This window comes from Octopus sinensis, linkage group LG2, assembly GCF_006345805.1.
Source record: "Octopus sinensis linkage group LG2, ASM634580v1, whole genome shotgun sequence".
Lineage (NCBI taxonomy): Eukaryota > Metazoa > Mollusca > Cephalopoda > Octopoda > Octopodidae > Octopus > Octopus sinensis.
The window spans coordinates 174,699,205-174,821,100 of record NC_042998.1 but is presented as its reverse complement, the minus strand read 5'-3'; the positions used below and the strand labels follow the sequence as shown (position 1 = coordinate 174,821,100).

The 121,896-nt window shown below is 36.9% G+C and overlaps 3 protein-coding genes and 1 pseudogene across 6 annotated transcripts in view; 1 reads left to right on the top strand and 3 right to left on the bottom strand.

Annotated features, from left to right (window-relative positions):
• The first annotated feature begins 19,339 nt into the window (after positions 1–19,339).
• LOC115223298 (T-complex protein 11 X-linked protein 1) lies at positions 19,340–64,866 on the top strand. 3 transcript variants are annotated; one of them, XM_036500460.1, is made up of 10 exons: positions 19,340–19,908; positions 38,582–38,746; positions 41,639–41,750; positions 45,508–45,628; positions 46,995–47,215; positions 55,340–55,476; positions 55,799–56,028; positions 57,873–58,063; positions 60,825–61,019; positions 61,310–61,343. In XM_036500460.1, the coding sequence occupies exons 2-10, from the start codon at positions 38,626–38,628 to the stop codon at positions 61,326–61,328; spliced, it is 1,347 nt and encodes a 448-aa protein (XP_036356353.1). In that variant the 5' UTR covers positions 19,340–19,908; positions 38,582–38,625; the 3' UTR covers positions 61,329–61,343. The 3 variants fall into 3 exon arrangements, with proteins under 3 accessions (XP_036356353.1, XP_029649670.1, XP_036356352.1); XM_029793810.2 differs by lacking the exon at positions 61,310–61,343 and adding an exon at positions 63,828–64,866 and having other exon boundaries at positions 19,341–19,908; positions 60,825–60,991; XM_036500459.1 differs by lacking the exons at positions 19,340–19,908; positions 61,310–61,343 and adding exons at positions 21,363–21,383; positions 63,828–64,866 and having other exon boundaries at positions 60,825–60,991.
• A 1,595-nt stretch (positions 64,867–66,461) lies between these two features.
• On the bottom strand, positions 66,462–97,737 carry LOC115223287 (cell division cycle 5-like protein). The gene is made up of 20 exons (XM_029793799.2): positions 97,553–97,737; positions 94,741–94,844; positions 92,840–93,001; positions 91,602–91,726; positions 90,688–90,784; positions 90,246–90,296; positions 87,762–87,838; positions 85,208–85,311; positions 82,834–82,913; positions 82,460–82,535; positions 80,522–80,686; positions 79,719–79,893; positions 78,383–78,519; positions 76,526–76,709; positions 75,268–75,392; positions 74,458–74,658; positions 72,514–72,711; positions 72,069–72,152; positions 69,716–69,844; positions 66,462–66,854 (listed from the first exon to the last, which is right to left on the bottom strand). The coding sequence occupies exons 1-20, from the start codon at positions 97,595–97,597 to the stop codon at positions 66,747–66,749; spliced, it is 2,427 nt and encodes an 808-aa protein (XP_029649659.1). The 5' UTR covers positions 97,598–97,737; the 3' UTR covers positions 66,462–66,746.
• Positions 86,098–86,203, bottom strand: LOC115208882 (annotated as a pseudogene).
• A 12,197-nt stretch (positions 97,738–109,934) lies between the features above and the next one.
• LOC115226805 (zinc finger protein 91-like) overlaps positions 109,935–121,896 on the bottom strand; it is a 33,315-nt gene continuing 21,353 nt past the window's right edge. The window contains exons 3-5 of one of the 2 annotated variants that reach the window (XM_036500456.1): positions 117,739–118,396; positions 117,090–117,660; positions 109,935–110,688 (exon numbers count right to left, since the gene is read on the bottom strand). In XM_036500456.1, the coding sequence (XP_036356349.1) occupies positions 109,958–110,688; positions 117,090–117,660; positions 117,739–118,396 (1,960 nt within the window). In that variant the 3' untranslated portion in view covers positions 109,935–109,957. Of the gene's footprint in view, positions 110,689–117,089; positions 118,397–121,896 lie in introns of both variants that reach the window. The other variant, XM_029797828.2, reaches the window with a different exon arrangement.

The following is a 121,896-nucleotide window of genomic DNA, read 5'->3' as shown; positions in this document are numbered from 1 at the left end:
AGGCTGTAACACCGTAAGCGTTTTGTCCAAGTCCAACGCTTTAATGATTCTGCCAGTATTCTGCACTAATGTGATTGTGAATTTTATTGCATGGCATAGAATGCTGTGGCTGTAGTAAAGTGGTGATGGTTTCAATGTGACGTGGCAGTATTGTGCTGTCAGCTGCTGTAGTAAGGAATTAATTATATAAATTTGGTCGTAGCTGTTAAAGTGTAGCGAAGGCTGGGATAGAGTGGTGTTGATTTTGCTCAAAAAGTCCAGGAATCGATACCACAATCTATGATCATGAGCCCGACACCTCTACTCATTAAACCATGCGCCTCTTTTAAATATAAAGATAGAGTAGAGTGATTTTCAAGATCTTTTAGTTTATCAGTTCATTTGTAACTTCATCATGAATATGCCACCAACACATGTGGTGGAGATAGCCTGGTTACATGTAGGAACAGTGGGGTAGCTAGAGTGCATGCCGCCTGGGTCAGCTCTTGAGTTTGCCATCCTTGGATCTCCAAATACACACAGGGTTACTCAGCAGATTCAAAAGTGCTTTCCCCATGAAAACGTTCCCCAGCTACAACAGGTCATACAACAATATAAATACAAATTCACCGACACAGATACAACAGACGCAACACATATTAAAAATGCACAAATCACTCAAATAAATAAACTATAAAAACCAAATGTACTCAGGTTATAAAATGGATGGAGATCTTATTAACAGTCTTATAATTCAGAACATAATTGGCATCACTCAGCAAGACTTTTGTTAGCCGCTCTCCAGCCATCTATTTAAAACTGTATACAGCTATGGTACGACCACACTTGGAATTCACATCATCAGTTTGGAACCCCTATCTTGCTCAGAACATTGACCTCCGGGAATCTGTTCAGAGACGTGCAACCAAACGCATACCCTCCATCAGACACCTACCATATTCTGAGCGCCTTGTTTCCCTGGGCATGGATTCACTGAAGCTCCGGCGTCTGGCGACGGACTTGGTAAATGCCCACAAAGTTGTCAACCACCTCACCAATAACAACACTGAACACCTTTTTGATCTCCATGTGTCTAACACACGTGGACATGCCTACAAAGTCAGAAAACAACACAGCTCCCATGACTTTCGGAAACATTTCTTCACACTCAGAGTTGCTGAAGCATGGAATAAACTGCCTGCGTCAGTTGTTGACTGCCATGACACTGCATCCTTTAAGGCCCTCATGCTTTCCGAAATCCGTCGAAACTACACCTGATTATATATACACTTTCGATGAGTTGTAGTGCACCTGAGCACTGTACACAATGTTTATTATTATTATTATTATTATTATAACCTGTAGCACATTTAAACATAAACTCATAGAATATATTGCTTATGTTAAAATGTGCTACAGCACCAGAATAAAAAATATCCTTATTAACATGAAAAAAAACCCCAAAAACTCCCACTAACTAGCAAACCACAGGACATTCTTCAGACAGTCAATGCAATCTACAAATTTCAATGCATGCATAAAAGTTACAAACTTCATGACTCAAACTGTAATATCAGCTAGCCACATGAGTCCGACACTTTTTCGTCAGTTGAACACGCATTTAAAAGAAGCCATTGTAACTCCTTATAATTCAGTATACAAAACAAAATTGGCTATTCTAGAATAGCACTAGCTGACAGCACTACATGTAAATACAGAATTATACAAAAAGTAAGAATAGTTTTGGAAGCTTTACAGATGCAAAAACAAACATAAACTAAACACACATATGCGCAACGTTTAAATACATCATCATATCATTAAACATTATTATTACATAATTTTTGATCCGACGCTGATGATTTTATCAATTATTCAATTATTCTCAAGACCCTTTGAAACTTTGCATGGTGAATTGCTATCAAGACAATTTTATTTTGAAAATGATGTTGTAATTTTTGCAGCACCAGATGACTAGATTAAGGAGCGTTATTGTTCCAAACTAAAGTTTAAAAGACCAATAATGTAATATGAAAATAAGCTTGATAAAATATACCAAACATGCACATAGTCGTGTTTTTAGTTAATTATATGTATGTATGTATGTATGTATGTATGTATGTATGTATGTATGTATGTATGTATGTGTGTATGTATGTATGCTTGTGTGTATGTTTATGCATCTGTGCATATGTGTGCATACATACATATACATATATACATTGTATATATATATATATATATATAAAACTATGCATATATATATATATATATATGCACATCTCCCTACCTACCAACATTCTTACCTATCTATCTATCTGTCTGTTTGTCTGTCTATCTATCTATCTACATATATATATATATTATAAACACACACACATCTGTACATATATATATATATATATATATATATATATATATATATATAGCTAAGCATATATGCATATACACACATACTCATTATTTAAGTAATGTATGTATGTATGCATGCATAATTTGAACTTATGACACTTTGAAGGTTTTTATAAAAAAGATAAACTTCTCTCCTATTTCACTGAACAAATTTTCTCAGTTCAACCCAGATCAGGTTACTAAAGGGTGGATATAGTGTTGTGTAGAAGTACACCTGACTGTAATTTTCCATGCAGTTTACCTATGGTGATTAGATTAAAAGCTATAAGAAAAATTTTAAAATGTTTTTCTTGTAATAATTCCCTTCGTACTCTTTTTTTTATATTTCTTTCTTCATGTGTCTGTGCGTGTATGCGTGCGTGCATGTGTGTGTATGTGTGGGGTGTGTATGTGTGTGTGCAGGGGCGGACCCAAAGAGTGGGTTGAGGGGCACTTCCTCACCTCAAGGGAAGAAGCGTGCCCTTCTAGATAATGTTATTACATCCCATTCTTCTGGAATTGTATTCCCTTCTGACCTTGTGCCCTCCCTTCGGAAAATCTCTCGGACTGCACCGGGTGTGTGTGTTTGTGTATGTGTATCTAATCTGTGAACATGTCTGTGAATGATTGGGTGGATTAAGTCTCATGAGAGGCATTTACATCAGGATTAAATAATGATGATGATGATGATGACGATGATGATGATGATGATGATGATGATGATGATGATGATGATGATGATGATGGTAATGATGATGATGATGATGATGATGAGGAGGAGGAGGAGGTAGAGGAAGATGAGGAGGATGACAACAACAATAATAATAATAAAGATAACATACAGAAAATTGCACTACTATATACCATACAGAAAAGTGCACTACTTGGCACTGCACACATCCTAAGCAAAACACTTTCAATACAGTAACCATAAGAGCATCAAACCAAACCAAAGCACATTCCCAAGGCACACAGGGCTGCGCTTGGTAGAGAAGTGAAAGCACATTATAAAAATAAAGCTATTGAATAATAATAATAATAATAATAATAATGGTTTCAAATTTTGCCACAAGGGCAGCAATTTGCGGGGAGGGGATGAGTCGATTACATCGACTCCAGTGTTCAACTGGTACTTATTTAATCGACCCCAAAAGGATGAAAGGTAAAGTCGACCTCGGTGGAATTTGAACTCAGAACGTAACGGCAGACGAAATACCTATTTCTTTATTACCCACAAGGGGCTAAGCACAGAGGGGACAAACAAGGACAGACACACGGATTAAGTCGATTACATCGACCCAGTGCATAACTGGTACTTAATTTATCGACCCCGAAAGGATGAAAGGCAAAGTCGACCTCGGCGGAATTTGAACTCAGAACGTAACGGCAGACGAAATACCGCTCAGCATTTCGCCTGGCGTGCTAACATTTCTGCCAGCTCGCCGCCTTAGTAGTAGTAGTAGTAGTGGTGGTGGTGGTGGTGGTAGTGGTGGTAGTAGCAGCAGCAGCAGCAGTAGTGTTAGTAGTAGTAGTAGTAGTAGTAGTAGTAGTAGTGGTGGTGGTGATGGTGGTGGTGGTGGTAGTAGTTGATTTCTTTTATTTGCCACCAGGGCTAAGGTTGAGGGGGATAACACAAAAACAGATATAAAGTGTGGGGATTTACATATAATGGAATGATAAATAGAAATAAAAAGATAAAAGTAAGACGTATACTCAGTATACATTACAAGAAGTTAAGTATACATAATATACAACAATATGTAAAAAGAAATTTGTGATATGGATCCTCCTGATGCAGGAGGACCCTTTTCCAACTTCTTTCTTCTGACTCACAGCTCTACACTGAGAGGAGTGACACCGCCCACTCTTGTCATTTTCGCAACTTTCACCCACTTCTTCATAAATTCACTCAAGGACAGCACCTCCCTCACCACCCTCACTTTCCTTTTCAAGTGAAACTTGGAAAAGTCCATGAGGGCTTTACCGAAGAGGAATGTCTCTGTCCTCATTCCTTCCAGCCTCGTCTACCAGGCAACATCTTTCGTCACAGCAACCAAGCAAAGGAAAACTGCCCGATTAAAGGGGGGCGACAGGGCAATCATCACTATGGACTCAGACAACAGACAGATCTGTCCCACACGCGGCAGCAGCTGCTCGACATAACTCCACAAGTCAGCAATTACAGGACACTGAACGAGTTGCGTGCAACTCGGACAAGTCCGTCTGACAGCACATCCATGACTGTAGAGTTTATCTCGAACCGGTAGCGCCCCCCCCCCAGTAGCACTGCCAAGCTAAAGACATCTGGAAATTATCCATAATAGTCCCCGACCGGAAAGTCCTCCGGAACAGACTAGTCATTTCAGCTTCGTCAACGCTCAGAGTCTCCCCTAGGACGTTGTCGCCCTTCCCCACCACTAATCCTCTATAAATAGCTAAAGTGGAACATCCACCGATCCAATTGCCCGACTGGTAGAGGACAGTGAGCGCCTGGCGACATTCTGGGTGCCAGGCGCCCAGTCTTGGTCTATCCTTCGTCCAGGACTACAGCTCCATCAAAGAGACGAGTTGCGGAAGCACATGCCTCACAAACGGAGCCCATACGTGTTCACCTTCAAGAAATCGTTGCAGGTGGCGAAACCTGAGCACATGTCTGCGCATCAAAAGCCACGGCATACCTACGCCACCACTCAGAGAGAGTTGACAGCAGGTTGACCGCCTGACCATTGGAACGTGTCCCTTCCACAAGAACTTGAACAAGAGACGCTCCAGCTTGATCAAGCAATAACTGGGGCAAGGCACGACGGTCAGACGATAAATGATAATGGCGGCGATGTAGGCATTCGTCACCTCTGCCTGGCCTTTCAAGGACATTTTCCTCTTGGCCTATTTCTGGGTAGGACCGGCCATCCTATTCGTCACCTTGTCCCAGTTTTTATTCACTTGGAGGTTGGGACCAAACCAGACCCCGAGAAGTTTAACTGGTCCGTCAGTCCAGCATCCGATGACGCCGTCTGACGGCATCGATCAGTCTCTCCAGGTACCCAGTTGCAATCCCTCCGACTTCTCGGCATTGATTTTAGCCTCTGCAACCGACTTATATACTTCTAGAAGGGAGCCGACCGCCTCCACTTTGGAGGTGTCCGACACCATGATGGTGGTGTCGTCCGTGTATGTAGACACGGCTCTTCCTAATCTCAGTTCGAAAGGGATGCCCCTCACTTGTTCGAACTTCCGCAGCTCGAAAGCCAGCACATACAGAAGAGTTGACAACGGGCAGCCCTGACGGACCGAGCGTGTGATGCTAAACGGTTCCGATAGATGGCCATTTACCTTGACCACTGAGTAGGTACCGCTGTGCATTGCAACGATCCAGCCTCTGAAAACGGGTCCGAAACCGGCCACTTTAAGGACGGTTTCCAGGTAGCGATGCTCGACCCTTACGAATGCTTTTGATTGATCCAAATTGATCAGGGCCCCACCGAAGCCAGCTTTAGTCCCAGCCAGTGGCAGCTCGTGTATAGGCACTGCGGAACTGCAATACCCCTTATTTCTACTCGATATTATCAATAACATTTAATATAATCAGTCCTTTTTCTTTAATTCTTTCTTTGTACTTGTACATTATATAACCCTTAAGCTTAATGTCAGTAGCCAGCCCCTAGTTTATGAAAAGAATACTGAAATCCTTGTAGTATTTGGATGTTTGGATGTTGTGCGCATGCTCACATATCCAAGATAGGAAGCTGTACACTAGGGAGAGAGAGCACAGTGGTAATAATAATAATAATAATAATAATAATAATAATAATAATAATAATAATACCAAATATTGGTATAAATGTGAACTTATAATCTGGGTATAAAAGCTGGGGTTTTTGAAATTGTCTGTAGTTATCCTCTTTCTTTTTGATTTTTTGAAGAGATATTCACATCAGCAGGACATGTTTTTTTCCCTCTACATATACGGCCTGTTATGTTTGTACTTGATAGAAGTTTTGATGTATGTATGTATATATGTATGCACGTATGTATGTATGTATGTATGTATGTATGTATGTATGTATGTATGTATGTATGTATGTATGTATGTATGTATGTATGTATGTCTCTCTGTATGTATGTATGTAAGCAAAGATCATGCCGGAGGAAGTTTGTTGCCTTATGCGACACACAATGAAGAAAGACCTACGTTTATGTCAAAGTATTATTTATATGTATGTGAATATGTATGTCTATATATGCGGTTACATATATATTTATTAAATTCCCTCTTAAATTGAAATGTCTTAGACTTACTTCTGTGCTATTTCCACCTCCATCTTTTATATATAAAAATTTTATTTGTATAGATCTCTAATCTTTTTTCAACTATTATAAACTATACAAATCCGGAAAATGGCACCGAATACCAAAAATCAAGACTCAAATGTAAATTAAGGAATCCTAAAAGAACTGCAAAACATAAATGGAAAACTCTATCAGAAAAACTCGAGAAGATACTCAACCCTACCCTCGATACCAAGAGCGAAAACAACGACATGTTTGGAAAAACTTTTAAGAACAAGGGAAAATTTACATTTTGGAACATGGTGAAAAACTGGAATCTATGAGAAATAGCTAAAGTCCACCTCACTAATCTTGCCCCGAAAATTTCAAATAAAACCCATGACTAATGAGCCAGAACAACAAATAAAACTACGGGAACAAATGTCTCTCAATAGAATAGACTTGGAAATTGAACTCTTAAAATTAAGCGTCACAACAAAAGATATCGATCAACAAATAGAAGAATGTACCAAAAAATATGGGGGAACCAACTTACAACACTTCCTAAAACTCTGGAAACTGGACTGTGAACATGGGAATATACGAGATATGGTTCCTTAAATACGAAGAAGAATTTTAAAAAATACTCACCACAGACAACCCTATCATCAAAAAACAGAACAAAACACGAAACCCTACAGAAACAATCAGACCGTCATACACAACACACCTAACCCACAAACACAATACCCCGCAACCCAAATCAAATACACTCAACTACAACCAAAGTAAAACCACCCCAAACACAACAACACAAATATTCCCCAAATTTCCTCGCATAAATCCAAATCCAGAAATAACAAAAACCAACCTTATAACACAAGCACTCTAAACTTTGGAAGAGGTACACTCGGATTACTGAAGGCTACATCAGGCCCCCTAATAAACTATAACTGCAACAAGTACCCCCACCGGAACCACAGTCACTACAGCATAAGCACAACGGCCATTGGAAGAGACCCACTCAAACTACCAAGACCCCTCAGAACCCCAACAAGACTGCAACACATAGCAACTACAGCAGACCCCGCTCTCAGCACACTCACCATCAAAAACGGCCCTACAGACCCACTCAAAACAGACCGACAACAAATATCAACTACACTCAAAGTTACATTCCTTTTTTTTAGCACAAAGACAGAAATACCAGGTCACACGTTGCATCCCCACCCCTACTAAAGGTAATTAACCTTTCAAAAAAACAATTAATTGACACCCAAATAGAAGTTCTAAGTAAAGGGACTGAAGTTTACACCCACAAAGACCAAACTTTGAGATTCAAACTGAAATTCAAACTGAAAACGATACTACAGAATTCTGCCGAAAACTCAGATTGGCTGAATACTCCACCACCAACTCTAATGATGAGGACGAATCACTAGCCAAAAACAAAAGCAGCTTTTGCTCAAATAAGGGATTAAACAAAGCACTGGTCTCCTACTGTGAATATATTATGAACTTCCCCCTTTGAAATTCCCTCTTAAATTGAACTTTCTTAGACTTACTTCTGTGCTATTTCCACCTCTATCTTTTACACACACATACATATGAGAGAGAGGGGGGAAGAAAGGAAGGAATAAATAAATAAATAAATAAATAAAGAAAGAAAGAAAGAAAGAAAGAAAGAAAGAAAGGAAAAGAGAGCGGGTGGAGAAATTACTGCTGCAGTTCTTCATGACTGACCCGTTTCATCCCTGTTGGGAATCTTCAGACACAAGCTCACAATTAGCTTCTCATGCGCTCTTGGGCTCATTGGCCAGTAAGTTGACAGCACTGGTTTCTATTGGCTCCGGTTTTATCTGCATCCGGGTGTGATATTGTTCTCTCTCATGTCGGTTATGAATGTGCTGAACAATGTACTTTTCGGTCTCCCCCCGCTCTCTCTTTCCTTCTGGTGGTAGCCGTTTGAAAGCTGTTTTAGAATGCCGTTGTTCTGGTAGCCGGACTACCAGGTGACCTATCGGTTTTAATCATCGTTCTGTTATATCGCTTAGTAGTCTTGTGTTGGCTTTCTTTATATATCTTCATTGAATTATGTGTGAGTATGAGTACATGTGGGTGTGAGAATGTGTGCATTGCTGTTTTATACGGAGTGATTGTTTCATTTGTGGCTTCTGCTATTATTGCTGTATTTCACATTGCTTCTACTGTTTGTCGTAACTTCTTTTCTAATGTTGTTTTGGTGACACCTTTGTAGTAATTGTTGCAGCTTTTGTTATTTTCGTCAAGGTTGTTATTGGTGTAACTGTCGCTGCTGTGATTGCAGTTGGCAGGATGTTGGTAGCGGTGGTGGAAGGTGGTGCTACACTCTCACCTTCTTCGCTATGAAGGAAAATGCTGTACCAGAAGGCGGCGAGCTGGCAGAAACGTTAGCACACCGGGCGAAATGCGTAGCCGTATTTCGTCTGTCGTTACGCTGTGAGTTCAAATTCCGCCGAGGTCGACTTTGCCTTTCATCCTTTCGGGGTCGATAAATTAAGTACCAGTTACGCACTGGGGTCGATGTAATCGACTTAATACCTATGTCTGTCCTTGTTTGTCCCCTCTGTGTTTAGCCCCTTGTGGGTAATAAAGAAATAGGAAAATGCTGTACCATGATCTCTTTTGTCAAGAATATGACACGCAGGTTATGTACTCACGACGATCAGTTGCATCTGTTCAATTTCTTTGAAGTGTAAATAATATTAGATGCCTACAGCTCTTTATAAAAACCCAGCTTCTCGTTCAGGAGTCTTTGGTTCCAGACCTTTTAAAGTCTAGCCACTGACCACAAAGACATAGCCAGTTCCAGCGACAACATCACCACCACAGCAGCTATGTTGAGACTTACCAACTTCATCCAACAACTTTTATGGCAGCCTCCCTTCTTCGTCGCCACCATCATGTCCTTAACGTCGTCAACATCATCTCTATACGTACACAGTTCAGCAAGTAATTCACCCAGGTACCAGCACTTTTCTGCTCGTGAATTACTTCACCGCGGACAAACAGCGAATCTACAGCCTGTATGAACTCCTGTACAAGTGACCTAGGCAGCAGCATCACTGCCACAACTTCACGTTCGACATGTACTTGTGACCGTCTCAGCATCGTGACCGCGACTTCTTGATGCAGTGTTTCAACTACAGTGTACTATTGACTACGAGCTGGTATTCTTATCTTTCTTGTGTCTATGAACTTATTTCTCACTTTGATGGCTACAGACTCTTTCACTGTCTCTTCTTCATTGCCATCCTTATATGTTCTTAACACGCGCATACATCTATGCTTACACACACACATACATTTTGTTCTCATGACGGCCTGTCTATTATTCTGTATACGTGACGCACACACAAACACACGTTAACATATCAATAAATCTTCTCTTAATCATTCTTCGCGATCGTCTCCTTTTCCCTCTAGCACATACATGAGTTCTATTAATTTCTCTTTGTCGTATCGGTCGTGTGATGTGGTACAAGAGAGCCATTCTCGTCACCTCACATCACACGGACTTTACAAATTTTCTGTTCGTTGTACAAACTTTTTCTCTGATGACAAACTATTTTGTCTCGCTTGATCAAAGTTTTCGCCATAGTTCTGCAGTATGATTTAATGTGTCCTTTGTTCCCACAACGAAAACACTTTGGTTTTTTTTGAACGGACACTCTTTTCTCAGGTGCCTACCACCGCATGCCATATTTGGGTTTATCTCCTGTTGTATATCGTGTTTTTTGTGAAACACTTTATCTGCCATCCGACTCTTCCACACTGGTTTTATCTGTAAGCAATCTTTTCGTTGAATTTCATTCGTGTTGTGCCTTGCTTTTAATCCTATATGGCACTCTTCTGTCAGTTTATGGAGAGTTATAGCCTGGATCCTTTCCAGCTTTGTGAGAATTTTCGTTCTGACTTCTTCAGCTAAAAATAGCCGTAAGTCTATATATTTTTATGATTGTACCTTATAATCTCTGACGAGGCCTAGAGATATATATAAGTACCTCATTTTCAACTGCCTATTACCTCAATACACTTGACTAATATAGGCAGAATGAGATGCTTTTATCTATGGGCTGAAACAGCTGTAAGTGATTTTAATTTATATTCATGTTTTTTTAATAATTCTTGTATTCTTGTATTCTTATTTTATATGCAGATAATAATATGCTATATGTATGTATGTTATAATTATCATTTTAGTAAATAAATAAGTTAACATTTTGATGTCCTAAAGTTGGTGAACCAACTATTGTGCTTATTTGCTATATATATATATATATGTGTGTGTGTGTGTGTGTGTGTGTATATGTTTGTGTGTCTGTGTTTGTCCCCCCAACATTGCTTGACAACCGATGCTGTTGTGTTTACTTCCCTGTAACTTAGCGGTTCGGCAAAAGTTACCGATAGAATAAGTACTAGGCTTACAAAGAATAATTCCCGGAGTCGATTTGCTCGACTACAGGCGGTGCTCCAGCATGGCCACAGTCAAATGACTGACACAAGTAAAAGAGTAAAGAGATTCAAGATGTTTCATCTTTTCACTTTTTTTTTGTTTTATTGAAGGTTAAACAATTTTTTTAAGATGAGGGAGATAACCAAACGTACCGATATTCCTCATAGAACTTGGGGAGATAACCCAATTTTTTAATGGGGGTGAAATAACCAAAAAGTACCAGCAAAAGCATTAATTTATCTGGGAATGAAGAAAAGTTAGAGATATGGATAATTCCATACCTTAAATATGTCGACACTAACTACCATAATTTCTTTTTGGCTTGCTGATGCTGATGACGTCACTCGACAAGCTAGATTTCGCATTCAGATCTTCCCCAAAATCAAACTCTTTGAATTCAAGGTTAAATTATAATTAATAGTCCTAGACTCTCAACAGAATAGGTATGGCTATAGCTGATGTGCCTTTGATCATGAGCTTACTCGACCATGGTTGAACTGTGACTAAACAACAACGACCCAAAGGCTAAAGCTAGAATGCTTTCGATTATAGTTTTGCTGAGCTGCTGGAATGACTTCGAGTCAGACATGACTTACTTGCAACTCACGAAATCAAAATTTCATGATGCAAGGGAGATAATATACAATATTACCAGAAATAATTACTAATATCGTCCGCAATCATTCGTAATATAAACTGCAAGCGTAATACTTGATTTTTCTTGATAAAATTTATCTCCACCCCACCCCACCCCACCCCACCCCACCCCATTTTTTTGTTAGTGAGATTGCTATTAATTATTTTGCAGCCTCCTATATTACTTTCAAATTTTGGCCCAAGCCAGCAATTTCGCGGAGAAGGTAAGTTGATTACATCGACCCCAGCTCAACTGGTACTTATTTTATCGACCTTGAAAGGATGAAAGTCGAAGTCCACCCCGGCGGCATTTGAACTCAGAACGCTAAGTCGAAAGAAATGCCGCTATGCATTTTGTCCGGTGCGGTAACAATTGATTAAAATTTTTGGCACAAAGCCAGCAATTTCAGGGGAGTGGGTTAGTCTATCGCACCACCACCCAGAGCCCTAAAGTGCTGTAACCAAATTGTCCACGACTTCGACTACAACAAATGTGTGTATATAAAGTGGGTAACCCTGTGCAGTCCGTACACTCCATACTGTGCTGCCGCCACTACCACTGTCACCACCGCCATAAACATCTGTACAGTAGCCACCACTACCATCAACAACATAGTTACCGCCACCACCACTACCAACAACAATAACCCATAAGTAAAGATTCATAAGACAACGGTACGCATTTATATTATTCTATTATTCACAGTAGGCTTGGCGGGCCATTTTGCTGACACGATACTTCAAACAATCTGAAAGTATTTTTATTCTTTTGTCGGTAACGTTTTAAAGACACTTGGTTTTAGTATTCTTTGTTAAACTTGATTTCCTGTATGTACCTAATCCACTCACAAGGCTTTGGTCAGCCCGAGGCTATAGTAGAAGACACTTGCCCAAGATGCCACGCAGTGTGACTGAACCCAGAACCATGTGGTTGGTAAGCCAGCTACTTACTACACAGCCACTCTTGCGCCTATAGTAAATTATTAATGTATACCTTTTTCTTTTTTCTTTTCTCAAGGCGCCCAACAGATAGCATTGGTGTTTTTAAAGGCAGAAACTATACTTTTGCAGATTTAACTTAAATCTCCATCTGCACGTGTAAAAAAAATTCTGTGAAACATCGCGGAAGAAAGATGCCACATCGCTTTTTAACACAAATGAAGTTGAGATGCGCTCCTCTACAATTCATGTACCCCATAGATCGCCTGGTAAATAATTTTAACCAACAATGACATTAAACGATGATGATGATGATGCCTCTTCCCCCTTTCTTGAGATGTTCCGAAATGCAGCATGAATATGTAATATATCAGCGTAGCTGTGTGGTAAGAAGTTTGATTCCCAACCGCATGATTTCGGGTTCACTCCTACTGCGTGGCACTTTCAGCAACTGTCTTCTACTCGAACCTCGAGTCGGCCAAAGCTTTGTGAATAGAATTGGTACACGGAAACTGAAAAGAGGCGGGTCGTGTGTGTGTGTGCTTGTGTTTGTTCCTCACCACAGCTTGACAACCGGTGTTGGTTTGTTTACGTTCACGTAACTTAGCCGTTCGGCGAAAGAGGCTGATAGAATAAGTACCAGATTTTAAGAATTAAGTACCGTGGTCGATCTATTCAACTAAAACCCTTCAAGGTGGTGCCCCAGCATGGCCGCAGTCCAATGACTGAAACAAGTAAAAGATGAAAAATTGCGACTTCCAAATTATAAAACAGAGTACACTGGTACTAAAGTTGAGCCAAAGTACGGTGGTGTTTCGTAAGATGAAAGAGTTATCTCCCATGAACTTCTGTTGACAACTTCGTTGCTATAGTAACAGACAGCTTCATTTAGATTTAATAGAAATACTTATAAAAACACAATATCTTCAGTTTATTCACATTTTTGGGTCTTCATTATTTATTTTTTAAAAATTATGCCTCACTACTTCGATTGAATTTTAGCAAATCTCATATTTCTTCTTTCATACACGAAATCTTGCGAATGAAACTTCTACAGAGACAAGGCATTAGGTGCAAATTTCCAGTTTTTTTCCAGTCCCAAAAGGAAATTCGAATCTAATTAAATGTCTGTGCAGGTTTTCCCTTCGTTTTCTCGGGGAATTTTCTCTGCATATCTATATGACTGTGAGTTGAAGTCTTAACTAGAGACAGTTGGACAAGAACCCCACGGATCTAATGATCATATGCTAACCCGAAAGAATGCCAAAATAAATACTATAGGAACCATTGTGTTGTTTTGTTGGGGTGGTGGTGGTGGTAGTGGTGGTGGTGGTAGTGGTGATGATGATGGTGATGGCTATAATACTTTTAAGATGGTCTCGGCTCATAGAGAAAAATGATTTATATGTCTAGCCCCCATCTTCCAATCTAAACCTCTCAGACCTTAGCGTACCCCTAAAGACAAATTTAATTGGGGCAAAATGAGTAAGTCAGAGTATGGTAAATTTGTCGCTTCAGTTTTCCATAATTACGTTTGAAAAAGGACTCATACACGTCAATATACATTCCTTAAACATCAGAAAGATCAGAAATGCAAGAAAAATTTTAAATACCTAGGTAAAATGAAAGAGCATCTTGAAAAAATGGTACATGATATGAAATTAAGGAAACCCGACTAAATCTAAAAACTCAGCATGAAATATTCTCTATAGCTTCTTCATGATCTGCTGGAATGGCTTTCTTCCTGATATATTCACGCACCATGCTGTTAAAAAGAAGAAATTGAAATTAGTCATTACTCATTTTGCCCCGCTTTAGACGCCAGGTTTTGAAAATTGAAAATTATCAAATTAGTCATGAGTGTGGGATAAATAGATTTGGAATCCAACAGAGAAAAGTATTATTATTGTTAAACACCGAGTATTATTAAAATATTATATTGGTAACCTCAATTACAATCGGGTGAAACACTGGATGATAAAGGTCCCAAGGTCCGTAATGTGTTCACTGTGTGTAGTTCATGTCTTGCAGGAGAGTGGAAAGCAGTTTTTTCTTTAACGTAAACTACATCACCAGTCTTCAGTTATCAATCATCAGCTCAATGGGAAAATTTCTTGAAAACAAAGTACCTATCAGCTGTTTCAAACTATTTCAACAACAACAGCTATGCCAACCAACTTTTACTAATAAAGGTGATGCAATAGTAGAAAATGACGATGCAATACTTGCAGTGTAGCAATTTTAGACAAGTAGGAAAAAGAAAAGCAAAAAATCGGAAATGACTCATTTTACACCACTTATCCATCTTGTCCTATTTACCCATTTTGCCCCACTCCTGCATGTTTCAGCGAAATCCAAGAGCCGATCATGGATAACGGAAAACTTATAATAAGATGAGATGTTAGATCTTATTTTAAGGTGCTATCAAAGTGAAAGTAAAATAGGAAAGGAATGAGGTTAAAAAAAGGCAAACAACTCAACAAAACTAAACAAAAAGAAAAAAACAGGAATGATGGCAGTTAATATAGGAATAAAGTGAAAGCAAGATCTATATTTCATTCACGTGCTATTAATGTGTAGGGTTGCAGATGTTGTAATTGAAGTACGCCACTTCAAAGTAATATACCTATCAACTTATACCACAGAAACGATATTCAGGGGTATGTGACTCGATGCATATTAACACGGTTAACGTCCAGTCGAAAGTGGCTGCTCTTGAGCAACTGCTGAAAAATATTGAAACTATCGAACCCTATCGAGGTTTTTTCATACTAAGGAATTTATCTCTCTATATTTGCACAGAGTCAGCTCATCTTACTGATTCCCATCGTGCCTCCAACGCTTCGACAACTTAATCTTTGAGAGACTCGAATGCTTAGTCAATGTCAGACTCTCTCTAACATCCTGGGATCAGGCTGCATTGGCCAAGCGATTTGGAGGCCTTGATCTTCGTAAGTGTTCGTCCCTCTCTCTCCTCTTTTACTTGTTTCAGTCATTTGACTGCGGCCATGCTGGAGCACTGCCTTTAGTCGAGCGAATCGACCCCAGCACTTATTCTTTGGAAGCCAAGTACTTATTCTATTGGTCACTTTTGCCGAACCGCTAGGTTACAGGGACGTAAACACACCAGCATCGGTTGTCAAGCGATGTTGGGGGGACAAACACAGACACACACACACACATACATATATACAACGGGCTTCTTTTAGTTTCCATCTACCAAATCCACTCACAAGGCTTTGGTCGGCCCGAGGCTATAGTAGAAGATACTTGCCCAAGGTGCCACGCAGTGGGAATGAACCCAGAACCATGTAGTTTGTAAGCAAGCTACTTACCACACAGCCACTCCTGCACCTATACTGCTTCGTTTTCCATCCACGCCTGCTCCACCCTGGTGAGCAACATCGTCTCCTCTCCAACATGGACCAGTTCCAACAGAGAGTTGGATGAAGCTCTCCAACACTGGAGGGAATTAGACTTGTCTGCTCCTAAGAAGATGGTAGACTGTCGGAGTCAGAGAGCGTGGGACAACATAATTTCGGAAGCCACCTTCGACTCTCTCTTCATCCAGTCGGACCAGTTTTTAAGATGCCGCCAAAATACTCAAGCAACTGGATAGATGCAATCTCTGTGGCTAATGTTGGTGGCCTAATCAGCTTGGACGAACTTCGTGTCTCCATTGGCCTCAGAGTGGGAGCTGACGTATGCACGGTTTTGATCTGTCGTTGTGGAAGGCTCCTCGACTCCACAGGCCTCTATGGCCTTTCTTGTCGCCTGAATGCTGGTCGCTTCGCGCGTCATACGCAGTTGAAACTGAAACTCAAGAGAAGCTTGGTCCGCGCAAACATCTCCTCAATCTTGGAACCATCTGGGTTGTCCAGATGTGATGGGAAGAGACCAGACGGTCTCACCCTGTGTCCCTGGTCGCAAGGCAGATGCCTTGTCTGGGATGTCACAGTTAGCGACTCCTTTGCTTCTTCTCAATTTCTGCGGCGGAGTGGAACAAAACCCTGCAATACCACGATCTATCGGCCAACTACAGCTTCCATTCTGTGGCATTCGAGACGTTTGGTGTGGTCGGACCCCTAATTGCGAGATTCCTGTCTTCACTGGCAACTCGCCTTGCAGAGGTAACTGGTAAGGCACTTGAGGGCGCTTGACTGTTCCAATGCATCAGCCTATCCATAACCTTCGACAGCGCTGAGTGAGGTTTCCCAGCGCCCCCAACTGTTCAACCTAAGGTGGCGAATGGTTTGGGTTTTTCTTTTTTCTTTTTAATTGTTTCAACTGTGTTCTCTGTTTTGTCCAGTTTTCTCATTTAATTTTGTAAAACAGTAAACACTGTGAAGGCAATAAAGTTTTTACAGACGTAATTATAAAAGAATCTACAACTGAACGAAATGGCTATCATCGAATTCGATGAACTACCATAAAACTACTACCTACTTTTAGGAGAAATATTTCGTTATAAGTCTCCTTACTATCATTTATTAGCTTGTTTTATCGACGTTCTAGGCAGTTTAGGGCAAATATATTTCTTCACTTATTTATTTCATATGCTGGTGATTGCCATCATTATCATTTATCGATCAAATATACGAATCGTAAAAAAGTACAAAAACAGGATACACACAAACATGCAGGAAGTAAATAGACAACTTTAATTTTCATAATTTTTTATTTGATATTAATTGGTTCAAGAAGAGGTTTTCTTCTAGCTGCCCGTCCATAATACCCAAGCTTATTCAGATATGTAACACACGTTCTTGGACTAACTTCTAGCTGTTTTGCAATGTCAGAAGCCTTCGAACGGGGTTCGTTTTCCACAATTCTATTCAAACAGCGAAGTTTCCTTTCCGAGGGCCCAGGTCGGCCGGGACGAGAGTCTGTTGATTCTTTTCCTTGGCTTTTGAATTGCACTATAATTCTATTAACAGTAGCAAGAGGAATTTGAAGATTTTCGACAATTTTTCGCTGGCTAAGACCAGCCTCAGATTGCCCAACAATACGACCTCTTTGAAAATCTGACAGTTGTGCTGAATTTTTTGTGCGTGGCATGGTTACTCTTCGCAAATGTTTAATATAATGGCACCTGGAATGAAAAAGAATAATTACATTGTAAATTCTACACCGCTGAAAACATATTAAGACGCTTAGATTAAAAAGTTTGAAAATTAAAGGTGTCTATTTACATCCTGCATGTGTGTGTGTGTGTGTGTGTGTGTGTGTGTGTGTGTATGTATTTGCACGCACGTAGGTATGTGTTTGACTATTTGGCTCTCTCGATCAGATGAAAGACAATGCCAGCAATCACCAGTACATGAAAAAGATTTTTGAAATAATAAATAAATATTTTTTCCCTTGAACTGCCGCCGGATCCATTCCCTGTAAGGTCACTTTCCTTTCCGTTCAAATTCCTTTTGAAAAGATATGAAAGTCACAAACTCTTATTGCTCACCTCCTATATGCAAAAACTTAAATATTCATTAAACGCCACCACATCATTTTCAAACAAGAAATTTACGAGCTTCACCACCCCTTTCAGATTTTATATATTTCTTATTAATTTTGTATAACGGTAAACACTCTAATATAATAAATATCAGTAAAAAAAAAATAAATAAATTCAGAATAATAACGATATTCTGCTAGAGGCCTTAATTTATTCATATATCAACGAAAATGGCTCTCATAATCCAGAATTAATGAAGCGACGATCCAATCGACTGTAAGTTGTACAAAAATTGCCTTGGATCATAAATAGCAGATGGTCAAAGATAGTTGCAGAAATGCGACCAAGCTGATGGCTGTTAATAAATCGAGTCTCGACTCAGCCAAACATCCAACCGAGCAATCACCCTTCAAGCTATTACCTCTCCTCTCAAAATGTTACCAAGACCTCACGCAAATCACATCGAATAAAAGACCGGAGGGTAACGGCTAAAATGCCTTTGACCCTAGTTCAGGTTGCTCAAGGCTGACTTCGGGCTGAACAGCTATTTCGTTTTTTGAATTTTCCCTTCAATTCAGATTAATTTCCTCATGCATAAACACGTTATTTTTAAAGATGTGCGACTTACTCGAACGAAAAAAAAGTAAAGTTGACCCCTATGGGATTTGAACTCACAACCAAGAGGGGTGAGGGTGGGGGAATCTACCCTATCGCTGCAAGGCATTTTTTTCGGCGATCTTGTCTTAATCTCGCTTTTTATGGTTTTTCTCAATGAAATATAACGTTTTATCCCTTACTGTTCTTCGATTGATATAATTTTCACAGCAAAATTTACTTGAAGATATTACTTCGATTACGTTGACAACAAAACAGCAATGCCTAACGGTAGAATTTAGATATAACCCCTTCTCTCTCTTTTTTTCTTTTTGTTTGTTTTCTTTCGCTATCTCTAGCTTTCTCATACCTTATTCTTACTTTCCATATCACCCTCTCACTTTCTATTCCTCCCCGACCCATCATATCATGTGTTTTTATCTTATTCGTCCGTTCTTCTTCTCTCTCCTTCTCTCTCTCTAGCCGTATTTTGAGGTCTGCTTCTGTGCGTTGGAGGAAGGATAGGGAGGACAATAACAACAAGTTATAATCAACCAATCAATGTATCACTAGTGGTTGTGACGTCACTTCCGTAAACAACATTTGAGCGTTAGTTTGTGTGCTCTTATGCCCATCATAATTACATCGCATATGTATACCACCACACATATATATATATATACTTACATGTATGTTTAGATAAGAGGGCAATGGTTTTGTAGAATCAACTCAACTTCGACATATAGATCCCCCCTAAATGTGTACCCTATATATAAATGTTTGAAACGTAGTTTGTAGTTCGTAAAATGTTCTAACGTCAACTAAATCTAAAACCAACCAGCCAGCCAACCGACCGACCAACCAGCCTTTTGTTGTGTTTAAAAAAATAACCAATCAACAAAACAAAAAACAACAGAACCACGATAATCATTCACAGAACGCCAAGTCGAGCAAGGCATATACTATATTGTGTACGTTCGACAGCAAAAAAACAAACAAAAACCAAAGCTTTATTTCATTTCAAAAATTTATAGCATATTCCATTTTTCATGTCTCAAAGAACCAAAATATAAGTCAGAATAATAATAATAAGTCTTCTTGAATTCCGTGTGGGTTAAATTTACCTTACTCTGCTTCCCCAGGAAAAATACAGGTGAGTGAGGTCGAAATGGTTCCTTTTATGTTGTATTAGACCGACCAGATTAAGACTTTACGAAGTGACTTGTAGATTGTTTTGAAATTAGCTCATTTGTTATCTGTTGCTGGCTCGTCTATCTATTTATATTTTGTTTTGTGTGTGTGGTCTTTGTAAAAGAACAATGTCGATTTCTATTGTCTTGGAGTAAGGCCAGTTTTGTTTTTGTTTGGAAAGAAGAGTTTATAAAAATCACCCCCATCGGTCTTTGAGAGATGAAAGCTGAAGGCAAACATTGTGAGATTTGAACTATATTCAAGGATCGCCTTCTGCCTAAAATATAGGAAGACGATGCTAAACGTTTTATGGTTGTTTCAGCAATTTTTTTTTTTTACTGAGAGATGAAAGTTGTGATGATTATACTTTTCCTATATTGTAAGGATTATAAAGTATAATATATACATGAATAGCATCTGCCAAGACTATAAAGCTCATGTTGGTGTTTCGGAGACTTGGCAGGTGGAACCCTTATATGATAAAAACGGTTCCAATTCTGGCTCAGAACCGAAATCGTGTGTTGAGATATGTTTGTTTGTTTTTTTTTATACAAAGTGACATATTTCTAGGGGTGTAGAAATGAGTGTGTTGCTTATACCTTTACATATGCAATACTAAATGAAAGGAATGGCTTCAGCTGCGAATCTTAACCGTTTATGTAGAAATTTATTTATTTGTTTATCTCAGCTAATTCGAAGTCAGTTTAGATCGAGCAGATTTTTAAAATAATCTTTCGTTTTTAAGAGAATGAAGGGCAATTTAGCTGTTATTTCGATTTATGTATATAGTCCTTCGTTGACTCGTGTCTAGAAATACTTTTCAGTGGTAGTAGAAGAGCTGCCACCCCTCCTCTCTCTCTCTCTCTCTCAGGTATTTTTACCCCTTTACGTTACAATACAATTCTGTTTTTCTCATTGCAAAAGCTTTTGCAGACTGTTTAAACTGAATATATAAAATTGAAATGGTTCACTATTTTAATTTCGATATTATCCTGAAACTGTCTTAAATTGAAATACCACTTTTTATGATGTTATTCTTAAGGCATGATGGGGTGTGAAAAAACTGGCGTGTTGAGACCTGCCAAAACAGAAACTAAAAGATCGTTCCCCCAAATTCAAAAATAAACTGAAAAAACAAAAACCCACACACTTTTGAATCGCACTCCAAAACTTAATTAAGTATCTTCCTATATATGTGACTGACTTTTTGCTTCAATTATATTTATGTCCGTCTATAAATGTACTTATCTATGTGTCTGACTAGTCATATATATATGTGTGGTAGTAAATGAAGGACATATTATTAACACATATATAACCTTAAATGGATCGTTCGGCCTTTTCTCTTCTTCGTCTCCGAGCTACTACACACGAATGCTAAGTGTATGGAACTGAATCAACCAGATATCGAACTTGTACCACAGGCTCTGATCGCATGTATGTATTATACTAGAATGTGGAATGTCTGACACCTAACACATAGAATTCCTAGTCCAGCTCATAAACGCATTTCTAAATTTATAGAACAACTGCTCGGAAGTTCCGTTTTTAAAATTTTTTAATAAGATTTATTTAGTTTCTATGACTTTTATTCTTGCATTCTTTTAGAAAACATTATGCTGTTATGGAAACAATTTTAACATAACATCGACGTAACACACATACACACCTGTGTGTGTGTGTATATATATATATATATATATATATATATATATATATATATATATATATATATGTATGTGTGTGTGTATGTATGTATGTATATGTATTGGTTTCAAATTTTGGTACAAGGTCAGCAATATCGAGAAGGGGACTAGTCGATTACATCGATCCAAGTACCCGGAAGGATGAAAAGCCAATTCTACATCGGGGTCAGTTGAACTCAGAACGTAAAGTTGGAAGAAATGCCAATATGCGTTTTGTCCGGGTGTGGTGACGATTTGCCAGCTCGCCGCTTTCTATATTGTGTATATTGGTTTCAATTTTTAGCTGAATGCCAGCAATTTCCAGGGAGTGGGGTAAGTCGAATATATCAACTCGTGCTCAACAGGTACTTCGAAAGGCAAAGTCGACCTCGGCGGAATTTGAACTCAGATCGTAAAACAGACGAAATACTGCTAAGCATTTTGCCCAGCTTTTAGCCCTGAGTCAGTCTTGACGGAGCAGATCTATGATCAAAGGCATTCGGACCATGATTAACCAGTCTTTTTACCGATCACTGTATATCTAAGACTAGACTATATTATCCAGTGTTTCCTTCCTTTTGAAGGTGGAACTTACCCTTTTTGTATGTGTTCGTTTGTTTTATTTCTCGACAATTATCTCCGACTTTCTGAGAAGTGGCCTCCTAATTTGACTAGCATGAGGGGAAAATTTACCCAGAAAGGCTAATAGTCGGGTTTATTATCTTTTTAGGAGGATATCTAATTTATTAATTCATGTTTTCATATTAAAATATATTCGTATCAATGCTTCAGTAACATCTTTCCTTGTTTGTGTTTACTGTTTAGTATTGCCGCAGTCTGTTACTGATTGATTTAATACCACTCGAAGGTGTTTATGTCCGAATTCTTAAATAAACAAGACACCGGAGCAACACACATGCTCATGAGTCATCAAAGACGCTGCTATGTGGTTGCTCGATATGCTAGAAATAACAGCCAACTTGCCCTGCCGTCTTAAAAATAATACATGTTGGATTTTGATGCAATGTCTGAAAATGAGGAACCCTTTTGATTAATCGTCTGCCCAATTCAGATCTGTCCTGGAGCTAAACAAGAGGAAAACATTTCTAAATTTAATCCAAATGTAAAAGATTATAGGCCAGTGTTTTGAAAAACGCAGAAGTACACTTCGTGAACCGTTGACTTGCCTGATTAGTAAAATTTAGTTTTTGGATTAACGTTTTTCCTTTAAAGTAAACAATCAGTGTGCTGCAAAGTCATGAATATTTAGTCTGAGTGCAAATATCCTGGCTGACAGTCGACTAATTGAAAGTTATAATTTAATTATCAATCCCAGCTGTTTGTTTCTTCCCCCTCTCACTACCTCATTCCAAAATAGAATTTGGCCAAATTACCCTGCTTTTTATTCTATGAACCTTGTAGTTTTAGCTGTTAGAGTACAGTGACCATTTCTGACCCTGTTTTACTGAATCTATACCCTCACCTCTATCGGAATATTACATAATTTTTCAACTCTTTATTATTGTTTATGTTGTGTACGCCTCAGGTTAACGTCCTCTTGAGTGCTTGCTCATAACGAACAATTGTGTATGAGTATGTGACGATGTAAATGTGTATCAGATTAAAAAGGAAACAGCATTCACTGTACGTCTATTGTGATAGTGTGTTAATTCGGTTAATATTTCTCTTTAATTAGTCTTTCTGTAATTGAATTTAATTAGTATTTCTTTTTAACACTGAGTAAATGTTTGTATATATACGTAAATGTTTGTGTATATACGTAAATGTTTGTGTATATACGTAAATGTTTGTGTATATATGTAAATGTTTGTGTATATACGTTTATGTACATATGTGTATCTATTATATGTGTTTATTCCTGAATGCAATTGTGTGCATGTGTACATAAATAGCACTTGTTACCTTTGTACCTTCCGTCATCTCAAAAATTTTGCTAACATGATTCTTTTCTCTTCTTTTTAAACTCTGCTCTTTCTCATTCGGTGATATCTGTATGAAAAGTACTATTTGCATTAATTTAAGTCCACAAGTTATTTATTTATCCGAATAAATAGGGAAAGTAATCCAAAACCGTAGTAAGTTCAAATCCGAAGGCCTCTGTTAGCTGCTGCGATGCGTGGTTCACTGATGTTATTCCTGCGGCACACTAAAGCAGAATTGCGGATAGAAACGGCAAACAGGTTTTATTTAGACCCATCGTTTACTGAGCATGCGTATCTATTTATAATAAAGTATAGAACAAAATTATTTGGAAACTACAGATGCAACGTTAATTCATCCATAAAAGATAAATCATGTTGTATTTGTGGACACCTTTTGAGTTTCTGCATGTCCTACATGGTGGTGTTATACTACTCAAAGTTGCTATGAAGATTAGCATGGTTTAGCAGTGTTGGAAATTGAATATTGACACCATTATTGCCTAGCAATTCACCATCAATTTCTCCAGTTACTGATAATAGAAAACATTTTTGTCTGAGCACAATTAATTCTGTTAATAAAAACCAATTTTAAGCGTTCAGTTTCTGGGTTATCTTTGGAAAGAATTTACTTGAAGGAAGATGCATACTGAGTTTTAGAGGGAAATCTTTACCTAGTTCTTGTTTCTTATTTAGATTTAAAAATTTAGCCATGTCTTAGATAAGTCTTTCTATGCAGTTTAAAGTTTTAGTTGAATAATCCTACAATGTTATAGGATGTAGGACATCTCTGAGTTTCATGATTGCAGTGATGCCACATAATACAAGTGATTTAGACCTAATAAACTTTGGCTTTGCGTCATAACTGTTTTGACTGTACTGTTAATTGTAAAGTGTATCTGACAGGAGCAGAAGATGGTGGAACTGTTGAACTTGAAATGCCCTGAAAATTGAAGGTGTGAGGTGACTTGTTGAATGGAGACAAGAGATCACACTCAGAGATAGTTGCTACATGTGCATGCAATTGTGTGCATGTGTATATAAATAGCACTTGCTACCTTTGTACCTTCCATCATTTCAAAAATCTTGCTAACAGGATTTAAAAAAAAAAATTCTGCTCTCTTTCATTCGGTGATATCTGTATGGAAAATACTATTTGCATTAAGTCCACAAATTATTTAATTATCCGAATACATAGAGAAAGTAATCCAAAAGCCTCTGTTAACTGCATAACATGGTTCACCGACCTTATCTCTGCAGCACACTAAAGTTGAATTGCAGATAGAAGTAGCAAACACGTGGAAGTTTCAAGAACTGAGTGGAATGCTGAGGAGGGCAGTGTTATTGAAACTGAAGGAAAATATTTATACTGCTTATAACAGAATTAGTGACAAGAAAAGGCTGGAAAAAATAAAAATGATGTGGTGGATGAATAAAGGAAGACAAACTTTGAATTATAGATTATAATAGGAAATAGAGCCAGAAATGAATATTATGAAGTAAAATGAGATGAGAGGGTTGGGTCATGTGCTGAAGAAGGACTACAGTGACTGGATGAGCAGAGTAATGGAAATGAAGGATGTAGGGGAAGGTGAAGACCAAGAACGACAAGGCTAAAGATGATGATGGAGAAAATGTTGACAAGAGGTTTGGGGAGAGGTTGTAGAGGACAGGTCAAAATGGAATAGATTGTCATAGGGCCCACAGGACTTGTATTTTAGTTGGGAAAATGGACTTAAAATGCTTGTTGTAGGCATGCATGCATCTGCTTTTTCAATATTGTCAAGATTTAACTGGTTTTTCAACTCCGTTGTTTGTATTAACTAATTGTTAGAGTTGCAAATTTCTGTTATCAATTTGTTGTAATTGCATTAATTAAATATGTCCACAATAATAATTTACCTCAAAGCAATGAGTAATAGAGAATAGAGTTGATAATCATCATCGTTTAGCGTCCGCTTTCCATGCTGGCGTGGGTTGGACGGTGCAACTGGGGTCTGGGAAGCCAGAAGGTTGCACCAGGCCCAGTCTGATCTGGCAATGTTTCTATGGCTGGATGCCCTTCTTAACGCCAACCATTCCGTGAGTGTAGTAGGTGCTTTTTACGTGCCACCGGCACAGGTGCCAGATGAGGCTGGCAAACGGCCACGATCGGATGGTGCTTTTTACGTGCCACTGGCACGGAGGCCAGGCGAAGCTGATCAGAATAAATTCAAATCTTCAGATATCTATCATAACTATACATCATGGTCCAACAGTGGCTTCCCAGTGGAATTCTAAAACTATTCCCATGATAGAAACAGTATGTTTAATTCACATCCATAGTTTAATGTACACTTGTATACATTAATGATAGAATAGGGAATAAAATAAACAATTATTTAGAGAAGTATAAAAACAAAAGGCAAACCATTGACATATACCTATCATATGCATAGACTCAATGTGAAATAAAAGGCATCTCATACCAGCTAAGTTGCAAAACTACCAAGAAAGTTTAGAAAGTGTCAGCTAATTACTGGTTTCTCTATAAAATAGAATGGTGAGGTTTAGTTGTGTACCTCTGTTAGTATTTAGTACCAGATCAACTGTAAACCACCCAATCTTTATGCATATAGGCGCAGGAGTGGCTGTGTGGTAAGTAGCTTGCTAACCAACCACATGGTTCCGGGTTCAGTCCCACTGCGTGGCATCTTGGGCAAGTGTCTTCTGCTATAGCCCCGGTCTGACCAATGCCTTGTGAGTGGATTTGGTAGACAGAAACTGAAAGAAGCCTGTTGTATATATGTATATATATATGTGTGTGTGTTTGTGTGTCTGTGTTTGTCCCCCTAGCATTGCTTGACAACTGATGCTGGTGTGTTTACATCCCCGTCACTTAGTGGTTCGGCAAAAGAGACAGATAGAATAAGTGCTGGGCTTACAAAGAGTAAGTCCTGAGGTCGATTTGCTCGACTAAAGGCGGTGCTCCAGCATGGCCGCAGTCAAATGACTGAAACAAGTAAAAGAGTAAAGAGTATAGGATTGCATTATGATTAGGATGTAATTTGAGGGAGATTTAGCTACTAGTTCTAACATCTCAAGTGGTGTGTATTTACTTCTTTGTGGTTTGTGTAATCTCAGTCTTCCCCGTGGCACATTGCTGGTTGCACACTGGCATGTGAACCACAAATCTTACTCTCCCTAAATATGCCATGCTGCCTCCTATTTTAAGACACGACTGCACACTGTGTGTTTTTTTTTGTAACTACTCTATCCTCCAAAACAAACTTCATGTAGTCAGGGAAGTGTCCTCTCATCTTGATTACTGCTTTTACTACATTTCAACTGTCTATGCTCCTCACTCCTCAGGTGTTTTGTGATTCATCTTATGGAATTGAATTCATAACCTCTAGGTGACAGCACCACATTTCAGTGCCTTTATCCACTACACTATGATTGTAAGCAGTTTCAGAGTGAATTTTTAAGACTTATAAACCTCCAGTGAGGTTTATAAGAACAAAATACTATTTTAATCCTAACAAGCACAAGCTTAATTGCAATTAAAGGAAGAACACTAACGGGCATTATTTTTGCCTGGGATGTGGTACAAATGAATTCAAAATATCAGTCTTTGGTAATGTGACTGTACAACTTAGAATTAATATTTTGCGACTACATTATTATTTTCTCTCTCTCTCTCTCACTCACACACACACACACAACACACACACACACACAAACGTTTTGATTTATTAGGTCTGGAGGAACTTTGCAGGCCCTCCTACAACAGTGAAATTAATGCCATTAATATTCTTCATGAATCTATGTAAGTTAACATCTGCAGGAAAGATAGGGACAAGGAGGGAATCCCAGAGGGCTGACTTGAGAAGGAAGAACTGGGTGTAGGGATTAGTTCAGGGCCAGGGGGCTGGACACAAAGAGGATGATGAGAAGATGTCTGAAACAGGAATGACTGAAAACCAGATCTAAGCAGTAGAAACCATTATAGTAGTAATAGAAAAGGCGGAGAAGAGACAGCACATCTGAGGACCAGAGACTGGAACATGTTTGTGAATAATTTTATGCCAGTCAGTTGGCTGACCCTTTTCTGGATGTGGTTGAAATTATGGCAATATTTGCTTTAAATTTGTTTTTAAATGAAATTTCTTTGCACCACAGTCTTCACAGTTGTTTTGTTAATGCTTGGCCCAAGACAGTCTCCAATCAAATAAACCAATGATCAAAAGTATCCTAGCCATGACAACCTTGTCTGTTTATTCAGCTATAGTGTACCTAGGACTACATTATCTAATGTGTCTTTTCCTGTTTTAGAGACAGCATGGTGTGATATAATGGTGACCTGGCTGTTACTTCTAACAGTCAAGTGGTCACATAGAGGCTTCTTATAGTTTTTAACTGTTTGCTGAAATTGAACAAGTGAGTCTCTATGTAATCACTTGACTCGCCTGAAATAACAGCCTAATTTCCCCTCAAATCAGACCTACCATCTTAAATAAAGATGATATTGGACAATAGTAGTTCCTGATACAGAAAATGAGAAGGTCATGGTTGGAATAGCTTTGATCATAGGTCTGCTTCATCAGAGTTGACTGTTGCTGTGCTCAGTGTTATCTATAATTATAGTCAAACTTTATTTAAAAAGTTGACACAATCTCTTAGCTTTATAGAAGAAGGAAAATAGGAAATAGTGACATTCATTCATTTCCAAGTGGTATAAATGCATCAAAGAGATACCAACCAGAATCAGAACATGAGGAACTGTAAGGTTCTGAGAAATGGGAAGTTGTGATTTACATGATTTGCAAGGAATTGAAATTAAAGTTCACTTATAATGTTCTTTTAATCGTATGTGAAATCTGATAAATTTAGAAGAGATTAAATGAGGGATTTTACATAAATGCTTTAGTGGAAGTAGTTCAGATGTGGAATAGATACAAGGCCATAAATGTATAAAGAAGGAGAATGAAATTATATGTTGGAAGTTTCTATGTAGTTGCATAGTGTACCTGATAACTTTCTTATCCCTTTTGGTCCTACTTGGTTACAATCAACCCAAAACCATCCCTAGTTTCATGATATGAACATCCTATTTTAAACTGATTTAAAAACCTTCCATCAAAATTTTGTGTTAATTTATGTTTCAAATCCTGGCTTGATAATGACTGAGTTAGTAAATTCTTTATTATTTTTTTAATTAATTGAAATCAAAGCAGTGTATTTCAGTTGAAATATGGTAACATAAGTGACATGGTTTAGACTTTAGGATGATATTTTCTTATTAGAAGATAGAATGATTTTCTCAAGAAATGCCAGTTCACTGTTTGCTTTACCCATTACAACAGATTTATTCAAGCACAGCTGTTAAGGATTACCCAAAAATTATAGATTTATTTACCTCACTTGTAAATTCTTTATTTTTGAAATGTATTTATTTAGGCGGCGAGCTGGCAGAAATGTTAGCACACCGGGCAAAATGCGTAGTGGTATTTCGTCTGCCGTTACGTTCTGGGTTCAAATTCTGCCGAGGTCAACTTTGCCTTTCATCCTTTTGGGGGTCGATAAATTAAGTACCAGTTATGCACTGGGGTCGATGTAATTGACTTAATCTGTTTGTCTATCCTTGTTTGTCCCCTCTGTGTTTAGCCCCTTGTGGGTAGTAAAGAAATATATTTTTGAAATGTATTTATATAGGCGGCGAGCTGGCAGAAACGTTAGCACGCCGGGCGAAATACATAGCCGTATTTCGTCTGCTGTTGCGTTCTGGGTTCAAATTCCGCCGAAGTCGACTTTGCCTTTCATCCTTTTGGGGTCGATAAATTAAGTACCAGTTATGCACTGGGGTCGATGTAATCGACTTAATCCATTTGTCTGTCCTTGTTTGTTCCCTCTGTGTTTAGCCCCTTGTGGGTAGTAAAGAAATATATTTTTGAAATGTATTTATATTCCATCTCAGCAGATATTTTTTTCAATATATTCAATATTTAAGGTGGCAAGCTGACAGAATTGTTAGCATGCTGGGCAAAATGCTTAGCAGCATTTCATCTGTCTTTAACAGTCTGAGTTCAAATTCTACTGATGTCGATTTTGCCTTTCATCCTTTTGGGGGTCAATAAATCAAGTACTAGTTGAGCACAGGGATCGATCAAATTGACTTAACCCCTTCCCCCGAAATTGCTGCTTTTGCCAAAATTTGAAATCAGTATATTCAAAATTTTTTAAATTTGTATACCAGCTTTTTGTTTTCTCCAAGCAGTCATGCTTGATCACACCAAGGGTTAAAAGTAATCTATTTCTTTGATTTTGTTAGGCATGTGTGTGCGTATGCACACATGCAACTACATTGTCTAATGATTTTGATCTAGTTTTTATTTTTATCTTAAGAAGGTAAAGTGTAATTTTAAGGTAATTTGGCTGTTAATCCCAGCTGATTAAGCATCCGTATAGTGGCTCTTCATTGTCTCATGAGATTATCTTGTTGACTTCTATATCAATAGGTTCTGGTGATCATTGCAGTGGAAGTGGATTCAGTGAGAGTGCAGCATTAGTTCCTTTGTGCTTATTGATGGCTTTGCTACCCAGTACAGTGTGTTTGTTGCTGATGAGATTATTGATGCTTCTGCTAATCTGTGTGTAGATGTGTGTTTTGTTCTTTGAGTGGACTGAGGGAGAAGGATAGTGTTGGGGTAGTGTTGAAGATAGATTTCTGTTTTATGTGTATTAGAAGAGACTGCAATGGTTGGAGTTTGCTGCAATAATAAACTATGCTCCTAACATGTCCACATCAACATTCATTTCGAATATGTTTATTTCATTGTGGCCTTGAGCAGTTTGTAATGATGTGCTGCAAACGGTTTTGTGTTTGCTATATAAATAAAATGAAGTAGTTCATAATGGCAATTAAAGCAGTCACAGTCATCTGTAGGTGTCTGCTAATTATAATTTCCGACATAAGCACTAGGTTACTCATTTTTGAAGGGGGGGGGCGAGGAACAATCAATTAAAATGTGTCTTCAGTGGTACTTGACTGCTACTTTTCTTGTTAACACCAAAAAAGACAAAAGGCGAAGTTGTCTTTGGCAGGATTTCAACTTGGAATATAAGAGGATATAACTAAGTAAAATAAGGCATTTTCTTTGCCATTCTATCAATTCTGCTAATCCACTTCCCTCAATAATCATTTCTGAGAAAGAAAAAAAAAACAAACTCTAAAATCAAGAGGGATGATATTTTTCACTTAATTTGCTACTAGCAAACTTGTTTGCCATGCTGTGCCAGGGAAACATCTATAGAATTGATTTGCTTCTTGTAAGATGTTGCATGAACATGATGTTAGTTAATCAATGAACTTTGGCAGTCCTCTCCAATATAAAACATGCAAACTTAAATCATTAAAATATATAATCATTCAACTAATCTCAACTCCCTAAAATTACTGGTCTTGAGCCAAAATTTAAAACCAGTATTTTTAATATAATTTACTATGAGATTATTTTCAGGTCTGCGAAAGCAGTGAACTGGCAGAGTCGTTACTGAGCTGGACAAAAATGCTTATCAGCATTTCTTCCAGATTTATGTTCCAAGTTCAAATGCTGCTGAGGGCCACTTTGCCTTTGATTCTTTTGGAATTAATAAAACAAGTACCAGTTGAGCACTGGGAGTCAACATAATTATCTAACCTCCTCCTCCCAACAAAAATTGTAGGCCTTGTGCATATAGTAGAAAGGACTATTATCAGACCTGTAAGAGTGGCACAAGTAGTTACATGCTGAGTAGTAATTAATTTCATTGATTAATGGCTGAGTTCAAATCCTGCTAGAAGCTTCAACATTGCATTTTATCCCACCATTGGGCTGCAGGAAATATTTGCTATATTTTGGTGTTAGGAAGGGCATCCAGCTGTAGAAACTTTGCCAGATCGGATTGGAGCCGGGTACAACCTTCTGGCTTGCCAGCCCCCAGTCAAATCGTCCAACCCATGCCAGCATGGAAAGCGGCCATTTAACAATGATGATGATGATGATGATGATAAGTTCAATAGACAACTGCTCTAATACATTATCTGTGTGTGTGTGTGTGTGTGTATCTGTGTATGTGTGAGTGTGGATCACATTAACCAATAGAATTTTATACAAGGTCAAGAGGTCACCAGCTGACCAGAGTATATCAAAACCCATGTAGTGTAGTGGGCAGAGATGAAAACATCAGAACTTTTTGCTTAGTATATAGGATTTGATTAATGTTTAAGAAGTGTTCACATCAAAACACTAACAACATTTAGTTGCAAACTTATTACTTTTCATTCATCTCATTTTTTTTTCTTCTACTTAGCAACTTTTGTTTCTCCATATTTGTTTATCTTGTTCAGTGTTTCACAATACAAACAAATATTATTTCCATTTTCTCTCTTTTAACACAACAATGGTTGAGATTAAATAAAACTCAGGCTTGTTTCAATCATTGGACTATAGCAGTGCTGGGGCTCTACTTCCATAGGTTTTAGCTGATTGCATTGGTTCCACTCATTTCTTAAATATAGAACTGAAATTAACATGAAGTTTTGAGGGAAAGATTTAATCTAAGTTACTTTTAGACAGCATGTTTGTATCATGACCAGGGGTGGTCTTAGGGCGGTTGGTATCAAAAGAGTTAATGCCTTTTGTTATCTTCTTCTAAAAGTTTCACCATAAGCAAAATTATTTTATGCAAGAATTGGTTTCAGTTCCTTAAAGGCAATTAATAATATTCTGGTCTCTACTACTGTTTCTTTGGATCCATCAGCAACATGGGGTGGGGGCAGTGGCAACAGCCTGTTCTCCATGCCATACTGCCCAAGCTTGAAAGATAGAACTGGACAACTCAAGCAGCAAAGACTGTTGTCATTCAAGCATTGGACTGTTCAACCACAGACAATGCTGTTCTAGTAGGGTGGACAACTAGGATTTTCATCCATGATCATTAACTACCTTTGATCTGCAGCATAGGCAGTGATGCATTAAATTTAAAAACAAAAATATTTTATATGTTTTGAGAAGTTATGCCTAGCTTTTCACGCAGGGCCTTTCATTGGATCCACATCCTGTTATACATATATATCTTCTGAAATTCTTAAAACAAAGCTGTTACCATATATTTTTCACTCTAGTTGTGTTGATTGAAACATTTGAAATGTATATGCATTTAGCAGGCAACACACTGCCACTGTACTGAGGACAATATGAACTAACAGGAAAAAGTATATTACACATAGTTTATAATGGGACTCCTCTTTGGTTGGGAGGAAGTGATATTTGTTCCCTCATACACAACTTTTAAAAGTTTGAGAATTTTGCATGTAAGAGAACCATCAAAATGTAGCCATTGCCAGCGCCGCCCCGACTGGCCTCCGTGCCGGTGGCACATAAAAAGCACCATCCGATCGTGGCCGTTGCCAGCCTCGCCTGGCACCTGTGCCGGTGGCACGTAAAAAGCACCCACTACACTCACGGAGTGGTTGGCGTTAGGAAGGGCATCCAGCTGTAGAAACATTCCCAGACCCCAGTTGAACCGTCCAACCCATGCTAGCATGGAAAGTAGACACTAAACGATGATGATGATGATGATTTCCACAGAAGTACTATCCTCTCAATAAGATAACTTTCCTCATAGAATGATATCGATTAGCTCAACTTGGACAAATTTTATAAAATTGGTAAACAGCTCTCTAACAAGCCACAAGTCCAGCACTGTGGATGAAGAAATATAAGTTGTTCAGTTAGTTAGATAAAACTGAATGCTGGGATAAGATTGAAGCTTCCAGGTTGCTTTGAAATTCTTCCACATAATATTTGCTGCTTTCTGGCAGGAGGGTAGAAGTGGTTGGGGAGAAAAACAGAACAAGGTTCTGGTGATGTCAAATAGTAAAAAAAAAAGAAAGAAAGACAGTTTCAAGAATGATGATGTAGGAGTGACACTTGTTTGGCAGTAAACAATAACGAAGATGCTGCACATCAGCTCTTTAACCACTCAGCTACTACACTTTCATAATAGACATATTCTTTGTGATATCCAACCAGGCTTTCTACTATATCTATCTATTTGAACCACCTCTCAGTGGCTGTTTTCTAAACCCTTCAGAGTTTTCAGTAGATTAACAGCCTGTTGTTATTAGAATGTTACCTAAGAAAAAAAAAAAGAAGAATCCTCCTAAACATTCCTTACCAATTTGTAAACCTTTGATGCAGTCTTATCCCCACCCCTCTATTTTTAAACCACTGATGCTTTGTTAGCGTGTGCTTATGTGCTATGTTTATTCAAAACTATTCACTTCTGACATTCTCCCTCTGTTTTATATTCCCTCATATTTTCTCTGTTTCATTTTCTCTTGCTTTCTCCTGCTCCCCCCTTCATTTTTCTCTCATTGCTTTGCCTACATCTCTTTTTCTGCTTTCTTCCCTTTCCTTCATATATACTCCTAGTAATCACTTCTAAGTGAAGATCTACTTGCCAAATTCATGTACTTTCTCAGGTACCTATTTTCAGTGTGTGTGTGTGTGTGTGTGCACATGCATATACACAGTTGGGTTTAGTGTGCTAGTTGCAAGGAATGCTGGGAGCACCATTTTAGAGATTTAAATTTATATATTTATATATTCAAGATTTTTCTTTTTCTTACTTACACAGATTGTAGTAAGGTTGGCATTAATAATAGCAAAAGAATTGTCGAATATCCTCAGTTAACTCTGTCAAGCAAAACCTTCAGCAGAGAGATAGTTAATGAAATAAAACAGCCACTTGCTATTTTTAGCTGTAGTTATTCAAAGTTAGAGTGTAGAGGTGGTGGCTATAAGATTTAAATACGTAGTTCCAGTTTTAAAACATTATTGGTTTTGTCGAGAAAATTTTGACTGCTACGTTAATAAGTCAGGTCAAGTAACTTCACAGAAGCTCCCTTTGTAGCAAGTGTCACACAGTTGGATACACATCTTAAGGTAAAGATAAAAATTAAGTAGATAATATATTATCCAATCAGATTATGTTTTGTGCATTAATATTTACTCTAGGTGTCTTTGTATGTCTATGAGCACATTATTGAATTTGATGTGCCTCATTTTCTTTGTAAATTTAACTTGTGATAAACTGACAAAGCTAATCATAAGCTTGTCAATCTTCTGATTCATGGACACATTTAGAAATAATTTTGTATACTAACCACTAAACTGTTATTATTTTTAGCTAAGCACACGATTTCAACTTTTGACCTTTTGGCTCAGTAGTAGTTTAGTATCACAACTATAAGTAAACTTTTGATCTCTCATCTGAATCATTCCTATGTATTGATGAATCTCAGATTCATTCCAATATATGTTTTTAATTCCTTTTGCTATTGGACAACCTCCTTAGGGCTAGTGTCATAATTCATGGCTGTTTGGGTAGGGTAATACCTAACATATTACTCTTACTCTTTTACTTGTTTCAGTCATTTGACTGTGGCCATGCTGGAGCACCCGCCTTTAGTCAAGCAAATCGATCCCAGGATTTATTCTTTGGAAGCCTGGTACTTATTCTATTGGTCTCTTTTGCTGAACTGCTAAGTTACGGGGACATAAACACACCATCATCGGTCATCAAGCGATATTGGGGGGGACAAACACAGACACACAAACATATACACACATACATATATATATATATACATATATACGACAGGCTTCTTTCAGTTTCCGTCTACCAAATCCACTCACAAGGCTTTGGTCGGCCCAAGACTATAGAAGACAGTTGCCCAAGGTGCCATGCAGTGGGAATGAACCCAGAACCATGTGGTTGGTAAGCAAGCTACTTACCACACAGCCACTTCTGCACCTATATTGCACAGCTTTTCACCATCATTAGTCTTTGGATGCCTTTAGTGGAGTTCAATGTTTCAAGTATTTAGACTATACTGTTGGTTCCCTTTTTTTTTTGCAGACATTTACCTACAGAGGCTTAACCTTGGCTGCAACCACATTGATTTTACCACTCTTGGAGAACCTGTAAATTTCATGGTCATTGTGACTTCTCTGGTTAACTTAACTTTACTTGTTTCATTCACTGGATGACAGCCATACTGGGGCACCACCTTGAAGGGATTACTTTAAACAAATTGACCTCAGTACTTATTTTACAGTCTGGTACTTATTCTGCCAGCCTCATTTGTTGAATTGCTAAGTTATGGGGACACAAACAAACCAACACTGGTTGTCAAACAGTGATGGGAGACAAACACAAAGACACACAATTATGTGTGTGTGTGTCTGTGCATGCATACATACATGCATGCATGCATGATGGGCTTCCACACAATTTCTGTTTTCTAAATTCAAGCATTGGTCAGCCCAGAGCTATAGTTAGAAGGTGTTTACCCAAAGTGCCATGTAGTGGGACTGAACCCCAAATCTTGTGGTTGGGAAGCAAACTTCTTACCACACAGTCATGCCTAAAAAAATGCTAATGTTGTTTAGTATTAGTTTATTAGGTATGTTGACTAAAATATATGAGATGAGTCTGATGAATGTGTTTGTGTGATGCTCATACTTTTATATGCCCATTAGTGGTGTGGATAAAATCTGCTACTTCTATTATAATTCAACTCACATTAAAAATGCATTACTGGAATATAAATCTAACTCAATATTTGGCTGGTACTTTATTATCGTCTTGAAAGGCTGGAAAGCTAAGTCGGCTATGGTAGAATTTGAAGCAGTGATTCCGTCAATCCACCGTCCTGTGAATTTAGCTTTTATTTAGAACTGAAACAAGTTTAAGGATTTGGTTCGTTGAATTGGTTCACCTTTTTGTTCTATGATTACAGTGTTTGATACTGTATATTTTTTGTCATTTACATGCCATTTTCTCTCCCAATACTTTCCAGTTGAATAGTTCACTTCTTTCTTTCTTGGAGTGGAGGTTGCATTGACATAACTAGAGCATGTTCACACTAAGGTAGCTCTTGAGTTTTCCCACCCTAAGCTTATACGAGCTTATACAGCAGACCTGAAAATGTTGCTCCTTTAAAGGAATGCCTGGGGCAACTTGTTCCTCCCACCACCACACACACACACATACTCAACCCTCACCCAAGCAATGCTACTGGCAGAGTGATGGTATTGTTGGTAGTAGTGTAGAAATAATTATTTAGTGGTCAGTGTAAAAAAAACAAAACAAATAAATCCTCTTAACCCTTTAGTGTTTAAACCGGCCATATCCGGCCAAAATATTCTACCTGTTTTATGTTCAAAACTGGCCAGATCTAGCTTCTCATACCTATCCTACAATGTCATTTTGAAAATCGACAATCACAACAAAATGTTGGAGCTACAATATAATGCATCATCATCATCATCATCATCATCATCATCATTTAATGTCTGCTTTCCCATCAAACAAAATTCCACCAGTTCAAATGAATTTCCTCAGTTAAAAATATTTAAATACCTGATGTTTTTTGTCTTTTTTTGGCCGGACACAAAGCCAAAGTTTGTCAGGGAGGGGCATAGTTGATTGAATCACCCACACCTGAACATAAAAAGCTATTGACCTCACTGGAATATGAATACTAAATGTAATACTGAGTATGAATACTATAAAAGATCTCAGTATCACAGGACTTAATATAAACTGCTCTCATTTTCAGCTAGTTCATGCAAGTTGCTTAAATATTAATAAATGAATGTGATAGCATTAGCTATAACTATGTTGTGCTTGGTATGATATGTTGTAACCACAGGTGGCGTTGTGTTGCTATATGTTGTGTAGTGAAGGCATGTGGTTAAGTGGTTAGGGTATTTCGTTCACAATTGTAGGGTTGTGAGTTCAATTCCTGGCAGCATGTTGTGTCCTTGAGCAAGACATTTTATTTCACATTGCTCCAGTCAACTCAGCCGGCAAAAATGGGTAGTACCCATATTTCAAAGGACCAGCTTTGTCAATTTCTGTGTCATGCTATATCCCCCTGAGAACAACGTTAAGGGTACACATGTCTGTGAAGTGCTCAACCACCTGCATGTTAATTTCATGAGCAGTCTGTTCTGTTGGTCAGATCAACTGGAACCCTCGTCATCATAACCAATGGAGTACCAGTTATATGTATGAACACAAGTTCAAACCTTGTTGTTATTGTGTTGGGGCGTGTAAGTGAGCTACAGTGTTCTATTTGTCATATGAAGGTTTACCTGATAGCCAAACAGGCATACTTGCTCTTTTACTGGTTTCAGTCATTTGACTGTGACCATGCTGGAGCACCGCCTTTAGTTGGGACTTATTCTTTGTAAGCCTAATACTTATTCTATTGGTCTCTTTTGCCGAACCGCTAAGTTACGGGGACGTAAACACACCAGCATCGGTTGTCAAGCGATGTTGGGAGGACAAACGCAGACACACAAACATACTCACACGTACATACATATATATATATATACATATATATATATATATATATATATATATATATACATATATATAAAGTTAATCCAAACAAGAAAACACAAAAAAGCAAAAAAACACAACAACGCGAGGACGTGGAACAAATAAAGTATTATTGGATGCTCAGGAAAGAAGGGAAGAAGGAGGGTTTAACGTTTTGAGCGGAGCTCTTCGTCGGAAACATAGGAGAAGGAAAGATCCCGAGAAGGGAAGACAGAGGAAAAAAATCGCCAGCGGTACTCACGAGGTCACATATATATATACATATATACAATGGGCTTCTTTCAGTTTCCGTTTACCAAATCCACTCACAAGGCTTTGGTCAGCCCGAAGCTATAGTAGAAGACACTTGCCCAAGGTGCCATGCAGTGGGACTGAACCCAGAACCATGTGGTTGGTAAGCAAGCTACTTACCACTTCACACTTGATTGAATAATATTCACCGGTTACAAAAAAGAAACTTGCTCATCTCATCAGGAAAACTGTGACGTAAACTAGCAAAAATAACAATGAAAATAGTTGGGTACTATGTAAATTCTGTTATTTATTATGTTTCTTTTTTTTTGTTTAGGAAATTATCACCATCTATTTCTATCTCTCTGAGGATTTCTAAGCATGTCTGATACTCCTAATAAATCCAAAGAGAAGGAATCTACCCTGGAAATGAATTCATCACAATCAGGAAGCAAATCTTTTAAAAGAATGATGCCAGATGAGCCATTTCTCCTTCACTTATGTAAGTAATTTTCCTCATTTTTCAATCCTTGAGTAGTTTCATCAAGAAGAAAGTATGTTGTGGTACTGGTATTTTAGTTCCTACCTAAGAGATATAATAATACCTGTAGTATTAACCCTCAACAGCAGACATCATCAATCGATGTTTCATTTGAGAACAGCAGACATCATCTGTTGATGTTTCAAAAATTTTAGATGATATGGCCATCATCATCAATTGATGCCTGAATGTCTACTTCATCAAATGCACCTAAGCATAAGTGGCCCTTACGCTTAGAGAAATTAAGTCACAAATGGAAGGATTGAAACAGCAATGAAGAATTTCTTCTGACTTTACTTCATCATCAGATGAGGTTGATGATGGTGGTGGTGGTGTTGGTGGCAGTGGCGGCAGCAGCGGTGGTGGTGATAGTGGTGGTGGTGGTGGTGGTGGTGGTGGTGATGGGGATGATGGTGATGGTGATAGCACAGAAGAAAATGATGCTCTACATCAGTGGTTCCCAGAGTGGGCAATGTTGACCCCCTGGGGGTGGTAGGATGTTCCAAAGTTGAAGAAAAGTGGGGTGATAATGGGGTAGCGATACATGTAAAAACAACAAAATAATGGGTTTGTTCGGTTAATTTTTATTTGTGAAATGCAGTTGCTTTCAATTTGCTTCAGAAAGAGGTCTATGTTTTTGATTAGTTAGTTGGGGTCAGGGTGCTAGGAATGTGGTCCGAGTGTCAAGTGGATACCAGCCTGAAAAAGTTAGGGAACCACTGCTCTAGATGGAAAAAAATGCACCAATTTTTCTACTTTTGTATATTTGTTAAACTGCACCAGTTCAGGAATCTCAAATGAATTTATGCTCATGCTTGATGCAAAGGAAAGGAAATATATTACGATACTTTTTGATAATGAGATTGTAAACGTTATTGTGCAAGAGACTAAAGTGGTTCTAAAGTGGTATTGGATTACCGGTCCATAGCCAGGAGTCAGTTTTGGCAGCAGATGTTCTATTATTTTTGGCCAGGAATTTTATTCTACTTTGATTCAATTCAGCTAGCTGTCAAAAAAATGGTAGCAGATCATCTGGGGATGTTATTGCTGTAGGCTGATATTCCATCCAGAAAAGAAATATATTATTTATTTTCTAAAGAGCTAAGCACTGGTTTTTAAAAGCCTCTTGTGGCATTTTCACTTTTACATATCACTAAAGAAATGTCAACATGTCGTACTGTCAACTTATAGGGAGTTCCCTTTAAATTTCCTGCAGAAGATTTTTGTATCTTTAAGTTGTACATTTAATTCTATATGCTTCATTTTATTTGGAGTGCTGTTGTTATTTGTATTCCGGTCAAACTTCTGAGCAAAATGTTCTGGTTATCACCTCACCATCATTTAATTTGTTATAGTTGGAAGTTGGAACATCTGGCACCTCTCACTTGCAATGTCTTCATAAACTGTTTCAAATCTGCAATGTCTAATTGCAGATAAAGAAAGTCTTGGATGGACGTTAAACGATAATGATGATGATGATGGTTTCTAGTGTTTTCTAGAACTCAGAATAAAAGCTTCAGTGATGTGAAAGAAATTAATTCAATTTTTTAATAAATAGTTTTACATCCACTTCCCTAGCTTGGCTAAAGATGGAACAATATATTTGTTGGAGAAATTTTTCTTTAACTCTTGGCAGACCTCACTGAGTAGCCCTATAATTAAAGGGTTTCCGGTCATAACCACCTGATTTTTCTCTTAAGTATTGTGTATATAGGACCACATTATATACTGTGTCTCATCATCATCATCATCATCATTTAACGTCCGCTTTCCATGCTAGCATGGGTTGGACGATTTGACTGAGGGCTGGCGAACCAGATGGCTGCACCAGGCCCAGTCTGATCTGGCAGTGTTTCTACAGCTGGATGCCCTTCCTAACGCCAACCACTCCGAGAGCGTAGTGGATGTTTTTACATGCCACTGGCACGAGGGCCAGTCAGGCAGTACTGGCAACGACCTCGCTCGAATGTTTTTACGCATGCCACCAGCACAAGTGCCAGTAAGGCGACGCTGGTAATGATCATGCTCTAATGGTGCCTTTTACACGCCACTGGCACAGAAACCAGTTAGCCGCTCTTTACAAAATAATAAAGCGTAATTTGATAAAGATTTGGTGGTTATTTCAAGCTGGTTGAGTAACCACATAGTGGCTCCTTTGTCGAGTTCCTTGCTTGGTAAAATGGTCTGGAAAGCTTCCTCTTCTATTGGAGCAGCTGATTTTTATTGTTGGATTCTTCAACTAATTACTTAATCATAAAGAGGGAGTAGACCTCGTGTTTTATTTTTTATGTTTTTGTTCATTCAAGTAAACTGGAGCAATTAGAATTAAGTCTGAACTTACAACCATTATTCAAAAACCCAACCTCAGATCCATTGTACCTCAGCTGTAGCAGCAGCAGTAGCTGCAGAAGATGCAATAATGGTAATTTCTCATGTTGGCACAAAGCCAGACACTTATAAAGAAAGGATAAAATCGATCAAATTAACCCCAATACTTAGTGTATTGACCTCAGAGGGAGGTAAATACAAAAGTGTTTTCCTCATGGGACAAACTAAAGACTACAAGCCATTTGGCAAGTTTGGAATGCTATCAATGATGCTGTTCTAGTACTTGTAATTAATAATGATTTCTGTGGTTCAGAAGAGGGTCACAAATTTTATTGGAAGTGGTTACTTAGAATCCATCCCAATGCTTTGATGATCTTCATTTCATGAGCTCCAGAGGAATAATCTCTGCAGGATTTGGATTTAGAATGTAAAGTGATATAACTAAACATTGTTGGTTATTTTATCTAGAGTTTACTATTTCTTCCATTCTATCTCTCTCATGAAAATATTCAATTTTGGTTTCAGCATCAGAAAAATCTACAGAAATCTATAATTGCTTCCGAGATATGGAACTTCTCCATGAAATAGTTATTAATGAAAAATATGAGTTAGAAAGGCCTCAGCCACCAGAAAACAGGTTTGTTCAACTTTTTATTTTATTTATTATTTATTTTTTTTTGCTTATCCAGGCATTAAAAAGTCTTATTTTATTGGTTTTTTTTTAATCATTTGGTCTGGAGGAAGGAGTTGTGTTTATGGTCTTTGCATGACCTCCGAATAGGTAAGATTGACATTTAATGTAATGTTCATCATGAACAACTGCAAGAGAAACATGGGCATGGTAAGAATTTCAGAAGGCTGGCCTTTTAGGAAAAGTGATTAATGTGGGAACCAAAAATAGGTGGTCACTGGACGTGGGCAATAAGAGGAGATATGCATGAGTGGAGGTGGCGGAAAATTAGCGAAAAGCGGCAAGCTGGCAGAAATGTTTAGCGGTATTTCGTCTGCCGTTACATTCTTAGTTCAAATTCTGTCGAGGTCGACTTTGCCTTTCTTCCTTTCAGTGTCGATAAATCAAGTACCAGTTGCACACTGGGGTCGATGTAATCGACTTAATCCTTTTGTCTATCCTTGTTTGTCCCCTCTATGTTTAGCCCCTTGTAGGCAATAAAGAAATAAGAAAATCAGCCAGCTCCAAGCCTGCTCTTCTAAAGGTGGTGGAGAGACAGTACATCTGTAGACCAGAGATAAAAGTGTGATGTTGCATGATAGTGAATACTGTGGAGCTTCAGAAGTGGAAACAGAACAAATTAGATACTGGAAATGTTAAGCATAAATGGACTGAGGATACAATACAGATGTGTGTGAAAGAGACGACTGACTTGTTGCACAATATATCAAGTCACTAGCCATTTGGCATCAGCACCCATTATTCATTCTCACTCTTTATCCACTTCTGGTTCTCCACCACTCGCTCACTCCTTTCTGGAGCTGGTGCCATGATAAAATGATTACAGTACACTGTGTTAAGTATAGGGTTCTGAGGACCCTCTCGTTTTGTCAAAGACATAGCAACACCTTTTGTGCTGGTGCCATGATAAAATACATCTCGTATACTCTATAAAGTGGAAGGGTGTCCAGCTGTAGAAACCAGTGAGATGTTGTCCTTGTGACCCATTTAGAAGAAATGAAATGATCTGTGAACAAGAAAAGCAGTCATGAAAAATTACAACAACCATTATCATCATTCAACATATGTTTTCCATGTTGGCATGCATTGGACGAGACCAAACTCTACTGTTTGCTTCGGCATAGTTTCTATGGTTGGGTGCCCTTCCTAATGCCAACCACTTTACACAGTGTACTAGGTGCTTTTTATGTTGCACTGTAGCAGTGAGGCCACCAAATAATTTACAAGATTCCTCAACTAGTAGAGAGTAATACTGAGGAAAGTGGCTCTGTGCCAGATGAAAAGTTAGAGTATGAGGGATAGAAATAGGCATCTTGAAGTGCTGAGACCGCCTTCGGTCATGACTGACCATTGGATTGCACCTAGAAAGTTACCCTCCCAGGCACAAGTCCGGGCAAGGTTGTTTATGGAAGACCAGCAGTCGCCCATGCATACCGGCCTCTCCTCTCCACGCCACCAGTGTTATCCAAAGGAAAGGCAAAGGCAGATACAGCTTGGCACCTGTGACATCGCAACTCATTACTACAGCTGAGTGAACTGGAGCAACGTGAAATAAAGTATCATGCTCAAGAACACAATACGCAGCACTGTCCTGGATTCAAACTCACAACCTCACGATCGTAAACTCAACACTCTAACCACTGAGCCATGTGCCTTCACATCAAGTAGTAGCTATATATATGTATGTGAATATACTGTTTGGTTAACAGTGAAACATGTTAAATGTAGTCCAATGAAAGCTTGATAAAAAAAATTTGGGAATGAAATTTGAGAAGATTTCATCTCAAATAATTGACTTGGGATCAAAACATGAATTGATGCTGTACTGCATGAACTGTGCAGCCCACAGTAATATGGTACAATGGATATCAGTTTAATACTGTTGTTACTGCAGATGTTGATATTAATATTTAAATAATAAAAATGAAAAACATGGAAATATTGTGATATGGACAAATAAATATACATATCTATATCTATTTAGTCTTGTTGTAAAATTAGCCCTATGAGCACTTTTTCAGCAGCTTGAGATGAGCCAACTAGTTTTATTGTTGTTTAGCAATTCTTCACCTGATTTACTTCTCTTTCCCAAAATCTTGAACAATTATAGCCAGAAAGTATTTATTGAAATGCATACAAGTTTGTGTCAGGTACAATTCATTTACATGACTCTACAGTGTTGATGACCTGACTGTAATTAACAGAGTGTCAGTACAGCCTAGCTTATAAATAAATATATGGAGTTATTTATTCATTCATAACCCATGCTGTCATGAAATTCTTGTAAATATGGAAATGAATAAAGATGTTTTTTTTTTCTTTCTCTGTGCAGAGTTCAGTAGATTGAAAAACAAATAGATATAGTAACAATCTATTTCCTGTGTAATTACTTACTGACTATTCATTGTATTTTAATGTTGTTATGTCATTTCTCTTTATTCTTCATATCTTTCCCTCCACCCAACTTCACCGTTTATATTAAACAATATTTCATGCCTCTGCCAAGAGTAAAAAATGACTCAGTTTAGTACAGTGAAGTGAAATAGCTTTAACTGGGACTTGAAATTGGTTTGTGTATTTACCTTGATGGTTGCTCACCTACATTCAACAAAACATTTGTTTCTGACCTACTTTTTTTGTTTAGTATCGGTACAGGCATGGCTGTGTAGTAAGTAATTTTACTTCCTAACTACATAGTTCTGGGTTTAATCCTGCTGCTTGTCACCTTGGGCAGATGTCATCTGTTGTAGTCCTGGGCTGACCAAAGCCATATGTGTCTCCCATGAAAACATATTTGGTCTTGGAGAAAAACTACTTTATTTGGCAACAGGTTAAGGTTGGTGGCAGGAAAGGCATCTAGCTGAAAGATGTTTGCCTCAACAAAATTCTGTCTGATCTATGTGGGAATAGAAACGTAGATGTTATAATAATAATGATGAAACTGTAGAAAAACCAAATTCTCTACTGAACATTCATGTATACTAACTTTTGATATGATACGTATTTTTTTCTCAACAAGAGGTGTGATTGCAGCCTCCAAGATATTGGAATACATTTCCACTTGATCTCACAGTGTCTAGCTTAATTGATTTATTTAAATTCCCCACCTATCATTTGTTGCTATTCAGTAACTTTTATGCTTTGGTCATGAGAATAAATTCAATCAATCAGGGATATTTTGTTTATTAGTAGCACTGCTGTCTTTAAGAGCTGATATTAGGGTTTAGCTCCAGCTCAGTTCTAACTAAGTAGATCTATGACCAAAAGACATTCCAGCTGTGATTGTCCTGTCTTTATAGGAGAAATTCATTATCCACTGTGCCTGTTTTTCAAGACGTTGCGGTCTGAAAGAAGCTTGGCTGCTATTTTTAGCAAGTCAAATGATGTGTAGGTGCTCCTTCATTGACACATGGTTTTAACCATTGTTGTTCTCTGTAGAAATGAATATTCATTCTTCAGGTAACTTACTCATACATCTTGCATCTGAATTTAAGTCAGGATTACTCTTGGGAAAGGAATGAAACTAAAACTATCACTTCCTTGTCTTCCCAGTGAAATATGGACAAATGTGAGTAAAGATTCAATTAGAGGCTCTACTAACTTACATTTTATTCATTTAAAACTCTCCTTAAAGTATATTACCCAAAAACTATTAATATTTACTTATGTTAGTTTCTTCTTTTTATTTCTTTCTTACATCTAGTTTTTACAAACGGATTCACACTATATTTCATAACTTATTCTGGAACCAAATAGATGAACAGCTGAATGCCACTCCACCAGATTATAAATCTGCCATACAAATTATCGAGACCATCAGAGAGGTATGCAAGATTTAATTAAGATTCATTTTGGAAGTGTTAATGATAATTAACAATAAATATTTACATTGGGGAGGGGAAGTTAGAAGATACTTTACATAAATATGAACTAGGAAGTGTAACTGAGTTAAAAACTCAGTTTATCGAAAATCTACTGGCTTACATTGATATCTGTCACATAAATGGAAATGCTAGGTCATACTGCATGGAATAAAAAGTTAATCTTTATATAAATATATATATAAGTGTATTTTTCCCTTGTTAACAATTAACACGGAAAAAAATTAGATTAATAGTTACCAGGGTAGCAAAAAATCACACAAGTAAAGAGGTTGTAACTCCTTGTTTTTAAAGGTAGAAACTTTGGGTTTACGTGGAATTTTTTGTATAATGTATAAATAAATAAATGGAGTTTAACGCAGGTATAAATCAAATACTTTTACTTTCGACGCGTGTTTCGAAGATTTCACTGATATTATTCAAAAGAATAAATGGTATAAAACAATGCAATCTTCTCTTCAGGGAAGTGAAAAAATGAAACTCGTCAATAAGACATTTTAACAGTAAATGATGGATATGTATAGTGATTTACTGTACGCTATTAATATTGTTTGAAAAAACATTATATGATATAACGTCAGAAGTAGCTTATAGAAAGAGGAGGGATATTTTTAGTGAATGTTAAATATGAAAGAAAATTAATGTTTAAATTATATATAATGATAGAGATTACTTATATGCACTAAAGGTGTGTTTTTGCCAATGTTTACATTAGTATGTACGTTCTATAACTGTGTTTACTAGGGGATTTTTAGAAAAAATAATGAAAAATAGTTCAGAATTGCAGAGAAGATAGAATTCCTTGCCTTTGTCATAAGGTATCAAGATTGAGAGAATACCAATCATTCTAAATTAAATTGTTCATTGTGGTCTTTTAGATCCCAAATTAATTTACTGAGCCCAGTACTGGGCTCAGTAAATTTCTATGTGTGTGTGTGTGTGTGTGTGTTTTGAAGGATCTTTGTCTTGCAAGTTACTTGGTGACTCTGCCAGTGCAGGTGCCACGTAAAAAGCATCCAGTCCACACTGTGAAGTGGTTGGTGTTTGGAAGGGCATCCAGCTGTAGAAACCATGCCAAAACTGACCTCACTTGTGCTGGTGCAATGTAAAAAGCACTCAGTCATTCTGTGGGATGGTTGGTCTCAAGAAGGGCCATAAAAACTATGTCAAAACAGATACAGAAGTCTAGTGCAGTCCGCTGCCTGGCCAGTTCCTATATAATCGTCCAACCCATGCCAACATGGAATGCAGACATTAAACAATGATGATGATGATGATGATATATATATATTTTTCTTTATTTGTCTAGATGATTTTGGAGCTTATGCTACCATGGCAACAGAAATTACAACAGCAGTTCTGTGAAGTTTTAGATATGGAATTAATTAAACAGAAAATAGAAAGGGGTGCATTTGATTTGCATTATTATGAGGATTACATTATTACTATGATGGAAAAAATTTGTGCCCCTGTTCGAGATGAAGATGTTGCAAAGTTGCGGCAGATTCATGAAGTTGTTCCTCTCTTTCGGTAAGCATTTAAAATCTGCTTTATGAAATTCACATTTACTTAGTGCTTACTTAGGAAAAACTATCTTGTCTAATGCTTGTACTTTTCTTGTGAACCCTAGTCACTTATGAATTAAAACTGAATCTTTATTTTCCATCTATGGTATTATTCTTGGAACTTAATAGATATTGAAAATGCCTTGTTTTTAAAGTTTATTTGCCAATGTTTAAAATTTCTTATAATTTGATAAAACTGAATAAACTAGATCTGGAATCCAATGAATAATTCAGTAAAGTCATGTTAAAAACTTGGAGCTAAGTTATAGTAATTCAGTTTTGTTATTGCAGCTGTCTAGTCTAAATGGGTCTTGAAAGGTATGAACACTGCTTGCTCTTCTCAAGTTTAGGCCTTTGACTTTTTGCTATCTAAATTGATCAATGTGCAATCAATACTGTTTGCATTGAGGGATAAAGAAATGAGAAATTATAACATTCAATACAAGAATAAGTGAAATTGCTGCAATCATCATGTGGTTTGAAAGAGTTTGTCAACTACATAAAAAATCAAATGGAAATTGTAGTTGTGATACCTGTGCCGGTGGTATGTAAAAAGCACCATTCGAACATGGCTGATGCCAGCACCGCCTTGACTGGCTTCTGTGCCGGTGGCACGTAAAAAACACCAAGCGATCATGGCCGTTGCCAGCCTTCCCCAGCACCTGTGCCGGTGGCACGTACAAAGCACCCACTACACTCACGGAGTGGTTGGTGTTAGGAAGGGCATCCAGCTGTAGAAACACTGCCAGATCAGACTGGAGCCTGGTGCAGCCTCCTGGTTTCCCAGACCCCAGTCGAATCATCCAACCCATGCTAGCATGGAAAACGGATGTTAAACGATGATGATGATGATAATGATGATACACTACTGTTGTTGCCACCTTTTTAGTCTAGCAACTAAAAAAAAAAATTTTATGTCAATGAAAGAGGGGAACATTTTCATTTTAGAACAATAATAGTATTTTTCACAAGGTCTATGTTATTAATTTATTTATGTCTTTCTTTTGTTTTGATATTTGTAAAGAATCATTTGACATTTCCTGATTCCACTGTTTGTAAAAAAAAAAGAAGAAAACAAAACCCAAAACTCCAAATACTTCAACCATATACATGATGCAGTTTTGTGAAATAAGCAATCTTTTCCATCAGTTCAAATATGTTTGGAACATATTTGATCTGTGAAAAAAGCCATTTCCACTGCAGTTTACTATAGAGAAAAATTCTTGCTTCTCATTTCTTATAAGGAAGTGAAGGCTTCCAATCAGTTTGTAGTTGTCTCGCTTGATATCTAATACTTATGAGAGCATGAAGAAATTGAAATGCATATATTCATCCATAGGGGCACTCTGAAACTTTGGTGTCTTACACCTTTTGCTTAAAGCAAGAATTTTTCTCCATGGCAAACTACAATGAAAAGGGCCTTTTTTACAAGTCAAACATGTCCCAAATATTTGAACTTATCACAAATTTTATTTACTTCTACTAAACTTCTTTTAATGAAAAATTTCGGTCCAATGTTAAATTTGAATATTTTTGATTGGTGACATGATTAACTGTTAAAGTTTTATTATTAGAAAAGGCAATTCTTTATGTAGCTTTCCAGATATGCCATACATGCCTTTGTTAATTCAGAGTCCAGTTACATAAAAACACTTAAATGCATCAAGAGCACTTCAGGTTGCTATGACACACTTCTAAAGTCATTGATTCTGATCTAAACAGGTACACTGCATCTTGACACAATTGAGCTTCAGTGTCAATTTCCTCTTTGAAAGCTACCTGATGGTTTGTTGGCTTATATTTAAGATTACTCAGTACTAATGCAGTCCACTTTTGAACCATTGCACATCTGCTGAGCTGAGGCTTGGGTGGAGTTGCTGAGTGTTTTGTTGGTTATTGACACCAGGGAAACCTAATTAGAGGAAGAAGGATATTACCTATGACCCTTGTAGGTTCTTCCAGAATGGTGAGGTTGATATTAGTAGGCCAATGTTTGCAGGAAATTCATGAGTAGGGAGGGAATTTCAAAGGGTTGCAAACTTGAGGAAGAAGGACTTGGTCATGTCTTTAGTGCAAAGGTGTGAGTAAGAGTGAAAGGGAAATATGACAGGCTGGTTGTATGGTCTTCAGTGGAAAGGTATGAAGTTAGCTAATTCAGAAGTGGTCGTTCAAATAGGGATAGAAGAAGCAGAGGGAAGAAACAGTGTGTATGAGTCTGATTGAAATATGTTGGTAAATAATTATTGCCAATCAGTTTAATGACTGTTTTGGATGTGGCCTAAGATATCTATGTGTGCAACAGCAGCAATTTTACCTTACAGGTGTTAGCAATCCTCATGTTTTAAATGAAAAAGATTCGCATTTGTGTTTCATTTAATGTGTACTTATATGTCTTAAGTTATCTGTACTCCAGTGCATGTCTTAAGTGATCTGTACTCCAATGCATGTCTTACGTGATCTCTACTCCAATGCATGTCCTAAGTGACCTGTTCTCCAATACATGTCTTTAGCAATCTGTACTTCAATTCATTTTAAGTGAGCTGTATTCCAATGTGTGTCTTAAGTGAGCTGTACTCTAATGCCTGACTTACTTAAGTGAGATATAACTCCAATGTGTGTCTTAAGTGAGTTGTACTCTGTCTTGAAACATACTCAGTGTGTCTTGAGTGAATAGTACTGCAAAGTGAGTTTGCAGTTAAGTAAGTAGTACTGTTATGTGAGTCATAATATTAAATTAAAGCAACATTGTTACAAAATCCATATTAGTCCCACAGAAATTGTCAAAATATATATCCATTTTAACAGCTCTACTAAAAACTTTATTGGCATTTTCACTCTGTACATCACATGGTAAATCAACTGTACATATCTGGGAACTTAGCTATTGATTAAATTTTTGCTGACTTAAAGAAAGCTTTTGACAGAGTCCCCTGATCCCTTATCTGGTGGTCAATGCGGAAACTGGGAATAGACGAGTGGCTGGTAAGAGCTGTACAAGCCCTGTATAGGGCTGCTGTCAGTAAGATGGGGGTTTGAGTAGAAGTAGGGGTTCACCAAGGATCAGTCCTCAGCCCCCTCTTGTTCATAAGAGTCCTCCAGTCAATAACAGAGGAATTCAAAACAGGCTGTTCCTGGGAGTTCCTCTATGCTGATGACCTTGCTCTAATAGCAGAGTCTCTTCCAGAACTAGAGACGAAGTTTAGGGTGTGGAAGCAAGGTCTAGAATCAAAGGGCCTTAGGGTTAACCTAGTAAACACCAGAGTCTTAGTACAAAGGCTGTCAAATCATTATCCCCTTCAGGTAGATGGCCCTGCTCGATCTGTAGAAAAGGCATGGGTAGAAACTCCATACAATGTACCTGGTGTATGCTATGGACACATAAAAGATGCAGCAATATCAAAGGATGGTTAACTGGGAAAATAGTTTTGTGTGTGGCAGATGCACAGGGGCAATAAACTCTGAAGATGTACGGAAAACAGGTTCCATCACATGCCAAGGGGAGAAACTAGAAGTAGTTAATAGCTTCCGCTACCTAGGCAGCCAAGTCTGTAGTGGAGGTGGTTGCTCTGAGAGTGTAGCGACTAGAGTAAGAGTAGCCTAGGCAAAGTTCAGAGAGCTCCTACCTCTGCTGGCAACTAAGGGCCTCTCGTTCAGGATGAAAGGTAGACTGTATGATGCATGTGTGCAAACTGCCATGCTACACGGCAGTGAAACATGGGCCATAAATGCTGAGGACATGTGTAGACTTGAAAGAAATGAAGCTAGTATGATCTGCTGGATATGTAATGTCAATACATGACAGAGTGTAAGCGCCCTGAGAGAAAAGTTGGGCATAAGAAGCATCATATGTGGTATGGTAATGTGTTACGTATGAATGAGGATAGCTGTGTGAGGAAGTGCCACTCCCTAACTGTAGAAGGAACCTGCAGAAGAGGTAGACTCAGGAAGACATGGGATGAGGTGGTAAAGCATCATCTTTAAACTTTGGGCCTCACAGAGGCATTGACAGGAGACTGAGACTTTTGGAGATATGCTGTGTTTGAGAAGACCTGGCAGCTAAAGTAAGATCGCCGCCACATATGTCTGGCCCTGTTAAGGATACCCCTGATGCATCGGGCGATATGATATGCTTGAGAAGACCTGTCAAGTCAAGTAAAACCAATATCGTAGCTGTGGCCTGTGGTCCCTGACTGGCTCCCGTGCCAGTGGCACATAAAAAGCACCATTTGAACGTGGTCAGTGCCAGGTCTGCCTGACTGGCTCCCATGCTGGTGGCACGTAAAAACCACCAACCAAATGTGGTCAATGCCACTATCCCACCGACTGGCTCTTGTGCCGGTGGCATGTAAAAAGCACCATCTGAACATGGCTGATGCCAGTATCCCTGACTGGCCCCCGTGCCGGTGGCACATAAAAAGCACTATCCGAACGTGATCGATGCCAGTTCTGCCTGACTGTCTCCTGTGCTGGCGGCACATAAAATCCACCTCTTGGAGTGGTTGGCATTAAGAAGGGCATCTAGCTGTAGAAACATTGCCAGATCAGATTGGAGCCTGGTGCAGCCACTGGCTCTCCAGACCTCAGTTAAACTGTCCAACCCATGCCAGCATGGAAAACGGACGTTAAACGATGGTGGTGGTGGTTATGGCGGCGACGATGACGATGACAGGCATGTCTGTGTGTTTCAGAAGGCTTGCTTCACAATCACATTGTTTCAGGTTCAGTTCTCTACATAGATATCTTAGGCAAGTGTCTTCTAGGCTGACTAATTCCTTATGAGTGATTTTGTAGATGGAAACTATATGAAGCCCATTGCATGTATGAATGTGTGTGTGTGTGGTAACATTCATACTCATGAATATTGCTGAACTATGGCCGGTAGCGTTTGTTGACTATTTCTAATTCAACAAATCATTTGGTAGCTGAATACTTTCAAAGATGAGTGGAATTAAAACTCCTTTACTTGCAAAACATATAAGAGTTAGCAACAGGAAGGACATCTGGCTGTAAAACAATGCCTCATCATGTATTCATCTAACCCATGCTAGTATAGAAAAATGGATGTAAAACAAATGAATGAATAAATGAAAAGACCCTCACCAGTTACTTGATTTTACCCTAGCTACATAAAAGCCCTACTTGCTGTTTCCTTAAAGTATTTATTATAAATTCTAATGACAGATAATGAATTATTGAGTTCAAGCCTTACCTATTAAAACCTGTTGCACGTATGCGTGTGTTTATCTCTTTTGGTGTTTTCTCTCTCTCTCTCTCTCTCTCTTGTTACCCCCATTTCCTCCTCTCTTTTGTTCTCCCTGTCTTTGTTCCCACCTGACTGTGCAAAAGTGCCAGTCTGCATGCATTCATGTCTGTGCTTGCCTTGGCTGCTCTTCTGTACCTGTTTGCATGCATGCCTACCTGTGCATGTGTTCTTACCTGTCAGTGTGTATCCGTTTGTTTGTTCATGCTTGCCTCACTCTGTGTGTGTGTGTACATCTATAAAGTAACGTCTATATTTGTATTCTCCCCTCGTTTCCTTCTTGCATTCAACTTTTATAGAATTTATCAGTTCCTACTTAAATAAATTGACCTAAAAACAGTTACTATGTTTAAAAATATTGTCAGATTTCACCTAAACGTAGTTCTCTGTACATGAATGCCACAGACAGCATGTGTGCATGCCCATGCTTGCTTGACTCATCTTGTCTGTGTGTATGCATTTTTGCTTTCTTGTGTTTGCTTACCTGTCTGAGTATTGTGTACCTGTCATCTGTTCATGCCTACTTACTCTGTGTGTATGTGTGTGTCTGTGTGTGTGTGCATGCATGCGTGCATGTAAGTGAGTGTGTGTGTGAGTATTTGTGGTTTTGTGTAGGCATGCAGGTACATTATATTGTAAATATACATTTAGATACTAAAAGTCTAGATGACTGTTCTTATCTAGTTCCCAACCCCACAGTACCACTCATCTTTTAAAATAATTTATCAGTCTCTGCTGAAATAATTGACCTAAAAGTGTCTTTTGTGTCTAGAAATATTGTAGAATTTCACCACCTAAATGTGATTATACTGTTAAACTGGAAGCACCAAAGCTGAGTAGATTTGCAATTTGATCTCTAACCTACAGGCTGTCAGTTCAAAAGTGTGTGCATGTCTAGGCAAGCAGACATACATTTACAGATGTTTAGATTGGACATCAACTGTATCATTTTCACAAATCTTGGAGGGTCTGTAAAGGCCATGGGCATTAATTCTTTCTTTTATCTAAACTATTTGAAAAAAACTATGGGCCTCAATTCATTTAGCTGTTGAGAACAGATTCCAGATCCCCTGGCTATGTTACCTAAGTGCTATAGAGTAGGCTGAAATGAATATCTCTAACTTTCATAAACTGAAATGGATTTCTTCTCTGCTTGACTCTATGAAATGAAGTTAAATCTTAACTTTTAATTTCTTTTGTCTCTTCTCTGACACCTGTAGACATAAAAAAAGTGGTCTTAAAAATATAACTTAACCCACTCACTACTACTGAACACTTTCTTTTCACTGCCAAAAAAACCCTCCCCCTAAAATTTGCTGCTGCTACCAAAACCACCACCACACTGCTATGGTTTGAATGAGTTATGATCTAAGTTGATTCTTTCTTATTTGGAGTTATTGCCCACCCCCTACCACCACCTCAATGATTTGGAGGACCATGTTTCCCCTGTATGTTCCATTTTTTACTTGTTTTCTATGGATGGATGCTCTTCCTACCTACAAACACTTTACTGCATGTCTGATGCATTTTATTGCAGCACCAACATTAGAGAGGTTATGTCCTCCACCCTACATCATCGATGCTCATTCATAAACCACTGTACAGAATGTACTGGGTATATTTTGTCATGGTATCAGCCATTAGTGAGTTTGCCTTGTACATTGTAAGACAAAAGAGTCCTCACTCTTCTCTGATGTGTTTGTTTGCTTAAAGTGGGAAGGTGAATATTAGAGAGATTGATAACAGAAGAGACAGAATGGATGATTGGAGAGTATGATGGTAGAGGGAGGGAGAGTGTATTGTCCTTGGTTGCACCAGGAGCATAGAACAGTGGATTAAGAAGTTGAGGGGTGAGAGATACTGGTGTGAGAGAAGTTTGAAGAAGTAGAGAACATAGCAGATGTAGACTTAACTGAGCTAGAGACTTAACTGAGCTAGATGCCTTCCAGTCTCCATCATTATTATTAGTTTTTTTAATACTTTTAATTCTTTTAAAGTTCATTTCACCATGTTTGCATAGCTGGGTGGGTCTTCTCACCAATCATCTCAATCTTTTTTCATCTTGTCTATGAGGTACAGCAGCCTTTGATCAATCTTCACCATTTCATCTCCTGTTTTCTTGCATCTTCCTTTGTCACAGGTTCTATCCATACACACGCAAGCATGTATCTGACTCATACACTGTTCACTTCCCAGACATTTGTACATTACTGCATGTACTTTATATGCACTTTCTGACAAGTTGTGGTGCACCTGAGCACTGTATACAATAATTTCATTATTATTATTATTATTATTATTATTATTATTATTATTATTATTACTATTACTATTACTACTATTATTATTATTATTATTATTATTATTATTATTATTATTATTATTATTATTATTATTATTATTATTATTATTATTATATTATTATTAATAATAATTATTATTATTATCAACTCTGAGAATCCTGTATTTCTTTATACAGCTGTCATCTTCCATACACATGCTGACACCAACTGCCTTTTCTTTTGTATACAGCATCTGATTTCCCTTGTACCCAGTTTTTCTCTCAGCTCATTTATACTTCCCCATTCTTGAACACTAACATTACACATCCAGCAGAGCATGTTCATTTCATTTCTTTCTCTTCCACACAAGCCTTTTCATTCAGCCCCATGTCTTACTACCTTGCAGCATCATAGTTTATATACAAGTGTATTTCTATGATTACTTCATTTGACTGATATTTTTGTTGTAGCCAGAGTGAAGGTATTGTACATGTAAACTATAAATAAGGAAAGAGTTTAATTTAATCTGTTGTTTCCTTTATATCAGGGCGATAGTGAATACACTTGAATTAATGAAGTTAGATCTGGCCAACTTCACTATCAAACAGGCCCGTCCTTATATGCAGCATCATTACATTTCTTTGGAACAGAGGAAATTTAAGAAATTGATAGAACATTCTCACGGTAAGAAGTCTTTCGTTTTTTTCCCCCTCCATATAGATGTCTTTTATATCTAATAAAACACACATTGGTTGGCAAGTTAATTAATGTGAATGGTTGTACTTTCTTGGAAAACTGTTTCAAAATATCTGTTGCATTTCTCTCCCCTTTTCTTTAGAAATGATTTCTGTAAATATGGTGTTCCAGCATGGCCACTGCTGAATGGGTGAAGCCAGTAAAAGGGGTAAAATAAGAGTGCTTTAATTATTTGCAATGATTCAAGGGAAATTGTTGCACCAGTATTTCAGTATTTAACCTGTTAATAATTTCAAATTTTTTTCCCTAGAAAATGGTCATGATCTTTTAAAAAGAACCAAAATGTGGCTACAGAGAAACGAGGATAAATTGTCTCGGCTTGCACAGCTAAATTCTGAAGAAAATGGAGCATGTGCAGCAGCAAACTCATGTTCTGGAACTTTCATCCCTAGTTTAGATGGTCCACCTACCAGCACAAACATTCTCAACATGGCTTATTTAGAACTTGTCAATTGGGAAGATTTACAGCTATACCCAGAGGTAAATATCATCCTTGCTTGATGATTTATGACTATTGTTATTTAATTTTAAATACATTATGGCATTTAAAAAAAAATTTTTTTAGTTATTAAAATTGTGTTGAAATTGTTTTTGTTGCTGTTTTAAGTAATATTTTGTTTTTGCCTTCCATTCTGGCATCAGCTTCTTTGCAAAGAAACACTTCCTGAAATACTCCTGCTATATTCTTAAAATAATTTATAATAGCTTCCAGCATCTTCTTTATCAAGAAGTTTTTCATACAAACTCTTTATTCAGAACCCAGTGAAACATTTTCTGTAACTCACCTATTGGTTTCCTCAGTCTTTAAAATATTTCAGTGAGATCCCTATATAATATTGCAGCTCTTGCATAATTTGGTCTGTTGTCATCAGTTTATTGCTGAAGTTTACTTTACTGGTGATTCAATACAGTGCAGCTTCAATCTTGTGAATGTCATTGATATTACATGGGCTCCATTTGAGCACAGTTATTAAATATTGCTTATATATTACAGTTACTGTATATTAGTTTGTAGTGTTTTGTACCTCTTATAGTACTTTTTCTTCTTTTTTCAAAAATTAACCTTTCTCTCTATACTTTCTAATATCTTTGGGAGCAGGTCATCAGTGATAAATTTTGCCTTTAATTCTCCCTCCAATAATAAGAATCTTTATATTGAACTTAAGAGATATCTGTAACAGTAACAGCACCATCTTAGTATAAATTCCTTATCTTTATCTTTCTACTGCTGCTCCATTGGCCTCTATTCTTTGGAACTTGTAAGTTCCGTCTCACCTCCATTGAAGTATATAAGGTTGCAATTTCAGAGGTGAGTGAGCTCACTGATACACCAAGACTTCTTTCACTTTTCAGATAATAGTTTTTAAGGACTTACGGTAATAGACAAAAGCTACCCTTTTGGTTGATATTAGTGAATTTCTTCAGGTGTTAAGGATGTATTGTTCACTTATATTGTTGCAGCCTAGCTGTGTATAACTCTCACTTGAGATTATCATCTTTGGTTATATGAAGGTTGTGAATAGACATAATTTAGAAAGATTGTTTCAGCTGTCTGCTTAGCTATTCCAGAGGGGTCAGGAGTGAAACAAATATGATACTGGTGGAGCTTTGACTAGTTTACCAACTGAATGTGTTGTGTTTCATTAGGTAGAGGTATTGGGCAGTATATGGATGTTTAGTCAGTGGCTTTGATTAGTAAAGGAATGCAATAAATCAGAGGTGGCTCTGTGGTTTAGAAATTTTCTCCCCAGCCACATGGTTTTGAATTCAGTGCCACTGCATGGCACATTGGACAAGTGTCTTTTCCTACAGCCTCATGAGTGGGTTTTGGCTGAAAGAAATTGAAAGAAACCTGCCATGAGTGTATATATATGTATGTGTGCATGGGTGTTTGTGTATGTGTATTTGTGTCTTGTATTGACATTTTACAATAACTGTAAATGAGTGTCACTGTCATACAAGTGGTGTCTTTTGTCACACATCTTCCACAAAAACATGTCAGGCCATGGGGAAATATTACCTTGCTTGGAAACAGGTGAAGGTTGGTGACAGGAAGAACATCCAGCTGTAGAAAATTTGCCTCAACAAATTTCATCTGATTCATGCAAGCATAGAAAAGCGAACTTTAAAATGATAATGTTGCATATACATCTGTTCCAAATACATCAATACCTAAATTGCTGAAAAAAAAGAAAAATTCTTTTCTCATTCACAACCCTAAAATAAACTACAACTTTATTTTATTTGGATAACATTACTTTCTGTTGTAATTGTTTTTGTATTGTCTGACTTTCTATTGATTTCTAATAAATTTTTGCATTCAGACAATGTTTTTAGATGAATGCCGATACCGGAGTCTGCAAAAAGAGTTCCATCTGCTGGCCTTGATATCTGCTATGTTACTTGTGACATATAATACAATTGGTTCTTCAATTACTGGTGTAACTGAGTTAAGAGACCAGCTAAAAAAATGTCTCTTTATTCTGTTAGAAAAATCCTATTCTGAACATGAACAGTAGGTATCTCTTCAGTAATCACTTATTGTTTTTGCTATTTTGTCAATTTGTTTCCAGCCAATGGGAAGATATAATCAATAGCTAAGATTAATATTGGGTCATCTCATAAATAATGCGATTTTTTCAATTACATGAATGAAAAGTCGGAGTGGGACAGGATAAACTACCTGCTTCAATTTGATATGAAAGCAGGTAGTAATTTTACCTTGTACTTATTCATAGTGTAAATTTTGAAGCGTGCAGTTCGATTTTAACAGTTATTTTTTCAGAGCTATAATGGAGGTGACAAAGGAGCATATTTGGCATATTTTGCTTTAATGAGTTCAATAAAGGCAACAATGCAATGGAAAGTGCAAAGAATATTAATGCAGTATATGGGGACTGGACAATAAACGTAAGCCAGTATCAACAGTGGTTCCAGAAACTACAACCTAGAAGATGAGCCTCATCCTGGAAAATCTGTAGAGCTTGATGAAGATGTCCTGCAAACCCTGGTGGAACAAAATCTCATCGTAACTGTTGAGGAACTAGTAGAGAAGTTTGGATTTGGTCATTCAACCATTCATCAACACATGCATGCCATCTGAAGAGTCAGCAAATTGGATCATTGGGTTCCTCACAAACATTCCGAGTCTAATCACATGCAGAGAGTGAATCTGTGCTCTTCTTTGCTGTCACATCTCACGAATGAGCCTTTTTTGGACCAAATAGTGACTGGTGACGAGAAATGGGTTCTCTATAAAAATGTCAAGCACCGAAGATAGTGGGTAGGGAAAGGAGAATCACTGGCACCTCAGGCTAAAGAAGGTCTTCACCCATGTAAGGTGTTGTTATCTGTTTGGTGGGATATGAAAGGTTTAGTCCATTTTGAACTTTTAAACTCAAACCAAATGATAACAAAGGAGATCTACTGTGAGCAGCTCGAGTGGCTTAAATTAGTGCTAGAAGGAAAATTACCATCTTTGGTTTCAAGACGAAAGGTGTTCTTCCATGAGGATTATGCTCGGCCACATACAGTGAGGATAACATTCCAAAGGTTGGAGCAGTTTGAATGAGAAACAATGCCCCACTTACCATATCCATCAGACATTGCCCTATCTGATTATCATTTGTTCCGCAGTCTTCAAACTCACTTGGATGGAAAAAATATGAATTCTGTAGATGAGGTCAGAACAGTACTGGAGGAGTAATTTTCATCACAGACAAGTGAATTTTGGAAGAAGGACCTTGCAAGTCAACCAGATAGATAGAAGGGCATTGTAGAAAATGAAGGAAAGTATATTTTAGATTAAAAAAGAGCTTTGTTTATTTTAATTTTGAAAAAATAAAAGAAGTATAAAAAACTGCATTATTTATGGGATAACCCAACATAATAATATACATTATAAACACTAGCATAAGCTCAGAAAGTGAGCCAAATGTAACTGATAGATGTCAAATACTCATCTCACAAGCTAAACTGTGAGATACTTGTGGCAATAGAAAACTACTGTTAATATAACAAAATAATAAGTTTGAGAAGATAGGAATGGCAGGTGTTCTGTATTACAATCAGTAATGTAATCATTCTTCCACCCTTCAGCAAGAGATAAGATACCTTAATCAATTGATGCTAGCGAGCCTGTTCTTATTTTTCTGTTTCAAATTGATTGTTTATGGTGTTTGTCTCATAGAATGAATAATTTAGAAAATAGAATCACTTATGAAGCTGTCCTAATGAAGTCTCCTTTCAGACTAATCGAATGAATTATTCCATTGGTGTTTTCAGCCATGAGCAGAATGTTTCCATTATTAAAAACAAAATGTTTGTATTAATATTATCCTTAAAACTTGTGACCTATATAATTAAAGGTAACAGGGTGTTTATTGAGAAAGAGATCTGACTGATACTTTAAGCAGATAGAGAGACTATATGGAACCCTTGGGCCAATAAAGGAGCCTGTGTTTGGTTGCTTGACCTGGTAGACCTAGCAATCAAATCCTCTTTAAACATCATCATCATCATCATCAACCCTCGAACATTACTGTCTTGAATCCTAGGACACAAAGGGCTGTTTAGCCAGTTTCCACGGCTGGTTTGGGAATTCAAACTATGATCTTGTGATCATGAGTGCAACACCCTAACTTTTAAGCCATGTACTTTCAGCCTTAAACATCCTATCATCATCATCATCGCCGTTTAACGTCCGCTTTCCATGCTAGCATGGGTTGGACGATTTTGACTGAGGGCTGGCGAACCAGATGGCTGCACCAGGCTCTAATCTTGATCTGGCAGAGTTTCTACAGCTGGATGCCCTTCCTAACGCCAATCACTCTGAGAGTGTAGTGGGTGCTTTTTACATGTCACGGGCGACAGTCAGGCGGTACTGGCAATGACCTCACTTGAATCTTTTTACACGTGCCACCGGCACAGGTGCCAATGAAGTGGCATTGGTAACGATCACGCTTGAATGGTGCCCTTTTACGTGCCACAGGTACGGAAGCCAGTTGGCTGCTCTGACAACAATCACGCTCGGATTAGCACCCTAAGTGCCAGTAAGGCGACGCTGGTAACGATCAGGCGACGCTGGTAGCGATCAAGGCGATGCTAGTAACGATCCCCCTATAATAAAAAGAAAGGACGCACTGGATAATGACCCAGAGGTACACTACCTGAACGGAAAAAAGGGGACTTGGTTCTAAGCAACAAATTTTTGTGAAAACAGTCTAAAGAAATGTTTAATTGTGTTAATAATTCAGTTGTTTATGATTTAATTCCAGAAATCCATCAGATATAGCTATAAGATGTGCTGAGCAAGTTAATAGTGTGGTCAATGATTGGCTGAGGAATCATGACTTTGCAGAGCTTACTTTGGAGAAGCAGAAGCTTCTCTTAGGACAATTACAGGAAGTCGTATCACCTCAGCATGCAGTCCACAAGGTTATGCGTATGTATCACTTCATATTTTGTATATTCATCATCATCATCATCATCATTTAACGTCCGCTTTCCATGCTAGTATGAGTTAGACAGTTCGACTGGGGTCTGGGAAACCAGGAGGCTGCACCAGGCCCAGACTGATCTGGCAGTGTTTCTACAGCTTGATGCCCTTCCTAACGCCAACCACTCCGTGATTTGGTGCTTTTTACGTGCCACTGGCACAAGGTGCCAGGCAAGGCTGGCAGCGGCCATGATCGGTTGGTGCTTTTTACGTGCCACCGGCATGGAGGCCAGTTGAGGCGGCGCTGGCAACAGCCACGTTCGGATGTTTCTTTTGTAAATGAACATGTAGCAGAAAAATTGTAAATGAATTTTCTGGTAGTGTAATCTGTTGTTAGTCATAAAGAGATAATTAGTTGTAGGCTTTGTTTCAAGTCATTACAATAGCTTTTGTATGGTTTGAAATCATGACCATGTGATTAGCAGTGCAGTACTTTAATTTCACAGCTATGTGCCATAACAATAATTCCTTTCATTGGCACAAGGCCACAAATGTTGGTGGGTGGGATGTAGTTAATAGTTGAGCTCAGTAATTGACCGGTATGTATTTTATCTACTCAGGAAAGCCAATCCTAGTAAAATTTGGATCCAAACTATTAATGCCAATCACTATCCTTTGTGCTGTGATAATTTTTATATTCTGAAGAGGAGCATGTGTTATCCATATCTAATGATTACAGACCTCATCTGCTACTATGAATAGCTAAGATTGATGTGTGTGACTAGTGCCATTGCTATGTAGCATGAAACATTGGAGGTTATTGCTTCTTAATACAGTAAATCTTCGAGTATAGTCCACCCTTGAGTATAATATGCAGGAGATTTTTAGGGAGCTATACCTCTGAAAAATCTAAACCTTGTGTATAATACGCACTCCTTCTCTAACTTGAGTCGTGCGTAATTAAACCAGCAGCACTTAGTCGAACAAACACTTCCGCGCATGCATAATAGAATAATGGTGATGTTCTTAACTGTTATATGGGAATGTAAATATGATTGCAAATTGTTTTTGTTACATGTTATTCTGTGTTCTGAATACTTTTATTTTAATAAATGATGCTTACTGCAAGTTATGGATGATTCTTTTATGACTTCATTGCTTTCAGGCTTAGCTTAAGGTATTTTCGTGCCCAACATCACAAAATGAGTCTGAATAAACATTGCCTGACAGCAAATAGAGACTTGGACATTGCTTAGAAAATATTTTTCATTTTTAACCACGTATATAGTACGCACCAGGGATTTTGACCTTTAAATTTTGGGGAAAAAATGCGGATTATACTTGAGGATTTATGGTACTTAATCATTGTTTAAGGCAATGAGCTGGCAGAATCGTTAGCACACTGGGCAAAATGCTTAGTGGCGTTTCATCCGTCTTTATGCTCCAAGTTTGAACTCCATTAAGCTCATCTTTGCCTTTCATCCTTTTGGGGTTGATAAAGTAAGTACCAGTTGAGTACTGGGGTCAGTGTAATCAACTTAACCACCTACCTCAAAATTTGGAATTAATATTTAATCATTGTTTCTAACTTAGGAACAAAATGTAAAATTTATGGGAGGTGATTTATATTGACTCTGGTACTTGACTCTTTTACTCTTACTTCTTTAAGTCATTTGACTGTAAATCATCATCGTTTAACGTCTGCTTTCCATGCTAGCATGGGTTGGATGATTTGACCGAGGACTGGTGAACCAGATGGCTGCACCAGGCTCCAATCTTGATCTGGCAGAGTTTCTACAGCTGGATGCCCTTCCTAACGCCAACCACTCCAAGAGTGTAGTGGGTGCTTTTACGTGCCACTGGCACAAGGGCCAGTCAGGCAGTACTGGCAATGGCCATGCTCAAATGGTGTTTTTTTACGAGCTACCTGCACAGGAGCCAGTCCAGAGGCACTGGCAACGACCTCACTCGAATGTTTTTTAAAAATATGGAATGCTTCACGAATTTGCATGTCATCCTTACGCCTTGTTCAGGCTTCTAAGTTTGTATAAAATACCTTTATGGACAATATTTTTAACCACAGTTAAACTGCCATATCCAACAAGGAAACTATCAATTATCTGACAACAGTACTATGTTTCTAATGATACTTAAGTGCCCATATTTCACACTTTATTAACCATACCTTTGGGAAAGAAATATAAAAACAAAACTCGAGTCATACCTAGCTTCTTCTAGCTGCTTTTCTCTAGCTTTCCTTTTAGCTTTTTTACCTTGAGTGTTGGCCAGACGAGCTCTAGCTTCTGATAACATTTCAAGTTCATCTTCATCTTTTAAATATATACAATTTTATTTATGAAATAATACTCAAGTTCTTATTCAACATTATAATTCTATGGCCTGGTGCTCTGGTTACAACAGTGAGAGTTCCAGTTGATTCACCGCCTGTTTGTGAAATTCATGTGTAAGTGGCTGAGCTCTCCACAGAAATGCATACCCTCAACATAGTTCTCAGGAAGAGTCAACATGACAAAGAATGTGACAAGGCTGGCCCTTTGAATTTCATATACAACTCATTTTTGCCAGCTGAGTGGACTGGAGCAATGAGAAAAAAAGAGTCTTGCTCAAGGATACTATACACTGCTGGAAATTGAACACATGAACCTACATTTGTGAGCCGAATACCCTAACCACTACACCATGTGCCTTCCTAAAATTCTATACAGCATGCCCAAATAACCAGTTCTTCGAGGATTTTTTTTTTTCAATTCTTTTTTTATCATTGTTGTTCCACATATGGTTGCCAAAAAGAATCTAAGCTTATTTTATTTTATATCTTCAGTGAAACGAATCAATGAGTTTATATACCAATGTATTTGCTCTGGCTGTGTAGATAAAGTCAAAGTGCCTGCTGGTGTGTCAGCAGTTGAAACTGAATTAACTGCTGCTACCAAAGTATTTATTCGACTTATTGGACTTAATTTTGGAGTCTGTCGCGAATTCTATACTGAACTCTTATCAACTATGATTCAAGGCAAAGATGAAGCAGCATCCAAAGCTAAAGATACATCTGAGAGGCCAAAATCACCAGACAACAGTTGAGTTCTAGATGAACCAATCAAGGACTGATCTTAATTAGCCTATATATGAGGAGTGTCTTTTTCTTTTTATTTATCAATTATAAAAATCGATTAAAAGGTAACTAATTGATAACTAATTTTGAGCATTATGGCAGATATGCTTGTAAGCAATAATTTTTTTTTTTTTATCAGTTTCTTGAAATTTTTATTTGGGATCACTACAGATAGATTTGGGTTTTTTTTTTAATTTTTATAAAACAAAAAAAAAATCCATATACAGTTTAACAAACATATATATGCAAGTAAAAAAGAAAAAAAACATTTTTAAAAATTTCAAATTTATTTTTTAAAATATTAAGATTTCTCACTTCCATTCTGTCCATGACTGCATTTAAAGATCCTCTTCACAACCATTTTATAAAAGGGAAACTGGTCTTCTGTGAAATAATTATATTGTTAGAATTGTTTTATTTAAATTTTTAATAGACTTATTGTTGGTATTGGAAAAGAAAATACAAAAGTGGAAAAAAAAAAATTTAAATATTCTTTTAGATTTTGCATTTTGTTTTGAGATTGATATGGAATATAATTAAGAATTATATCACAAAATGAAGTTGATCACAAAAATTACTGTTGAAGTAGTTGAGATATTCTTTCACACAATTTAGGACATTTGCTACTTACCAAATGTCTGTGATCTGAAAATTATAATTTCTAAACATTGTTTTTCATTAAATTATGAAGAATGAGAGTATTTTTTAATCTTTTGATATTTCATTAAATCATTTCATTTAAGCATGATTTCTTTGTCTTGTGTTTTTTTTGTTAACCTTGATAGTTTTGTAGCATTATGACTGTAAGGTCAAGTCAATGGCATTTGATCACATGTTGAATGAATTCAAATCTCAATACAATAGATATATACTGGACATGGTAAATATATCTTTGCTATTATTTAAAATTGCTTAATGTTATTTCTTCAAGAAAGACTATTCTTGCTTGAAGGGGTCTGGCAAGACTGAACCAAGTTAAAACTTGTCACTGTATTTACCAAAAAATCAAACCTCAGCATCATCATCATTTGATGTCTATTTTCCATGTTGGCATGGATTGGACAGTCTGACAGGAGCCAGCAAGCCAGAGAGCTGCACCAGGCTCCAGTCATCTGTTTTAGCATGGTCTCCATAGCTGGATGCCCTTTCTAATACCAATCAAATTACGGAGTGTATTGAGTGCTTTTTAATGTGGTGTTGGCACGGGTGCTTTTTACATGGCCCCGGCACACGTTATTAAGTGTTTAATCAATTTCTGTTTAGGAGTTGTTCCTCTTGTCTTTCCTGACAAGAATAATCATTAATGTTGTTATTCCTTTTCATTAAATTCACATTTTGACCAATTACAAAATATTTTCAACTCACTACATTTAGTAGGTTAGCCTCACCTTGTTATCACTTACTACATATATCTCTAATTTTGTTGACAACAAATTCTGCTCATACTCATGGCTATATGATTATAAGTACAAAAAGAATACCAGTTGTTATCTATGCTATGAGTATTTAAAATTAGAAATAATTATTATAATTTTCAGATTTGTATTTAACATGGGTGGGAAAAAAGTTGTGGCAGCAGTTTCTGAATTAAAGGAACTGAGTTATGTCATAATCATAAAGCATAATCAGAAATCTTTGGTAGGGGTTCAAATTCAAGTCAATATATTGAAACTGAATCTGGAAGGGAAAATTTTCTTTCAGTTTTCTAAGGTGGATTGGTAGAATCATTAGTGTCAGATAAAGTATGTTCACTATTCATTCTGGCTTTTCACATTTTGAGTTCAAATCCCGTCGAGGTCATATATCTCAGAATTTAAGCAATGCAAAATAAAAAAAAATAGAATTCAATACTTGAATGGTACAAATATTAATTATTGTTTAATTCATCAGTTGAAATTGCATTGTATAGTTTTCTTTAACAATTTTTAAAAAATAACCACTGCAATATTTTGATTTAGTTATATATGATAGTATTATCCTTACTTCTAAATATATATGGAATGAATATTAGTGTTGTGTTTTTACTGTTAAATTGCCATATTCTATGACAATTTGACAGTGTAAAATTATTTCAAAACTAAACATTATATCTGCATAGAAAAATTCTAGAGAAACTTGGAAAATATTTTGATATCTATATCAAAATATGATGGGCTGTTTAATGGCAATATAACAATGAAAAAGCTATTAAATAATTGAAGTAGAAAAAAAAAAAACAAATTAAAGAACCCTTCTATTTTAGTGGTAGAAGCTGAGATTTGATACAACTCAAATGTCTATTGAGTGGTGTCTACACAGTAGTTAACTACAGTAAAACAATATATTAAATGCATTAAACCAAAATAAAACTTCATAATGTGTTTATTTTCCTTGTCATTATGATATTGACAGTTATTTTTTATTACATTGGAAACAAAAATATTAGTGGTTTCATAAACTCCTGTTGATGGCATCTAATTCATTTAGTATTCGTGGGTGAATTAGATTTTAGATGAGAATGGAAAAGAATGAATGGATCTTCAAATTTGGTTTTTAAAAAATCTAAATTCAAGATTTTTCTTTGTCATCTCCTCAAAATTAAATATTGAACATATATTGTTTATAAAAATGGAATAGTAGAAGGTAGATTTAAGCAGAATGGGTTGTTAGCAATTCTTTCTTGTACTGAAGTTCAGCATATCTCTTCTGAAGCTCTTTCTCTCGTTCTGTCTGTCTTTGCACATCTTCTGTCATAGACTAAAATAAAGAAAGAAGAAATAAGAAATAACCAAAAAATGATATTAAGATACATTTTTCTTAAAAATCATAACATAATTCATTGGCAACTCAACATAAAAATCAAATTCCAGTGGTGACCTCTGCTTAGGGAACAATAGAAGAACAAGTGTTGTGTTAGTAAATTACCTTAGAGAATAGTTCATTGAAATAAAAGAGATCTTAATTCACTATGTTATATTTTGTAGTTAGCAATTACAACATTCATTAGAAAATTTACCAATTTACAACTCTACTGCCATCCTGGAAAAATCATACAGTTGCCTGTAGTCAGAAACCTAAACCAAATGAACTAGTCCCAATGTGGTATGTTTAGCCCTGTAGGTCATCACCATTTGTTTGATTGTAACTTTTAAGAGTTTTGATGATTTAACCATTTCGTTACCAACCCAGCTGAAACTGGCTCTGGCTCTGAGTACAAATGTCTTGTTTTCATAAGTTTCGAATCAAAATCTTCCACCAAACCTTAGTCACAATTTATGTTCCTAATACTAGCTTAATGATAACTAAGTCATTTTACTAAATTCTTTATTATATTTAAAGTAATTGAAAGAAACACAGAGCTTCTCAAAATAAATACAGTAACGAAAGGGTTAAAGAAATTCCATTCTGATGGCATACCTTATAGCATGCTGGTCTTTGACAGTGAAACCTGGTCTGAGAATGCCCCAGTGTAAAACTAATCTAGTCAAAGTAACAGCGTGATTAGATAGATCTCACTGCGAAGTTTAGAATCTGCCTTAGTCTGTTTGATAACGTGAAGGCATCTGTACTAGTTTCATTGTTTGCAACACATGAGTAGAGACAAATAGCATTATTCAGCTTCCAAGGCTTTGGTAGCAGTATTCAAAGTAATGCTGGAGAGTCATCAATATTAATATCTAAACATCCACGCTGATGTGGCAAAGAGATATGAAAAAAGAGGACACAACTAGATTGACCTGATTTCAATAACATTCCAATACTAGCACTGGGAAATGATGGGCAGGAAATTGTGCAGCAGCAGTAGTTGTGGTGGTAATAGTTTACTCAGCAGCATCTTCTGTATATTTTATTGACTGCCAGAGGTATGCATAACAAAATCAATCTGGGGAGGATATGAACTCAAAACAGACGGACAAAACTGAATACTGTTATGCATTTAGTTCTCTTCTCCTCTTTATCTCTCATTTCTCAATTAAGAATTCAAGAGAAACAAGAACACTCAGAGAGCGCAAACCTCTGCCAAAGCAACACCAACATTCTCTCAACAATTAGCCAGAGATGATTTTTAAAATGCAAATATCTGAAATAAACTCAACTGCTCTCACAAATGAGAATAATAAAAATGAACCCAAAAATTAAGTAAAAAATGAACTAAAAAATAAAGTAAAAAAACAAGAAAAATAATCCAGAATCCTTGTCTGGTACCAGATTGATCCCAAAATCTAATCAGTTCATGAGATATCTTGTCCACAGACAAACAAACAAACGTGACTAAAAACAATACCTCCACCTTCATTAAGGCAGAGGTAATAAGTCATAAAATGTCATTAAAATTAACAAGGGTGAATAATTATCATAAAATAAATAAGCTTGCCATAGTGAAAAGGGAATGTGTGAGACGAGAAAGAAAAGGAGAGAAAAAGGAAAATGTAATGTTGGGAAGAAAGATATGTGCTAAACATTGATATGCCATTAGCTACATTGATAGCGTATAATTATATAAACTGCCCACCTCTAGAAATGTGACATACAAGCTCTTTTGTCGTTTTGGATTCTCCATGACTTGGTGCAAGTATAACATTGTAAGAACACTTAATAGAGAATGAAAACTATAAAGGGTAGTAAAATAGTGCCTATTAAGACACTGAGTCATTGGGACAGAACTGACTATCTTTAAGAGAGAATATCCTAGTGTAGTTTGAACCCCGAGAAGACAGTAACAAAGGAAGATTTCAGTTCAGTGCTTGAACTTAATGAGATTCTGATGAATAAATTATGCAGTGTTCTCTGCTGTTTATGGTAGTGACCTGAAACTAGTTATGGGTCACTAATTGCAGCACTAAAAATTCATCATCACAAAAAATAGTATAAGCTGGTGTTTTAACTGTCTCAGCCAATACTCTTTTTACTTGTTTCAGTCATTTGACTGCGGCCATGCTGGAGCACCGCCTTTAGTCGAGCAAATCGACCCCAGGACTTATTCTTTAGAAGCCTAGTACTTATTCTATCGGTCTATTTTGCTGAACCGCTAAGTTATGGGGACATAAACACACCAGCATCGGTTGTCAAGCAATGTTGGGGGGACAAACAGAGACACACATACATATATATATATATATATATATATATACGACGGGATTCTTTCAGTTTCCGTCTACCAAATCCATTTACAAGGCTTTGGTCGGCCCGAGGCTATAGTAGAAGACACTTGCCCAAGGTGCCACACAGTGGAACTGAACCTAGAACCATGTGGTTGGTAAGCAAGCTACTTACCACACAGCCACTCCTTTTCTAAAGTTGCATGTTTCATAAGAGACCACAAGTCTTGGTATTCAGAACACTGATTTGATTATAATGGAAGTTAATAAACAAAGAACCAAATTGATGGGAGTAACATAGCTATTTAACCAGGTATTGCAAACAGAAACATTAACTTAACACACTTTCAGCTTGATTAAAGTCACTGGGATGTAACAACCTCTGTGGTCCAATGACCACGTTTCTTGTACTGAAGTTCAGCAATCTCTTCTGAAGTACACATACACACAGCTCTACCCCGACTACTCATACATAGAAGAGGAAATGTTTCCAAACATTAAAAAGAAAAAAGTGCTTACTTCAGATCGCTTAGGTATTGCTCCAATCTCATGGATTCTAAGTTTTTCAAAAGTTTTAAGTTCCATGTAAGTTTGCTCAATTTGTTCTGAGATGTCATGTAGCTGTTTCACCAAAGTCTGGGATCTGGCCTGAAATAAAAGAATGAATATTCTTAGTTTTATTCTGACCTGAAGGAAGCAGAAAAAGAAATGAACATCAAGATTCAACAACACAACAGACTACTACCACCATCTTCAATTTTATCATTTTAATGTCTATTTTTCTAACTGGCATCAGCTGAACAGATTGGAAATACAACTCTTTTTATGCATCCTCTTATTGTGACATTGCTGATAGCTAGCCGATCAATATTAGCAATTGGGAAGCAGTTGCCAGCAACCGTGGAGATTGGCGACGCACCATAAAAGAGGGAATACAAAGGAGTGACAGAGGGAGAGAGGAGAAATGGAAAGACAAGAAAAAACGTCAACAAGAAACAATGACATTACAATCAGCCAGGAACAGTCTTCGCTACATTTGTGGTACCTGCCAGAGGGAGTGTTTGTCCAGGATAGGACTACACAGCCACAGCAGGAAATGTGTCAGGACATGAAATGTAAAAGCCGGACTAGACTATGTTATGCGCAACTCCATTGTCTCCCGAGACAAAAAGGATGCCAACAACAACGATAGCTCGCCGATATTTTAGTGGCACATTCCTCACTGGGGAAACACTTTGTATTCAAACCCAGTTACTTACCCTGTTTTCTGATATGTTGTCTATCTGGTGTGTTCACCTAATTGGTAGGTAATTAGGTTTAGGCTGATGGTTAATTTCTAACAATCAGTATTTCATAATGTCTCATTTGCATCACTGATCTCCAAGAGCCTTGGTCCCTCCTTGTTCCTTGCGCTAAATCTGTAGATTACATGTGTGCCAGAGTAGCCATCTGCTGTTGCCCAACATGTTTATTAGCTTAGCTGGGATAATGAAGTACTGTTATTCATTATTGAGGCATGTTTGATGACAGGAAGTGTCCCATTGAAACAGTGATTTCTTCATTCATCTATCACTACTGATTGTACTGCATAGGTAGAGAGTATTGTTTTTGTCATATTACTCAAAACTAGTCTGAGCTTTATTATTCTAGATTGTATGACACATGTGTACGAACAGCCATGCTACATGGCAGTGAAACATAGGCTGTGACTGCTGAGGACATGCATAAGCTTGCAAGGAATGAAGCCAGTATGCTCTGCTGAAGGTGTAATGTCAGTGTGAATACAAAACAGAGTGTAAGTGCCCTGAGAGAAAAGTTGGACTTAAGAAGCATCAGATGTGGCGTGCAAGAGAGACGACTGCACAGGTATGGTCATGTGCTGTGAATGGATGAGGATAGCTGTTTGAAGAAGTGTCACACCCTAGCAGTTGAGGGAACCTGTGGAAGAGGTAGATCCAGAAAGACCTGGGATGAGGTGGTAAAGCATGACCTTCGAACATTGGGCCTCACCGAGACAATGACTAGTGACCAAGACCTTTGGAGATATGTTGTGCTTGTGAAGACCCAACAAGCCAAGTGAGACCATAACCTGTGGCCTATGCCAGTGGTGTATAACCAGCCCACTTATGAGTACCCTTCATTCATTGGGCAATAAACTTTGCTTGCGAAGACCTGTTGAAGCAAGTAAGATCAAAATCGCTGACGTGGCTGATGACAGTACCACCTGATTGGCACTCGTGCCAGTGGCATGTAAGAAGCACCATTTGAGTGTGATAGTTGCCAGCATCGCCTTACTGGCACATGTGCCAGTGGCTCGTGAAAAACAACATTCAAGCGTGGTTGTTCCCAGTGTCGCCAGACTGGCTCCCATGCAGGTGGCACGTAAAACCACCTTTTGAGCATGGTCATTGCCAGTACTGCCTGACTGGTCCTCGTGCCAGTGGCACGTAAAAGCACCCACTACACTCTCGGAGTGGTTGGCGTTAGGAAGGGCATCCAGCTGTAAAATTTTGCCAGATCAGATTGGAGTCTGGTGCAGCCTTGTGGCTCGCCAGTTCACAGTCAAACCATCCAACCCATGCCAGCATGGAAAGCAGACGTTAAACGACAACGACAATGATGAAGTATCAAAGACTATTATTTAATGCACCCTTCCACTTTTAAACTGGTAATGTATTATTTGAGGAGAATTTGATCGTTATTTTAAGCAGATGGGTTTTCACAGCAGCTATTATTATCATAAAAATTTATATATTAAATAACCATTAACTTGAGTTACCTAGCTTTAGTTATGATTTAAAAGATCCAGTGACAAGATTAAGGTAAATGAGTTCAGCCTAATTATTAAAAGTACAGAGAATCTTGTATTTACCTGATATCCACCCAAAATTATTTTCAACTTTTTTTCTAGTTTTGCTGCTTGTTTAGCATCTTTGGTCATGTGGTTTCGGTTAATCTGAAAATAAAATAACACAGAAATCATGATTCTAATACCAATATACTATCAAAATACAGCACAGCTGTTGTAGACGAGAAGACATAGCAATCTCAAGAAGACAAAAAGTAAAGTTAACTCCAATCAGATTTGAATTTAGAACATTGAATCTTCCTTTGAATTATTACAAAAACAATAACCTCAGCGATGCTTCAAAGATTCACTGAATTACGATATTGGTTCTTTACTATCCCTGTCACAGACAGTCCTTATCAGATAAGTAATCATATATAAAACAAACAGATACATTCTCAAATCTCGTGTTGATGCAAGTAAAAAAAGTATTTAAAATTAGGGTGTATAAAATTCTTTATTTACTTACCTCAAGTCGTTTTTCTAATGATTCGATTCTATCTTTCTTGCTAGCAAGATTTGCCCGAGTGTACCGATTTTGTGATGGCATGAACAATATCTGAGAATAGCACTCATCCCATACTTGACTGAAAGCTTCCAAAGATAAATCTCCATGATTCATACCATGTTTTACAACATCCATCTCAGTTTGGAGTTGTTTCTTAGCCTGTTGATAAATAGATTGTCATAAAACATGGTATTGTTTAGTTGCCAGTGCGGACAAACAATAAATTCAGTTTATTATAAGGAAGGGATACATCAAAAAGAATTGGGTACTGTAAACTGCTCATCTTAATATAAGAATGGAGCCTACTACTATCTAAGTGAGTAAGAAAATTGTAGAATCAAGAGAATTTATGAAAGTCTTAAAAGACTGGTTATAACAAAATTTCCTAACAAATGTGTCTAGATCATAGCATGGCATAGTTGGAGTATGACCAAAGACATCTATCATGAAATAACTGAAAACCAAAGTTTAAATACCCTTGGATGAGTACATTATGACTAAAATGAACAAGAATATGTAGAAATAATAATTTGTCATAATTGAGAGAGAGTTATAAATTACAAAAGAAATGCTAATTAAGAACATCCATGTTGGTGCTACGTAAAAAGCACCCAGTACACTCTGTAAGGTGGTTGATGTTAGGAAGAGCATCTAGCTGTAGAAACTATGCCAAAACAGATAATGGAGCTTAATGCAGTCCTCTGGTCAACAGCTTTTGTTAAACTGCACAACTCATATCAACGTGGAAAATAGATGCTAAATAATGATCATGATCCAAATAGATATAGTAATCAGTTGTAAATGAATAACTGTATGTTTTCTTTAGTTTTGTTCTTTTTGTCTTACAAGATACTTGTCAGCCTTACTAGTGCTGAAGGCATGAAAAGAAGCACCTTGTATACACGGTAAAGTGGTAGGCATTAGGAAGGACATCTAGCCATTGATATGATGCCAAAGCTGACATCGGAGCTCGACACAACCCAGTGGCTCACCAGATCTAGTCAAATTGTCCAGCTCAGGCCAGCATGGAAAATAGATGTTAAACAACAACCATGATGATGATGACAGTGGTGCTGGTGATGGTGACAACAGTGCTGCTGATGATGTTGTTGTTCAGCTTTTGTGTTTTGTAGTCCAGCAAGAAGTTTTCACCTTTTTTCATTTTTCATGTGGACTAAAGAAAGGAACTGTGCCCATGATATCAGCAAGCCTTCCAAGACTGGTGAAATTAATGCAGTTAAACTTCCTCTAGAACAGTTGCAAGTTAATGATGCAGGAAAAATATGAGCAGGAAGAGATTCCCAAAGATCAGTGACCTAGAGAGGAGGAAGGACTGGGTGTAGTAATAAGTGCAAGGTCTTGAGAGGTTGAGTAAACACGATATGGATGGTGAAAAAAAGAGAGACTTCTGTGAGGAGCAGTGGTTACAGTGTTAACTTTAGAAAAGGCAGAGAGAAGGGATAACACAACTGAGGGTTCAGAGATTGGCGAGCAACTCCATACCAATGAAGCAAGAGACATTTCTGAAGATGTTATCTAGAAATAGTAGTGAAATCTCTCTCAAATCCCATCCAATCATAATAAAATAAAAATGAACAGGATTGTAAAAGCTGGAATAACTTTGATTGTAGGGCTGACCTCAAGCTAATCAACATCAATTACTACAAACAGTTCAAGTTTCTCACAACACAAACCATAACATTTGCTCTATTCTATAATTAACTGATACAACAACATTCAAGAGATTCTTGTATTAAATTATGATAAGAATTTCATAGTTCAATATCATCAGACTAAGAGTAGTTTTAAGTGGGTATTAGACATTAAGAATTCCATCAGCTGTTACCAATAATTTTTTACAACAATTTCAAACTGACACTCTAGAAATAATACTATAATAGTTACTTCAATCAGTTCTTCCTCTTCATAGCGTACATAAGGATGAGTTTCCAGATAGGCCAAATGTTGAGCTTGATTGACAGCTACTTTCTGATTGGGTACAGACTTCTTCATACCAGGTGTTATACCCATCTGTGAAGCGGTGGGGTTGTGCAGGCTGTCATAATGAAGCATTATCAACATTTCTTTCTTGATCAATTCTTCAGCCTGAAAGTAGAATTTAGAAACAATAGATCAAATGAAACACACAAACCTAATCTGGTAGTAGGTTATTAATAATGAAGACAATTATTTATCTTGATTTTGTTGACAGAGAGTTGCTGAAACATGGAACAAACTGCCGGCATCAGTTGTTAGTTGTCGGAGCACTGCATCCTTCAAAACTTCCATGCTTCCTGAGATTCGCCAACACTACACTTGATTTTCTCCCCTCCATACACACACAAGCATGTAACTGACTCATACATTGTTCGCTTTCCAGACATTTCTACATTACTGCATGTACTTTATATGCACTTTCTGACAAGTTGTGGTGCACCTGAGCACTGTATACAATAATTTCATTATTATATTATTTTAAAATATGGAAAATTAACATACAGCATCTACAAAGACTGAAGAGGAACAAGAAGTTGAGTCTGTCCTGCCTGTTCAAAGTGCAAAGATAATTTAAAAGACTGAATACAAGTAAACTAAAACTATAGTTGAGCATTAGAAATAAAACCAAGCAAGATGACTATATTTCCAATGGTAAATGTAAAATAGGGAAGACTTTGTAGAATATTCCATAAAGTAGTGTAAATGTATTTGACAAACCTTCTGTAGATCCGTTAGGGGTGGATCTGCCGGACCAGCCACCCTCATAATATTTGTGTTGACGTCTGTTGGGCGTGGCATTGATCTTTGAACAGCTTGTGAACTCATTCGAAGTTCTTTCACTCCTAAAGTTGTAAATATCATAAACTGGGTTAGTAGAAGAAAATGCAACTTTTGCAAATCTAAAATTGGGTTTACAGAACAATAAGACATAGGTGTAAATAATGATAATACAATTCAATTTATTTTTAATATAGTTTTATATCTATTTTTCATATATTAATAATGGGTTGAATGGAGCTGCAAACTAGAATATGTATAAATAAGAAAATGGTGGAATGAGTGTTCTTTTACAGTTGAATGTTATTTTCAATAGTAAACTCTATTATGTACTGGAAGTGGTGTCAATCAAACAGAATTAAACTTGTATAAATATGTGATTTGTTTTGGAAGACAATAGTAGTAAAATTTGAACAGAGGTTCTCACAGGAAATATTCCAACACTTTGATTTCAGAGCCACAGTGCCTTTGCAAATATGTAAACATTTATCAGCATTATTATTATCATCATCATCATCATTTTAACATCCACATTTTCATGCTTGCATGGGTTAGAGTTTATTCTTAAACAAAGTAATATTTCCCCCATGGCCAGACAGGTTTTCACAGAATACTGGAAATGAATGGCATTCCTTTACAACAATCACAAAAATGTCAAAGTAAGGAAGCACAAAGATGACACACTCACATATAAATTATGTGTGTGTCATGTAATTTACGGTACATCTGAGCTTTGATACATACTGAATTATTTCTTTGTATTTTACAGTTCAATCAGTCTTTGAAGAACACTAACTCAGAATTTTTCTTTCTCATGTTGACTTCACCTTTACAATGTTAGTAAAATAAGTACTGTAAGATATGGCAGTCAATTCATTCTGCTCGTTTCTCTGCTAAAATTAGAATTGAGCCTAATCAAAAGAAATTGCCATTATTCTTTTACCCAGGTGAGAAACACTTAACAATCAGACCAAAGAGGAGGCTTTTATATAGTCATGTAAACTGCAAGAAACAGCAGTCAAATCACTCTCAAATTATATCTTACTATTTTAGAAAAGGACACACTGGATAATGAGTCCTAGAGATTGTATATCTGAGTAAAAGATGATATAGTCTACTTGATAAACAGCAACATTCAATAATCAGTTGTTAAGATATGACACAAGATAATGTAGAAATCTAAGAAATTTGCACTAACGAAGAGCTAATTGTTCCTTCAGTTCCCTTGCATCTATATCTGCCTGATCTTCAACTGGACTCTCCTTTTGATCACTTTCCTCTTCAACATCTACATTTTCATTCTCTGGAACAACAATTTCGTAATCGTTCTTTGGTGTGGGCAATGCTGCAAGTCCTCTTTTTAATTGGTCTTTGACATCTTTCTAAAAGATTAAAAAGCAAAAAAAAGAAAAAAGTATAAGCAACAAGGTATTAAATGAAGCAAAGCAACTGACATGAATTACATTATATATGAAGTAGCTAAACAATCTGACAATTCTGTCCCCTGCATCTGCCACTATCATACCATTACAAACTTCATTTAGTTACAGTTTTTTAATCTTTTAGTCAGAAAGGAAAGACAGTGTCCATGACCTTTTTTCAGGATCATTGAGACTGATTAGGGGAGGATATCCATGAACCAGAGGGCCTGAATGCTTGCAACAGAGCCAACTCCACTAAAGACACTCAAGTGCTTTTACTCCCAGGTAATCATATTACACTGGATGATGGATAAAGTCTATCACCCTATGCAGATCATAGTGGGATTTGAATTGAGAATGCAAAGAGCTAGAACAGGTACTACAAGACATCCAGTTCAACCTCCTTACAGTTCTACCAATCCACCATACTGAATCGGTACTTTTTATTGAGACCAAAAGTCAAGTTTGGCATGTTTTGAACTCAGGGTGCAAAGAATTGTAACAAATACCATGAAGCATTTTATCTGATGTTCTAATGACTCAGCTAATTAAAAAGTATTTGTCCATCATTCATCTGTCCGCTAAGTCGAAGTCAACTCTCGGTTACTCGATGGATCAGTGTCCTCCAGTCAGTTCTATCCTGGGCCACTTCTTTCAGATTAGCTATGTCCATTCCGGTATCACTCTTGATGGTGTCAAGCCAGCGGGTTCTTGGTCGGCCTCTTCCTCTCTTGCCACTGACCATTCCGAGCATGATGTCCTTCTCCAGGGATTTTCTCCGCATAATATGACCAAAATATGCCAATCTATGCTTGGTGATACTAGCTTCTAGCGACATTTTCGGCCTGATCTGCTTAAGAGCTTCTCCATTGGTGAGCCTCGCTGTCCATGGAATCCATAAAAGTCTTCTCCAACACCAAAGCTCGAAGGGTTGAATTCATCACCTTAAAATCAATAACCCCACCAACAGTTGCTGTCACATTCAATATATTGGTCTCAGTTCATTGCCTGTGACCATATTGGAAACCTCCTATCAATATATATTCTTCTACTTGTTTCAGTCATTTGACTGTGGTCGTGCTGGAGCACCACCTTGAATTTTTTGGGGTCAAAAGAATCGACCCCAATACATATTTTTTAAGCCTGGTACTTATTCTATCAGTCTCTTTTGCTGAACTGGTAAGTTACGGGGACGTAAACACACCAACACCAGTTGTCAAGCTGGTGGATAGACACACACACACACACAACAGGCTTCTTTCAGTTTTTGCCTACCACTCACAAGGCTTTGGTTGGCCCGAGGCTATAGTAGAAGACATTTTCCCAAGGAGCCATGCAGTGGGACCAAACCCAGAACCATGTGGTTGGGAAGCAAGTCTCTTACCGTACAAGCATGCCTGCACCTTGACATCTTATTAACATAATTAAATTATTGAATTCCCCTAACTTACACAATACAGAAATGATTCATCCACGGACCCTTCTTAACTAGTGAATGTGATCCCATTATTATAAAATTCAAGACAAAGAGCAATAAAAAATAAAGGTAACCCCAACATTAAGTGCCTAAATATTCAAATAACAATTCGAAGGTATTTAGTAACATCCAGATTTGAAATGGAAGAAGTACTTACTTGATAATTCTTCCCATATTCTGCAGATTCAAAATCCTCAGCAGGATTTATATTCAACTTATCTCGGACAGGAGTCCTGAGTGGTGTTGTTCCAGGAGTCTGTCTTGGTGTCAAACTACCGCTTTTAGGAGTCAATCCTAAAAAAAAACAAAAGTGTAAAACATTAAACCAATAGGCTAAAAAATACTTGCTTTTGTTAAAATAGCAGAGGTTAACACCCATAACCTTTTCAGTGTCTCCTCAGACTGGACAATCATGATAACTGAGTAAGGTTTCAGCATTTGAGGTTCATTTTGAAAGCTTTCAGGGAAGTAAGGAAAGAAAGGTACAGAAGTGATTAAAACATGAAAATTGTTATGAGCAGAAAAAGCAGGTGTGGATGCTAAGTGGATAGCAAATACAGTAGTTATACAAGCATGAGAACAGCAAACTAAAGCAATGCTGATTGAAATTCGTTTAAGTAGGATATCAAAATAGATGGTTGCAGACAGGGAAGGTTGAGAGCTTGAAGGCTCTATGTCACACAGTTCTGGTTTATCTTGCAGAAGTAACACTTTCAGAAGAATGTCTCCTGTCAATAACAGTTACTTTGGTATTTGTAGGCTGAAAGAATCTCATTGTATTTAGATGTGGGTAATGTATTTACTTGATTGGTAATCTAATATGTACCACGAGTGATACATATTTGTCACGACTGTTAGTGGAGAATTAGAGATCAGATAAACCAGTCAATATATGTGACTAAAGAACGTCTGGAGTTGTGATTATTATGAGATATTTAAATATAGGATAAAACATGATGAAGCAAAGTTTGAATTAACTTGAGGAGGTTGAAATATTTTCAGTAAAATACTGGGTTGAGAATTAAATAGTAACATTCTAACAAAGCAGTATAAATATCCTAATTATCAAGTGGTTTGTTTCATGCAGTGTGGAACTAACATACGAATTAAAGACACTAAGCTCTACTTGCTTAAGACTTCACTTTTAGCTAAGAAACCTTTGATATAAAACTATGGGGATTAATTTCTTCTTGTCTTGAGACAGCATTCACCCGGGGTGGGTTGAGCTGGCTTCATTCATCCTCAATGCTGCACCTCTTATAAATGCTGACCAGACCTGGCGATTTGAGTCTAACGACCGCGTGATCTCCAACCACTCCTTATTCCAGCGGCGAACGCCATAGATATGGGGGCCTAGGTTGGGTTCCAGATCAGCCTTGATTGTCATCAGCCAGGATTAATTTGAGAAACAGAAGTAAATAAAATTTAAATAAACAGTAATTTTGTATATAACCGAAAGGTTATTTTGTACAGAAATAGAAAGTTCAACATACCACTAGATTCATTTCGTCCTGGTGTCTGGTATGGTGTAGTGATTAGTGTATTTGGTGTTTGAGCTGAGGCATGTTTTGGTGTAACACCACTGAAGTCTGTGTCATCAAGGGGAGTGTTTAGGCCTCCTTTGAGAGGGGTGTCCACATTGGTTAATGCCATGATATTCTGAGCTTCCTAAAAGATAAAAGTCAACACATATATGAAAAATTTAATAAAAATGCCCTTGACAGAGGTTCATGCATATTTCCAGTCAGTTCTACTCAGAGATAACCGATAAAGCATTTTGGAAGTAAACTAGAAATCCAATCTACTGGCTACAGCTGGGAATCACATAGTATGTTACATCAAGAAATGTGTGATTACATAGAATGCAGTGTAACTGCTAAGGTATATGGAATGACATTCCCTCTCTGACTGTAATGGAGATGAACTGCTTTGCTATGATATTGTTATGAAGTCAAATAATTTATTGGAAGCTTTTTGGTCAACAAAAATATTAGGTTATGAGATAGACTTGATGAGGTTATTTTGCTGTGTCTTGAGTGGAGAAGCTATTTCAGTTCACATGCATCTGGATGTTTGCTTTCTTGGTATAACTGATTTATTTTACTTGACTTCCATATATTACTAGTACTTAGGATTTTTTTTATTGCAGAACTCTGAGGTAGTCACACAAAGAAAGTCAATTAATCCTATTACAAAATAAGCTTAGAAATTATAAAAGTTGACATTATGTAAATAATCTGAATGAGAATAGACAAAACCTCAGGAATATTGAAATAACATTAATAAAGGTTCTCACTTGTAAAACTGTGTCTTCTGATGCAGGTGTCCGAGGGGTTCTTAAATTACCTGGTTGTGGGGTCATACTGTAATCCTGGAGAAGAGCTGAGGAAGCACCATCTTTTACACCCCCATCTTCGGCTTGTTGGCGAGCGTACTCACTTGCTTGACCAATCTTAACAACCTGAATAAACAGAAATAAACATTTTGTAATTGAAATTTTACAAGCATAAATTTTTTTTTACTCCTTCCAGTGTAAAATATTGTGATGTTCATGCCTTTCTCACTCTCATGGTAAATCCCAAACACAGATTAGTGGTTAAGGGTAAATCATATATTTACAATATTTCACATAAGTCTGACTATAGAGAGCTTGAAAAAAATGACGGTTGTTAAACAGCAAATAATACAATCAAAAGATAAGTGAATTGTTTCATATATCATAAGTTAGACCTCTCCTGTTGCCATCTTTAATGCAGTTAAAAGTGAACTGAGAAACTCGACTTTCTATTTTGATATGGCCAAGTGCATTTTCACTATGAACAGTTGAAATTAGTCAATACTGCTAAATAAAGATCATATATACTGTGAAATAGGATAGTACATTATTCCATGTTTGGAATAATACACTTGTGTCACACAAAAAAATAATAGGATTTTTTTTCTTGGAAAAATCCATCACTTGTCACAAGTAACTTTAATATCTGCTCCATTATAAAGAGCAGGTATTAATTCTTCTCATTGTTTTTCTATTTTTATTGCAACAGATTTTATTTCCTTTCACTAAGTCTCCATCTCAAACGTATATGCTAATCACAATACACTTTGACTGCATCATACAAATAAAAACTGAAGCCTCTATTCTCTAACAGACAACTGTTCTCACTATTAAGATGTACCTTTCCTCTTTTCCACAAGAACTTTTCTCAATCTACTGGTTATACATCATCATCATCATCATTGTTTAATGTCCGCTTTCCATGCTAGCACGGGTTGGACGATTTGACTGAAGGCTGGTGAACCAGATGGCTGCGCCAGGCTCCAATCTTGATCTGGCAGAGTTTCTACAGCTGGATGCCCTTCCTAACGCCAACCACTCTGAGAGTGTAGTGGGTGCTATTACGTGCCACCGGCACGGGGGCCAGTCAGGCAGTACTGGCAACGACCTCGCTCGAATGTTTTTACACGTGTCACCGGCACAAGTGCCAGTAAGGCGATGCTGGTAGTGATCACACTTGAATGGTGCCTTTTACGTGCCACCGGTACGGAAGCCAGTTAGCCACTCTGGCAACGATCATGCTCAGATGGTGCTCTTAGCGCCCTACTAGCACGGGGTACAAGTGCCAGTAAGGCGACACTGGTAACAATCACACTTGAATGGTGCCTTTTATGTGCCACTGGCACAGAAGTCGGTTAGCTGCTCTGTCAACAATCACACTCATATGGTGCTCTTTGCACCCCGCTAGCACGGATGCCAGTCATCGAATTTGATTTCGATTTCACTTGCCTCAACAGGTCTTTGCAAGCAGAGTTTAGTGTCCAAAGAAGGAAAAGGTACACATAAGTGGGCTGGTTACGCCCCTGGCATAGGCCACGAGGTTATGGTCTCATTTGGTTTGCCGGATCTTACTTCAATGCAATTGTGCTCATCATCTTAATTTCTACACTGTGTCATCTATGCAAGATACCTTGTAGAAAAAGACAAGGACTTTCCTCTCTATTTGTGTATTCTCTGAAAATCTGAGCATTTTGGATTCAACAAAACTACCACTCAGATATTATTCTTCCATCCAACATATTTTAAGAGGGGAAAAAATTATGCACACAACATCTCTTTATACTGAGACAACTATGTTTTCTTTTTCTTTTTTATTTTCTTAAACCATTTTTACTACAATCAACTCAAAATAATAAATTGACTTCAAAAATTTTGTTAAATCAAAAAATATTTTCTTACATCTTCAAGTTCAGCATCTGAAATCTGTGCAGCTGGCAGAACCAACTTACTCCGTTTCTTTATTGGTTCAGTAAAGCTGGAATTAAAACAAATAAAATAAGAAAACAGTGATTTTGTACATGAGCAACAAGGGACAGATTAATAAAAGAGAGAAGAAAAATGAGGAATCACCAGGAACTAAGCTTAGCACTTGGTTTTTACTGTTAAATGGAAGAGTTTTAATCGACTTAGACACACTATATCTGAGTATGAGTAAAAGACAAGACGGTCACAGCTGGAATGTCTTTGATCACATCTGCTAGATCAAGGTTGATCTAGGACTGAAAAACAATAATTATAAAATAAAGTACTATTTGAAGGAATTATTTACTCACTTATTTTGACTGGATATCACACCTGGAAGATCATTTTCCTTTCTTTTCTTTTGACGTGACTTATCTTTTTTCCTTTCTCTCTAAAACACAAAAAATAAAGTTAAAAGAAAAATTCAAGTAAATTTAGCTTTAGCTGAGTATCTCCTCCACACAGCTACCTAAGCTGATATAAAACAGAACTAATTCTCCTGATCATAAAAGCAACAAAATATCTACAGCCAAAAACGTTTTTCCTTGTTTTGCATCCATTTTTACATGGAAACAAAGTCAAGATGCACTTGTACAACTAATACTATTACTGTTGCTGCTGTGGGACGTTGAAGGAAACCACTATACTGTAGGTCAACCTTTTAGAAATAGCAGCCAAATCTCCCTCAAATTATACCCTACTGTATTGTGCTTTCTGGCTTTAACTTTACAAGGTTTTCTTTTTTATCAACTTTGTAGCAGCCTTTATTCTAAGCAGAATATTAATACATTCAGCGATGCATTGGTAAGAAAGTACAAAAAAATGTGTAGTTGAGCAATGCAACCAACAATTTATGATGAATGGAAACTCAAAAGTAGAAGGGGTAGAGAGAAGAATATGATAAAGAGCCAGATATTTTCTATCACTCATCATCATCATCGTTTAACGTCCGCTTTCCATGCTAGCATGGGTTGGACAATTTGACTGAGGTCTGGCGAACTAGATGGCTGCACCAGACTCCAATCTGATCTGGCAGAGTTTCTACAGCTGGATGCCCTTCCTAACGCTAACCATTCCAAGAGTGTAGTGGGTGCTTTTACATGCCACCGGCACGAGGGCCAGTCAGGTGGTACTGGCAATGGCCACGCTCAAATGGTGTTTTTTACGTGCGACCTGCACAGGAGCCAGTCCAGCGGCACTGGTAACGACCTGACTCGAATGTTTTTTCACGTGCCACCAGCACAAGTGTTAGTAGGCGACAGCAAATATGCTTGAGCAGGCTATATTGACTATTTACTACAGAATTTTAATGCAAGGATGTTGTGGTTTGTAATTCTGCATAGTAATTGTACTGTGTCTTAAACATGGTGAAAGACAAAAATATTTTGCATTTCTAAACTTTCTGGGTTATTAACTGTCAAGTTCTGTAATTTGCTTGTATCATAAGCACAGGTATAGGAACAAGGATCAAATAGTAGTAGACAGCGAATTTCTATCTTGCTGTAGCGGGAGCACAACCAACAGTAGAACTTATGAGGAGGGGTAACAACATCAACCATGATCTGGTATTGATGGAATCAAGTGTGTTTGTTTATTTTAATTGCAATCACCGTGACCGACCAGGCTATCAGATGTTGCTACACATCGCTGGTCACAATGCGCTTCGCATTGTTTTAGCCTTCAAACGACACCACCCCGCTGGCTAAGCAAGCAGGCCAGCAGAAGAAAGAGTGAGAGAAAGTTGTGGCGAAAGAGTACAGCAGGGATTGCCACCACCCCCTGCTGGAGCCTTGTGTAGCTTTTAGGTGTTTTCACTCAATAAACACTCACAACGCCCAGTCTGGGAATCGAAACCACGATCCTACGACCGTGAGTCCGCTGTCCTAACCACTGGGCCATTGCGCCTCCATTTTAATTGCAATATATAGGAAAAAGACAAGTTTACATAAAACTCATGCATATCATGTGACTGGCGTTTTTTTTAAACAAATGTACAGTATTTGTTATATATTCACTAGAGTTTAAAACACGACATTCACCTTATCTTTACAGACCTGTATCAAAGTGGATAGGTAAATATACTCTGGAAATAGTTTTGAAAATTTAAATCTCATTAACATTCATCATCATCATTGTTTAACGTCCGCTACCCATGCTATCATGGGTTGGACGATTTTGACTGAGGGCTGGCAAGCCAGATGGCTGCACCAGGCTCCAATCTTGATCTGGCAGAGTTTCTACAGCTGGATGCCCTTCCTAACGCCAACCACTCCGAGAGTGTAGTGGGTGCTTTTTATGTGCCACCAGCACGGGGGCCAGTCAGGCGGTACTGGCAATGACCTCGCTCGAATCTTTTTACACGTGCCAGTGAAGTGACGTTGGTAACGATCACGCTCGAATGTAGATATTAAATATTAAGTCATCATAGATATTAAGAATACTTAAATTTTCTTTAACATTCAGACTACCAAAATTTGACTACTATGAAAGACAATGCTATTTAATGGAACTTCTCATAACTGGATTTGGTAGCAGAGAAATCCACACCAAAACCAAATTTCAAAGGAAGTCCTCTTTTTCTTATTTCCATCATTTTTGTAAGACTACATTGAGAAATCTAACACTCTTATATTATGAATGGTAACGAGTTAAGTAGAATAGAAACTGGAAAGAGAATATACTCACATCTTCTTTGTCTCGACGTAGCTCTCCATCCATGTTTTGTTGACGTAACCTCTTGTAGTTTGGATCCAAAGGAGTGTAGTGTTCCTCTGACGTGTTGTAGAAACCTTTAAAGAGAGAAAGGAAAATTGGTATCAATAATTATTTCACTTTAAGGTCATGTCAAACAATGCTAAATTGTGTCAGCATGTTGTTGTATAGTATATGCAAATTTTTTAAGTTCTTTTATCTTTCTTTTGCTTGTTTCAGTCATTGGACTGTGGTCATGCTGGTGTACTGTCTTGAAGTGTTTAGTTGGACAAATTGACTCTAGTACTTATTTTTAAGCCAGATACTTATTCTACTGGTCTCTTTTTGCTGAACAGCTAAGTTACAGGGACGTATACAAACCAACACTAGTTGTTAAAGGATGGCAGGTATCAAACACACACACACACATACTTACATGGCTTTGGTCAACCTGGGGCTATAAAAGAAAACACTTGCCCAAGGTATCATACAGTAGGATTGAACCCAGAATCATGTAGCTGTCTTGTAGTCTTTTATTTGTTTGTCATTTGACTGTGGCCATGCTGGAGCGCCGCCTTTAGTTGAGCAAATCGACCCTAGGACTTATTCTATTGGTTTCTTTTGCTGAACCACTAGGTTACAGGGACGTAAACACACCAGCATCGGTTGTCAAGCGATGTTGGGTGGACAAACACAGACACACAAACATATACACACACATACACATATATATATACATATATACGACCGGCTTCTTTCAGTTTCTGTCTACCAAATCCACTCACAAGGCTTTGGTCAGCCCAAGGCAATAATAGAAGACACTTGCCCAAGGTGCCAAAGCAAGCTACTTACCACACAGCCACTCCTGCGCCTATATTTAGAAAAGCACCTAGGTTTCCCAAGTGGTCACCCATCTAAGTACTAACTAGGCTCGACTTTGCTTAACTTCGGTGATCGGACGAGAACGGGTGTTTTCAAAGTGATATGACCGGGAAGCAATATAATTTAAGATTTATGACTCCTATAATAAAAGTAAGAAATTCTTTATTTCTTAGTTTTATTACATTTTGACTAGTTCATTATTTGTTAGTGCTTAGGTGCCCTATACCTACATACAAATATACCTCTAAGAACTAAAAGTGTTTATTACTAATGTAGGCATTCAACACTTTAAACACAGTTGTAACCTTGTAGCATAAATACTAGTCAGAGTTTTGAGATTTAAACTCAAAATTTGAGCATGTAATTACCAAATTAATATGGTGGTGGCACAGTCACACATGTCTTGTGCTCTCTTGCCAATGCATGGCTGAATATATCTATATTCTGCTTAGAGTGGGTGCTGTTACAAAGTTGGCAGAAAAATCTTCTCAAGTCAAATCCAGAAAACACAACAAAATGCACTGCTCATTGAAGTCTTAGCATATGAAACGAAGATATTCATAAACATATTTTAGTGTGAAAGTCTGGAAAGCTTCCTTAAAAATTTGCTCTCACACTGAATCCAACACAACCTGCTTTTCATCAGCAGTAATTTGATGCCTGACATCTCCAGTGTTTCTGACACACTGAAATCAACCCAATTACTCCTCAGGTTACAGAAGTATAGTTAACTGAATCCTAGTATATAGGGTATTGCAAACTACCCTGCTGAAAAGCATATAAATGGAACGATTACAAATCTGGTAACATCTATATTAAAACAAGTTGTTTAGTCCAGGGTCATTTCTGTTCCACCCGTCTAACACTCATTGACATATTTACAAAGTCAGAAAACAGCACAGCTCCCATGACTTTAGGAAACATTTTTTCATGCTGAGGGTTGCTGAAGCATGGAACAAACTGCCGGCATCAGTTGTTAGTTGTCGGAGCACTGCATCCTTCAAAACTTCCATGCTTCCTGAGATTCACCAACACTACACCTGATTTTCTCCCCTCCATACACACACAAGCATGTATCTGACTCATACATTATTCACTTTCCAGACATTTGTACATTACTGCATATACTTTATACGCACTGTCTGACAAGTTGTGGTGCATCTGAGCACTGTATACAATAATTTCATTATTATTATTATTATTATTATAAAACAATAATTAGAGGTGTGTTGGTCATTTTTGTTTCAGACAGCGTATCTAAGACTACACTGATGTATCCATGTATCCTGGAGGAAAGACAATAGATTACACAAACTGAATATGCAATAAACAAATACAATGTACAGATCTTTGGTAGCAACCCCTTCAATATAGGAAAACACTCAGAAGATAAGAAGCCCTCATCATCTTGAGACGAGAGAAACTCAATGCAGTCATTCACCTTATTAGAAACAGCAACCAAATCCTCCTCAAATTACACACTACTGCCTTAAAAAATACAGGATGCATTATATAATGTAGTCCTAAATATATCATGTCCGGAACATTAATTGGACAGTCACGGCTGAAGCACCTCTGATTATGGTTCTGCTTCTTCAGGGTTGACTTGGAGCTAAACAACAACAATCATCATTATCAATAACAAAGACTATTAACACAATCTTACCAGGGGCTGGTTTCTTTTCAAATGGTATTTCAGCATTATAATCTACACCACGTTTCTTTTTTTTCTTTTGTTTGATCCTGGAAGAACAGATTATCTTTTTTAAATTCAAAGAAGCAAGAAAATTATAATTCACACAACATTCAGAAGACAAAAAAAAAAATGAAAGCAGTGTGAGAAATGACGTTATTCAGGTTCATTCACAAATTCTATTTGGCCAAATTGTGGTATGCATGGCTATGTGATTAAGATGCTTGCATTGCAACTACATGATTGTGTGTTCAATTTCACTATGCGTCACCTTGGACAAGTGTCTTTTACTACACTACCACCATCACATACCTTTAGTAAATTCTTTTTTAGCTTTTGGATTAAAGAGGATTCATAAAGAATAATTGTTTCCAGCAATATATTTATATCTAACTTTAGTTATATTTCAGTATTTTGTTAGTTTGACTTTACATAATGTCTCGTACATATTACTTGATGTAACTTACAACAATTTTATTGCAGTGCTTCATCAGTGAATTCATCATCATCATCATAATCATCATCGTTTAACGTCCGCTTTCCATGCTAGCATGGGTTGGATGATTTGACTGAGGACTGGCGAACCAGATAGCTGCACCAGGCTCCAATCTTGATCTGGCAGAGTTTCTACTGCTGGATGCCCTTCTTAATGCCAACCACTCCAAGAGTGTAGTGGGTGCTTTTACGTGCCACCGGCACAAGGGCCAGTCTGGCAGTACTGGCAACGGCCGCACTCAAACGGTGTTTTTTACGTGCCACCTGCACAGGAGCCAGTCCAGCTGCACTGGCAACGACTTCGCTCGAATTGATAATTGAAATTGAGTTTCAGTATGTTATACATTAATGTTTATATCTTATATGCTATTAATATTTTATGCATTATATATATAGCATGCTAAAGCAATATATATCACATGTTAAAATATCTACTAAAGAAAGCCTGTCTGTGGTTGCTTTACCATTGAAAACAGCTATCACATATTTATCAAGCCTCACCTTATCTTCTTTGAAAAAAAAAAGATGAATGCATTAGATATGTATATGAAAAGAAGAGATGATCATAGCTGGAATACCTTTGATCATAAAATTTTTCAGTCATGGTATGAGGCAAAACAACAACATAGCCAAGGACTGTTGCTATGGATCACACTACTTGTGTGATCCATAGCAACAGGGTAAATTAGTCTAAATTGCACACAAAAAAATAAAGAACCTGGTGGGAATAGTTCAGTCTTAGATCTAGATTATTTGGTGAACTCACTATTTTATAATGTTTAATAATATTGGTCAACATTAATAAAGTAGACCAAAAGTGTAGATGCTGAACATTTAACAACTTCAGCACTCCAGATATAATATACAAGGGTTGACTGAAAAGTTCACAGGCTAACCAAGATACTCTCATGGAATGTGACCAAATGAGGTTTATTTTTCAGCATAGTCCCTTTACAGTTCACATGCTTCATCAGTATGTGTTGCAGTGCTTGGGTCCCATTGCTGAAAAAGCTTTCACCCTGTTGATCAAAAACGTCATTAATAACAGATATGATAACATCATCACTGTGATATTGGTTCCTAGCCAAGTGTTTTTTCAAGTTGGGGAATGGATGATAGTCAGATAGGGTCAAATTAGAAGAATAAGGAAACTGATCAACCAGTTTAAAGTCACTGTTAAGCACAGAAGCCATTGGGATCAAGGACTTGTGTGCTGGAGCATTGTCCTGGTGAAGCAAGACCCCTTTTGTCAGGTTTCTTGGGCATTTTGTCTTGATAGGCTTTCATAACTGCCACAGCAAGTTGGCATAGTACTCTCCATTGATGGTGTGGCCCTTTTGGGGATAGTTGATAAACACAATGTCTTTTGCATCCCAAAAAACTGAGGCCTTCACCTTCTCTGCAGATAAAATGACTTTGGCCTCCTTCGAGCAGGTGAAGAGGGGTGTTTCCACTACATGGATTGTCTCTTTGTCTCTTGCCCAAAGTGTTTAACCCAACATTCATCCTAGGTTAGAGAACGTTCAAGGAACCCAGCTCGATGTGCTTCACACAATGTCTGACTTTCCCATGAAGTGATCAGCCTGGTGAGCTTTTGAAAAGGTGTCAGATGTGGCCCCCACTGAGCAGAAACCTTTGTCATGCCATGTTCATTCTACAGAATATTTTCAACTCTCTCACAGGATATACTAATAGCATTGGCTATTTGATTTATAGTTAATTGCCTGTCATCCTTCATCACGTGGTGAACATAATCCATGTTTTCCTTGGTGATGGATGTTGCAGGACACCCAGACCTTGGGTCATTTTCAAGATTCACCCTTCTACTCCAAAATTCAGCTGACCACTTTTGCACTGTTGATAAATTATATATCTCTATATCGAAATAGAGATCAGAAGAATGTAAGTAACTGAAGTCTACCTTATTCCAAAACATATAGAACTTTAATAGTTTTTACTTACTCTATACCAGCAGCTCTTAATTCTCGTCTCTTCTGCAATGCTGCCAAGCGCCTGAAAATGAAATAACAGTTGTTATTATAATTTATATAAAAAAAAAATTCCAAAATACCCAAAATATCTAGAAATGAATTAGTTGTGAACTCAGAAATGATTTAAATTTACACAAAAAAAAAATGCTTTATTATGTTTTATGGCTAATCTCTAATTCATTCTTTCTAGTAAAGGTGTCTTGCTGAAAATATGTTCAGGCTTCTAAGTTTGTATAAAATATTTTTATGGACAATACTTTTAACCACAGTTAAACTGCCATATCCAGCAACAATGAAACTATCAATTATCTGACAACAGTGCTATGTTTCTAATGATACTTAAGTGCCCATACTCCACACTTTATTAACCATACCTCTGGGAAAGAAATATAAAAACAAAACTCAAGTCATACCTAGCTTCTTCTAGCTGCTTTTCTCTAGCTTTCCTTTTAGCTTTTTTACCTTGGGTGTTGGCCAGACGAGCTCTAGCTTCTGATAACATTTCAAGTTCTGTTAATAAGAAAATACAATATCACAATGAGCTTATGCATACACTCATGCCTCATATCATTTGTTTTTATGTTCGTTTTTCCATGCTAGGATGGGTCAGATGTATATTTTATTGAGGCATTGTTTTATAACTGGATGCACTTCTTACCACTAACCTTTATTTGTTTTTCAAGTAAGGCATCTCTTAATTTATACGTCTTTGAAAGCACAAAGCCAGTGAAGGATTTGTTGATAGGGGAAATAAGATCAACATCAAATGCCTATGGCAAAGTGGTTTTCAGAAAATTGCAAAAGTAAATACATACAGACACACACACACATGATGAGCTTCGTTCAATTTCTAGATATCAATTTTACTCACAAGGCTTTACTCAGATTAGGGCTGTAGTAAACCTGATTGGGAAGTGAACGTTTTAATCACATAGCCATTTAAAAAGAAAATAAAAGAGCCCAACCATCAGTTTTGTAGCTGTCCAATCAACCAGTCAGCTGGATTACATATTCATCCTTATAAAAGCACAAAGATGGCTGAGTATTCCAAAAAGGCAGAACCTTAAGAATATTCTCAAGCAGAAGTGACACAATGTGTATGACAAGGTTGATCGTTTCAATTACCTGTATAGGCCATCCAATATGTTCCCATTTGGTTTCCATTTATCAAATTTCACTCAGAAGAATTTAGTTGGTGTGATAATATAGTGGTGTTGAAACAGGGTTTGATCCCACAGCCCTACAGTTAGCAGCTAAGCATTTAATTTTTGCAACCACTGCTTCATTCTCACAACTGTATAAAGAATAAATATTAGTCTCTTCTTACCATCTTCATCCATATCCACAGGGTCAGGGCGAGCTGGTTTTGTCTCTGGGTTGGGATCAATTTCTCCAGGTTTAAGACGTCTAGGATCATCTTCATTGTCTTGATCTCGGTTTTGAGCTTTATCTCTGAAGAAAAAATCATTTTTTTTCTTAATAATAGCATCAGCAGAAGTAATGGGTGGAAAGGATATTGAACAATACATGTCTCAACATACTCTACTGCATGTTATTGAGCAATTAGGCTAAGTTATTTTATTGTAAATAATAAAGATGTAAAGTATTCTTAACTTGGTATACATTGAATGAGAAAGGTGTTAGATAGCAAGCCAAAGACATGGAGAGGCTTGCTGAGCCTGTATTTATTCATTAAAAATTGAAGACTTAATTTACCTAAATGAAAGTGTGTTTAACCTAAGAACAATAAGAGAGAGAGATTATTTGTTCTAACTCTGCATTCATTTATCTCTATATATATAAATGGCAAAATGTCTGCGTGTGTGTCCTTTATACAAATCTACAATTTTTCAGTTAGAGAGCTTGTACTTTCTATGGTCATTCAAAACCATCCAAGGGTAGCCGTGCACATCTTTACATTTCCCCAGTCACCCTGCAAAGCCATTAAAAACTCAATAGAAGTGACTTTTTTGTGAATTTTCTATCCAAAACCCAATCAAAATGCCTGAAACTTGATACGCCAATTGAATGCCAGCTAGCTGTATGTAATTGGTCGGAGATTTGGACAGTACTTCCGTGTATGTGCACACACACGCAGCTGTATATGCGTGCACTAGCACTATGACCCGGCGTTGCAAGGTCATAGTGCTAGTAATAAATAAAAGAAAAAGTTATCTGCAAGCTAGACAAGGAACAACAGCAGCTGTGTGGTTTAAAGCAAGAAACTTTTGAAAAAGATGCAAGTGTAACAACATTATATTAGAATCTGAATAATGCTTAATCGCATAATTGGTAATTAATGTGTCTTTGTTTGAGTGAATGAAAATCTTTCAGCTCTGGAAAGCTCTCAATAATTGAAACATTAAAACAGGTCTCTTTTTCCATTTTTAATTTTCTGATGAAAACATATTACTCAGTTCAACTATCTGCAAATAATTTACCTTCTTATTGAACTTGAAAGAGGAAATGCTCCAACAGTTTGTACACAAATATTTCAATTTACCTCATCCTAATATGAAAGCAAATAATGTAAACTGAGATGGGAAGAGAACAAAAGATACTTACAACAGATATTCATAGTGTTCCAAACACTGAGCAGCAGTTCGACCAATAATAGGGGCAATAGTTCGCCATTGAGTTGGCATTAGTTTTGCCAAATGAAGAAGTTTCTCTTCTTCTTCTCGACTCCATTCTGTTTTCTTGATACTAGGATCTAACCATTCATACCTATTATAGACAGAAAAATTTACACTGTTAATTAGAAATACAAAAGATTGCATATAATATTAGAATAAATATTATATTTCTTTACTACCCACAAGGGACTAAACACAGCGGGGACAAACAAGGACAGACAAAGGCATTAAGTCGATTACATCGACCCCAGTGCGTAACTGGTACTTAATTTATCGACCCCGAAAGGATGAAAGGCAAAGTCAACCTCGGAACGTAACGACAGACGAAATATGGCTACGCATTTCGCCCGGCATGCTAACGTTTCTGCCAGCTCGCTGCCTTCCAAGAATAAATATTAGTTTCATTTTTGAAGAGTTTAAATTCAATTGAATTAACACCATTATACCTAATTTTATTGATTACAAAGGGATGAAAAGTGAAGTGAAACCAAGTAAAATTTAAACACACCTATGGTATTTGGAACACTGAATCAGGTACTCTAAAATATGTAATCCAGCTTTTTAACACAGATGCTATATCTCCCCCAATAAAAAAAAAATGTAAAGAATATTTAATGATTTGTATGATACAAAATTTACTAAGAATACTTATAACTATAAATACTAAGGTAACAGTAGTTTAGATTCTGAATAATGCTCAATTTTACATAATAACTGGAAACAATGAATCTATGTTTAAATGAAACTATAGATGGTGCTTTTCTTGCACCAGCCATTGCTGGTGCAGGAAAAGCCCTAAGATTCTACTTATACCTCTTATAATCCAAATAATAGAATTCTTAGAATAATAACTGTTTCTAGCATATGCACAAGATCTGAAATCTGATGGGGTGAGTTAGTCAATACCAGCAGTCCTTAGTTCTTGACTGTTACTTTGTTTTACTGAATTCCAAAAGGATGAAAGTCAAAGTTAAACCTCAGAGGGATTTGAACTCAGAATATAAAGAACTGAAACAAATACCACATGGCATTTTGTTTGGCACTCAAAATAATCAAAACAAATAATTCATTTGCCAGAACTTTGATATTATCCAAACAATGAAAAAAAAAAGTAAAGCAACCAAAAGTAAGACTAGGCCTACCCACCTACAGAAAAATCCAGTTTTATAAATCTTAGAAAAATTAATCTAATCCTTTAGCATTCAAATTCCTTTATCAAATGCAATGTTTGTCAATTCACTTTGTCTTGAATTAATCACGCATTATCTTTTAACTTCAAGATTTCAATGATGTGATTGTTTATTTTTTTAGAATGACATTGCAAGTTAGTTGTGAGAAGTCAGATTTGGCCAGTTTGAACAAAAAAAAAGGAGAATATTTTGGTTGGGTGTGGCTGGTTTCAATGCTAAAAGGTTAAAGAATATGTTTGAGATAATCATTATTTTGGGGGCACAACAATAAACGCATAGATAAATGACAATGTTCTAGATGACATAATGGAATTGAAAACTATTTTCTACAAATCAGTTTATTGTGCACATTAGATCCCCACATCTCTGGTTTCTGTGCCAGCTACATTTTTTTTCCTTGCAGATATTTAGGTGATAATGGTAGTAGGAACATCACTGGAATAAATCCCAACAGCCTGAGAGGGACATCAAAGGTCACAATCATTGCCTAAAATCTCATGAGTAAATGTTTGAAAAAATAGTTGAAAATAATTAAAGACAATAATTAAAAAGAATGCTGACAATACAAAATTAAGAATACAGACTAGATTACAAAAACGCAATGTAAAAGTTTAATTGAAAAAAAAGTCATTTGACTCACCATCTTGCTTTACACTGTTTTGCAGATTTTCTGTGTAGCAATGAAGCAATACGAGCCCATTGGTTTTTGCCATATTTCATAACAGCTGCCTTAAGGATCTCATCCTAAAATACATTCAAAGATGGTGTTAAAGAAATATTTCAACTTTGTTATCATTCCTACAATTCTAATATTTATTTTTACTGATAAATGAGTTTACTGGGCAACATTTTTTTTTTTACCTCTGGCATCTGAGTCCATGATAGTTTTTTTATTATAAAACTTCCATAATAATCTGGTTGTTACTTCTCTGTCTACTTTTGAGTAAAGTTGTTTAGGTCACAGATTTTATTGGACTGATCCTTGTAATACTGGTACTCCAAGGTTGGCTTAGCTACCACTATCCTGAAATCAAACCACCAGATGCAAGCAACTGGCTTTATGAGCTCTAGAGTTTTGTGGAGCAATAAACAATTAGTTCATGTAATGAAAGCATGAACCTAATATCCATACGTGGCACTCTGTTGGTTGCGACGACAAGGGTTCCAGTCGATCCGACCGACGGAACAGCCTGCTCGTGAAATTAACGTGCAAGTGGCTGAGCACTCCACAGACATGTGTACCCTTAACGTAGTTCTCAGGGAGATTCAGCATAACGCAGAATGTGTCAAGGCTGGCCCTTTGAAATACAGGTACATCAGAAACAGGAAGAAAGAGTGAGAGAAAGTTGTGGTGAAAGAGTAGAGCAGGGTTCGCCGCCACCCCTGCCGGAACCTCGCAGAGCTTAAGGTATTTTTGCTCAATAAACACTCACAACGCCCGCTTTGGGGATCGAAACCGCAATCTTACGACCATGAATCCGCTACCCTAACCACTGGGCCATTGCGCCTCCACACCCATATGTATAAATTATAGCTGCCCATTCTACTACCAACCCCAAAATGCAACTACTTGCACATACACAACTCCTCCCAATCTACTTCTTCATTCCATTTGTCTTACCACCACATACACATAGTAGCTCAAGTGCAAAAGCTTCTCTGATCATCCTAGCCCAACACACACATACACACAAAAGAAAAGTCAGTAAAGTTAGCTACTCTGTGGATATGAACATCTCTACTAAAATCAGTGAAAAGAATAATAATATAGACGACTGCTTTGAAACTTGTAGCTCCTCTACTTTGATTATTAATTCACATTCACACCAATAAACATTGGTAAATTTGGTTATGTTAGTAAAATCTTAAGCAACAATCTTGAAAAACTAGGATTTTCAAGTACAGGAAGAAAATGATTAACATGAATCATCATCATCATCGTTTAACGTCCGCCCTTCGTGCTGGCATGGGTTAGACGGTTTGACAGGAGCCAGCCAAGTAGAAGATTACACCAGGATGCCGCGTCTGTTTTGGCATGATTTTTATTGATGAATGCCCTTCCTAACACCAACCACTTTACAGTGTGGACTGGGTGCTTTTTACGTGGCACCAGCACCGGCAGGGTCACCAAGTAACTTGCAAGACAAGGAAAAATACGTAAGAATTTCTTAAAGTTTGATACGAAATAATCATCATCATTGTTATCCAAATTCTAGTGGTGGAGCCTTTGTGTCTTTGCTAGGAGCCAGTTCCTTACTTTTAGGAAGAATACTAATAAATAACAAAAAAGTGAAGACACATGGGTTAATTTATAAGATGCTCCGGCATAGCCAGAACCGAACACTTGAAACTAATAAACGAATATATAAAAACATGGGACTTCATATTTATCAAAACCTATTCAACGCTGTAGACAACTTTAATCAACATTAAAATGCCGGTTTATTATTCGTATCCGACAGCATCCATTGACATCTGATACAGATGTACTGTTTTAAAGGAAAATGGATGTGCAACAAAATATAAACGGGACACATGAAATTGAACTCTAAAAATCAAAACTTCATTTCTTTGTTAATGAAGATATCAATCAATGTGCATCAAGCGGTTCCAATTAGATGGGATTCAAAATCACTTTTTAGAAAGTGATTCAACAACTACTTATTGCAACATCAGGACAATAACTAATCGAGTTTTACATAGACATGAAGCCTAAGAATCTTTCGTTTTAGGTATGTAAAATTCAAATAGTTAAAAATTTATTCGGAAGTCATTTACATTAGTTAGGGTTAGAGGTGCCGACGGAGCCAATGGATTCTGTGGAATAATAAAAAGTCACAGCTTTATATGATTCCCTGTGTTTCTGATCGAAGTGTTGTGATTTTATTCCGATCATCATAAATCCATACGTTGTCCGGCACCCTTATTTTAAATGGCAGCTGTTGTGACTATCAATAACTTCCAAATAATTATGGTAACTACACCCTTCATTTTGTCGATCTCAGTGATCGAATGTCGTGTGTTTGTGTGTGTGTGTGTGTATAGGTGTGAGGGTATGCTATCACAGAGGTATGGAGTAGGGCGTGAAAAGTAAGAAGTGATGCATGAAAGTTCCGATAATTTGTTCTTAACATATCAACATCTCAGGCGGCGACGTATTCACAAAGACAACGTATTTGTGGCCTTCATCTGTTGGAGTCGATATCACTAACCTGCGTTAGGTATTACTAATATTACTATATTACTCGGGTGTTTCTAATATATCTTTGGAAGCCTGATAGTATTTTCGAAGAGTAGGGAAGGGAAACATTGAAAAATCAAGCTTTTCCTAAGGGCATTTATTAGCAGCTTAAGCGAGCTGAAGTGGCTCATAATCACAAAACAACGAGAAGAATGCAGGATATGTATTAAATAAAACGACATGCTTTGTTGAAATAAAATATGCAAATTACCTCCGTGTTTCTCCAAACACCACCTTTTATCATAATACGTGGCATGGTTGGTGGTTTTATAAAAGTAGTGCAACGTTAGAGAATTGTAAATTTGCAATCCTTTTTCTATAATTCAGGGAAACTTGCTGGTGGCAATAATGTCTACCATTGACGGGAGAACAACGGTGTCGACGAGAGAAGTTGTCCTGTAAATTAAACATCCGGCTGTCAATTATTTTTTTTTATCTTAATCTTATTGATTAGACATCCAACTGCGCTATAAAGATAAACAAAAGATATTTATTTAAAAGAAATTACAAACGTTAGTACACATCATTAATAATTTCTGAAACTAAGAAATATGAATAATTTATTTCTTATTTTGTCTCCGAGGAAATATGCAATGTTTAGCGAAATAAATTTTTGTTTTCGAAGGGAAGAACAATAGATTTAGTTGGTGGTCTTGTTATCTCTATTCTAGCTTTTGGGGAAGTAGAAGAGGTTAGAAAAGGTCGAGTGGTGAAGACATTATTTCGGCCTAGCTAAAGGCATCTGGAAAATGTAAAACTGCTGTCAGAGAAAAACCATTGTTCAACTGTGGGAAAAGTTCTGTTGCAGTGTTAATTTAAATTTGGCTATGGTTGATCGTCCCCACGAACGTCACTTGACAACCGATGCTGGTGTGTTTAGGTCTCTGTAACTTAGCAGTTCGGCAAAAGAAACCGATAAAATAAGTACTAGGCTTACAAAGAATAAGTCCGAGGATCGATTTGCTTGACTAAAGGTGGTGCTCCAGCATGGCTGCAGTCAAATGACTGAAACAAATAAGAGAATGAGAATCTGTATATCTTTCTGGCTAGGTACTGATGTTCTCAGTTTCCTTGACATCTGCTGTACATGATTACAACTTCAATGGTCTAAAACTGTTCTTTCTGTCTTCCACAATCATTTTTCATCATCTTGCTTCAATAGTGTGACCTGTCTGTCTCTGGAGAAATAACACAAAATCCCATAATTATCATTAACTATGATAGCCTCTATCATGTGTACATACCACTTTTTCATCACTCCAAATCCATAACCTTGGTTAACATCCCAATGCACTCTTTTACCAACACAGTTTACCTGTATTTATACACTTCTTGTGATAGTTTAATGTACTCACTTAGAAGATGGTGAATACTTTTGGTCTCTTTTTCACACATTCTCTGCTTTCTCTTTGACTGAGATTTATTAATCTTTGCCTTTATCAAATTCATTCTAAAACCCTGTTCTTGAGTAGCCATAGTTAGTGATTCAGTTTCTCATTTCTGGTTTCCATCTCTCAGCCACCTCAGCTTTCTCCTTTAAATGTAAGAAGACATAACCACAGCACGTATCAAGAAAGCATTATTGTACCTCACATTTTTTAACTAAATATTAACAAGGATGGAAGTCTCTATGTAGTTATTCAACTTGTCAGATGTGCCAACCAAATCTCCCTCAAATTATACCCTCTGCCCCAATAAGAAAGAGACAATTTGGACAACCAGGCCTGTTAAAAAACAAAACAAAACAAATGAAAACAAAATGAAAAAAGAAGAACAGGATCATCTGTCTCCCTTCCACTTCTGAAGTAATAGACAGTGTTTTAAAAGTGAATAGTTCCTCACTTGCCTTGTATTTTCTTGAGAGTATTACTTTACTATAATTATTTGTTACAATCTTAATTCCTTGAAATATAGCATTGAGAGTGAAAAGGTTTATGCTGGGGTTTCTTGAAATTCTCAAAATAATATAGATTTCAAACATTTTGGATATTCTATAGAACAGGGAAGAAAATCAGGTGCTTCTCTGGGGGGAGGAGGAGCAATCAATAACCCGTGAAACAGTTCATCAGGTATCTCTCCACCATATTTTCTGCACATCAACAGTCCAGAAGGATTATGTTTATATTTCTATGATTTCCTCTCACAGCTAATGGCTTTCTAAGACATAAAGTCAATAAAAATAAAATGTTTTTGATACTAAATCTTTACTTATCTAACTTTATTTCTTTGTAATATATAAATGTTCTTTATTGTCATATCTATAGTTTTCATTCTTATTAATTATTTACACCATCACAACTATAAAATCAACAAGAAGTTTCTTATCTTGCAGTGCTAAATTCTACAACTATGGCTTGGTGAAAGATACTTGTCAAGATATATAATGTGAAATCAGTTTCAAATGATTCCTCTAAAACTCAACAGATTGAGTGACTTACTACAGGAATTGAATTTACTTAATCTATAGTGTACATACACAATAAGAGTGAATAAGCTTAACATGAGAAGGGGCTCATTTATTTAAATAATCTATGAGCATATTAAAGGAACTTTGATAGTGTGTCAAAATGATACAGTTTTGCTGCAACAGGAAATAAGGGTCCAACTGGCTGAAATCCTTCATTCTCAACCGAAAGGAGGTAGTCACAGTTCTAGGACAGCATTCTACACCATATGAGATGTCATCGGGTGTACCACAGGGATCTGTCCTTGGTCCCCTCTTGTTTGTGGCATACATTAATGACATAGATGCAAATTTAAAGAATGCCACAGTATTAAATATGCAGACGACATCAAGCTGTACCTTGAAATCAAGAGGACAGATCCTGTTGTCTACAGCTCTTCCTGCAATCAGACCTGGACACAATGCAGCAATGGATCACAGACTGGCAACTGAAACTGGCTGTGGACAAGTGTACCACCATGCATTTTGGGAGAAAAAACCCTGCGTCCACATACTCCCTCCACAACACTGATATCAAGAAATCCTCTTGCGAGCGTGACCTAGGCATCACTGTCAGCAGTGATTTGTGTTGGACAAAGCATATCTCTAAAATTGTCAAGAAGGCCGAGGGTTGTCTTGGCATCACTCAGCAAGACTTTGTTAGCCGCTCTCCAGCCATCTATTTAAAACTGTATACAGCTATGGTACGACCACACTTGGAATTCGCATCATCAGTTTGGAACCCCTATCTTGCTCAGAACATTGACCTCCTGGAATCTGTTCAGAGACGTGCAACCAAACGCATACCCTCCATCAGACACCTACCATATTCTGAGCACCTTGTTTCCCTGGGCATGGATTCACTGAAGCTCCGGCGTCTGGCGACGGACTTGGTAAACACCCACAAAGTTGTCAACCACCTCACCAATAACAACACTGAACACCTTTTTGATCTCCATGTGTCTAACACACGTGGACATGCCTACAAAGTCAGAAAACAACACAGCTCCCATGACTTTCGGAAACATTTCTTCACACTCAGAGTTGCTGAAGCATGGAATAAACTGCCTGCGTCAGTTGTTGACTGCCATGACACTGCATCCTTTAAGGCCCTCATGCTTTCCGAAATCCGTCGAAACTACACCTGATTATATATACACTTTCGATGAGTTGTAGTGCACCTGAGCACTGTACACAATGTTTATTATTATATTATATTATCCATCTATCTTCTCTGCCCACTATTCCAGGAAGGGTTATGAAGGTAGTATTCTCAGACACCTTCTCCATAGGATCCAATCAAAAGTCATCATTTCACTTTTTGGCTGAATTTCCAAGTGTGACCAACTAAAGCTAGGAAATTATCCAGACATCTCATTCTTCGTCTATCCTTAGGTCTCCTGCTAGTTGGTTTGGTTTGAAGAATCCATCTTGTGATTTTCTCCTGTAACGTTCTAATTACAAGTCTATATTATCTGAGTTGTGACCTCTCAAAGTGATGAGGTAGCAACTTGACTTAGAGAGATTCATTGATCTCCAAGCTATGCACCTTGTTGAGTAATATTACTTCAGATAATTAACAGCAAAAGGTTACTCTCCTATGTGAGTGGATATGTTGTGAAATAATTAATTTCTCCAGTGTGAGAGAATATGAAGACGAATAGGTAATTTCAGTGGTACATTCACACTAGTGATATAGCATACCCCTTTGATGCAAATATCAGAATGATATGCTTTCACACAACTATGAATATACTGTAAATCCTCGAGTATAGTCCACCCTTGAGTATAATATGCAGGGGATTTTTGGGGGGCTGTACCTCTGAAAAACCTAAACCTTGTGTATAATACGCACCCCTTCTCTAACTTGAGTAAAGGAAGTCTATATAACACCTTGGTTTGTAAACATGTATATGGTGACGTCCTTTATTATTATTGTATATATAACATAATGCAAATGTGTAGCTTTTTTGTGCATTTTGTTTGCAGAAAATTAAGAAATAACAGTAATAACATTTAATAAATGTTGCTTACTGCAAGTTATGGATGATTCCTTTATGACTTCATTGCTTTCAGGCTTAGCTTAAGGCATTTTTATGCCCGACATCACAAAATGCGTCTGAATAAACTTTGCCGGACAGCAAATAGAGACTTGGACATTGCTTAGAAAATATTTTTCATTTTTAACCTCATATAGAGTATGCACTAGGGATTTTGACCTTTAAATTTTGGGGGGAAAATGCGGATTGTACTCGAGGATTTACAGTATTTAAGAGGCTCTATATCACAATGTTCAGATATCACAATATGGTTTCTCAATTGTATGAACAAGAACCAAGACTAAATTTGCTTTTATGTAAAAATGTTATTACAGATATCATAGTGGTAGAGTTTTAACTGTAAATACGGAGAAAGTTTATATAGCATTTATAGAGAATGTTTTTTTATTTTCATTGAGATATCAGTGCTATGGCTTCTTATTTGTGTGAATATGCCAATGAACTGTTAAATTACTTTTATGTGAGAATGTTATATCACAGATATCAAAGCGATATGAGTTTTTCCCCTGTGTGAATCCATTTATGAGAAGATATTGCACTGTTTCATGCAAGTGTTTTACTATAGAGATTTGAATAATATGATCCATAAAAAAATTTGAGAACGTTTGTGATGAGTCAAACTCGCTGAGTAAATGTTCTTCTACAGATACCACTATGGTGTGATTTTTCATCAGTGTGAATGTATTTATCATGATTTAATGTTCCTCTTTCGGAGAATGTTTTCTCATAAATATCACAATAGTATGGTTTGTCATCTGTGTGAATGCGTATATGAGATGTTCAAGCACTACTTCTTGTGACTGTTTTACTACAGTTTCATCACAGCATTCTGAGTTCAAATTCCGCCGAGGTCGACTCTGCCTTTCATCCTTTCGGGGTCGATAAATAAACTACTAGTTATGCACTGGGGTCGATATAATTGACTTAATCTGTTTGTCTGTCCTTGTTTGTCCCTTCTGTGTTTAGCCCCTTGTGGGTAGTAAAGAAATGGGTATGGTTTCTTCCCAGAGTGAGTATGTTTATGATCATTTAAATATGTACTGTGAGAAAATGTTTACTGCAGATATCACAATTATATGGTTTTTCATTTGTATAAATATATTTGTGGTAAATTAATTTACACATATGTGAGAATGATTTACCATAGACATTACAATGCTATGGTTTCTCTCCTGTGTATGCTTATAAATTATGTTACTCCTGTGAAAGAATGTTTTACCACAAATATCGCAATAGTATGATTTTTCACCTGTGTGAGTATATCTATAACAAGATAAATCACAATTATTGAAGAATGTTTTACCACAGATATCACAGTGATGTGGTTTCTCACCAATATGAATGTACCGTAAATCCTCGAGTATAGTCCGCCCTTGAGTATAATATGCAGGGGATTTTTAGGGGGTTGTACCTAGGAAAAACCTAAACCTTGTGTATAATACACACTCCTTCTCTAACTTGAGTCAAGGAGGTCTATATAACGTCCTTGGTTTGTAAAAATGTATACAGTAACGTACTTTATTATTATTGTATATATAACATAATGCAAACATGTAGCATTTTTGTGCATTTGTTTGCAGAAAATAAAGAAATAACAGTAATAACGTTTAATAAATGTTGCTTATTGCAAGTTATGAATGATTCTTTTATGACTTCATTGCTTTCAGGCTTAGCTTAAGGTATTTTCACTCCCGACATCACAAAATGCGTCTGAATAAACATTGCCAGACAGCAAATAGAGACTCGGACATTGCTTAGAAAATAATTTTCATTTTTAACCTTGTATATAGTACACACCAGGGATTTTGACCTTTAAATTTTGGGAAGAAAATGCGGATTATACTCGAGGATTTACAGTATATTGAGAAGTTAATGAATCAAACTGTGTAAACATTTTACCACAAATATAACAAAGCTATGATTCTTTACAAGTGTGAGTATGTTCCTGATGTAAATTGTGTTGTAAATCTTTTACCACAAGTCCAGTAAGGACAATACCTCTCTTCCATAATCTTTCACATATGTGTGTTATGTCATCTACATGTCAGCTGCCTAGACATCATGTCAGATGTCCACAGTTTTTGTAAGTAAAGCTCTGGAACACATCTTTTGAACAGAAGCAAAAGCATCAGTACATATACTTATGTTGGATACACCTAAAATATTGCAACCTCATTAATTTCTAATTTAAACTTTTGTCTCTACAAATGTTATACCTTCCTTTCTATGATGACCTCTAAACAGACAAAATCATATTTAAAAGGATGCATTGTTTCTTGATAGTTAAAACACTACTTAGTGTTTCATTTTCAGTTCTGTAATGCCGCTTGTTATATATTAAGTATTTCATAGAATACTATTCACATATCTGGCACTGATGCAAATGCAAACATTGTAGATTGTATCCATGGATATTCCCAGGACATCGACAAAACCAGCATGCAGTAACTGTTAACCATATTTTATCTGTTATTTATAGCAGTTCCTGCTCTTCCGAACTAGCAAAATATAAAGCGTTAGATTCACTCACCTTTTCTTTCATCACTTTTGTTGATTCCAATTCTGGATATTACTAATCTTAGACAAAAATTTAAAAGTAATGCCAAAAGTATAGTTTGCCTGTTCTGTTGTCTATTAATGGAGCTCATCCATCTTCCTTGCCAAGAGATTCTCTGCAAATGTTGCAGAACTCTTTTTTTTTCAGTGCTTTCTGATTGCACAGAAGCACACACTTCCCTGGAATAGATCAGTTATCTCTCCAAGACACATTGGTTAATCACCTTAATACTAGCATCTAAGATCATTTGTGCTCCACTGTTTATGCAGGTGAAAATTGCACATTCAATAGAATATGACCTCATAAGTTTTCTGTTTCCCTTGCAGACCGTACAGGCATCCTAATCCTTACATCATTATCATCATTTAATGTCCATTTTCCATGCTGGACATGCCGTCCATGTTGGACGGTTTGACTGAGGTCTGGAGAGCCAGTTGCTGCACCAGGCTCCAATCTGATCTGGTAATGTTTCTATAACTGGATGCCCTTCCTAATGCCAACCACTCCGAGTGTGTAGTGGGTGCTTTTTATGTGCCAACAGCACAGGAGCCAGTCAGGCAGGCCTAGCATCGATCATGTTTGGATAGAGTGTTTTATGTGCCACTGACATGGGGGCCAGTCAGAGAGTACTAGCATTGGCCACGTTTGAATGGTGCTTTTTACATGTTACTGGCATGGGAGCCAGTTAGGGGGTACTGGCATCGGCCACGTATGGATGGTGCTTTTTATATTCCACCAGCATGGGAGCCAGTCAGGAGATACTGGCATCAGCCATGTTCGGATGGTGCTTTTTACATGTCACCAGCACAGGGGCCAGTCAGGAAGTCCTGGCATTGATCACGTTTGGCTACTGCTTTTTATTTGCTACCAGCATGTGAACCAGTTGGGGGTTACTGGCATCAGCCATGTTCGGATGGTGCTTTTTATGTGCTACCACCACAAAGGCCAGTGAGGTGGACCTGGCATCAACCACGCTTGGATGGTGCTTTTTACATGCCACCGGTATGGGAGCCAGTCAGCAGGCATTGGCCACAGATATGATATCGGTTTTATTTGACTCAACAGGTCTTCTCAAGCATATCATATCACCCAATGCATCAGGAGTACTCGTAACTGGGCTGGATATGCATGACTGTAATCTCACTTTAGTTGCCAGGTCTTCTCAATCACAGCATATCTCCAAAGGTTTTGGTCTCCTGTCATTGCCTCTGAGGTCCAATGTTCAAAGGTCATGCTTCACCACCTCATCCCATGTCTTCCAGAGTCTACCTCTTCCACAGTTGGGGAGTGGCATTTTTGCACACAGCTGTCCTCATCCATACATGACACATGACCATACCAGCGCAGTCATCTTTCTTGCACACCACATTTGATGCTTCTTATGCCCAACTTTTCTCTCAAGATGCTTACAGTCTGTCGTGTATGCACACTGACTTTACACATCCAGTGAATCATACCAGCTTCATTTCTTTCAAGCCTATGCATGTCCTCAACAGTCATGGCCCATGTTTCACTGCTGCGTAGCATGGCAGTTTGCACACATGCACCATACAGTCTACCTTTCACTCTGAGCGAGAGGACCTTAGTTGCCAGCAGAGGCAGGAGCACCCTGAACTTTGCTCATGCTAAGTTTCATAAAGTAGGTTTGAAAGCAACAGATTCTTTGATATCAATAGAACAATAGAAAGAATTTCTTCCACTTATTCCTCTTTTGAGCTGTAATGCTTTCACTATAGTTATTCCCAGAACTGCTTAAATAATATAGGTGACAGAAACTATAGTTGGTGAACTATATGAACTTGCTTTCATGAAGTGTTCCTGCTATTAACCATTTCTATGCATATATCCTATTTGAAGTCCAAGATCATCAGAGATCCTGTCTCTTTTGTGGAATCATTACATTGTTCACAGATGCTACATACATTCTTGTTACTACTAAAGCAAGTCTACTTTTCAAGTGTTGCTGGGATTTGAGGCTGCCTGTCTATCAGTGTTTTACATTCTAAAAGATATCTTTGTACATTTCCCTACATGCAAACACTCTGTCTCCCAAATGGTGGCCAGTTCTGGTCCCTTGCCACATAAATCTCTATCAACATTTAAAAATCTTGATCCACTTCACTCCTTAACCAAAATTTCTCCATGATTAGCACCCTTTCAGAGGAAGTTTTTCCCATTCACAGCCTACATTATTCTCAACTCCACAATACACTCAATAAAAATTTTATACATAGTTACCAAATATTTGAGCACTACAAATAAACAAGAACACTGGCCCAGATAATGTACTTGCCATTACTCTCAAATGTGCTCTACAATTAAATTTTATCATTGTAAAACTTTTCAATCTTGCTCACTCAAGTTCTGAGTATGTTTTTCCACCAAAAAAAGACCTTTCCAAACTCACCAAATATCGACCTAATACATTCACTTCAAACGTCATGAATGTGAAGGAAGCAATCATTTCCAATACTTTCCAAAGGCAAGAGTAGTTAAATACTTTCAGCTTTCTTTCATTAGTATACTGCTCATTGGCTATATCTTGCAGTCATAAAGCAGGATAAGAAGTCCTTGCTAGATGAGAACTTTTGTTGCTAGATGGATTTCTCACCTTAAACAAACCTGGCTTTCAAGTTGGCAGAACACACTGCACGCATAGTTGATGCGAATGTCTATCTCATCTCTACTCTGGCCTATGGCAGTGAAAATAGTACTAAAGTACCTGAATTGATCAGCCTTCTTTAAAATCACACCAATGACTATGACAGGGATCCTTTCAGAAGGAAAGATACCAGAGGATACAAACTTTGTCTTGGTTACATGGATTTTCATGCTAAAAGCAATGCATTCAATGCCTCCAAAAAATTATCAGCTCAAAAGCTATAATGAGAAAAAGGATCCTTAGAGAATATCCAAAGCAGATCAATAAAAGCAAAGAAAATTTTTGTTCCTTCCTAACCAAAACCTTCTCTTGCAGTTGTTTCACTAGAAATATGGTATCTATGGTTATATATCCTAAAACAAATCCAAACAACATCCTAGCTAAAATTCTCCCAGCAACATTTCCAAATCTACCCAACTCATTTCAAACAAGCATAAAAATGAATATAACAATCTCAATTCTTAAATTTTTCTCTCTTTCCTTGTAGTCAACAGTATGGCTTACACAATGAAATTTACAAGGGAAACTATGCCACTCACAAATGGTACTTTGCCTTTAATAAGTTCAGTGAAATCAATTTTACCCCATTTGATATCACCAAAATCTTGGAGCTAAGATACCCACGTATAGACTTTATCTACTTCTCATTACTTCAGTTGGAAGCTTCTTGTCAGAAAGAGCTCAATTGGTACATACTGTGATGGTAAACTTTTTTAGCATTTTATCTCGTGTAAGATCTAGAACTAGTCTTTATCATTGCAAAACTCTTCAATTTTACTCTCTGAGAATTCCAAAACAAATTTTATAAAATATAAAATGTAAGTTCTAACTTCTGTCCATATCAGAAGAAACAATTTGGAAGAATTTAATACAAAAATATTTTAGAGTAGAACAAATACATCTATAATATCTTTGGGTATTTTGAAGAAGAGTTTCTCAAAAATGTGTAACAACTACTATAATAAAAGCAAAATACTTCAGAGAACCAGGAATAGTAAATATTACAAGTGTTGTTTTATAGCTATTTCTTAAATAATTTCAACAAACTTTCATTATAAAACCTATTTCATCCATTTTCTAAGACTTACTTCCAGTGTGGTAATTTCGATTGTGACATTTTCTTTCAATTAAATACATTGTTTTAAAAGAAGGTTGTTATGTGTATTCATGTAGGACATTGTTATAATGAGAGAACATTTTGCACAGTCATGGTGTTGTTCCTTAACTACACGAGGCCCTCCACAAGTCAAACTACAATAATGAGAAGAATACTTCACTACAGGCATGATGGTATATGTTACATTTTAAAAAGAACTCACCACTTGACAGCATTATAATACTGACAAGTGGTTTATAAGCTGGCTGTGCTGAATTCAACAACTTCTGTAGGTATGGCTTGGAGGGAGATTTGTCAACATATAGAACATGAAATCAGTTACATACGGGTCTGCCTCCCAATACTTAACAAATTTAAGAACTAGCTACAGAAAATGAACTCATTTGGTTAATTGCATACGATGAAATTTTTCTCATAAGTTTAACATGATGGAAGTTGCTTATTTAAATAACTAATGAGAGCATTAATTCTTCAACATTCAGATTACCCTGTCAAATGTAATAATTATTTATTCACATTTTAAAAAATTAATCATACATCATCTTATAGCTTTGAGATATTGATGATGTGAATATTTATTTAGGTGTGAGAGGCTGGATCTGACCAATTTGAACATAAAAGAGGTAGAATCTTAGGGCCTTATATCATCATCATCATCATCATTTAGCATCCGTTTTCCATGCTAGCATGGGTTGGACGATTTTGACTGAGGGCTGGCGAACCAGATGGCTGTACCAGGCTCCAATCTTGATCTGGCAGAGTTTCAACAGCTGGATGCCCTTCCTAATGCCAACCACTCTGAGAGTGTAGTGGGACCAGTCAGGCAGTACTGGCAACGACCTTGCTTGAATCTTTTTACACATGCCACCCGGACAGGTGCCAGTAAGGCAACGCTGGTAACGATCTAGCCAGTTTAAAAGTTAAACAGTTAAAGGAATTTTGATTAATGTATTAACAGAGAGAAAAAGCGATGTCTTGCTACAACACAAAACAAGGGAAAATTTCCTATATTCTTTTATTCTTTTACTTGTTTCAATCCTTGACTACAGCCATGCTGGAGCACCACCTTTAGTCGAGCAAATCAACCCCAGGACTTATTCTTCGTAAGCCTAGTACTTATTCTATTGGTCTCTTTTGCTGAACTGCTAAGTTACAGGGACATAAACACACCACACCATATTACTCTCCTGTGTGTTGAACATGGAATTCTTAATTTTTTTCCCTGTATATGAGTGTTTCAACAGGATGGCTTCTCATCTGTGTGAATACATTTACAAGAACTTAATTTACTTTCATGCGGAAATATTTTGTTACAAATATCACAGAGGTATCATTTTAATTGTATTTGTCAATAAGAAGTTTAGATAGTACTTGCAGGGAATGTTTACTTGCGGTGTTGATGTTATGGCTTCTTACTTGTGTGACTTAAGCCGATGAACTATTAAATTACTCTTGTGAGAAAATGTTTTATCACAAACATCACAGCGAAATGGTTTTTCACCAGTGTGAATTCGTTTATGAGAAGATAATGCACTACTCTGTGTGAAAGCTTTACCACAAATATTACAATGATATGGTTTCTCACCTGTGTGAGTAGATTTATGATGAGTCAAAGTTGCTTTATGAGTAAATGTTTTACTGCAGATATCACAATGATATGGTTTTTCACCAGTATGGATATGATTGTGGCGAGTTAACGTTCCTCTTTCAGCAAACATTTTACCACAAATATCACAAGAGAATGGTTTTTCACCTGTGTGAATACGTATATGAGATGTTAATGAACTACTCTTTGTGAATTTTTTACCACAGACATCACAATGATATGGTTTTCACCAGTGTGGGTTTGTTTATGATAATTCAAATATGTACTCTGAGAAAATGTTTTACCACAGATATCACAGTGGTAAGGTCTCTCACCTGAGTGAATATATTTATGGTAAGTTAATTTACACATATGTGAGAATGTTTTATCACAGACATTGCAATGGTACGGTTTCTCACCAGTATGTGTGTGTTTATGATAAGTTAAGTTACACCTGAGAGAAAAAGCTTTGCCACAAATATCACAATGGTAAGGTTTTTCACCTGTGTGAATATGTTTATGACGAGTTACATTACAGTTCTTGGAAAAGGTCTTACCACAGACATCACAGTGATATGGCTTCTCACCTGTATGTATACGTACGTGAGAAGTTAATGTACTACTTTGTGAAAAGGTTTTACCACAAATATCACAGTGGTATGGTTCTTCACCTGTATGAGTGCGTTTGTGACGAGTCAAATGTACACTGCGTGTAAATGCTTTTCCACAGGTGTCACAGAGATATGGTTTCTCACCTGTATGAATACGTTTATGACGAGTTAGCGTTCCACTTTCAGAGAATGTTTTACCACAAATCTCACAGCGGTATGGTTTCTCTCCTGTGTGAATATGTTTGTGAGAAGTTAATGTTCTCATATGCGGAAACGCTTTACCACAAATATCACAATGGTATGGCTTCTCACCTGTGTGAATATGGTTATGATAAATTAATGTTCTTTTGTGTGAGAATTTTTTACCACAGATATCACAGTGGTATGGTTTCTCACCTGTGTGAATGCATTTGTGAGAAGTTAAAACACAATTCTTGGAGAATATTTTTCCACAAATGTCACACGTGTATGATTGCTTCTCTATGTCTACATATGTTTGATGTGATAAATCTTCATTATCAGATTGTACTTCCCTAGAAACATAACTTATAGACAATTTCGTTTCCATAATGTCATCCATTCTTCATAAAATACAAATAAAATTCATTTCCTAATATTCAAAATTGTTGGAGTGGCTGTCTAAGAGACATAATATCCACAAGGACTTCAATTCAAAATTTCACACTGACATTAGTTTATTATCTCTGACAATGGATTGTAGATTGGCCAGTAAAAATGTTCCGATAAAATGCTGTCAAAGTGCATTCTTCGGATAAAGTCATTTTTCAAAATGGATAATTTTCTTGTAATCAAAATCACTTCAAGATGCATGTACTGGTTCAGATATATACCAACCAATTAACTTTATCTTTTAAGTTTCAACTAATATGTATATCTTCAGATTTTTTAAGATTATATTAACATCATTACTGGTATTCTCTGATAATGTCATTTCTAGAGTTTGTGATAGTCTTCATTAATTTGTTGAAGAACCCTGAGTGATGAACTGTTGTCCTAATGTTACCCAGGCATCCTGAAATAAAATGAGAGAGAGCAAGATATCAGTTTGTTAAATATTAATGTTGAGAAGAGACTTGACATGTGATATTGAAAGTTAGAACAGGAAGTAAACAAGAAGGGCCTAGTGGGGGATACACAACAGTTTGATTAGGTGAAAGAGGAGAGTGGCGCTAAAGTCGTGGAAAAGATAATTGTTGTTTAATCCTTGGTCAATTGAAATCAAGCAGACATAATATGAAGCAATCTAGCCATGAACATCCTGACTTTTGCGAGGTTTGTAGTACACATTAGTACTACATTACCTAATGTGCCTTTTCCTTATTTAATACAGTGCTTTGCGATTTGAGGTGAGATTTGGCTAAGTTTAACGAATACATTTTCTAACTTATCAAAATTTCAGTAATGTAAACTACACAAATTATCCAAGTATTGTTTGTGCTCTCAGCAAGCTGAATCTCGGTACCCTTACAAATGAATCCCTTTAAAAAAATTTTTTTCACGAGTAAAACCAGTAAAAGCAGGAATAATGTGTTTTCTATAGTTTATTAACAATAAGAATAAAGCATTATTTTATTCATTATTTTTATTAAGACCCCAAATACATAACACCCAGAGTGACTACCCAAGTTGGTAATACCCTTAGCCAAACCTAGACGTGTGAGTACTCTATTTATTGATCCTTCAAGTGGTCGATATAGGAATAGCTTCAGCACATGGAGACCAATTATGAATTAGTCACAAAATAACTAATATCCTATACTGGAAGAGTAGGTATATGCACAGCATCTGCTAAGACATGCCCTCCTGAAAAAGGTGCACGCTGTTTTGAGATGAAATCTTAAATCATCTGGTCATTTCGAATGTTACCTTTGACATCAAAAGGAGCAGATCTTGGTAAAGATGCTGTTCCCCAAAAGAGGTGTTTGTTGATATGGACCCCAACATCATATGAATATATGAAACGAAGAAAATAAACAACAAAAATGATAGAAAGATAAATTGACGTGATGTATAAAGGATGACAGACGCTACAGTGAAACAACCAGTCATCAAGGACCGAGTCCCTTGCTTTGAGAAACCGCTTATGCGTGAGGCAATCAACCAGCAACTTCATATGTATGCAACAGTGCAACATTACTAACAAACAATACAAGATATCTACCAGCATGTAAAACTTTTGTAAGGTATCAAATAGAATAGGGTACAACTACCAAAAATAGCAATTTTCTATCTAGCATATAATAAACATAAGCATTGTTAGCAACCGTTATTTTAGTTACAAGTGAGTTTCGAAATTTACTAATGTCATCCAAGCACCATATCCATAAAACAGTTTCTGACATCGAAAATGTAATCGCATTAAATAATATCCCCGGCATATAGGCATGCAAAACAATATGCAATGTTCACATTAGCATATCACAGACAGGGTAGATAGTGTGCTGAAGTTCGAATATCGAAGGTTTGGTATTTCGTCCGCCGTTGCGTTCTGAGTTCAAATTCCGCCGAGGTCGACATTGCCTTTCATCCTTTTGGGGTCAATAAATTAAGTACCAGTTACGCACTGGGTCGATGTAATCGACTTAATCCGTTTGACTGTCCTTGTTTGTCCCCTCTATGTTTAGCCCCTCGTGGGCAATAAAAAAAAAGAGAAGTTCGCATATCGAAGGTACTATAAACAGTGACCACAGAAGTAGAGAAAATTAAAATTTTCTTTTTTTCGTCAACATATTAGCCTTTTTGTTTTGTAACTATATACATATATAATGGGAAGTGCTTATCGAAAGTAGCCCTACTTTGTTTATCCATGTATTTCTTTTAAACGGCCCAAATAAAGCTCGTCAACAGCGGGCATGTTTTCACTAAAATTCGAAAGATAAAAAATCTTCAAACTAAAAAAACTGATAATAGGTCCACTTACTATTTTCCTTCTCTTTCTCGTTTGTTTACAATAATAACTTTGACAAATGCAAGACATACGGAAAAAAGATAATAGAACAAACTAAGTGATACAATCTTACACAAACCTAACTAAGCCTTGTTTTCGTAAAATATCTTCGTTTCCCTACTTCATTCATCAAATATATATATTATTCTTTTAATATTACAGAATATATCAAAGAAACAAATATACGTTTATGGATTATCAGTCTTTCTTTGTTTTTTTTAGTTGAAATATTGTTGATATTTTCGGTGACTATCAGTTCCACTTTAATGATGACTTTATTATATGTTTGGTGATTTCTCAAGCTTGAGCTCCGTCGAAATCTCTCTTGTTGCTCTTGACATCAGCGAATCTTCAACTATTTGATACAAGAACTATATAGCATTGGTGTCTGTTTTTCAGAGTTAGCTGTCTTTATTCTTTTTATCTGAGCTCTGCAGTTCCTACACCGGAACGATTCATATGAATTAGAATATTCTCTCTCTTCCCCTGCAGATCTAACATGCATCCTGCTCATTAAACTTGTTTTATAGTTTGATTCTGGAACATAACGAGAAACCCTTAGTCGTCAACTGTACTCTAAATTTTCCCCCTTCCTACCTCACTTGAGTAACTATGTTTTTGCTACAACCTCTAGTTGTACTTTGATCACTGAGGTGCCAATCTACTGTCTGTATTTAGTGAGCTATCTCAACAGTTCGTGGTTTCTCTTTATAAGTGATACTGCTGTTGATTATATGAAGTCCTGGCTCTCTGTCAATATGCAAGACATTCCAATACACCTTCTGTGTACCTATTTCATTGAATACACAGTACTGAGTTCCAATGTTCTCCCCACTTATGAAACATGGTTACTTCTCAGATAACACCAAATCTGGGGCTATCTCTTTCACCAAGTAGACTGCATGCAGACTCCACTGAAGAAGTAAAATATGTCTTCGTGCATTGCTCAGTCTACAAACTTTCCTGTTACCTCAACTGTAGCCAGTTCTTCTGGTCTCTTGTTACATGGAACTTTACCAACTTTTAAAAATTCTTGTGTCCAATAGTCATTAATGGTGGGTACAGGAACCTCTAACACAGATTTAGTAGCATGTCTGATAATTTCAACGTTTTTTTTTCACAATCTTATTGACTTTGATATGTAGACTTTCAGCAGTTTTTTTAGTACTTATATACATATACTATCTTGACAAATAATAACATTATCAATGTTATTTTCAACAATATATTTTATTGTTTTTTGAAATATAGTATTGGTTGTTTTATTTCTGTATGGAAGATGTCATCATTGTTTTAACATTTATTTAGGTCATGTAGAGTTCACTGAGGCAGATTTTCTACAGCCAGATGCCTTCACCTGCTTCCAAGAAAGGTAATATTTCCCCATGGACAGGTATAACTTCACATAAGATTGGAAATGAAAGATGCCACTTGTATGGTGACCTGTTTACAACTAATATGCAATATCAAGACAAGGAGACATACTCACACATATGCATTAGTGTAGCTAGAGGGTGTGCTGCCTAGGGTGGCCCTTCTATTTACCACTCCTGGACCTCACAAGAAACACGTATTGCCTATGGCGGATCCAAAAGTGCCACCTGGAGTGGACTGCTCCTACTGCTTGCTATCCTAGTGCATATATGTATGTACATAGAAGGCAGGTTTCTTTCAGTTTCTGTCTGTCAGTTCCATTTACAAGGCTTTGGTCAGCCTGGGACTAATAGAAGACACTTGCTCAAGATGCTATGTATGTCATATCCAGCTTAAAATATGCATTGGTATATCTATTGTTATAATTTTGCTTACTTCAGAGTACACTGCTATCTTATGATATTGTTCCTTTTAAATCCAGTTGAATAAAATAATTCATATCAGAAAAAGGAAATAATAATTCAATATTTGCAGTTGAATAAGAATCTGAACAAATTTTTGTCATCTCACTGGTATTTATTCTAAAATCTTTGCCCACCTTTTGCACAACTACTGAAGGAGATGCTCATTTACTCCCTCCAGAAGGGAATTCTTTTCAAAAATCTTCATTAACAGCTTTCATCAGACAAATAATTTAATGTGAATTGGTAGGTGCAGTCATGGAACCATGTGTTTAAAGGTCTGTTTTCACTGGTTGACCAATGACTTGTGAGTGAAATTTAATAGACGTAAACTGGAAGAAACCTGTTGTTGATGTGTGTGTGTGAGAATGTACTCTCTTTGCTTTGAGATATGTGCAAACAAAAAGTCACCATTCACACAAATGACATTTATTGTTTACAATCCTTAGCAAAAGCATTTGCAGTCTATTCATTGTTCACAAGACTAGGGAAAATACTACCTTGCTCGGAAACAGTTGAAGATTGACAACAGGAAGACCATCTGACTTGTGCAAGCATTGAAAAAGTGGATATTGAAATGATGATAGCAATAGTCTTGCTCAAAATATTATGGCCTGATATTTCCTCAGAAGAATCTTACCCTTAAAACCTCATCAGATCCTGAAGTTCCTTCAGGTTTCAATCTTATGAATAAATGTTGAACTATCGATATTCATCCAGTTCATATCAAGCAAGACATGATTTCTTTCTGGTTACACAGTGTTAAAAAAGAGCATAAAGACATTCCAAGTCTGAGATGTCAACAGACTCAACCTACTGATTTCTCAGAATACACATGGTTATCTCTGTAGAAAAGTAATAAAGACAATTGAGTTTTCCAAATCAATATAGCTACAATCCAAAGAAACAAATTATTTCAGATGAACTGTCAGTAATTACTAGTAGCAAAATAGTTATATCTTCACTATTTTGCTACTAGTCATGTTAAAATTGGACTGCACTCTTCAAAAATTGCACTAAGAATAAGTGTAAGGTGAAATTACTACCTGGTTTTATAGCAAGTTGATGCAGGTAGTTTATCCCATCCCCCTTTGACTTTTAGTTCATGCAACTGAAAAAAAAAACTGCAATATTTATGAGATGAACCAATATATTCTTTCTTGAGATACACTTATGGTATCTGTAACATTTGATGATTACATCTCGATATCTCAACACATTTAAATCATCTGACCAGAAAGCAGACAAGACTTTGAATAATTTTATTGTGGTGAAACTTGCATTCTCTCTTTATAGTTGATAATACATTACTTTGGAGTACTCTTATTTGAATTAACATAGTAAACTTAAGGCATAATACATATATATATATTTTACATATGCTTAACAATATGAAGGGTTCAGATATTTATTTCTTATTAAATAACATACTTGAGTTTCAAAATTACTTCAACAATGAGAGATAATTACAATCATCTACGATACAGAATAGTTATTCCTGTGTGGGAGTAAATAAGATATGGTATAGTCAAAAGGCTCTTTGACAAGAATGGCCTACTTGAGAAATCACTGGTTTTTCAACTGTACATTGCATGAAAATATTTTACCACAAATATCACTATGATATGGTGCCGGTGGCACGTAAAAAGCACCCACTACACTCACAGAGTGGTTGGCGTTAGGAAGGGCATCCAGCTGTAGAAACACTGCCAGATCAGACTGAGCCTGGTGCAGCCTTCTGGCTTCCCAGACCCCAGTCAAACCATCCAACCCATGCTAGCATGGAAAGCGGACGTTAAATGATGATGATGATGATAGTTCCTAACTCCTGTGTATAAGCTGGTGGACAGTTAAGTTACTCTTGTATGAAAATGTTTTACCACAAATATCACAGTGATATGGTTTCTCACCTGTATGAATACGTTTATGTGCAGTTAAAGAACCACTCTGTGTAAACGCTCTATCACAGACACTACATTTATATGGCTTTTCACCTGTGTGAGTAGGTTTGTGATGAATTAAACTTGCTTTCTGAGTAAATGATTTACCACAGATATCGCAATGGTATGGCTTCTCGCCTGTATGAATACGTTTATGGGAAGATAATGCACCTTTCTCTGCAAATGTTTTAGCACAGATATCACAGTGGTATGGTTTCTCACCTGTGTGTGTACGTACATGAGAAGTTAATGCACTACTTTGTCTGAATGTTTTGCCACAGACATCACAATGATATGGTTTTTCACTAGTGTGAGTACGTTTATGATCATTCAAATATGTACTCTGAGAAAAGTCTTTACCACATTTGTCACAACGGAATGGTTTTATATTTGTATGAATATGTTTATGATGAGTCAGCTTACACTTGTGTGAAAATGTTTTGTCACAAGTCTCACAGTGGTAAGGTTTCTCACCTGTGTGAACATGCTTATGATATTTTAATTTACACATATGTGAAAATGTTTTGCCACAGGTATCACACTGATATGGTTTCTCACTTGAATGAATATATTTATGATGACTCAATGTTCCGCTTTTAGCAAATGCTTTACCACAAACATCACACCTGTATGGTTTCTCACCTGTGTGAGAACGTTTGTGGTAAGTCAAATGTGCACTCCGAGTAAATGTTTTATTGCAGATATCACAATGATATGGTTTTTCACCTGTGTGGGTACGCTTATGTTGAGTCAAATGTGTATTCCGAGAAAATGCTTTATTACAAGTATCACAGACGTATGGTTTCTCACCTGTGTGAGTACGTTTGTGATACGATAATGCTCCACTTTTTGAGAAGGCTCTTCCACAAATATCACAGTGGTATGGTTTCTCTCCTGTGTGAATACGTGTATGATAAGTTAATTTAAACCTGTGAGAGAATGTTTTACCACAAGTCACACAAAGATATGGTTTCTCAACAGAATGACTGCTTTTGTGATTAGTCAAATGTATATTGCGCGTAAATCCTTTACCACATATGTTACAGTGATATGGTCTCTCACCTGTATGAATACGTTTATGACGAGCTAATGCACCACTCTCAGAAAATGTTTTCCCGCAGAGGCCACAATGGTATGGCTTCTCTCCTGTGTGAATACGATTATGATAAAGTAATTTACACTTATGTGAGAATGTTTTCCCACAATTATCACAAAGATATGGCTTCTCCCCTGTGTGATTACATTTGTGAGAAGTTAAAATACAGTTCTCAGAGAATGTCTTTCCACTTGTATATAATTCCTTCTGTATGTCTACATGTGTCTGATGAGATAAATCACTAACGTCAGTTTGTATTTCACTGTAATCTTGACTTTTACACAAGTTTTGCTCCATAACGTCATTTGTTTTTCATGAAATACAGATATTTTTTTCTTTATATTTTGTATTTAATACCAAAGTGGCTGGCTACAAGACAGTATATCAATGAGATGAAACCCATAAAAATTTTGATTCAACATTTCCTGTTGACACCAGTTTCTTAACTTTGATGGTAGATTTGTTTGTAGATGTCTTAGGTTATACTGAAACTTCATTTCCAAATAGTCATTTCTTGCAATCAATTATATTCTTGTAACTAAAAATCAGTTTTTAAGATGTAGCCATTTACATAAGACATTACGCATCAGTCAGTTAACAGTATCTTTTAAATATCTCAAATATTACCATTTAATAACATTGTCCAAGAAATATATTCTCAAGCCTCATTATATGTAGTGTTGCATGTATTCTATTCATGATATCATTTCATCTGTTATTTTTTTCTGATGTATTTTCTTGTCTCAAATTTACTAGACACCCTAAAATAAAGAGACAGTATGAGATATAAGGATGCATTAGATATTAGTAGGAAGAATAGACTTGGCACAAGATATTGAAAGTTGGAAAAGCAAGAAGTACAGACAGAATATCCAGAAGAAATACACAATTTACATGAATGAATAGAATTGAGAAGTAAGTTTTGGAAAAGACAGTTGTTTTTGTTTTTTAACCCTAGATCAATTTTGATTAAGCAGGTCAATGATTAGAGACATTCTAGCTATAATCATCTCACCTCATTAAGAGCCTCCAAGTAAGCCACTATACAGTCAATCAATTCACAAAAAATAGCAGCCAAGTTTTTTTTTAATTACAATTCAATGGAAAGCAGACGTTAAGCGATGATGATGATGACTTAAAAAAGGCATATTGGATAATTTAGATAAGAATATACAATAAATGGAATATTAATATCATTTTTCCATTTGTTTGATTTGAGGGAGATTTGGCTGCTATTTCCAGCAATCCAAAAAAAATCACACATGAGACTTCTCGTGTGATTTTGGTATAAACACAATATAGAGTTTGGCAGAGGTGAAAGAACATCATAGGGTGGTATGGAATCTCTAATCTTATGGGTACAGAGCAACTCCACTAGTATTAATGCTACAATGAAATCCACTCAGGACGCTCTATAAAGTGGTAGGAGAATGAGCTGAGATTTGGTGCTTCTCTGGTGCTGTTGCTGCAATAAAATGTATCTAGTATACTCTGTAACACAGTTGGTGACAGGAAGGGTATCTAGTCAAAGAAACCAAACCCAAAATGAAATGTACAAGCAAGACATGATCATCCAACCCATTTAGAAGGGCAGCAACTTCAACTGATCCCAGTATGAAAAATAGGTGTAACATGATGATATAAAATGTTCATATCCTTGTTGATCATTTGAACCATGCAATGGTTAGGAACAATGGTTCAACTGGGATTGTTACTTGAAAGTCTTCCATATAAATTTTCCTACAGTGGAGTCATATATGGATTTGCCTGTCTTGATTGGTAACTTGACAGAGAAGGTTTTATGTATAATGTGAGATGAATCTTTCATTTTTGGTCCTAGAAAACAGGCAAAGTGAATGAACAACTTTTGACATTGCTGTCACAAACATCTTAAGAAAACCTGACAGGAAATGTTTGTTAATTAATTTGTTAAAACTTGCTCTTAAATTAGGAAGTCCTGAGCCTACAATGTGGATCACTTGATTGCACCATCTATCTCAACTCCAGCATGAACAACTTTATATTCTGATTTCAATGTAGATAGTAATATGTTAGTCTGTTTATAGTGTGTATATTGAAACTTGCTCTGTGAATGTCAGTGACTTAAAATCCTTCAAAATAACAATGGTTTCTGTTAAACTCTCGGTCACAAAGTCTGTGTTAGAGTAGGCAGTGCAATGTCAAATATGTTGTCAGAGAAAGTTATGTCAGTTTTGTTGTTGCCTCCATCTAGGAATACACTGCTGCTGCTGCCCACCATCAATATTAGTTCACATCCAAAGAAAGGTTACCTCAATTATTGACATGAAGTCACTCATCATTACATTCCAACCTTTGACTAAAAACTACAGAAAATAGTTATTCCCCAATCCATTTACAACACAAACATTTTAGATACCAGTTATCATTTTGCTTTGTTTTATAGCATAGATACAATTTCAGGTACTGTTAGCTATGTTTAGAATGTGTAGGGGTAGGTGAGGCAAAATGAGTAATTTTCTGGTTTCTCATTTTCTTCCTACTTGTTTTAAACCGTTATGAAAGGGTGCTGATAGGCCTGGTTGGAAGCCCAAGCTTCTGAATTCTTTCACAGGTTACTGAAAGACTGCTTCAATAAGTGTGTGAATCTGAGAAGGGAATACAGTAAATAAGATCATAATTAACTGATTCTCCTGGATTTTTTTTTACCCAAAGCCAGGAACTTTTCAGCACTCCCTTGCACACTGCAAGTATTGCATCATCTTTGGGAATAAAAATTGGTCACCATAGTTGTTACTGAGAGTCTGAAACAGTCAAGTGACAGGTACTTTTTTTACAAGAAATTTTTCCTTAACTTTGACCCAATTGTAATTGAGGTTGCTAATAAAATATCTGGATAATTTTTGGTGTTTAACAATTTAAATTCTTATCTTTAATGGATTCCAAGTCAATTTTTTTCCTGCACTCATGTTTAATTTGATAATTTTAAATTTTCAAAAATACTTGTCTAAATTGGGGCAAATGAGTAATGTCCCATTTCAATAATTTTTATTTCTCTTTAACAGCATGGTGTGTAAATTTACCATGAAGTCACTTTAGTAGATCGCGAAGAAGCTATCGAGAATATTTTATGCTGATTTCTTGATTTAGTCGAGTTTCGTTATTTTCATATGTACCTCCGTCCAACCCGTGCTAGCGCGGAAAACGGACGTTAAACGATGATGATGATGTACTATTTTCCCAAGACCCTCTTTCTGACCAAGATATCTTAAATTTTTTGTTGCATTTCTGATGTCTAAGGATGGATACTGACGTGTACGAGTCTTTTCGTAAAATGTAATTCTAAAGAATTGAAAAGGCAAATTTATCTTACTTTGTATTACCCATTTTGCCCCATGTAAATTTATCTCTTGAATGCTCAAAGAGAGCGAATATGGTTTTCTGAAATAGAGTTCTGGTTATGTTATAGTGTTAATGATTCATTTAGAAAGTAATTAGCTTGGCTGATATAGTTTTCGTAAGGTGGTAAACATTTATAAAAAATCTTTTTCTTGAAAATTAAAAATATTACCCATTGTGCCCCACCAAAATATTCTGTTGTGTTTACAATAACTCCACAAAAGTTCAAAATTTCAGACATCAACTACTCAGTTGTACCGTAGTTTTCTAACGGTATCCAAGCGACACAATATAAAGCAGTTA

Coding starts and splice junctions, on each gene's coding strand:
- LOC115223287 (XM_029793799.2), bottom strand. CDS start 97,597: ATGCCACGTATTATGATAAAAGGTGGTGTTTGGAGAAACACGGAG. Junction 75,393..76,525: donor GAAGGAACAATTAGCTCTTC/GTTAGTGCAAAT, acceptor TTACAACTTTAG/GAGTGAAAGAACTTCGAATG. Junction 74,659..75,267: donor CCCTAACGGATCTACAGAAG/GTTTGTCAAATA, acceptor TTCTACTTTCAG/GCTGAAGAATTGATCAAGAA.
- LOC115223298 (XM_029793810.2), top strand. CDS start 38,626: ATGTCTGATACTCCTAATAAATCCAAAGAGAAGGAATCTACCCTGGAA. Junction 45,629..46,994: donor TTATCGAGACCATCAGAGAG/GTATGCAAGATT, acceptor TTATTTGTCTAG/ATGATTTTGGAGCTTATGCT. Junction 47,216..55,339: donor GAAGTTGTTCCTCTCTTTCG/GTAAGCATTTAA, acceptor CCTTTATATCAG/GGCGATAGTGAATACACTTG.